The sequence below is a fragment of the Monodon monoceros genome, unplaced genomic scaffold, assembly GCF_005190385.1.
Source record: "Monodon monoceros isolate NGI ecotype Baffin Bay Population unplaced genomic scaffold, NGI_Narwhal_1 Super_Scaffold_20, whole genome shotgun sequence".
Taxonomy (NCBI): domain Eukaryota; kingdom Metazoa; phylum Chordata; class Mammalia; order Artiodactyla; family Monodontidae; genus Monodon; species Monodon monoceros.
Window position 1 is genome coordinate 71203590 of NW_021703777.1, and position 144179 is coordinate 71347768.

General features: G+C 37.8%; 2 protein-coding genes across 3 annotated transcripts; both read right to left on the reverse strand.

Annotated features, from left to right (window-relative positions):
• Positions 1–16723: 16723 nt before the first annotated feature.
• On the reverse strand, positions 16724–88303 carry SLC30A9 (solute carrier family 30 member 9). 2 transcript variants are annotated; one of them, XM_029234957.1, is made up of 18 exons: positions 88077–88303; positions 77898–78050; positions 66564–66626; positions 64471–64570; positions 62264–62356; positions 61812–61894; positions 54542–54600; positions 50853–50920; positions 48451–48553; positions 40395–40450; positions 37762–37897; positions 36086–36125; positions 34853–34924; positions 34155–34262; positions 31698–31863; positions 26840–26969; positions 24877–24990; positions 16724–18183 (listed from the first exon to the last, which is right to left on the reverse strand). In XM_029234957.1, exons 1-18 carry the CDS (start codon positions 88186–88188, stop codon positions 18139–18141), a joined length of 1701 nt encoding a protein of 566 aa, XP_029090790.1. In that variant the 5' UTR covers positions 88189–88303; the 3' UTR covers positions 16724–18138. The 2 variants fall into 2 exon arrangements, with proteins under 2 accessions (XP_029090790.1, XP_029090791.1); XM_029234958.1 differs by lacking the exons at positions 37762–37897; positions 40395–40450.
• A 27401-nt stretch (positions 88304–115704) lies between these two features.
• TMEM33 (transmembrane protein 33) lies at positions 115705–135098 on the reverse strand. The gene is made up of 7 exons (XM_029235745.1): positions 134766–135098; positions 131547–131641; positions 130834–131021; positions 127500–127567; positions 126416–126549; positions 121566–121649; positions 115705–117414 (listed from the first exon to the last, which is right to left on the reverse strand). Exons 1-7 carry the CDS (start codon positions 134808–134810, stop codon positions 117285–117287), a joined length of 744 nt encoding a protein of 247 aa, XP_029091578.1. The 5' UTR covers positions 134811–135098; the 3' UTR covers positions 115705–117284.
• Between the last annotated feature and the right edge of the window lie 9081 nt (positions 135099–144179).

The following is a 144179-nucleotide window of genomic DNA, read 5'->3' on the forward strand; positions in this document are numbered from 1 at the left end:
CCCAAGTTCCAGTAGGCAACTTGTTCCCCCAATAAAGCTGTATTTACAAAGCTGAATTCAGGCATAGAATGAGAGAAAATAAAGATCACTGAGTCTGTCTCTATCGTACCAAAATAGTTCAATTTGACCATATCAGCCAAAGTACATGCCAATTCAGGGAAAGAATTATTCATACATAATTTGGTGTGCTCCCAAATCCTGGTTGAATCATTCTATTTTCTCTTTTCCTTTTTCCCCCCTCCCCTTAAAGCTGTTGCTCAGGCCTCACATAGACACCATCCTAGTGATACATACCTGATGTTTCAACCGGTGTGTCAGGAAACAGATGGCACGGTTGATTTGAGAAGAGCTGGATAAAAACACTTAGTCCAAAGGTGTGAGCAGGGTAGCCTGAAACTACAATGGGGAGTGTAGTGTCCAGACCTTGCACTGGCAGGGCACTGTCATCGGCCTGAAGAGGTGAGGTGAGCCTGTGGGTGTACTGGAATGAGGGCTCCCTGCTAGGAAATGTGATCTCCACGTGAGGAAACATGGTTAGACTCGGCAGAGCCTGCAGGGAGGGAGCCAGGAGAATCAGTACCCTTACTTCTCAACTCACTTCTGTCTCCTCACGATGCTCCCCTCTAGCTGCGAGCAACTGGAAACCGGAGGGCAGGAGAGCACCTTGATGTCCACACAAGTCAGCCCCCTGGGACGTAGAGCAAGGCGGAGGCACAGTAAAGGGAAGAAGTTAATCACAATTGATCGTGGGGATGAGTTAAGATAGTTCAAAGATCTCTTTGGTTCCCCTTCACTGAAATCTTGAGAGTCGACATCTTTACATAAATGACCTTTTAATTTTTAATAATTTGAATAGTTAACATTTTTTAAGTCAGTAGTTGAATGCTTTACTATCGTTATCGCAGTGAACCTTCTTACAGCCTACGAGGTAAACGCTAATATTATCCCCACTCTACAGATGAGTAAACTGATGCTTAGAGACATGTGCCCAAGGTCACAGAGCTAGTGGTGGTGAAGCGCTAAAGGCCAGGTGCTGATCCAGGCGGCCCATTACAGGTGAGAAGCCCGTGTTTCACTGACTCCAATAAAACTGATCTTTGAAGATGTGCAAGGCTGAGGGAAAAAGTTGCAACAATGAGGCTGATAAAACAGTAACTACTTCTTAAGTCTACCCAGCTTTGGCTGATCCAACTATAATTCATTTCTCAACGTGGCCCGAGAAGACTGATGCTCAAAATCCTGGAAAAATTCCCAGATGAATATTGGTGCAGTTTCTGTGTCCCAGGTGAGTCTTGGTTCTGATTCAGTCCTAAAGATCCGTAGAGACACAGTCTCAATGCCTCTGTCAGTAGTCCTCTGTATTCATTGATCCTGATGTTTAAGAAATATGCTTGCCTCTATGAATGAACGGAGAGATAGATAGATAGATAGATGATAGATAGATAAGGTGGGATGAGTTACATCAATATAGCATATCTTGTGGACCTTGTACTTATGCATTGTCAAATTTTAATAAATGAGGTTAAAACATGGTTTTGAAATACAGCTTTAAGATGTGTATCTTTATTCTCATCTAAGAAAAATATTACAGACTACAGTGGTTAGAATTCCAGGCTTTCACTCTCGGGGGCCCGGGTTCAATCCCTGGTCGGGGAACTAAGATCCCACATGCTGCAACTAAGAGTTCGCATGCCGCAACTAAGACCCAGCGCAGCCAAATAAATAATACTTTTTTTTTTATAAAATTTTTTAAAAAATCATTCTTTTCGCAAATTGGAAAGAAAAGGATGAATAACTTTCAAAATAATTGCCGGTGACAGCCCTTCATACTCAAGAGACTCTGTTAGAAATATATCACGTGGCTCCAAGCATGCTAAAGTTAAAAGAATTGTTTTATTACTAACTTACCTTACTTATAGTCAACTTCTAGCTTGGTGGCTTTGTAATAGTTTCAAAGTCTTCAATATGTTTGTATAAGAAGAAAATGACCGTAAAGCAATTATACTCCAATAAAGATGTTAAAAAAAAAAAGAAAATGACTTTTTCCATTGAGGACCTGCAAATAGGTCATCCCGTTAAACTATCATGGTATCCTGCTGCTCTCATAGCACTTATGAAAGTATTATATATATTTGTATGATTCTTTGTATAAAGTTTGTATGCCTCATGAGACTTTTAACTCTATGATATCAGGGGACATAATTAATTCTTTCACCTTTTTATATCTTTTGCCTACCACAGAACCTGGCATATTGTATGGAGTGTCAAAATATTTTAACGTGTTAGTGTACTGTACTCATGTATGTGTATATACATAGATAATGAACACAGCAAGAAGCTTTTAAAAGATTTGAAGAGGTTTGTGGGAAATGACTTAGGTTGTCCTCACTGTGGCAGCGCCGGCACCATTTCATCCCACTCCCTCAACTGCAGAGAATCTACGCACATCCTGACCTGTGATGGAGAGTGAAGACAGATGGGAAAACCCTCAAGAAATAATTCAATATAGCTTCACTGTAATTCGAAAAGCAAGAATTTATTTTAGTTATACAGGCATGCGGAAATGTAAATGTCAATCATATTCACAGCTCTTAGAAGACATAGGGGTTTAGTTCTCCAAATTATTCTACACACAGGTAGCTAGAATGCATACACACACACACTACTACAGTACCTTGGCATTAGATAGAGCACAGAGACCTTGGAAGACGGGGGACCTGAATTGAAATCCCAGCCCCAATACATAAATTACTTAAATCTCTCCAGGTCTCAGTTTCCTTATCTGTAAAATATCTACCTCTTTGAGTTAACGTAAGAATTGAAGCTAACATCTTGCTATTTGTTTTCTATTTGACTCATCTTTTCTTTGTTCCTTGACTTGTTTTGGATTTATTATTTATTATGTTTCCATTTTATCTCCACTGTTGGCTTATTAGCTATACCTCTTTGCGTGTGTGTGTGTGTGTGTGTGTGTGTGCGCACATGCGCCCGCGTGTGTTTTAGCGGTTGCTCCATGACTTAACAATATACATCTTTAACATCGCGGGCTGCCTTGAAATAAAGACATACCACTTCATTAACAGTGTAAGAATCTTACAACAATGCACTTCCCTTGCGCTATTGCTGTCATATATTTTAATTCTACATTTTATGGGTTTTTAAACTCAATTCCATTTTGGTCAAAGAACATACTTTGTATGATTTAAATCCTTTTAACTTTATTGACACATGTTTTATGGCGAAGCACATGGCCTTTATTGGTAAATATTCCAAGTGACCTTCAAAAGAATGTTCATTTCTGTTTTGGGATGGAATGTACTATAAATATCAAATAGGTCAAGTTAGTTGATAGTGTCGTTCACATCTTCTGTATGCTTACTGATTTTTCAGTCTACTTTGATTATTGTGAGAGGGGCGTTGTGTGGATTTATCTATTTCTCTTTCAGTTCTATCAGTTTTGCCTCACATATTTTGAAACTCTGATAATGAGACTGATTTCTTTAACCAAGAAACCAGAATTTATACGCTCAGATAAGTATTATTCTTCAAATTAGTAATTGCCTTGAAAGGACATGAACTCATTAAAACAATATTCATGTTGTTTCTAGGGCTCCTCCTACAGAATGAAATGATAAACTGCAAACACAAAATAGATTTCATTACAGTGTTCCTTATTTTTAACCCAAAATAATAACCAGCATATACCCATCCACCATGTTCATCAGTCTTGGATCCAGCTAGCTTTGACTGCTTCCCAAAACATTCCATTTATCCTCAAAAGATGAAGATATCCATCACTTCATCAGGCCTATTTTTGCAAATGAGTTACAAATATTATAGTTAACTCTCAAGCAGGTGTTCCAAACATATCCTAAAGATGGCAGCATTGTTAGACTAAGGCAATAGCTTACACAAGGGATCAGTTTTAAAGGAACACATAGTTGAGCTTTAATGTTTATTAAAAATACTGTTGACATTATTTTATGATCATACTTTGGATACAATTCAGGATTTACTCCCAATAATTAATTATGTAAGAATGCATTCTTTATGAGAATTCATAGTGATCTCTCTTTAAAAAGTGTTTCAATTTTACAACCACAGTAACTATCAAATGTCTTTAGAGATACGTTTATTGTAAAAGATGAGATATTACTGTGCCAGCAGCCTTAATATACAACATCTGAAAATAATCTTAGCCTTTGATAGTCAAAGTGTGGTCCATGGGCCAGCAGCTTTACCATTAATTACTTTAGAATTAATTGATACCTACTGAATCAAAAAATCTGCGTTTTAACAAGATTCCCAGCTGATTTGTATACAGGTTAAAATTTGAGAAACACAGCTCTAGCTGATCCTATGAAGAGACAACAAAGTTTACAATGCCAATGAAAATAACTAATGAAGATAAGGAAGCTCTTTTCTGATAGAATAGTCAGTGATGACTCTCTTTATTAAGGAGAAAATTAATTCTACAGTTAAGTTTTAGGAAAGTAAATCTTCAAGAGGAGTTGAGCTGAATGTAGTGGACCACAGACGAATTTCAAAAAATTAAGTAAGTAAACCATAAATCTCCTAGAAGAAAACGTAGGCGGTAAGCTCCTTGACTTCAGTCTTGGCAATGATTGTTTTGGATTTGACACCAAAAGCAAAGACAACAAAAGCAAAAATAAACAAGTGAGACTACATCGAACTAAAAGGCTTCTGCATAACAAAGGAAACCATGAACAAAATGGAAAGGCAACCTACCAAATGGGAGAAATATTTGCAAATCACGTGTCTGATAAGGGGTGAATATCCAGAATATATATAAAGAACACATACAATTCAGTAGCAAAAGAAAAAAATCTTGATAAAAAATGAGCAGAGGATCTAAATAGACATTTTTCCAAAGAAGACATACAAATGGTCAACAGGGAACATGAAAAAGTGCTCAACATCACTAATCATCAGGGAAATGCAACTCAAAACCATGAGATGCCACCTCACACCTGTTAGAATGGGTATTGTCAAAAAGGTAAGAAATAATAGGCATTGGTGCGAGTGTGGAGAAGAAGGAACCCTTGTGCACTGCTGGTGGGAATGTAAATTGGTGCAGCCACTGTGGAAAACAGTATGGAGGTTCCTCAAAAATTAGAAGTAGACCTATCATATGATCCTGCAATTCCACTTCTGGGTATTTATTTGAAGAAAACAAAAACACTAATGATGCTCATTGCATCATTATTTACGATAGCCCAGATATAGAAACAACCTAAGCATTCATCAGTGGATAAAGGGATAAAGAAAATGTGGTATACAAACCGAACAAAAACAAACACGTAGATGCAGAGAACCGAGTAGTGGCTACCAGAGAAGAAGGGTGTGGAGGATGAAATCGGTAAAGGGGATCAACTGTATGGTGACAGATGGAAAATAAATTTTTGGTGGTGACCGTGTTGTAGAAATGTAATGTACACATGAAACTTACATAATAATGTTACCTCAATAAGAAAAAAAAGAAAAAAATGTGTATATATAATATATATGTATGCATATACACACACAATGGAATGTTATTCTGTCATAAAGAAGGAAATCTTGCCATTTGCAGCAACATGGATGGACCTGGAGGGTGTTATGTGCAGTGAAATAAGAGAAAGACAAATATGATATATGATATCATTTATATGTGCAATCTAAAAAACAAAACAAACAAAACCCAAACTTACAGGGCTTCCCTGGTGGCTCAGTGGTTAAGAATCCGCCTGCCAATGCAGGAGACACGGGTTCGAACCCTGGTCCGGGAAGATCCCACATGCCACTGAGTAATGAAGCCCGTGCGCCACAACTACTGAGCCCGCGCGCCTAGAGCCCGTGCTCTTTAACAAGAGAAGCCACCGCAATGAGAAGTCCGCGCACCACAACGAAGAATAGCCTCCGCTCGCCGCAACTAGAGAAAGCCTGCGCGCAGCAACAAAGACCCAACAGAGCCAAAAATTAAAAAAAATTTTAAAAGACAAGTTCATCATAGGAAATCTCTAAATGACACACACACAAAAAGAATCATGTATGAGCATTGTTACTATTTAGTGTGTGTATTTCCTTTTAGGCCTTTTTCTATGTACATAAAATTGAAATTATCCTTAATATACTAGGGTCCTATTTATTTTTCCACTAAAAAATTAGTCAAGCATTTCTAAAGTTGGCAAAACTAATTCTTGATCATAAAATATTTTTGTATGAATAATGAAATAATGAAAAGTAAAGGACGTCTCCCACCCCAGTCCCAACCTTTAACAGTAACAACTTAAAGTGATAGGTGCGTATTCTTAGGTTTTTCTCTATCATAAGCATTTTGTCATCTTATTAAGTATTCTGCCAAAAATGATTCCAAAGACTGCATTATAGTCTGTCTATCTTACAAATACGCCATACTTTGTTTAACTATTTACCTAATTATTTTCAAATTTTTTTATACTAGAGCAATGCCATTTCCTTAGATTGCATTCCTACAAGTGAAATGACTGGGTCAAAAGGTATGAACATTTTCCACTCTTGATACCTACTAGAAAAGCACCCTCCAGAGAGGAGGCCCCATTTCACACTCCCATGAGCAACATATCAGCATGACCTATCTCACAAACCTAGTTTTGATGAAGATCAATATTACTCCAGTTAACTGTTTTTGGATAAGCACATTATTACACTGTATTGTAATTGTTTGTATGGGCTTCTTCTTTGTCAATTAACTAGACTATGAGTGTCTATGTCTTTTTTTTATTGGCCCTGCCATGTGGTGTGCAGGATCTTAGTTCCCCAGCCAGGGATCGAACTCACGCCCTTGGCAGTGAAAGCACGGAGTCCTCACCACCGGACTGCCAGGGAAATCCCAAGTCTAGGTCTTTTTTATCTTTATACTTCTAGAGACAGCATCATACATAAATATTCACTTATCAACATATATTTATTGAATGCCTACTATGTGTCAGATGCCATTCTAGTTTCTGAAGATCCAGCTCTGATGGATGTTACATTCTAGTGGAGATAGACAATAAACAAGAATAAAATTATAGTATGCAGGTAATAAATGTTATAGTCACAAACAAAGCAATGAGATATTAGGGGGTAAGGAGAGAAATGGAGAGGGTTTGCTATTTTATAAAGGGTGGTGAGGAAAGAGCTCACTGTTATGGTGTCATTTAAACAGACATTTGAAGAAGTAAAGCAGCATGCTGTGCAGGTATGTGGCGGGAAGAGAATTTCAGACAGTACAAAGGCTCTGGGTTGATAGCATGCTTAGGATGTATGAAAAGCAGAAAGGAGGCCAGTCTGGCTGGAACAGGGAGGGAGAGAATAGTAGAAAATGGGGTCCAAGAGATAGTGGAGAAACTCATCATGGAGAACTTGTAAGCTTCCTCAGAACAGATGATGTTATTCTGTGTGAGATGAGAAACCACAGGGAGGGCTTTGAGAAGAGAAGGGACATGATCTGACATGTTTTCAAAAAATCACAAGTGTTGAAATAGAATGTGTGAGCTCTTAGGGGGAAATCACTTAAGAGGCTGTTTTGAAAATTCAAGCATGATATGATGATGGCTAACATTAAGATAATAGCTGAGGTGAGGAGAAATGGATTCCAAATATATTCTGGAGGTAGAGCCAGTAGTTCTTGCTAAGGGGTTGTATATTGTATTCCTATATTGTATAGGAAATGGAGAGAAATGGATAGGGTTTGCTATTTTATAAAGGGTGGTGAGGGACACTTTTTTAGCGTTTTCTTCCCTAATGTTCAGAATGTTGACTGTGCATTTGAATGAGAGATGAAGTTCAAACTGTTTTGAAGATGAGAAATTTACTTGTTCAAAGTAATGCTAACTAGTTGGTAGCCTTAAGTTATAGCCCAATAACTAATTATATATCAATATATCTTTAGTACTGTCTGAAAGAACCTTCTGTGGTAATGGAAATGGTTTATATCTGCATTGTACAACATGGTAGCCACTAACCACACATAGCTATTGAACACATGAAAATGTGGCTACTGCAACTGAGGAACTGAATTTTTTATTTTATTTAATTAATTTAAACGTAAATAGTCACAAATGGCCACCATATGGTAAAGCACAGCACTATATTGTGTTACATCCTCTTGATACAATAAGTTTCAGTGAACACAAAACTTTGAAAATTGGCAGCATACTTTTTTTTAAACTTACGCGAAGGCTCAGCAGCCCTGGCTTACAGACCCAGCCGCTCCGCGGCATATGGGATCTTCCCGTACCGGAGCACGAACCCGTGTCCCCTGCATCAGCAGGCGGACTCTCAACCACTGCGCCACTAGGAAAGCCCCTGGCTGCATACTTTTTTTTCTTTATCACATGATTTTAACTTTTTAAAACATGTTTATTTATTTGGCTGCACTGGGTCTTAGTTGTGGCACTTGGGATCTTCATTGCCGCATGCAGGCTCTTAGTTTCGGCACTCAGGATCTAGCTCCCCGACCAGGGATGGAACCCAGGCCCCCTGCATTGGGAGTGCAGAGTGTTAACCACTGGACCACTAGGGAAGTCCCATTGGCTGCGTACTTTTTAAATTATAAGATTCATTAACGTGTAAGTATTTTACCATCTGTGTAGAAGAGGAAATATATACTATAAACTTGTATATATGTGTGTGTGTGTGCATATATACATCAAGTATCAATAGGGATACATCACAAGACTGTAACATTAGCTGCCTCTGAGAAAAGAATGCGTAGCTAGGGGTCAGAGTTGGGAAAGAGAATATTCCCTATATATCTGGGTTTTGTTTTTTGTTTTTTGTGTTTTTTTCTGTGGTACGCGGGCCTCTCACTGTTGTGGCATCTCCCGTTGCGGAGCACAGGCTCCGGACGCGCAGGCTTAGCGGCCATGGCTCACGGGCCCAGCCGCTCCGCGACATGTGGGATCTTCCCGGACCGGGGCACGAACCCGCGTCCACTGCATCGGCAGGCGGACTCTCAACCACTGCGCCACCAGGGAAGCCCAGTTTTTTTTAAATTTAATTTTATTTTTTTATACAGCAGTTTCTTATTAGTCATCCATTTTACACACATCAGTGTATACATGTCAATCCCAATCTCCCAATTCATCACACCACCACCACTCCCTGCTTCTTTCCCACCTTGGTGTCCATACGTTTGTTCTGTACATCTGTCTCCATTTCTGTCCTGCAAACCGGTTCATCTGTACCATTTTTCTAGGTTCCACATATATGCGTTAATATACGATATTTGTTTTTCTCTTTCTGACTTACTTCACTCTGTATGACAGTCTCTAGATCCATCCACGTCTCAACAAATGACCCAATTTCGTTCCTTTTTATGGCTGAGTAATATTCCATTGTATATATGTACCACATCTTCTTTATCCATTCATCTGTCGATGGGCATTTAGGTTGCTTCCATGACCTGGCTATTGTAAATAGTGCTGCAATGAACATTGGGGTGCATGTGTCTTTTTGAATTATGGTTTTCTCTGGGTATATGCCCAGTAGTGGGATTGCTGAATCATATGGTAATTCTATTTTTAGTTTTTTAAGGAACCTCCATACTGTTCTCCATAGTGGCTGAACCAATTCACATTCCCACCAATAGTACAAGAGGGTTCCCTTTTCTCCACACCCTCTCCAGCATTTGTTGCTTGTAGATTTTCTGATGATGCCCATTCTAACTGGTGTGAGGTGATACCTCATTGTGGTTTTGATTTGCATTTCTCTAATAATTAGTGATGTTGAGCAGCTTTTCATGTGCTTCTTGGCCATCTGTATGTCTTCTTTGGAGAAATGTCTATTTAGGTCTTCTGCCCATTTTTGGATTGGGTTGTTTGTTTTTTTAATATTGAGCTGCATGAGCTGTTTATGTATTTTGGAGATTAATCCTTTGTCCGTTGATTCGTTTGCAAATATTTTCTCCCATTTCGAGGGTTGTCTTTTCGTCTTGTTTATGGTTTCCTTTGCCGTGCAAGAGCTTTTAAGTTTCATTCGGTCCCATTTGTTTATTTTTGGTTTAATTTCCATTACTCTAGGAGGTGGATCAAAAAAGATCTTGCTATGATTTATGTCAAAGAGTGCTCTTCCTATGTTTTCCTCTAAGAGTTTTATGGTGTCTGGTCTTACATTTAGGTCTCTAATCCACTTTGAGTTTATTTTTGTGTATGGTGTTAGGGAGTGTTCTAATTTCATTCTTTTACATGTAGCTGTCCAGTATTCCCAGCACCATTTACTGAAGAGACTGTCTTTTCTCCATTGTATATCCTTGCCTCCTTTGTCATAGATTAGTTGACCACAGATGCGTGGGTTTATCTCTGGGCTTTCTATCTTGTTCCATTGACCTATGTTTCTGTTTTTCTGCCACCCTATATATCTGTTTGAACATTCTTAATTTTGGGTCATATGTTTTGTCTATTCAAATGTAAGTTTAAAATTTTTAAAAAATTTTTGGTTAATGCTAATTTCTGTAACTTTCCCTAAATTTCTTTCCTTCATGGTTCAAATCAATGACTGGCAAGTGAACTAAATACCGTTTTCTGGATATGTCTCTAAGGTGGCCTTTAAGTAATGCTTGAAGATAAATCTCGAGGTGACACACAATTCCTCAGCTTCCACCACAATGTCATTGTCCCACCCCCCACCCAACCCCACCAACTCCCTTGTTCCAGGCAGTTCAAGTTAGATCCAGCTATTCTGTCTACTGAATATCAATTCATTTTCTCGTTTTATACCAAAATGAAAATTTTGTCTCCACTTTCTATACAGTGTTAGCTTTCTTGGGCTCTTCTGCTTAGCAGTGACTTGTAGAGAACCAGACTATGTGAGTTCAAATCCTGACTCTGCCCCTTATCAGCTGAGTGTCCTCAGACACATGTAACTACTGTATCTCAGTTTCCTCATCTGCAAAAAAAATGAGTAATAATTCCCTCTTCACTGGCTCTTTGTAAGGATTAAATGGGTTAGAATAGGCATACCTTGTTTTATTGTGCTTTGCTTTATTGCCTTCTCAGATATTGCGTTTCTTACAGATTGAGGGTTTGTGGCAACCCTGCACCAAGCAAGTCTATCAGCACCATTGTTCCAAGAGCATTCACTCACTTTGTGTCTCTGTGTCATTTTGGTAGTTCTTGCGTATCTCAGACATTTTCATTATTATTATATTTGTTATGGTGATCTGTGATCAGTGATCTTTGAGGTTACTGTTTTAACTGTTTTGAGGCACGAGGCACGGTGTGCCCATGTAAGATGGCAAACAGTGGATAAATGCTGTGTGTGTTCTGACTGCTCTAACCAGCCATTCCCCCATCTGCCACCCCTCAGGCCTCCCTGTCTCCCGACACAACAGTATAGAAATTAGGCCAGTGAATAAGCCTACAATGGCCTCAAGCATTCAAGTGAAAGGAAGAGGTGCACATTCTCTCACTTTAAATCAAAAGCTAGAAATGATTAAGCTTAGTGAGGAAGGTGTCTCAAAACCGGACAAAAGCTAGGCCTCTTGCACCAAACAGCCAGGTTGTAGATGCAAAGGAAAAGCTCTTGAAGGAAATTAGAAGTGGTACTCCAGTGAAAACATGAATGATAAGAAAGCAAAACGGTCTTATGGCTGATATGGACAAAGTTGTAGTGGTTTGGATAGAAGACAAACAAGCCACAACATTCCCTTAAGCCAAAGCTTAATCCAGAGCCAGGCCCTCTCTTCAGTTCTGTGAAGGCTGAGAGGCAAGGCAGCTGCAGAAGAGTCTGAAGCTAGCAGAGGCTGGTTCATGAGGTTTAAGGAAAGAGATCATATCCATAACGTAAAAGTGCAAGGTGAAACAGCAAGTGCTGATGTAGAAGCTGCAGCAAGTTATCCAGAAGATCTAGCTCAGATAATAAATGAAGGTGACTACATTAAGCAAGATGCCATGTAGGACTTTCATAGCTAGAGAGAAGTCAGTGCCTGGCTTTAAAGCTTCGAAGGAGGGACTTCCATGGTGGTCCAGCGGGTAAGACTCCACGCTCCCAACGCAGGGGGCCCAGGTTCATGCCGCAACAAAGATCCCGCATGCCGCAACTGAGACCCAGCGCAGCCAAAATAAATACTTTTTTTTTTTTTTTAAAAAGACTTCAAAGGACGGACTGACTCTTTTGTTAGGGGCTAATGTAGCTGATGACTTTAAGTGGAAGCCAATGCCCATTTACCATTCCCAAAGTCCTAGGGTCCTTAAAAGTTAGGCTCAATCTACTCTGCTTATGCTCTATAAATGGAAGAACAAAGCCCTAGATGACAGCATATCTGTTTACAAGATGTACTGAATATTTTAAACCAACTGTTGAGACCCATGGCTCAAAAAAGAGGTTCCTTGCAAAATATTACTGCTTACTGACAATGCACCTAGTCACCCAAGAGCTCTGATGGAGATGTATCACAAGATTAATGTTTTCATGCCGCTAATACAATATCCATTCTGCAGTCCGTGAATCGAGGAGTAATTTCAATTTTCAAATCTTCTTATTAAAGAAATACATTTCATAAAGCCACAGTGATTCCTCTGATAGATCTGGGTACAGTCAATTGAAAACCTTCTGGAAAGGATTCGCCATTCTAGATACCATTAAGAACATGAGTGGTTTGGACTTCCCTGGTGGCGCAGTGGTTAAGAATCCGCCTGCCAGTGCAGGGGACACGGGTTTGAGCCCCGGCCCGGGAAGATCCCACATGCCGCGGAGCAACTAAGCCCATGTGCCACAATTACTGAGCCTGTGCGCTGCAACTACTGAAGCCTGCACGCACCTAGAGCCCATGCTCTGCAACGAGAAGCCACCACAATGAGAAGCCCGTGCACTGCAACGAAGAGTAGCCCCCGCTCGCCACTACCAGAGAAACCCGTGTGCGGCAACAAAGACCCAACGCAGCCAAAAAGAAAAAGAAAAAAAAAGAATTTAGTGGCTCACAGGAAGAAGACAAATTATCAATATTAACAGTACTTTGGAAGCAGTTGATTCCAACCCTCGTAGATGACTTTGAGGGATTCAAGACTTCAGTGGAGGAAACAGCAAGAAAACTCGAATTCAAAGTGGAGCCTAAAGATGTGACTGAATTGCTGCAGTCTCATGGTAAAACTTTAACAGATGAGAAGTTGCTTATGAATGAGCAGAGAAAGTGGTTTCTCGAGATGGAATTGACTCCTGGTGAAGATGCTGTGAAGATTATTGAAATGACAACAGAGGACTGAAAATACTATGTAAACTTAGTTGATAAAGCAGGGCCGGGTTTGAGAGGATTGACCCCAATTTTGAAAGTTCTGCTGTGGGTAAAATGCTATCAAATGGCATTGCACACTACAGAGAAACCATTCGCAACAGGAAGTCACATGATGCGGTAAACTTCATTATCCTAAGAAATTGCCACAGCAACCCCAGCCTTCAACAGCCACCAACATGGAGACAAGACGCTCCACCAGCAAAGAGCCCCTCAAAAGGCCCAGATGATGGTTAGCATTTTTTAGCAATAAAGTACTTTTAAATTAAGGTATGTACATTGTGCTTTTAGGCATAACGCTATTACACACTTAATAGACTACATACAGTACTGTGTAAACATAACTTTTATTTTTTTTTTTTTGCGGTACGCGGGCCTCTCACTGTTGCGGCCTCTCCCGTTGCGGAGCACAGCCTCCGGACGCGCAGGCTCAGCGGCCATGGCTCACGGGCCCAGCCGCTCCGCGGCATGTGGGATCCTCCCGGACCGGGGCACGAACCCGTGTCCCCTGCATTGGCAGGCGGACTCTCAACCACTGCCCCACCAGGGAAGCCCTAAACATAACTTTTATATGTGCTGGAAAACCAAAAGATTTGTGTGACTGGCTTTGTTTTGATATTTGCTTTATTGCAGTAGTCTGGGACCGAGCCTGCACTATTTCTGAGGAATGCTTGTACATATAAAATGGTACCTGGCATAAACAGTTCAAATTATCCTGTTGATAGCTATTATATACAATTTTTTTTTTTTTTTTTACTTTTAAGTCTATTTTAAAACCTCTACAAGCCCTTAAAGACACAGACACAATTCTGTATTTTGCTACACAAATTCTAAACTACAGTGCTTCTATTTTCAATATTTTGATTTTGGGGTGGGAAATATGCCCTCTCAAAATACCAAATTACTTTGGTTTAGTTTCTTGTGAAAAAGAAAACACAGTTGCAATTCCTACAGGATTAGTATAGAATTCAACCTGGATCCCACCGCAGGCTGGCTCTAGGTTCTACCTTTTGGTGTTTTTAATCTTGTATTTTTTCCCCTAAATATACTATATAGACACAGTCCCAAAAGAAATAATCCAACTAACATGTTTAAATAATCTTATTTTGTCAAAGTGTAATCATATACTGTGTCACTAAGGGATATAACTTTTTGAATTTGCACTTTACCAACCTACATGACATCCTAATGGTATATTAATAATAGTTCTCTCTATACTTAAAGTGGATCATAAAACAATTAAGAGTTTTTATATCTTGGTTTTGTAAAATGAGGACACCCACAAACTAACAAGCATACTCAAGGAATAATAAATTCTGTTCAAAAACAAAGGCATGATTTTTAAAGGTTAGCACATGAGGTAAAGAAGTGTTTAACAAACATTTATCAGCGGGGAAAATCCCAAACTAAGAAGTGAACTGCTCTTATTTACATACAGCATTTATTAAGGAAAAATGCACCCTGATGGACCAGGAAAATCTTAACCTGCCACAGAAATCAGACAGATGAAATACAATGCAATAGAAACAAAAATTTTCTCTTTTCCATAAAACCAAGATTAGGGATGCTAGTAAACTTAAATGCAAATATAAAGGCTGCCAGACCAATCTTCTATTATAAATGCCTTCCCAACTTCCATTTCAGAGACCAGGATGAGGGATTTAGGGGGGACAATCTTTGAATCAACATTTTATCTTCAATTCTTTGCTTCACTGACTTCTGACAGTTTGGCAAATTGGGGGTCATCACATTTAAAAGAAATGCCAAAGCTTGACAAATGCGTCTAAGAAAAATAGTATAAATTCCAAATGCCTGTGCAATTTTCTGTAGTTCCTAGCATTCTACCCCAAAGTTATCACATTTAAAACTTAAGCCGCTTCCTTTATATGATATAATTTTAGCAAAAACCATTATCTAAACTACAGGATAATTAAGGTAACACTAAAATCATATACCCAAAATTCAAGTCTAATGCCCTTTTGTTGTTCTGGGTTATTTGGTGTGTAGGAGGATGTATGCAGATACTAACGTTGTTTTTGAAAAAACGTGAAAATTTTCCAATCTGATTCTATCTTACAGTTTCCTCAGTATATGTTCAGGAATCTCCCTCTTTGGAACTGAATACTACTTACTGGCCACCAACATGGTCCACTTAAAAATAGATCTCCACCCCTCATCCCCCATGTGCCATGGTCTAAAAAATGTGCCAGCTTCGTTTGGGGCCTGTTACTTACAGCCAGAGCTGAAAACAAATATACTTCACCTTTGCTGGTTTCCAGATTTCAGCTTAATACAAACAGGAGTCATGGCCTTGACTGACCTCTTCTCTGTCCAACATTACTTTTGCAATTATTCTACTACAGAAGCTATTTTCCTTAAAAATAATAAGATTTATATGCTTAAATATTCGAACACTATGTATAAGGGTAAGACAAAGTAAGAAGTATTAATTTGGAAAAAAAACAAAAATAAGAAACCTGAACAACTAGATATTATCTTATTTTTAAAGAAAGGGGACCAAATTCCCTGGTTTCAAAATTCAAACTTGACTCTAGTTTAAAAGGAAGGGGAAAAAAAAAAAAAGGGACCAGTGATGTCATACATTAAATTCCTAGATAGGCTATACTTCTTTATGTCAAATTTCACTTAAACAAACTTTAAGGTATCAGTGCAGATCAGAACTGCAGTGAAAGGACAGAAACATAAGCCTTCAATTTTTATTTAAGAATAGGTATGACTTCAATCAAAATAAGGTTAGAAAACCCAAAGAAATATCAGGAATTGGCCTCTTTCAGGGAGTCCTTTAAAAAAATCTACCATTTGGAATAACTACTGCGCATCAGCTTTTGAGTTTTTTTTAATGAGTTAATATTCTTGTCTAACTGCGAAAATTTTTAGAGTAATTTTACTAGGAGGAAATTGGATATAATTTGGTACCTTCCCACATGGCACACTGACATGGAATAAACAAAATGGCAGGTGGGAAAGGGGAAGGAGGAAGACACAGAAAGTAGAGTTAATTATAATGGGTAAAAAAGTTTTTTAAAAAGTAGGAGTGAATAATTTGAAACCATAAGGACAAATTGGGCTTCCCTGGTGGCGCAGTGGTTGAGAGTCCGCCTGCCATGCAGGGGACACGGGTTCGTGCCCCGGTCCGGGAGGATCCCACATGCCGCGGAGCGGCTGGGCCCGTGAGGCATGGCCGCGGAGCCTGCGCGTCCAGAGCCTGTGCTCCGCTACGGGAGAGGCCACAACAGTGAGAGGCCCGCGTATTGCAAAAAAAAAAAAGAACAAATTGTGTGCGTGTATGTACATATATATGTATAAAACAATTTCATATCTTAAAAAATAAAACTGGAATGTTATTTCACTTAAAATGTACAGCACACAAAATGTTTTGTAGTGGTAAAAAGTGTACACCAATGTAAATTTTCACAATTTCCCAGTAAATAACAATTCTGAATCAAAAAATTACTATTACAAACCCTTTAATCAAATGTTTATTTTTTGTTTCCAGCATTATAACTTGCTATAACTCATAAACTTCAATCTAAGTAAGTTTTTAGACACTGACCTAGGTCCTTAAGCACTCACTTATCCAGCAGATTATTCACCCAGCTACCACTCTTGCATGGACAATGCTCACTGGTACCTGAACAATTTAAAGTGCATATGAATTCTTTTGATGAATGGAGACACAGCTGTAGTTTTGCACTAAAGTTTCCATTACTGAATTGCATGTTTTTTCATCTTGATACTTTATGATCATTAGAAAGCTACTTATCACATAATATTATAATCATACATTATGCTAAATGCCCATTTGTAACTGCAAGAAACTCATGTTACAGACACACTACTGTCTTATGATATTATACAAACAAAAGTCATGGCCACAAGTTTCCGCATAAGAGGTTTACTTCTCTATCTCTCAAAGCAAGAACTATCCCACAGTTCAGATTTACACAAGTAGTGCCTCTTTTAAAATAAATTAAAAATAAAATGCTGTCTTGTCTGTGAAATTATAAATATTTCTAGTCCACTTTACATGTTAAAATGCTTATAAATGCATTATCTCCTAGTAAAAACATTATGGGACTGAAGCCAGTTAAAAAACAAAAACAAAAAACCAGTCATCACACTGGCCCATGGAAATATCTTGGGCTATTTTATATTGCCTATCACTAGGAAACTTAAACTAAATAAGGAAAAAAAAGCAAAGAAGAGAAAAGAAATTTTACAAAATGGCAAGTAGCATGACCTAAAAAGAGTGTACTGAAATCTCTTCCTTCCATTCAGTAACAAAGCCCTTTCTGGAATGAACGTTTATGGATAACTAGGTTAGGAAAGTGTTCCTCTTCGTGCTCAGGGCAAAAAAACAAGGTACGTTAAAATAATGTCTACATTCTATAAGGAAAGACAGACTTTTAAATGGAGTGACTGTTTTAAAAACCGCAAACCAAGATTTAGCCAGAATGTTCAAGATTGACAGGTTCTGATGGAGTGAAATCTTCACTGGCAATAAAATTAAAAATCATAATCTTACAGATGCTGCTTATTTTTTACCAATGTGAAGAAAGGAAACATGATTATAAGGTACAATACACACTGACAGGCTAAAATGAGAAATTATGAACAATTTAAGTAACCAAAATGTTTCCTGCTGAAACATAAAAACACGATTTCCAAATTGATTCAACTTGTAATATGTCTCTTAGAAGAAGTTGTTTTAGTTCTGTGGACTGTTGAATTGCTCTTTACATAAATATTTCCTCCATCTTAAAAAAAAAACGGCTTCTGAATGGCATTGACTCCTTCAGTGTGGGAAAGCAGTCTTGGCAAACTTGTTTCCAAGACTCCCTCCAAGGTGATTCATTCCATCAAGTCTATAATATCTCCAGATCTACATGTCGAACTTCAGGATTTCGTTTCTGGAAGGAAAAAAATCACCGCTACGTTATTAATAGCAAAAGACAATTTTCTGTTTCCTTTTATTCCTTGTGGTCACTAAAGCCAATGAAAACATTTGGTCAAACTATTTCATTGTAGCATACTAGCAAGAGAAATATTTACAGAGGGAAAAACATAAGATCAATAGATGAATAGACCAGTTATACACTATAAAATATACAGTAAGTAGTCCAGCCTCCCTGAGTTTTGTCCATATGTTCATTAATACAATAATGGATTAAGAATCTAGTATGTGCCAAGCACTGCAAAGCACTGGAAATATGCTCATTTGTGGTGAAAATCACTGCAAAGCAATAATAATAATTGAAAGACTAAACTGATATTAACTTATTTTATATGTTCTAGTAACAGTCCATATAGTCTTGATCTAGCACTGTGCTACAAAGTAGAGCTTACCCTTACCCTGAGGGACTCAGTTTAGCCAGAGAGAAAAGTGTATGAATAACCTCTACGAGCAAAAGCATTATAGCTAATAGGGACCTTCCCCGATGATCCAGTAGTTAAGACTCCACGCTCCCACTGCAGGGGGCCTGGGTTTGATCCCTGGTCAGGGAACTAGATCCCACATGCATGCCACAACTAAGGAACCCATGAGCCGCAACTAAGGAGGCTGCCTGCCGCAACTAAGACCTGGCACAGCCACAAAAAAAAAGCATTATAGCTAATAATAATAACCAGTTAACATATATTGAGCGGTTACTCTTGTGTCAAGTACTATGCTAATAATAAGTAAGGGGGTTCACGGGAAGTGTGTGTTTTAAAATCCTCATAATAACCCAATTATTTCCATTTTACATATGGGAAAAATGAAGGTTAAAGAAATTAACTAACCTGTCCAAAGTCACACAGCTAGTAAGTGATGGAGCCAGGATAGATTCCAGGCCTGACTCCAGACCCCAAGGCTCCTAACTATTTTAATGTACTAAATAATAACTCTGGAAACAAAAACATGAGATTACTTTTGCTCATGAGATCCAGAAAGAATTCACAGAGGATATAGTATCCAAACAAGGTTTGATTACGGTGAATTTTCCAGATAGATGATGAAAAGGGACTAGACGAAAGAAATAGCATGAGCAAAGTCAAGAGAGCCTGGAAAGTATGCACTAGCAGTATGGTATAGTTAGAACAGCAGCTGCAAAAAGCAATGAGGTTGGGAAGACAGGCAGAAGCCAGATTGTGAAAAACCTTAAGGAATTTCATTAACGATGAAAAACATCTTTTTAAAAAAGTATTTATTTATTTGGCTGCTCCAGGTCTTAGTTGCAGCATGTGGGATCTTTGTTGCCACGTGTGGGATCTTTAGTTGCAACATGTGGGATCTAGTTCCCTGACCAGGGATCGAACCTGGGCCCCCTGCATTGGGAGCGCAGAGTCTTAGCCAATGGACCACCAGGGAAGTCCCTAAAAATATCTTTATTATATGCCTACACTGTACCAAGCACTGAAGTATACAACAATGAACGGGAAATAAATAGCACTTGCCTTGAATGAACTTCTCTCTAGTGAGGAAATACAGGTAAGTAAGCAGGCGATTGTAAGAGTCTGCTACTACAGAGCAAAGTAAAGATTTGAGGGGATTTTTCCTCTATGGATACATAAAGGAAGGACATCTAACACAATGTGTGGGGGGAATTAAAAGTTTAATAAAGTGAATATAATGATATTGTGAGACTGTGGGACAGAAGAGACTTATAAAATAACTAAACCTATACCTACCTAAGAGGAAATGTTTAAGTTAGGAGGAGCAATGTCAGATTCTTATCTAGAAATACGGCAGTAAATATAAAAGAAATACTAAAAGTATTAAAAATGGTTCTCTCTAAAATGTAGAACTAACGACAGAGGAAGGCGAGGCAGGTGACACTTTTGTATAAGCTTTTCAGTTCTGTCTGATTTTGTAAACTGTGTGTATTATTTGATAAAAACCATATAAATAAATCAACAAGGGGAAAAAAGCTCTTCTAAGGGATTCTAATAATCAGTCAGGATTAATAACTCCTAGCTTAAAAAATAATATCCCAGGAACATTTGCATATTATTCATATTAAACAAATTTAATTATAAAGACAAAAACCTGGTATAATACTGGAGTGTAGCTCCAGCTCCAGCACTCTTTCTGTTTAGTGTGCACTGGGATTTTTCTTACAACTAGTGCTGGTCAACTGTACCTAGGGGTGCTTTCCTCTTGGGTCCTAAGGTAAGAGTGACCAGGGACCCCACAAGGGGGTGGCAGAGGATACTTTTGTTCTCAGTGTTTTCTTTATCTTAAACTATTCCCTCTGTCTAGAATTTCTTAAATTCAATATGGAATAAAAAAGACTTCCTCAAACAGAAATGAAATTGAATTTTGTTTTCCCATTCCAATCAACCCTTACTCATCCCAATATGACTTGAAAAATTTTAGCTGTTCATGGAAAGTTTAAAATTATTCAATCTAAAAAGCACTATATAACAAATGTGTACTAATAAAAATCTGATCTTAAGAAAAAGAAACTAAAAAGTTAATTTACTCTGCTTTTTAAAATCAAGTTTTCAGAGAGAAAATTAACCAAATTCCTAAAATGTACGTGTCCATTACAAAGCAGACACACACAATGTGTTTGCTGAATGAATGAGAAAAGAATATCCTTAAAATTTAATGTTTAGTGTGTAACAAGATATCATGTGCATAGCAGAAATTAATATATTCATATATTCATGAATATATAGTTGTTAAATAGAACTGAAAATCAATAATTGGTGTCCAACTTATAATTTTCATTCATTTTTTCATCAAATACTTATTGGTCTATTATGTCCGAGGCACCGTTCAATGTGAATTGGAATATTTTACACATCACAGATTTTCTTCCAACACTCATATTACACAGAGATAAAAACCAAATTACATAATTTATTTTACAATGCTGTAGACTCAAGTAAAGAAAATACTACAGGAGGATGTAATTAGAGATGCAAAAGACACAGTAAAGGGCAGAGCATTTAACTGGAATTTATTAGAAATTTGCTATGGCATCTTCCCACTGAATTAATTTCCGATAGAATTATTTCCCCCCAAACAAAAAAACTTCATGGAGATATAGGACAAGGGTCTATCTACTGATTGAATATAGAGGTAGAACAACAACAAAAATCTACGTTAACAATTCAAACAATTTCAAAATAAGAACAAGATGTATTTCACATTATAATATGGGACTTTATAAATTAGCCTCTATTATTTGTAACATAGCACTATAAGTTACAGACTTCAAGCCAAAAATATCGCCTGTTCTAATACTTAGATCAATGGCATTTACTCAAAGAGATGGCTATAATCCTGCAGAATTTTATCACTGAGTGTGACCTTCCAAAGTAATTCAATAATTATTAAAATTTAAACTTAGAAGGCAACTATGCTTAGATACTAAAAAGGAGCGAAAATACCAATGTACAAAGTTTTTGTTTTCAAAAGAAAATCAGCTTATTTTCATGCATTCTCTTGGTCTGGTACCTTAACTATGAAGAACTTTCTTTTCACTTGATATTAATTTACCTTATTACCACCTTAGGGATGTTTCCACCTAAAAGTGTAGGCAAAATATGGCTTCTTGGTTTGAAAGACTTATATAATTCAAAAACATGAGATAATTCAGTCTATTAATGATTTAATAGCTTCTAGTTAAAGCACAAACTTAGCTTAAAGAATAATAATAAGCATATCTGATTGTGATAAGAGTAAATACAATTAAGAATGGCCAACTTGTTAATTATTCTTAAATTGGCTTCTGACACTGTTTCTATTAAAGAGTAAAGCCAAAATAGTTAGTTTTAAAAGTCCATTATTTTCCTTGCCAGGGAAATAAAAACAGATAGAATGGAAATGCAACATTTATTCAATCTCCAATCACCTTGCAAAAAAATGATCATCTCACATTTTATTCAGAACAATGGTATTCAAAGCGTGGTTCAAGGATTACTGGGTTACTGAGACATTTTCAGGGGGGACTCCGAGGTCAAAACTATTTTCATAATTACAGTAATATATTTTTTGCCTTTTTTACTATGCTGACATTTCCTCTGATAGCATGGATAAAACTGCTGGCACCTTCACACAACTCAAGGCAACCTGCACCAAATCATACTGGTAGTCATTGTGCTCCTTTATTGCCACCCAGTTGTTTTTTTTAAAAAAAGCCAGTTTCACTTTAAAATGTCCTTCATGAAGTAGTAAAAACTATTGATTTATTAAACTTCAACCCCTGAATACACTTTAAAAAAATATTCGGTGACAAAATGGGAAGTTGTGCTTCATGCTGAAGTCTGATGTTGTCACAAGGAAAAGCATCCTGTGATTGCTTGAATGAGCTCAATCAGACGGTTTTTATCTCAACACCCTTTTTACTTGAAAGAATAACTAACAAACTATGGTTATTCAAATTTGGGTATTTGGCAGGCATCTTCTTAAGAAATAAACAAAATGAGCCTACTACTTCAAGGAAAACAACAGTATTTGTTGCTAATAATAAAATGCAAGCTTTCAAGTCAAAATTAGAATGTTGAAAAACTCATATCCACCACCATGAGCCTGACAGCTTCCCACTACTTAGAAATGTATCAACATTTGCATGATGTGCATAAATTCAGTGAGCCAGTATTTTCCAAATGACTAATTCATAATGTTAAAGAATCAAGCATGGGTTAAAAAGGTTCAATCAGACAATAAAGATGTTAAAAAAAAAAAGATTCAATCAGAGTATAAAGACAGACCAACAGATTTTAATATAATAGTGTATAGGAGACTGCTAATCATACTCAAAGCGAGGTCTGGCCTTTGCTCTTGGCTATTGGGAGGTAATCCCTAGGTCCTTGGAATATTCTGCCTGATAATTATGTCTTTGTTTATCTTTGTCCACCTCCAGAAGCGGGTGGAAACTAAAGGTGTCGGCTCTTCCTGAGAGGGGCTGGAGATGAAAGGTCATCCACTCAAGCAGTCAACTACAGAGCCCCAAGAACATTTCTGGACACCAAGGCTCGGCTGAGCTTCTGTGGTTGGCAATACTCCATGCAAACTGTCACACACCACTGTCAGGAAAATAACACCGTCCATGACTCCATGGGGAGAGGACAAGTGAAACTCCAGGTTTGGAACTCTGCCCTATGCATCTCTTCCTTTGGCTAGTTTTAATCTGTATCCTTTCATTAGAATAAACCATTCAGTGAGTTCTGTGAGTCCTCCTAGTGAATTATCAAACCTGAGGGTGGTCTTAGGAACCACCTGAACTTTGCAACTGGTGTTAGAAATGAAGGTGGTCTTCTGGACTGTGCCCCCTAACTTCACAAACAATATATGAAAAGTTCATTGATATGGTTTCAGATTTCACAGCACAACTATGCTTTAAGAGGTTACCGGTTGTCAGGTTTTGGTGTAATATTAAAAGAGAATACCAAGTATCTGGAAAAACTATAAGAATACTTAAAAAGGCTCCTCCTTTTTCTTCATATTCTTCAACCAAAATAACGTATGGTAATAGACTGAATGCAGAAGCACAAATGGGAATCTAGCTGTCTTAGATTTTTGTAAAAATGTAAAATACCACTCTTCTATTTATTTCATTTTGGAAACTATAGTTACTTTCCTTCAAACTGTTATTTATACTAACATGAAATACGCTTATTATGTTTTCTAAATGAATATTTTTAAATTTCTCAATTTTAATTAATAATTTGGTAAATATAAATAAATATAACTAAAAAAACCTTTGAGTCCTCAATAATTTTTAAGAATCCTAGTATCAAAATATTTGAGAATTGTTCATCTAGAAATTCTGAAAATCATGCCTGATAAGCTCATGAACTATAATATTAACATTAACAAAATCATCCCTTTTGAAGTGCTTCTATTAATCTGATCACATATCTAGATTCTAAAAGATAGTAAAATAGTGATAGAAATGTTTCCCTTCAATTTTTGTCTTTGTTTCTCTTCAATTTTTAACAAAACTAAACAAAAATCAACATCAGCTAAAGAAAATACATTGCCTTCAACAAGTTATAAACCGTTAAAGATCATTTACAAGTTTCCTTCATTGCAAACAATTAGAATTCAAATGTCAATAAATGACAATTTGAGAGCACTGACACTTTTTTAAAGGCAGTCTGGTTAGGTAATATTTCAGTAAAAAGCCAACAGGTTGTAATGACCTCCAACTGAACAGAAACAAACAGAAAATATAAAATAATGTCAGACGGGCTAAAGCAGTATGTATGTATATGTTTAAGGTCACACTCTTTTTTAACTTTAGAACAGAGTCTAAAGTTTCCCTTTTACCTTTCTCTAGAAATGTTAGAAACGCTTCTTATTTAAAGACAGACAAAAAAGATAAAAAACGATTATTTTAGAAACTAAGCAAGCAGTATAGAATAGTGGTTAAAAGTATGGAATTTGAAATTGAACAGCAAAGGTTCAAATCGCAAGTCCTATACGACCCTGAATATATTATCCAACTCCTCTAACCCAATCATTTTCTCGCCCATAACTACTGATACATCATGGGGTTACTGAGAAAATAAAAGCATATAACTGATGCAATTAGCATAGTGCCTGACATAGATAAGTACTCAAAAAGTAGCTGACACTGTATTATATTATTATTATGAATATATCTTACTTTCAGTTCCTTCTCAAGCCTATCTACTTCAGCTCCTAAAGTATCAATAATATTTTCTCCATGTTTAAGCATAAAGGTCTCTAGTTCTTCAGGAGTCTTCACTTCTTGAATTTCCTATAAAGAAAACGATAGCAGAAAAATGAAACAGATTCTTAAGAAAGTCATAGTGGTACACTGATAATTTCTTTTAAAAATTATAACCAACACCGTTAAGTTTAATGAAAAATGAAAAACTTTCAAGCCATAGGCAATGGACCATATATTTCAAAAAAGAAAACTCAATTTGAGAAAAAATTGAGTACAACGGTCTACAGACCGTAGCACTGCAAAATCAGTGGGAAAAGGATAGACAATCAATAAATAGTGCTGGGGAAGTTATTTTTTTAGAGGAAAAAAATACTAAATCCCTACCTCAGACCATTAAACAAGTAATTCTAAGTGGATTGAAAACCTAAGGGTAAAAAACAAACCTTAAAATTTTTAGAAGAAAACCAGAATATTTTTATGATAATGGGATACAGAAGTAAGGGTTCCTCAAGAAAGATAATAAAAAGCATAGAGAAAAAGATTACAAATTTGACATAAAATTAAAAACTACATTAAGTCTTCTGTACAACAACAAAGTGGAACGATAAATTATAAACTAGAAAGTTATCTGCATATACACAACTGAGGAAGGATTAGTATCTAGCATATTAAAAATAAAACATTTATAAATCTGTCAGAATAACAGAAATTAAACGAACAAAGCAAGTACAGGAAATCCCAATGGTCAATAAATTTCTATGTTTATTAACCTCACTACTACCAGGGAAATATAAATTAAATCAACAGGATACTATTTCATATCCATCATAATGATAAAAATTTCAAAACTCTGTCAATACAATCTAGCAAAAATGTGAAGCAACAGAAACTTTGATACATTGATGGTGGGAGTTAAACTGACACACTTTGGAGAACAATTTGCCAATATCTAAGGAAGCTGAAGATATGTTCATCCAATGGCCCACCTATACTTTAAATCTAGCTATGTAATGCCCTAAAGAAATTCTTGCACATGCAAACAAGGAAACATCTATAAGAATGCCACTGTGGCACTGTTTCCAATAGTTTAATACTTGAAACAATATAATTGTCCGTGAAGTAGGGACTGGATAAGCAAACTGCAGCATTTTAGTAAGATGGACTATTAAATAGCAAGTAAATTAATTAGAGGTATATATATTAACACGGAGGAGGAACCTCAAAAACATGCTGTTTAGCAACTTATAGAGGAAACCATATGATATGATACAATTTATACCAACTTTTAAACATCTAAAGTGTTACATATTACGCTAAGAAAAATGTTGAATAGTATAAAAAACTGAAAGGAAATGACAGGTACTAAATTCAAGATAATTGTGAGTTCTGGGGATGGAGAAAAGAGAATGGGATCTATAAGGAGAAACAAGGGCTGTAATACTTTTGTAATGATTTCTTTCTTTTTTTAAGATCTCAAGCAAGTACAGTACAGTAAAATGTTAATATTCGACAAAGGCAAGCGGTAGCCTCTGCTCTGTTCATTATATTATCCTGTATAAATTTTCTTTTAAAGTACTCTTAATAAAAAAAGCATGGATTCTGGAGTCAGAGATCTGAATTCACATCTGATTCCATATGATGGCTCTGCAATTTTAGGCAAGTTACTTAATCTTTCTCTGCCTGAATTGGCCTATATATAAAAATGAAAATATTATTTCTTTACCTCACAGGCTGTTGACAGTAAATAAAGTAACATATATAAAACGCCTGGCACACAACAAGCACTTTAATAATAAGTTACCTCTTCTACTGTCTGAACCAGTTGAAACCTGAAGTGACTTTTAAGACTTATAAAAGAAAAAGTTTTATTTACTTAGGAAGTAATTTTTATAACCCTTGGCTATATAAGAAGAAATCAATAAATACTTTAACTTACTTGTAGCATTTGGTCAAAATCTTGTTTTTCCAAATATGATCTCGTAACAACTCGTCCATCGAAATCTACTTCTGCCTTAAATCTTACTTTCCCTAATCCTAGATCTGTGGCTTTAACGTCATGAATTGCCCTGCAACCAATAAAAATACATACAAATTTATTTACACAGACATACATTTTAATGGCAAAAAGTCTAGAATTCTTGTTTTTTACTACCAGTGATGAAAAATGGACTAAGATGGCTTTCAGAGTGTTCGCCATTAAGCACCACCTATCATTTTCCAAACAAATGTTCATTTAGCTCTTTTTGCATAATGCCATACGAAGGTGTAAACAATAAATACTATTTTATGGTAATTTGTATATATATGAACTACACAGTTTGTGGATTAAAAAATCAACTCTAAATTGCTTTTCTAAAAAACAAAAAAAATTGCTTTTCTACAATGTTGTCATTTTATCTTATAATCCTTTTTTCCTTTTTTCAATAGCTTCTTTAAAAGTCTTCATACAACTCTGTGAAGTACTCCATTAGCATGAGGTTAATAATAACTACCTAATGGGACTGATGTGGGGAATGATGAACCAACATATATAAAATGTTTAATATGCTACCAATTACACAGCAGGCATTTAATCAATGACATTCATGAAGTAGATTAAGATGGCATCTTTACTTTACAGATAAAACAATCCCAGAGGGGCATAAGTGACCTGCCTAAGGTAACTCATCTAGGCAACAGGAGAGCCAGGACTCACCCCCAGATCTTTAGATACCCAAGCCTAGTGGTCTTTCCATTATACCATTTTGCCTTCCAGAAAAGGAAGCAGACGTTCAAGCATAATTGCTTTTCCATACCTCCTGCCCTAATCCTCAGGAATCAATTTTCTCCAGAAAACTACTGAGAAATTCCTTTCTTTCTAGAGTAATCATTATAATATCTTTTCTTTAGAGGATACATAAGAAAATTATAAACACTCTGAATTCTGAGGACATAGAGATATCCTACTGGGAAAACAAGGCTAAGTGAGAATCCAAGTACTCTTAAAACATCTGACTCTAATTTCTGAGAGATCTTAAGCAAGTTACTAAATACTGAGTCTAAAATTCTTTATCTATGTGAATAAAGAAGTATAGATGAAAATAAGAATTAATGATTTTATATTTATAAAGTTATGTATGCCCAGACTGAAATAGAACTTGTCCAGATTGGTAAGAGGTTATATAATTTATTCATTTAAAAATAGCATATCTAACTCAGTCTTAACAAAAGATTTAAAATACTCATGATTTGACTAATACTTATTTAGCAGTTAATAAAAATGTTCTGATATACTTCTTCCCTATGTTCTTACACATAACTAACTGCAGACAGAAAACTGTGATAGGCAGCTTCTATCATGGTTCCCAATGACCCCCACCCCCACCCCCTCCTGTGTTCAGGCCCTTGTGCAACCCTCTCTCCTTCAACTGTGGGCTAGACTTAGCGATTTGCTCCTAACCAACAGAACACGGCAAAATGATGATATGTCATTTCCAAGATTAGATGATGAACCTGTGACTTTTATCGTGTTCACACTCAATATCTATTGTCTTCTCAATCTGCATACTTTGATTAAGCAAGCTACCATGCTGGACAGTCCCACATGGCAAGGAACTAAATCCTGTTGATAACTACATGAGAAAGCTTAGAAGCTGATCCTTCCCCAGGAGATGACTACAGTCCCAGCCAACACCTTGACTGCAGTCTATGTGAAACCCTAAGGTAGAGACCTAGGTAAACCGTGCCCAGGTTCCTGACCCACAGAGGCTGTGAGGTAATAAATGTTGTTTTAAATCACAAAGTTTTGGGGTAATTTGTCACAGAGCAATATAGATAACTAATACATTGCTTAAAAAACTGTATGAACTTCCTAGAATACTAACATTTATTTTTTCCAACAATTTAATCTACAGATCATCACTATTCCAGAAAATTTCAAATTTGTCAGTGAGTCTTTCCATTTACAGTTCTTTTTTTAGACTTTAATTATAAACAATATATGCAAAATTATAAACACACATATACCTAGCAAATGGGTACCAAAATACATGAAGCAAAAACTGATAGAATGAAAGGAGAAATAGGCAATTCAACAATAACAGCAGGAGACTTTAACATCCTACTTTCAATAATGGATAGAACAACTAGGCAAGAAAATCAACAGGGAACTAGAAAACGTGAGCACTATAAAATCTAACAGACACAATGCTCCATACAACAGAAGAATATACGTTATTCTCAAGTACACATGGAACATTATCCAAGATAGAGCATATGCTAGGCCATAAAACAAACCTCAGTAAATTTAAAATGACAGAAATAATAAAAAGAATGTTCGGCAACCACAATGGAATGAAGTAAGAAGTAACAAAGACATTTGAGAAACTCACAAATATGTGGAATTAAACAACACATCCCTGATTAACCAATGGCCAAAGAAGAAATCTAAAGTGAAATTAGAAAATATTTTGAAGTGAATGAAAATGAAGACACAACATACTAAAATTTATAGGATGCAGTGAAAGCAGGGCTTAGAAGGATGTTTATAAATGTAAAAGCCTATATTAAAAAAGAAGATGGATATCAAATAAAAAACTTAACCTACCATCTTAAGACACTGGAAAAAGAGCAAACTAAACCTAAAGCAAGCAGAAGGAAGGAAATAATACAGATTAGAGCAGGAACTCACGAAACAGAGAAGAGAAAAACAAAGAAAATCAATTAAACCAAAAGCTAGTTCTCTGAAAAGACCAAGAAAACTGACAAATCTTTAGCTGGACTGACCAAGAGAAAAAAGAAAGAACACTCAAATTACCAGAATCAGAAATGAAAGAGGAGACATTAGTACCAAACCTAAAGGAATAAAAAGGATTACAAAGGAATACTAGGAACAGCTGTACACCAACAAATTAGATAACTTAGAAGTAATGGACAAATTTCTAGAAAGACACAAACTACTGAAACTGACACAAGAAGAAATAGATAATCTGAATAAACTAATAACAAGAGATAGAATGAGTAATCAAAAAACTAACCATGCAGAAAAGCCCATGTCCAGATGGCATCACTGCTGAATTCTACCAAACATTTAAAGAAGAAATAATAACAATTGTTTATAAACTCTTCTAAAAAAACAGAAGAGGAGGAAACATTTCCCAATTCATTCTATAAGGTCAGTATTACCTTGATAACAAAATCAGACAAAGACATCACAAGGGAAGGATATTAATATGGAGTATCTCACATTAAGTTACTAAGCCTAATACTGATTCTAAGAATGCTCAATTTCAAATCTTGATCCAGTAGGTAATTACTTCTTAAGAGTAAACATATAGAGCTTAGAATATAAATCTACTACTCACATACTCATTTGTTCTACTGATGAAGATATAGAGGTCATTCGTTTTTGTTTTTTTTTAATTTATTTATTTATTTATTTTTGGCTGTGTTGTGTCTTCCTTGCTGCACACGGACTTTCTCTAGTTGTGGTGAGCAGGGGCTACTCTTCGTTGCAGTGCGTGTGCTTCCCATTGCAGTGGCTTCTCTTGTTGCAGAGCACGGGCTCTAGGCGCATGGGCTTCAGTAGTTGTGGCACATGGGCTCAGTAGTTGTGGCTCACGGGCTTAGCTGCTCTGCGGCATGTGGGATCTTCCTGGACCAGGGCTCGAACCCCTGTCCCCTGCATTGGCAGGTGGATTCTTAACCACTGTGCCACCAGGGAAGTCCTAGAGGTCATTCTTAAAAGATTTAACTTAAAAGATTTTAATTAAGAAAAATACATTCTTATTTTAAAGTTTATATATGCATATGTACGTAAGTAGTAGAAAAATCAGGATTTTTTTGGATGTGGACCATTTTTAAAGTCTTCATTGAATTTGTTACAATACTGCTCTGTTTTATGTTTTGGTTTTTTGGCTACGAGGCATGTGGGATCTTAGCTCCCCAACCAGGGTGAAGTCTTAACCACTGGACTGCCAGGGAAGTACCCAAAAGCAGGATTTTAAAGGACTGTTCCTTCCCCTTCATTCTGAAACTACACTGCTGCGGAAGTTCACTAAAAAGTCCTATTAGAACTTTGCATCTCTTCTGATTACCTCCTAACTCTTCAATTCTTTATTTGTATATCATTTAAAGATAAAGATTATATGGAAAAAACATTTAATATAATCTAAAACAAGAAGTCTATTTTCAAAAAAAGTATAAATTATATTCAACTTGGTAATCATATCCCCATGAATAAAAATCTTAAGTTTAATATATTCAATTTGTAATTATAATACAAATATAAGGCAAATACAAATATGAAGGTTTCATACAAGTGGTTCCACATTAAAGAGGCAAACTTCTGTTCCCATTACATCATCTAACTGTTCCTTATTCTAAAAATTAAAGATATACAGAATTTAAAAGGAAACTTAGGGAGTGTCCGACATGCTTTCACTTGCTTTCTTGTAAGGTTGCAATGCTGCAAAGTAATAAGATTAAAAAGTTCTAGGGCTTCCCTGGTGGCACAGTGGTTGAGAGGCCGCCTGCCGATGCAGGGAACACGGGTTCGTGTCCCGGTCTGGGAAGATCCCACATGCCGTGGAGCGGCTAGGCCCGTGAGCCATGGCCGCTAAGCCTGAGCGTCTGGAGCCTGTGCTCTGCAACGGGAGAGGCCACAGCAGTGAGAGGCCCGCGTACCGCAAAAAAAAAAAAAAAAAGTTCTAAAGGCTAGGAATTCAAAACCTCTTCTGGAAGTATTTACAAAACAAGCATTTCTATTTCTTAATACGTTTTTGTAAACCTTAACAGCATCACTGGAATAAGCTGACCTTACTGATGGGTCGTTCTCCAGGAGTTCAGTAAGCCGTTGTACTTGTTCTGGCTGGATGGATCGCCCTAAGAGTGCTTCTGTGTTAGTGTAGATGAGGAATGCTGAGACCACACCTAATAAGGTGCCCACACCCAAAGAACCTAGGCTGTCATACAGTGGATTGCCTAAATAAAAGCACAAAAGAAGTCAGTAGAAGTCAGTAAATTAACATTTTCTATTATTTCAATGAGCTTTAGTGAGCAAAGAACCAGAATTAGTAAATCAAGGGACCGGAAATTCATTTCTAATTCCTTTAGTGACTTTCTCCTAATAGTTTTACTATTCTATGCAGTTGAATTACTTATGATCTGTTTCTTGCACCTGGTCACATGCGTGAGGGTTCAGAGCATTTTCAAATTAGAGACATACCAATAATACAATGAAGAGTCCATTTCTTTTTGATATATCAGTAGCACTTTTCCTATCCCAAGTTGACAAAATAATTGTAAAATCAAAAGCTAAAAGAAATAACCATTTTTGTGTCTTATTCTTACCAAGATTCTGTGAAAGAACTAAGCCATACAAAAAATTATATGAGGCACTCTTATCTCATTCAACCAAGAATGATACATAGCTAGCACCATTCTAGATTTAAAAAAAAAAAAGGAAGTTAATTCCTTGCCTCTAATGGCTACCTCAGAGCAGTGGTTCTCAAAGTGCAGTCCTTTGACCAGCAGCGTCAGCATCACTCAAGAACACGGTAGTAATGCAAATTCTCAGGCCTCGCACAAGACCTTCTACATCAGAAATCTGGGGCTCAGGGTGGGGTGGGTGTGGGTCTAGCATTATGTGCCTTCCCAATCCTGCCAGATGATTCTGATTCTAAAGTTTGCCTTAGGTTATTAGGGCTTTATTCTCTTCCAGAACCAATGAGAAGAGTTGATTTATTATCTATGAATGCATAGGTTAATATTTATATAACAGACATAAATAAATATTATACTTTAAATCTTTATAATAAATTTTACACACAAGGCTTTTATAATGAAAAGTCTTTTTATTCCAAAGATCAAATGTCAATATTAAATTTAACTCTCTTAATGCTTGATAAAAGCATTTTTTGTTTTACTAAAAAAATCTCAATTTACATTAGTTTTATTAACATTTAGTCAAAATATAACACTAAAAACTGAATGACTTATTTTGTATTACTAAAGTGTAAAAATACATCCATTTGTAAAACATAATCCACTAGCAAGTTTGTAATTATAGAGTTCAAAATCAAATACTGCTCTTTAGAAATCCAAATTTAATTAATTATTTTCATTTTAAAATATACATCTATTAATAATCCTACAGAAATCACAGAATTATTAGCTGGAAAATATTTTATTTCTTGGCATGTTATTTAATTTAAATGACAATTTAAATAATTAAATAAAAATTAATGTGAAACTTTCCTGAAACAAAACATTTTATAAGTTTGATTTGACTGGTTTATAATACTATGTAAAAAAAAAATCTATTAAAAGTCAACTTACCTATCAAGTCACACTTTCCTTAAGCCTAAAATTTTGCTAAGTAATAATTTAGGTCTAAAAAAATGTCTAAAATGGTAAGGTCAACCAGAAAAACGATCAAAACAATTAGAAATATTTTGGATCACAGTGAACATCAGAGAATGCTTGTTTACTCTTAAAATATACATTCAAAATGAGAAAGACCTATTCATATTTCAGGCTATTTTAAGAAACACTGCAGAACTGTGGAAGCTCATCACCTAAAATTATTTAAAATACGCTAGGACAAACAGGTAAGAATGGTAGTACCATTTCAAGAGAATTCCAACCTCAGAAATTGAGTCTTTTCATACTAAATGGTTCCTTTGTTTTAGAAAATAAAAATAAAATGGTTGTTGTCTTCTTATCCGCCTGTGCTGTACTGGCCTTCAAAACATTTATCTAGCTACCAAAATGAGGATGGAAGCAAGTAAAGAATCAAGGAAACAGGAAAGCGACAGCAGTTATTATTGGTACTAATAGTAGAAAAAGACAAACGGACAAGAGCTACAATGTATATTTATTTTGAACTTCAGAGTTTATTAAAGTTCTCTCTCATATATTATCTTAAACCTGTAAGGTCACTAGGACAAATACTATTGATATCTTTATAGATAAAGAACTTAAAGCTCTGTGTAGTTGTGTAACTTATTAAGTCACAGCTAGAAAGGCTTCGAGCATTACAGAAATGCTCTATTAGCAGCCTTTTTTATTTCTAACTAAGAGAAATTTCTAATTCAAAAATCTGAACACTTTTACCATCTTATTTGTCTTATACAAACAAATGGTTAGTATGAAATTCACATTTAACAATCTATTGGTTTAAAATTATTCAATGATATGAAGGAAAATTCCCACATATTAGAGAATTATTTTAGTAGCACAAATAAAGCACCTGTAATTTGAGAAATATTTACCTGTTATAGAAGTAAGGCCCATACAAGTGGCTGCTATTGTCACTCCCAACACTGCTGCAGTATCCTCCAATAATATAACATTTGTACTAGGATCATGACTTTCCATTACTTAATCATTGGGGTGGAGACAAGAAAAGAAACTTTTGAAATCTTAATTTGATACTATCAGATAACATTTTAATAAGTATCCATTAATTTAATTAAATTAAGATTAAGAAGGAGTTCCCTAGTGCCCTAGTGGTTAGGATTACAGGCTTTCACTGCTGTGACTAGGGTTCAATCCCTGGTCAGGGAACTGAGATGCCTCAAGCCGTGCAGTGCAGCCAAGAAAAAAAAAAATTAAGATTAAAAAATGTATGAGATCCTGATTTTTAAAACCCTGTTCAATATAAATATAATTTCTTGGTTTAAATGTTAACAATAACAGATATTTAAAGTCAAATTACTTTCTCAAGTTATATAAGCATACACAGAAATATTGTAGTTCACATAAGTTAAATCCAAATATAAAGTACTGCTGTTCAAATTACACTACATTTCTCTTTTTAAAAGAGCTGATATATAAGTAAGAGCCACACAGGGAAGACACTGAGATATATTTTGTACACATCTATATGGAACAAAGCAATAATAGCACTAGGCAATTTTAAGGAAACAAAGAAGATGAAATAATACACCTAGGTTTCTAAAATACATACCATACTTGTAAAGTGACATTCCTTTGGCCCGAGCACTCCTACGAAGCTCATTTACAGCAACAAGAAGTGTTGCTGAAAGAAAAGCATTCATATCAGCAAGGAAGAAACTTCATGCCTCCAAACTTTAAAGATGGCATCTCAAAAGATAAATAAATAGGCACAACACTTTAATGCTAAGGGCTGTCAATAAGGAAAAGTTCTATATTAAACCAGTCATTATCAAGACCCCAATTAATCATTATGATATAATGAATCCCATATTTCTAAACCACAATAATTTAAATATCATTACCACCACAACAGCCTTAATTTACCAGACAGCTACTAGCTGGCAGGCACCACACTAAGCAAAATCACTTTGATCCTCCCAACCTTTTGAGGCAGGTGGTGCTATCACCATTTTATAAGACTGCCAAAGATGAAAGGATGATGCACAAAAAATGACAATGTTTTAGAAGTAAGCATACTGTGAGTACAGCAGTGAATTAGGCAGTTTCATACATGATATTAGCACTTCTCTGTCATAATACTGCTGTGGCTGAAACTTTCAGAAACATTAACATATTTGTACTGCAAAAAGACAGTCCTCCCTGATAAATGTTACTAAAACCGGATTTTTAAAAACTCAGTATACAGTTAGTTATGTTTTTATGCTCCATGGACCTAGAGACTGTCATACAGAGTGAAGTTAAGTCAGAAAGAGAGAAATATCGTTTATTAACGCATACATTGGAATCTAGAAAAATGGTACAGATGAACAGGTTTGCAAGGCAGAAATAGAGAGACAGATGTAGCGAACAAATGTATGGACACCAAACTGGGGAAGCAGGGGGTGGGGTGGTGGTGTGATGAATTGGGAGATTGGGATTGACATATATAGACTAATATGTATAAAACAGATAACTAATAAGAACCTGCTGTATAAAAATATAAAAATGTTTTTTACTTTCCAAAAAAAGAAAAAACCTCAGTATATAGTTAGTTATGTTTTTATACTTCATTTCAAATGATATGATACTCAAGAACAAAATAAAAAGCTTCTCCAAACTTGCCCTATCTTACAGGAACAACCATAGTACATTATACGAAGAATTTCTTCCCTCAAAGAAGATAAAACGTATATTCCTATTTCCACAGCTTTCTTTAATCAAGAGAACTTAGCAATCTATAAAAATAGACTGCTGAATATATATTACTAAGTTAAGAATAAAAAGATTCTGTGACAGTACATACCTCCTTCAGATACTAATGATCCTGCTAAAATACAATATGCCTAGGAAATATAAAAATAAAGCATAAGTTGATATCTCACTAAAGAATTACAACAGTTCATGCATAAACAATGTTTAAGATGGAAACATAAATTCAAATCCTAGCCAGATAAGGATTTTGATGGGAAACAGTTCAAATGAGGACGAGATAGATGGTATCTTCATAAGAAGAAACAATTAAAAATTAAAAATTTGATGGCCATCTCATTTTTTAATACTTGAAAAATACACACACGCACCCCCCAGCGTAGAATGTTATACCATGACTAAAGTTAAATTCATGATATAAAAGAATTACTTAATTAGTAAAAAAAAAAAAAAATTTGAACTTCAAAATGAACACAAGCATTTGAAATCTAGGGTTGTGGATACCAGATGCAGTAAGATACACAACCATACCCAGTAACTTTCAATTTTGTTTGTTTGCCCAGCACCAAGAGAATCCTTCCTCAGTCCTCATTCAGAAAGATAAGCAGTTATATAAAGTAAACAATTTGGGGGAGGAAGATAACACCACTTTCCTTACAATCCCAGACGCTCTTGAATTAGATAAAGATACCAAGAATAGCTTTAATCCAAGATATATAGAAATAATTAACACAATTTTTTTTTAATTTTAAGTGAAATTCAAATCAAATATCTATAGAATTTTCAATATTACCTTTTCGGAACCCTAGGCTTCCCTGAAACAGAGGTTTAAAAATTTTGAACCCAGTCCAACACTCTTCTAATTCTGTTAAGGAAACTGAGATTTCCAAGGCTGTGTGGTTTGCTTGAGTAAATAGAAATGGTATTGGAATAAGAACTAGAATACAGGTTTTCCTAACTCAATTCTAGGCTCTTTCCACTGAATCTTACTGGCAACATCAGCAAAAATAGTCTGGAGCTACACTGTGAGATACAGAAGCTGACAGGGGTGCCACATGCCCAATTTGCACTTGTCAAGGGAGCTACAATCAGAGCTGCCAAGCAGAGTAATCTCCAAGAAGTTCCCATGAGAGGAAAAGAAGACAGCTTTAAGTATCTACAAAGGCCAGTGGAAACCAGTGCAAGATGACATTGGTACCAGTAAAGTAGTACCTTTCTGTCCCCTATCTCTACCTTCAGTGCTGCCAGAGGCAATCTATGAAGTAGGAGAGAAGAGAAGCCCTTAAGTGAAAAAATACAGAAGGGAACCACACTCCCATTCTCTCAAGGTAGGCTTCCTACCAGAATGAGGAAAAGGAGAAGGTTTAACTTTAAATAAAATTCTAACATATGACTGTTACAAAGGAATGGTTATTTTAACTACTGATAGGACATTTATTCTTGGAACTAAAAGTGAACAGAGGTCTTCTTGCTTTTCAAAAGTAACAGCAGAAATTAACAGAATTGCCCAAAATTTTAACCAAGGACGAAGTGTTTAACAACTGTACCTACAGAGATATTCTTGCTCAACATCACTGAATCATATGGATTTAGAGGTCATGTCCAGTCACATTCTAAAAAACACAACTACAGATACATAACCCTATATTACAGTCAAGAAGGTATATTTAGTCCCATTCTTTAACATCAATATGACAAAGGCATTCTACTGTACTTAATCACTATTTCATATTACTTCAAAACTGAGGGGGGAGGAAGGGAGAAGATTACCCATAGAAGAGATTCTATTGGTTGAGGATTAAGCAATCCCATGACTCCATGGTACCAAGATAATCCTGCACCCATCATGAAAATACCAACACCACTAATTAGTGAAGCAATATAGCGCATATTTGAAAATCCATACCTGAAAAATAAAAAAGATAATATAGTTTACAAGAAATACAAATGATTTCCTCTCAAAATGTTTAATAGGTCAATGAAAAAAAAAAAACTTCTTATAACATCATGATGTTATGATTTTATATTTAAGTAAAATGTAAGTGCCAAACTCAAATCTAATCAGAAAATCAATACATGAAGTGGAAAAAACTGCAAGATCTTTGAAATTATATAAAAAGAGTGAATATGATTTAATTCAGGTATTTTCTAACCCCTCTTTCATATATTTGCTTTGATTTACTAGAGCAACTTTACTTTTATGTAACACAAATGCAGGCAAAATTTATTTTTTAAATGCATTCAGATGTTTAATGAAGATGGTAACATTTATATTTACTTGTAATGCAGCTTCTAATTGAATATTTGTCTTCTTCTATAATTTATATTTCCTACAATTTATATTACTTATAATTTGATGCTAGATACTTTTTGCTGTTTCTGTATAGTGTAACACACAGTAACTATTATCTTTTTTTTTTTGGCTGCACCGAGCAGCATGTGGGACCTTAAATCCCAGACCAGGGATCGAACCCACGCCCCCTGCAGTGCAAGTGCGGAGTCTTAACCACTGGACCGCCAGGGAAGTGCCACTAATTACCATCATTAAAAGACTAAGAGCTTCAGTTTTCTGGGTTTTTTTATGGTAATTTTTTTTTGTTAAATCTCAGGGTTTTTTTTAAAGTCTTTTGGTCAATGTGTGCATTATTCTGTATTACTGTATGTACCAATAAAATACTAAGTAATAAGAAATTTTAAAATATGGGATACTACAAGAGGAAAAGAATCATTCATTAATAAAAGTATTTTCTGGGAAATTTACTCCCAAACCCAAACTCTATGGCACCCTTCTAGCAGATGCAAATTTAAACAAGAGTTCTGAATTAAAATTGCTTTTTGAATTCTTTTTGCAAATATGTAATTTTGCCATAGGAAATTATCAGTTTATAGATGTGATGGTGTTCTATCAGCTTGATTTAGAACAATTTATATTCTTCTAAAGCTTCCCCCCCCCAAAGTAAGAAAGGAGATATATTTATTTATTTAAGTTAAGGTAAATTAAGATCTAAATTAAATGGCATTACTTTCATTTTATGTGTTTTCAAGGAATTTGGAGATTCTCATTAAAAAAAATTTTTTTTTTGGTTGCATTGGGTCGTAGTTGTGGCATGCAAGCTCTTAGCTGTGGCATGCATGTGGGATCTAGTACTGGGCCAGGGATCAAACCCGGGCCCCTTGCACTGGGAGCCCGCAGAGTCTTAACCACTGCGCCACCAGGGAAGTCCCTAAAATTTTTAACTATGTAGATCTGCACTGTCCAATGTAAGTCGCTAGCTACGTAAGACTATTTAAATTTAAATTACTTAAAACTAGATAAAATTTTAATACAGTTCTTCAGTCGCACTAGCCACATTTCAAGTGCCCAACAGCCACACGCAGCTAGTGACTATCACAATGAACAGGTATAAATAAATATTTCTATTATTGTAGAAAATTCTATTGGGCAGTACTAAAGTAGGTTGTTGAAAATATCTTAAGAAGAAATCTTTGCAACCTAAAGCTTTTAAATTTTACCCTGTTTTTAAATTTTTGGCATATAAAACTGGTCAGGAAAAATTTTTTTTGACATAGTAAAATGCTATAATCATGTGTAATTAGCAGACTAGAAAGGTAGCTGTTCTCTGTACGAGCTTACTGATAGTTATAGGATATTCAATAATATGCTATTATTTATATGAAAACAGGAGTGCCTGGCTTTCAAGTAAAGAAAGGCATTTATATAAAGCACAGAGGCAGATTCCTTTATGGAAATAAAAGTGTATTTTTTTTTTGCCTTAAGGCAAATTTGACTGCTCAAATTCTACTACAGAAGCTTGTTAAAAACAAAATAATACATGTGGAATTCAAAATTTCCACCTGGTTATGTTAGTAGAAGCAACAGAAAAAAAGTCTTTGTATCAAATAACTAATATAATTCAAAATAATATACCCTAAAGAGCATACTCATTTTACAAATAAGTAATTTTGAAATATTAATAGAATCCTATTTCCAAATCACAACAGGGGGATTAAAATACATTAAGCATAAATTTAATAGAAATTATCACTAAAATTTTAGATTGAGTGGCCTATTAGTCCAAATGTGAAATATATATATCTCCTTTGACCAAATAAAACAGAACTCTAAGATCAAAACACGTGCTTTGTTATTAACTATCAAATACAAAGAGGACAGGATCTCTTTGCTATGTTACAAAGCATAAAAATAATTTGAACCTCATTTTCAAATTATATCTTGAATTTACTTTGACACAGAGGTTGAGTCCTGCATTTTAGATACAACAGCAGAAGAAATGACCAAATCTTTAACACAAAACTGCAGGTCTATAAACTGCAAGAGATTTCTATAATTCAACTACTTGCTGCCAAAACACATGAAAACAAAATAAAGACAACGTCCTTACGGATGAGTAGGATCTGGTGTTTGAACAGACTTACTGATGCCCAATGCTAGTAAGGCCTATGGAGAAAAGAAGGTAAATAATCATTAGCAAGGGAATATAATAAGCCAGTCTGGAGGGCACAACCTGACAATGACAAAGAAGTACTTAACATGTGTATGTCCAATAGCCCAGCAATTCTTGTTTCCAGTACTTACCATAGAGAAATAAAGGTGAACCGAAAGGGGTTCAAAACAACACTGAATAATGATGTAAAATGTGAAAGCAACCTAAAACTCCTTCAATGGGGAGTGGCAAAATAAATCATGGTATAACCAAACCATAAATTACTTCTACAACAGTGTAAAAGGGGATAGAGCTCTCTGTACTGACATGGTGAAAGCTCCTAGACGTACCATTCAGTGGACGGGAAAAAAGCAAGTTTAGGAACCGCACGTACAATACAAAAGAACTTATGTTTTGTAGTTTTTGTAAATGACGTATAATGTAAAGCACAGGAAAAGGTCTGAAAGAACTCACATTTAACTCTGTTTATACCTCTGAGGAGAGAAGTAGGTTTAGCGTGGTCTGTAATATCTGATTTTTTACGGGAAGAATAACTTGTATAGCTGCACAAATAAAAGACAGTAAAAGTTTTTTGTTTTGTTTTGTTTTTGATGTGGACCATTTTTTTTTTAAGTCTTTATTGAATTTGTTACAATATTGCTTCTGTTTTATGTTTTGGCTTTTTGGCTGCAAGGCATGTGGGATCTTAGTTTCCCGACCAGGGACCGAACCCGCACCACCTGCATTGCAAGGCGAAGTCTCAACCATTGGACCGCCAGGCAAGTCCCAAAGACAGTAAGAGTGAGTACAAACTGTATATGGTCATGATACATTTACATTTCTAGTAAAACTGCAAAACCATGCGCATGAAGTATACACATCAATGTATACAGAGCAGTGACTATCTGGGGTGTGGAAGGAAGAAATAAAGATGGAAGACTAGTTATAACTAAAATTTTATTTCTCTAGGGAAAAAATGTTTAAAGTAAATATAACAAAAATGTAAGTCTTTAATCCTAGTTACCACCTTTCTCTGCTCCCTTCCTCCCTTGCCTTCATCTTTTCTTCCTTTTATTTCTGTTTCTTTTTTTGATTGTATCTTTTGTTAAAAAGAGTTATCCACTGGTACCGCTCAATATTATGCTTGCACTTAGTATCCTTTCTCTTAATTTGATGTAAATTTAGAAATCTGAAAAAGATTACACTAGAATTATTTATTTAATAAAAACACAAAGCCTGAGTGAATACCCTATGTGATTTTTTTTGACTAAGCTGGGGTTTTTGCATTTTTTCAGTATTGTATCAAATAATCAAATAGGTAAGTCTTCAAGATTACCAAATTCTTCATGGATGAAGTTTCTCTGTAGGTTACTGGGCATTTATAGAAACATTCCCTCTTGTAAAATACATGGGGATTATACCACCTTGCAAATGGCTAGTCCATTCAGGGACTACCCTGGCGGTCCAGTGGTTAAGATTCCACACTTCCAATGCAGGGGGTGCGGGTTCGATCCCTGGTCAGAGAACTACAATACATGCCTTGCGGCACGGCCAAAAAACAAACAAACAAAAAAGGCTAAAACAAATATATACTGACTTTTAAGTTTTGATATCAGAAATCCAATCCAAAATATACAGAATATTACAAGTTTTTTTCTACTGGATTCCAAAGGAAAAGAGAGTCAAAACTACCTAAAACATAGATGATGGCTTTTCAGTGAATTAAACTAAGAGAATAAGAGTAAATTAAGAACATATAATTTTAAAATCTGTATATTAAAACTGAAATATTCATTATCAATTCACACTATATATGTATCTGTGTTTATAATGTTTACATAATAGTCAATGAGTGTTCAATTATTTTTAAAATACTTAGTATTCAGGTTGGCTGTGCAATGAAGTGTGAGATAACAAATGTTTCAGAAGTTGAATATGGGCCATTACTTATTAGTTCTTCTTATAAAAATAAGATATCATAGACTATCGCTAATCCTGTTCTCCCCCAAAGATTAAAGCCAAAGTTCTATTCTAGAACTTAATATAAATGGCATCACACAGTAACTACTTTTTTGTATTTGCCTTCTTTTATTCAACATACTGTTAGAGATGCTTATATGCTACTTACGGATAAGTATTTCTTTTTATTTCTAGATAATATTATATTGTATGACTATACAACAACTTGTTTATCCCACTATTGATGGACATTTGGGTTGATTCCAGTTTTTTGCCCATTATAGCACCTTTATGGTGCTAGAAACATTCTTATACAAGTCTTTGTGGACATTTGTTCACATTACTCTTAGATAAATACTTAGGAGTGGAATTGCTAAGTCAAACAGTAGGCATATGTTTACAAGAAATTGACAAATTTAAGAGTGGCTGTAACATTTTATATTCCACCAGCAACGTCTAAAAAGTCTGGGTGCTTTACATCTTCACCAATATTTGATTGTCAGGCTCTTAAATTTTAGCCATAATAGCGGATGTGTAGAGATGTCTTGTTGGGGTTACAATATACATTTCCTGATGATTAACAGTGTTGAGCACCTTTTTGTGTGTCCATCAACCACATTCAGGTATCATTGTGAAGTACCTTTCCAAGTCTTCAGCTTGTTAAAAAGACTGGACTGTCTTTTTAATATTGAGTTATACAAGTTCTTTATTTATCCTGGTTACCAGTCCTTTGTCAGATTATATGCTTTGTGAATATTTTCTCCCTATGAGCAGCTTGCTTATTTATTGCCTTAAAAGTATTCTTCAGGGACTTCCCTGGTGTCGCAGTGGTTAAGAATCCATCTGCCAATGCAGGGGACACGGGTTCAAGCCCTGGTCTGAGAAGATCCCACATGCCGCAGAGCAACTAAGTCCATGCGCCACAACTACTAGAGCCTGCGCTCTAGAGCCTGCAAGCCATAACTACTGCGCCTGCGTGCCACAACTACTGAAGCCCACGTGCTTAGAGCCCGTGCTCTGCAACAAGAGAAGTCACCGCAATGAGAAGCCCCGGCACCATGACAAAGAGTAGCCCCCGCCTGCCACAACTAAAGAAGCCTGCATGCAGCAACAAAGACCCAACACAGCCATAAATAAACTAATTAAATAAATAAATAAGAGTCCACCTGCCAATGCAGGGGACACAGGTTCAATCCCTGGTCCAGGAAGATCCCACATGCCACGGAGCAACTAAGCCCATTCGCCACAACCACTGGGTCTGCGCTCTAGAGCCCATGAGCCACAACTACTGAGCCCATGTGCCACAACTACTGGGCCCATGCATTGCAACTACTGAAGCCCACGCGCTCTAGGGCCTGCGTGCCGCAACAACTGAGCCCACATGCCGCAACTACTGAAGCCTGCGCACCTAGAGCCTGTGCTCCACAATGAGAAGCCACTGAAATGAGAAGCCTGTGCACCGCAATGAAGAGTAGTCCCTGCTCGCTGCAACTAGAGAAAGCCCATGTGCAGCAACAAAGCCCCAATGCAGCCAAAAAAAAAGTGTCCTTTAATAAGAGTAATTTTGATGAAGTTTAATTTGTAAATTTTTTTATTTTATGGTTTTGTTTCTGTGTTCTGTTTAAGAAACCTCTGCCTACCCAAAGGCTTAGAAGATATTCTCCTAGGTTTCCTTCTAGTATTTTCGTAGTTTTAGCTTGTACACCTGGGTCTATGACCCACCTTAAATTTGTACATGGCATGAGTGGGAATCAAGGTCCTTCGTTTTTTTATCCATGTGGATATCCAACCTTTCCCATACCGTTTGTTGAAGAGTTTCTTTTCTTCACTGAACTGCTTTGGTGCCTTTGTCAAAAATCAGCTGACTATGTAACTGAGGGTCTGTTGCTGGACCCTCTATTCTGTTCCACTGGTCTGTCAGTCCTTGTGCCAATACCGCACTGTCTTAATTACTGTGCTCTGAAATAAGTTTTAAAGCCCTCCAAATTTCTTTCATTTATTTTTAGATTGCTTTGAATATTCCAGGTTCTTTACATTTCCATATAAATTTTATTTATTATTATTATTTTTTTGGCCACGCCATGCGGCATGCGGGATTATAGTTCCCCAACCAGGGATCAAACCCATACCCTCTGCAGTGGAAGAGTGGAGTCTTAACCACTGGACTGCCAGGGAAGTCCCTCCATATAAATTTTAGAATTTAATCAGTTTGTCAATTTCTACAAAAGAATCTGCTGGATTATATGAAATCTATAGATTAATTTAGGGAAATATGACATATTAACGCGGTTATCAAATCCATGATCATGGTATCTCTCTCCACCTCCTTAGGTCTTTTTTTTTTTTTTTTTTGCGGTACGCGGGCCTCTCACTGTTGTGGCCTTTCCTGTTGCAGAGCACAGGCTCTGGACGTAAAGACTCAGCGGCCATGGCTCACGGGCCCAGCCGCTCCGCAGCATGTGGGATCTTCCTGGACCGGGGCACGAACTCGTGTCCCCTGCATCGGCAGGCGGACTCTGAACCACTGAGCCAGCAGGGAAGCCCCTTAGGTCATCTTTAATTTCCCCTAGTTACATTTTAAGATTCCAGTGTTAAAGTCTTACACATTTTTTGTTAAATTTACTCCTAAGTATTTAACATCATAAATGGAATTTATTAAAAATTTCACTCTCCATTTGTTTCCTGACAGTAAAAATGCAATTGATTTTTTAAAAAATAAATTTATTTATTTACTTATTTTTGGCTGTGTTGGGTCTTCATTGCTGTGTGTGGCTTTCTCTAGTTGCCGCGAGCGGGGGCTACTCTTCATTGCAGTGCGCCGGCTTCTCATCGTGGTGGCTTCTCTTGTTGCGGAGCACAGGCTCTAGGCGCGCGGGCCTCAGTAGCTGTGGCTCGCAGGCTCTAGAGCGCAGGCTCAGTAGTTGTGGCGCACGGGCTTAGTTGCTCCACAGCGTGTGGGATCTTCCCGGACCAGGGCTCGAACTTGTGTCTCCTGCATTGGCAGGCGGATTCTTAACCACTGCGCCACCAGGGAAGCACCTGCAACTGACTTTTGTACATTAGCCTTCTATTGATTTTGAATGTTAAACTAACCATGCTTCTTGGAATAATACTCACTTGATTATGATGTATTACCATTTTTGTGTACTGCTAGATTGAATGTGATTATATCTTAAGGATTTTTGCATCTATGTTCATGAGAGATACTGGTTTGTATTTTTTTTTCTTGGAATAACTTTAAGGTTTTGGTATCAGGGTTATGATAGCCTTACTAGAGGAGTTGAAAAGTGTTTCCTTCTACTCTATATTTGAAAGTCTGTGTACTACTGGCATTATTTCTTTGTTAAATGTTTGATAGAATTCTCTTGATAATGTCCCACAGGTCTAAGGCTCCCTTCATCTTTTTTAGTCTCTTTTCACTCTAGTTTTAGTATGAATGTTTTCTACTGCCATATATTTGAGTTCACTCATCATTTTTTCCATGACGTCTAATCTGTTAATTCTATATAGTGGATTTTTCACATCAGATATATTTTTCAGCTCTAAAAGTTCCATTTGGTTCTTCTTTGTATCTTCCATTTCTCTTTTCATGATGTTCATATTTTCTTTTCAATACATGAACGTACTTATAATAGCCACTTATCCTTTTCTGCTAATTCTACCATATGTCAATTGAGTCTTTCTACTGACTAATTTTTCTCCTGGTTGTGAGTCAGACTTTCTGCTTCATGGTCGTCTAATAATTTTTTTATTAGATGCTGACATTGTGAACGTTATACTGTGTGTCTGGATTTTGTCTTCCTTATAATAGCATGTGGGGCTTTATTCTCACAGGTAATTAAGTTACTTGTAAATCAATGTGATCCCTTAGAGCTTTGTTAGAAAGGTTCTAGAACAGCAGCTGCCAACCTTTTTGTCACCAGGGACCGGTTTCGTGGAAGACAATTTTTCTACGGACCAGTGGCAGACAGTGGGGGGTGGGGTGGAGATGGTTCAGGCGGTGATGCAAGCGATGGGGAGCGGCAGGTGCAGCTTTGCTCGCTCGCTACTCACCTCCTGCTGTGTGGACCAGTTCCTAACAGGCCGAGGATAGGTACTGGTCCGCGGCCTGGGGGTTGGGGACCCCTGTTCTATAGTCTTTACAACTAAGATAATTTAGCCCTACTACTAAGGTCTGAGCCTTCTACTGGCCTGAGTAATCAATCAGGACTCTCTATCTCAGAACGTCAGAACTTAATTAATCCAAGCCCGATGTGAACTCTAGGAATTACTCAGCTTAACGCTCCCTGCTGGTTCTTTGCCTGGTCTCATGGAGCTTTACCCTACACATGTGTAATCTAACACTCAGCAAAGATTCAACTCAAGGAAAACCCTATGTAGACTTCTGTAGCCTTGTAATTTCTAGCCACTTCAGACTCACTAACCCTAATTTCTACCTTCTCAACTCTATGATGGGTCTCCCACCCTGTTCCACTATCGCAAATGCGCCTCCAAGCAAAACACCAGAGAAATCACAGAGTTCAATTCACCTGTTCCCCTTCCTCAGGGATCATGGTCTTGCGTTGCTATTGTCCAATGTTTGAAAATATTGTTTAATATATTTTGTCTAGCTTTTTAGCTGTTTATAGCAAAAGACTAAAGTCCAATCCTCATTAGTCCATCATGGCTAGAAACATAAGTTCTGTACATAATGTTTTACAACTTGATTTTTTTATTCATATCATGGTTATTATTCCAGATCCGTACATAGCTATCTACCACATGCTTTTAAATCCCTAAATAGTATTTCAGAGTACAGACACTTAAAAATTGTATTCAGGGCTTCCCTGGTGGCACAGTGGTTGAGAATCCGCCTGCCAATGCAGGGGACACGGGTACAAGCCCTGGTCCAGGAAGATCCCACATGCCGCGGAGCAACTAAGCCCGTCTGCCACAACTACTGAAGCCTACGCACCTTGTGCCAAAAGAGAAGCCACTGCAGATGAAAAGCCCATGCACCGCAGCGAAGAGCAGCTCCCGCTCTCCACAACTAGAGAAAGCCCATGGGCAGCAACAAAGACCCAATGCAGCCAAAAATAAAATAAATAAATTTTTTAAAAATTGTCTTCAATGTTTTAAATAACAACTAATACTAAAATTAATAATATGTACATATCTCCTTGGCCAAATGTACAAATATTTTCACATTTTAATTTTCTTACGTTCACATAAGCTTTCAACAAAATAGGTACTGTGTGTCATATCTCTCCCACCCTCCTCTCCCCGACTCAACAGGCAAAATATTATATAATAGTAGTTATTAAATATTTACTGAGTATAAAAATTTAATTCAAGAGAATGACTGTTAGTACTAATAGCAAATGCCTGTATTGTTTCCTTACTTTTACAAAACGTTTTAATCCATTTGACAGTGAGTTACATGAGTTCTCAGGTTTAATTTTATTAAGATTGCTCTCCCTGCTTCTTACCATTTTATTATTATTTTTAACTTTGTCTTAAATATTCTTATTATCTGTCCTTACATAACAGGAGTATAAATAAATAAATACTAAAAAGGTTTTCTCCTTAACAGGCCACATTCTTTAAAATGTGAAATGATATACAAGTAGAAATGTTGTGTTCTTAAAAAAGGCTTAGATTTGTAGTATTCAAAATCAAAATACTAGTCTAAGGTGAAAATCATTATAATTCATCAATCACATGTGACTATTTTATATCTTTATTCAAAACACTTAAATCCACCGGCTCTTACAGTTATAAGAACTCATATTCACAGACCAAATTTCTACCTAATATAAGAATCTCTTCTACAATAGCCTCTGTGACTGATAATCTTACACTTCATATTTGATTATTAAAAGTTTTTAAAGCGTAACAAACTGCTTTCAAATACTATGTCATATTTCTATGTACGTCATCATTCAAAAGTAAAACAACTTTCATTTTCTTCTACAACCCAACTATAGGAATCATTATGTTTTTAAATATGTCAACTTTTAGACTAAAGCCTCAAAAAATATATTACTTTAATAAGAAAGAAGCTTTTACCCCTCACCTGATTACAAGTATCAGATAAAGAGTGTATAGCTTCTGAGAACATACTTGCTGAACCCGTATAAATCCAGGCAAGAAATTTGAAGAAACAGTTTAATCCATTGCTAGGAGAGAAAGAGAAAATAACTTAGCATAGGTTTAAATAAAAATTCCCATTAAAAGCTTACTTAATTGATACACACACACACACACACACACTAGATTCTGTTCAAGGTAAATGAGAAAGAATCCCTAGTCTTTAAGATTTACTATGTTTTAGGCAACAGGAGTACAAATTTGAAGAACACAGATTATGGTTTCATTAAATATTTAAATGAAAGAGGCATGATACGTGCCAGCAAATTACTTAAGTACGTTTTGAGAAGATGAGAAAAGAGGGTGTTCTACATATGAACAAAATGGAATCAGAAAGGAAATTATGTGTCTTATGTGCACTTGGTATTGTTCAGTAGGCCAGTGTCAAAGGGAAGACGTTGGTGAAGGTCGGTTTATTTAATTAGGCAGATGCCAGAGGTGAAGAAAAAACTAGACCAAATAGTCTGTGTCATATGAGAAGGCCATACATGCTAAAATAAACATGGTTAGCTCTGAGGAAGCCAGCTGTACTCAGATTCCAACAGTAATAACTAGTATAATTTATCTCAGGCACTATACTATAGTCACTTACCATGTTTTATTGTAATTCTATTATGCAAATGCTAACATTGTAGTAGTTACTTCATCCTCATTTTATAAATGAGGAAACTGTACATCCCCTTCCAGCTACCCTTTTCTCCTCTCCTCCATTTCAAATAATTTCTTAAAAGAATTATATCCACTCTTGCTGTCTCAGTTTTCCTCACTTTGCACTCAGTCTTCAATCCACTAAACAGTGGCTTCTGCTGCTAACACCTCATAAGATTGTTTTTATCAATATATCAACTGTTTCTTGCTATTAAATTCCTGAAAACATTTTAATATTTTCCTTAATCTCACAGAAGCATTTGCCATTATTTTCTGAAAACACTGTCTTCCTTGATTTCCACAATACTACTGGTTTTCTTCCTACCTTTCTCTTTACTCCTCCTCAGTCTCTTCTGCAGGCTCTCTTTCTTCTACCCGTTTCTTAAATGTTAGCGTTCTTCAAGGTTTTTTCTCAAGAGCTTCTCCTTCCTCATACACTACATACACATTCTCCAGGTGATCTTAACTACTCCTATGGCTTTAATTATCATCTATATACTAATAACTCTTGATTCTATATCTCTAATCCCTCCTGAGCTTCGGAGCCATATATACTAACAATAATAATTATTAAGTACATATTATGTAACAGGTACTATGCTAAGCAGTTTATATACATTACATACATTCCTCCAACGTAAAAAGCTTTCACTGTTAATCCTGTTTTATTAATGAAAAGAATTAATTCTGCTGACCAACTCCCCTTGGGTGCCCTATAAATAACTCAAACTCAAAAAGGAACTCATTATTTCCTTTACTCCCACCCTGCCCCCTCCTTCCAGCATTCCTTCTCTCAGTGATGGTGCAATATCTATCCAATTGTCCAAATAAGAAACCTGGGCACCATCGCTAACCAGACCACCTAAATACTTTTTGAAACTAACCGTGACTCTCCATCCCTACTACCATTATCTTTTCTGTATTATTACAAATGACTTCTTCTAGTCTAGTGTCCCTCCAATCCTTGAAGATAAGAATTATGTATTTTACCTTTACATTTCCAGACCATATCAAAATTTCTGACACATGTAACATATGTATTTTAGAAATAAAAGAACAAACTAATGAATTATGGAATTAATGCTCAAACATACAAAATTAGATTATTCAGTAAAATAGATAAAAGGTAGGCAAAATAACAGGAATCAAGAAGAAAGAGGAGTACTTCACTGCTATATTTAAAATGAATAACCTACTGTATAGCACAGGGAACTCTGCTCAGTGTTATCTGGCAGCCTGGATGGGAGGGGAGTTTGCAGGGAGAATGGATACATGTATATGTATGGCTGAGTTGCTTTGCTGTGCACCTGAAACTATCACAACGTTGTTAACTGCCTATACTCCAATATAAAATAAAAAGTTAAAAAAAAAAAAAGAAGAAAGAGGAAAAAAGAAAGAGGCAAAAGCATTAATTATGTTCTACCAAGGTTAAGTGGGAGAAAAATAAAAGCGCAGGTACTCTTCAGTAGTTATAACCCAGGTTGCTTTAGTTACTCTAAAAATAACCTTGGCCAATTCAACTTTTTAAAAAAGAGTTCTATAAATGCCAGTGAAAATGAGAGAAAAATTTTCAGATAGCACCTTTATCTTTATCTAGATACCAAGTAATAAATTTATACATTCAAGGATATATACATTAAAAATATTTCTATTTTAAAAGGCTTATATTTCAGTACTTACATGCAAATGGCAACCATCACCACCTTTCCTGGCCCCTTAAAAAAAACTGATGTCGTTCTAGAGCGTGGCTATAAGACAAAAACAAAAACAAAACATCTCTTAACATTTCCCAGAGAAGCATTGTGACGCTAATAAGTGACTCTTGACACACCAGAAAATACCTCCTTTATCAATGTCTCTAAACAACTAGATTTACTTATTTAATTTTTTTTCTCTAGAATTTCCTGTTTAAGATGTGAGAAGACGGAAATTGAAAGTACATGTGGGTCCTTTTGCAGAACCTTAATTGTTTATTTCCTTGTAATTCATTTCCTGCCTACTTCAGGAAAAAATCTGAGTTGGTTACATAAAAACCAGAAGTAAAGTGATAAAAATGTACCGCACTAGGGCTTCCCTGGTGGCGCAGTGGTTGAGAATCTGCCTGCTAATGTAGGGGACACGGGTTCGATCCCTGGTCTGGGAAGATCCCACATGCCGCGGAGCAACTAGGCCCATGAGCCACAACTACTGAGCCTGCACGTCTGGAGCCTGTGCTCCACAACAAGAGGGGCCGCGATAGTGAGAGGCCCGCGCACCGCGATGAAGAGTGGCCCCCGCTTGCCACAACTAGAGAAAGCCCTCACACAGAAACGAAGACCCAACACAGAAAAAATTAATTAATTAATTAATTAAAGTACCCTTAATTAAAAAAATGTACTGCACTGAAATACTCTAAAATTTTCCCATTTCTTGAGCAACTTCTTAACTTATAGTACAAGGAACAGCCAAAGCCAACAAGTTTGTTGCTCTAATTTAACTCATGACTGTTCTCTAAAGACCAAAGACATCAAGTGTTAACAATGTGTTTAATTTCAAAACACACCAAAACAAAAGGAAATCAAACAAGAACTTATTCAGGGAAAATATTTTTCTTCAGTCAAATGTTCTTCTGCTATTCCTTGAATTTATACTTTCTGTGTTTCTCCTCCTGCTCTTTCCTCTCCTTGGAATGCTATCATCTTCCACTGCAACCTGGGCAAGCTTTACTCATCTTCTTGTATATCTGGCCAAGTGTCAGCTTTCTACGTAAAACCGTCCTTGGTCCCCCACAGAGAATACTCACTCTGCTACACATTTATTATTGTACTTTACTTTTCTGTTGAAGTACGTCATATATTCTGCCTTATGTAATTTATTCAAGAAATATTTACTGTACAAGTACTATATGCCTGGCACAGTTCTAGATGCTGGGGTACAACAGTAAACAAAACAGAGTCCCTGCCTTCATAGATTTCACTGCCTAGTATAGGAAGATAGAGAATAAGTCTGTCATATCTGATAGTGATAAATATAATAAAGAAACTAAAACAGAGACTGAGAGAATAGTGTTGGGGGGGTATGATGGACAGGGTTATTATAGTTAGAATAGTGAGGGAAAGAAGTTCAATGATGAGAAGGAGGCAACCATGAAAAATCTGGAAGAAAAATGGTTGAGGCAGAGTATACAACACACTCAAAGATTCTGAAACAGAAGTAAGTTTCGTGTGAAGAATGGACAAAAACAAGGCTGGTGACTTCCCTGTTCGCACAGTGGTTAAGAATCCACCTGCCAATTCAGGGGACAAGGGTTTGAGTCCTGATCCGGGAAGATCCCACATGCTGCAGAGCAACTAAGCCCATGCGTCACAACTACTGAGCCTGCGCTCTAGAGCCCACAAGCCACAACTACTGAGCTCACGAACCACAACTACTGAGCACACATGCCGCAACTACTGAAGCCCACACATCGCCCGTGCTCCACAACAAGAGAAGCCACTGCAATGAGAAGCTCGTGCACCAAAACGATGAGTAGCCCCCGAAACTAAAGAAAGCCCGTGCACAGCAACAACGACCCAACGCAGCCATAAATAAATAAATAAATAAAAATTTTTTAAAAATTAAAAATAGAACTACCATATACCCAGCAATCCCACTCCTGGGCATAAATCCAGAGAGAACCATAATTCAAAAAGATACATGCACCCCCCAATGTTCATTGCAGCACTATTTACAATAGCCAGGACATGGACGCAACCTAAACGTCTATCAACAGAGGAGTGGATAAAAAAGATGTGGTATATATATAGAATGGAATATTACTCAACCATAAAAAGGAATGAAATCGTGCCATTTGCAGAGACGTGGATGGGCCCAGAGACTGTCATACAGGATGAAGTAAGTCAGAAAGAGAAAAACAAATATTGTATAGTATCGTTTATATGTGGAATCTATGAAAATGATACAGATGAACTTATTTGAAAGCAAAAATAGAGACACAGATGTAGAGAACAAACGTATGGACGCCACGCAGGGAAGGGGGGGTGGGATGAATTGGAAGATTGTGATTGACATATATACACTACTATATATAAAATATCAATAGATAACTAGTGAGAACCTACTGTATAGCACAGAGAACTCTACTCAGTGCTCTGTGGTGACCTAAATGGGAAGGAAATCCAAAAAAGAGGGGATATATGTCTACGTATAGCTGATTCACTTTGCTGTACAGCAGAAATTAACACAACACTGTAAAGCAACTATACTCCAATAAAAATTAGTTGAAAAAAAAAAAAAGAAAGTAAGATTTGGGGCTGGTCACCAGAGGAGCCAACCATGTAATTAAAGGGTTATAACTTTCCAACCTCCAGTGCTGAGAAAGAGGCTGGAGATTGAGTTCAGCCTCCAACGGCCAGTGGTTTAATCAGTCATGCTTATGTAATGAAGCCTCTGTAAAACCCTGAGAGGAGGGGGTTTGGTGAATGTGCGGAGATTCAGGGAGAGTGGCTGCCCAGAGAGCATGGAAGTTCTGACCCCTTCCCACATGCCTTGCCTCCTGCACCTCCTCCATCTGGCTGTTCCTGAACTATATATCCTTTAATAATAAACAGGCAATCTAGTTTAAAAAAAATAAAATAAGGAAGTGGGACGGTAAAGGTAAACTTTCTGTACTGGTCCCAATATTAATTTCCTTCTGATAGGAAGGAAAAGAGTTATTCTGGCACACTTGTCAATAAGGTAGTAAGTCTGCTAATGGAAAGATAAGGTACTTCTATCAGATTAGATTTTTTCAATGAAATATAAAACAAGGTCATCAGCTGAAGAGGGAAAGCGAGTCTGCAGGAAGTCTGGGAAGAGAGGAAAAGGTATGCAGCAAGTATCTCACAGAATGGGAGAGTGAACGTACTATGGAAGTTTAATAAGACTGACAAATACTGAGTGTCCATAGATTTTGTACACTTACATAATAAAGAAAAAAAATCATCAAAATGGCTGTGCAATTTTCTCCTCTAAGGGCTGAGCTTCCTGGGTACAAGCAGAGGATTAGCACTTTGAATGTTAAACAAGGTTAAGAGTAGAGGGAAAAAGAATAAAGGAAATTAAAGGTGTATACAAGAGCTAAATCTTGCTAAAAATCTAACAAAATAAATCATCTATACCTATATGCTTATGTGTATAACAGTTATGAATTTAAAGAGAACTTATGTCCCAATTTTTTTAATTTTAAGAAAAACAGACAGAAGCAAAGAGACTGTAATTCAGTAAATTACAATCTACTTAGGAAAATCTTGGTATAGGATCACAGGCATGCTAGATTTTCACCATGGACTGATACTAGGATTTTCTGTGCAACACATACACACATAACATTAACAGAAAGATATCCTTACCTTGGTATTTCCCAGAAACTCTCTATATTCTCTCAATACTTTTTGGTTTCTAAATAGCCCTATAAGAAAAGAATTACACAATACATTTAGGTCATACATATTCTTATCAGTCACATTTTAGATTAACACAATTATTCTAAGACTATGTTAAATCATCTTCTACTAGCTACCAACATAAATGTTATTAGAAGAAATCTGAATTTGCAACTTGATTAAAAAACAGGCAAAGGATTTGAATACTTTTCTCCGAAGATGATATACAGATGGCCAACAGGTGCATGAAAAGATGCTCGTATCACTAACCATCAGAGAAATGCAAATCAAAACCACAATGAGGTATCACTTCACACCCATCAGAATGGCTACTATCAAACAAAAACAAAAACAAAAAAAAACCCAACAGAAAATAACAAGTATAGGGACTTCCCTGGTGGTCCAGTGGTTAAGACTCCACACTCCCAATGTAGGGAGCACAGGTTTGATCACTGGTCAGGGAACTAAGATCCCGCACGCCACAGAGCGCAGTCAAAAAAATAATAATAATAGTAACAAGTATAGGCAAGGATGTAGAGAAATTGGAAATCTTGAGTATGTTGGTAGGATTATAAAATATTGCAACTGCCATGGAAAACATGGAGGTTCCTCAAAACAATTAAAAACTACCATATGGGGTTTCCCTGGTGGCGCAGTGGTTGAGAATCTGCCTGCTAATGCAGGCGACACGGGTTCGATCCCTGGTCTGGGATGCAGGGGACACGGGTTCGATCCCTGGTCTGGGAGGATCCCACATGCCGTGGAGCAACTAGGCCCGTGAGCCACAACTACTGAGCCTGCGCTTCTGGAGCCTGTGCTCTGAAACAAGAGAGGCCGCGATAGTGAGAGGCCCGTGCACCGCGATGAAGAGTGGCCCCCGCTTGCCACAACAAGAGATAGCCCTCGCACAGAAACGAAGACCGGACACAGCAAAAATAAATTAATTAATTAATAAAACTCTTACCCCCAACATCTTCTTGGAAAAAAAAAAAATACCGTATGATCTAGCAATCCTACTTCTGGGTATATACACAAAAAAAATGAAATCACAGTCTCAAAGAGGTATTTTCACACCCAAATTCACAGCAGCACACAGCAGCACCATTCACAATGGGCAAGAAGTGAAAGCAACCAAAACATCCATGGACGAATAAATGGATAAACAAAATGTGGTATATGCATATAATGGAATATTATTTAGACTTTATGAGGAAGTAAATCCTGTCTCATGGATGAACCTTGAGGACATTATGCTAAGTGAAATAACTTAGTCAAAAACACAAATACTGTATGATTCCATTTATGTGAGGTATCTACAGTAGTCAAATTCATAGAAGCAGAAAAAAGAATAGTAGTTACTAGGGGCTCGAGGGAGAGGGAGAAGGGAATTGTTTAACATGTATAGTTTCAGTTTTGCAAGATGAAAAAGGTTCCAGAAGAACATTTTCTGGAAATGTTTCATAACAATGTGAATATACTTAGCACTTCTGAACTGTACACATAAAAACAGTTAAAATGATAAATTTTATGTTGTATTTTGCAATGAGATAAAGGCAGTTTGCTAAGAGTCTCGTCTCAGTATTAACTAAAAAATACAAGAACCAATTCTTCATTGTTAGCTCAAAGTTTAAAAATACAGGAAAAAGTATTTTTCTATTACCGTGCTTTCTCAAATTCTGTACTTTAAATATCTCCTTTAATATATGTACAAGGCTATTCATGGTATCATTATTTTACTAGCAAAAAACTGGAAATGACAGAAGGAGGAAATAACTGAATAAACTATGCTGTACCCCCCAAAATGGAGTATTATAAAAGAAATGAAGAAATGTCTCTATTTCCTGCTATGGAATATTCTCCAGGACATATTATCAAGTAAAAAAAAAAAAAAAGCAAGCACAGAAAGTATGCATAGTATGCCTTATTTATGAAAAGGGGAGTCTAAATTACCAGTATGTATGCTATTTTATTTCAATTTTTAAAGGGAAAAAATAACCCCCAAACTAAAATTTTTTAACTAATTTATTTTATTTTATTTTATTTTTGGTTGTGTTGGGTCTTTGTTGATGTGCATGGGCTTTCTAGTTGCAGCGAGCGGGGGCTACTCTTTGTTGTGGTGTGCGGGCTTCTCACTGCGGTGGCTTCTCTTGTTGTGGAGCACACGCTATAGACGCGCGGGTTTCAGTAGCTGTGGCTTGCGGGCTCTAGAGCGCAGGATCAGTAGCTGTGGTGCACGGGCTTAGCTGCTCTGCGGCATGTGGGATCTTCCCAGACCGGGACTTGAACCCATGTCCCCTGCATTGGCAGGTGGATGCTTAACCACTGCACCACCAGGAAAGACCCCAAACTAATTTTTTAAACAGTTACCCATGTTAGAGAGAGGGAGTAGGGTAGAGAAGACAGGGATGGGAGCTAAACTTCTCTGAAGTGTTTTGTCTGGTAAAGGTCGCTTTGGAATTGTGTAAACATTTTACAAAATTATAAAATAAAAATAATTTCTCAAAATCTAAAGCAAAATGAAGCTAATTTTACATCTGTTAGATGGTTTATCCATACAATGAGAAATTAAAAGTGACTTTAAAGCATAGACATTTGACTATATATCCCTCGTGGGATATATAATGATGACAAAAAGAAAAACAGAAATCTTAAAACACCTTGATAGCAATATCGATCCTGTTAGTTTGAAACTACACTGTATTCTCTCTATATGTGTGTACACTCACATAAGAACCAAAAATGTAATTAATATGTTAATGAATTAAGAAATAAGATTTTCAGTGTAGAGATACAAAAAGAAAAGAAACAATGTTTATCAGAATAACCTATGTGTTTTTTCTTAAGAAACAAAAAGTATTTCCTAGCTCTGTCCACTGAAAAGACCTTAAAAATACATCGACCTGTTAAGAATGAGTATCCCTAATGCCCACAGGTCTCTCAATTTTATTTCCTATTAAAAGGGAAGGGTCTCCTGTTAGAAACGGCTGATTCCCAATCTGGGGCAGGAAATATACTAAATAAACCTGAAACATCTATTGTACCTAAAAGCAAGGATGCTACAAAAGTACCTGGATTAAGACAAAAGGACTTCGGAGCCAATGTGAGATGTTTCCACTGGCCAAAGTGAAGTTGAGCACTACGACTTTGCCTACTTTGTTCTTTCCTTCCCTACAAGTCTTCTTCATGCTCTTCCGATCTCCTGATCTCCTTCCTACCCACTGCTGTCCCTCTTGACACTGAACACCCACACACTCAAAACACTCTCCCAACCCCTTTTCTTCCTGTGCTACTGACCACAACTGTCTCATAATTTCCACCTAGAAATTTCACCAACTCATGAGGAGAAGGAAATATTGTCACCTTTAAGCCTTGGTCCTATGCAGAACTTAGAAATATAGTTAAAGAAGTCAGAATTCTCCTAAATAAAGCCTGACCAAAAAAAAAGTCTAATTTTTGCAAATACTAGCACGTCTATCTCTACTTTAATCCTGCCACATTACCGTTCAGTTCCACAGAGTAACAGAACTGTAACTGTAGTACAAGTATCTAATTCCCCAATGGATTATGCCCTACTCGAAGATTTCATCATATCCTATATTAGCACCTGTATTGCCTATAAAGAAACCCAATGGAAGCCATTAACTGAATAGTGATACCACAATTCTGGGGCTCCCTGACCCCCACATGTATTTCTTTCATCAAAAGTAAACATTTCGGGCTTCCCTGGTGGCGCAGTGGTTAAGAGTTCGCCTGCCGATGCAGGAGATGCGGGTTCGTGCCCCAGTCTGGGAAGATCCCACATGCCGCGGAGCGGCTGGGCCCGTGAGCCATGGCCGCTGAGCCTGCGCGTCCGGAGCCTGTGCTCCGCAACGGGAGAGGCTACAACAGTGAGAGGCCCACGTACCGCAAAGAAAAAAAAAAAAAAAAGTAAATATTTCATGGAATTCCCTAGTGGTCCAGTGGTTAGGGCTCTGCACTTCCACTACAGAGGGCACGGGTTCAATCCCTGGTCAGGGAACTAAGATTCCACAAGCCGTGCAGTGCAGCCAAAAAAAAAAAAAAAGTAAACATTTCAGCTACAGGAGAGGGTGCAGGGAAAAGGGAACCCTCTTGCACTGTTGGTGGAATGTAAATTGATACAACCGCTATGGAGAACAGTATGGAGGTTCCTCAAAAAAACTAAAAATAGGGCTTCCCTGGTGGCACAGTGGTTGAGAGTCCGCCTGCCGATGCACACTGGTTAAGAATCCGCCTGCCAATGCAGGGGACATGGGTTCGAACCCTGGTCCAGGAAGATCCCACATGCCATGGAGCAACTAAGCCCATGTGCCACAACTACTGAGCCTGTGCTCTAGAGCCCACGAGCCACAACTACTGAGCCCGTGTGCCTACAGCCCGTGCTCGGCAACAAAAGAAGCCACTGCAATGAGAAGCCCATGCACCACAACCAAGACCCAAAGGAGCCAAAAACAAATAAAATAAATAAATTTATTTAAAAAAAAAAAAGACACATGCACCCCAATGTTCATTGTGGCACTATTTACAATAGCCAGGTCATGGAAACAACCTAAATGCCCACTGACAGACGAATGGATAAAGAAGATATGGTACATATATACAATGGAATATCACTCAGCCATAAAAAGGAACGAAACTGGGTCATTTGTAGAGATGTGAATGGACCTAGAGACTGTCATACAGAGTGAAGTAAGTCAGAAAGAGAAAAACAAATATTGTATATGAATGCATATATGTAGAATCTAGAAAAATGGTACAGATGAACCTGTTTGCAAGGCAGAAATAGAGACACACATAGAGAACAAATGTATGGACACCAAGGGGGAAAAGGAGGGATGAGATGAATTGGGAGATTGGGATTGACATATATACACTAATATGTATAAAATAACTAATGAGAACCTGCTGTATAGCACAGGGAACTCTACTTCACTTTGCTGTACAGTAGAAACTAACACAACATTGTAAAACAACTATACCTCAATTAAAAAAAAAAAATACATTTCAGCTACAGACTCAACACATCCCTATCAAAACCCCAAGGACATTTTTCACAGAAATAGAACCAAAAAATTCTATAAGTTTTATGAAACCACAAAAGACCCCAAATAGCTAAAGCAATACTGAGAGAAAAGAATAAAGCTGGAGGTATCACATGCCCTGATTTCAAACTAAATTACAAAGCCATAGTGATCAAAACAGCATGGTACTGGCAGAAAAAGAGACATACATCAGTGGAACAGAATTTAGAGCCCAGAAAGAAACCCACACATATATGGACAATTAATTTATGACAAAGGAGCAAACATCATACAATGGAAGAAGGACAGTCTCTTCAACTCATTAGTTGGGAAAATTGGGACAATGGGACAGTTACATGCAAAAAGATGAAACTAGGCCATTATCTCACACCTTAAACAAAAATCAACACAAAACGGATTAAAGACCTCAATGTAAGGCCTGAAACCATAAAACTCCTAGAAGGAAACATAAGCAGCAGTACACTCTGACATCGGTCTTCACTCTATCTTTGTAGCTATATCTCCTCAGGTAAGGGAAACAAAAGCAAAAATAAACCAACAGGACTAAATCAAACTAAAAAGCTCCTACACAGCAAAAAAAACCATCAACAAAATGAAAAGACAACCAACCTAATGAATGGGAAAAGAAATGAAATATCTGATAAGGGGTTAATATCCAAAAAATACAGACAACCCAATTAAACAACAACAAAAAAACCCAATTAAAAAATGCAGGGGAGGGCTTCCCTGGTGGCGCAGTGGTTGAGAGTCTGCCTGCCGATGCAGGGGACACGGGTTCGTGCCCCGGTCCGGGAAGATCCCACATGCCGTGGAGCGGCTGGGCCTGTGAGCCATGGCCGCTGAGCCTGCGCGTCCAGAGCCTGTGCTCCGCAACAGGAGAGGCCACAGCAGTGAGAGGCCTACATACCACACACACACACACAAAAAAAGCAGGGGAGCTGAATAGGCATTTTTTCCAAAGACATTTTTTCATACAGATGGCCAACAGAATATGAAAAGATGTTCAACATCACTAATTATTAGGGAAATGTAAATCAAAACACAATGAGACATCACCTCACGCCTGTTCGAATGGCTAGTATCAAAAAGGTAAGAAAAAACAACTGTTGGTGAGGATGCGGAGAAAAGGAAAACCATATGCACTGTTGATGGGAATGCAAATTAGTGCAGCCTACTAAGGAAAACAGTATGGAGATTCCTCAAAAAATTAAGAATAAAATTGCCATATGATCCAGCTATCCCATTTTTGGGTATTTAATCCAAAGAATATGAAAACACTAATTAGAAAAGATATATGCACCTCTATGTTCATTGTAGCATTTATTTTCAATAGCCAAGATATGGAAACAACCTAAGCCCCCAACAACAGATGAATGGATAAAGATGTGGTATTTTTACTCAATGGAATACTACTCAGTCATAAAAAAGGTGAACTCTTACCATCTGCTAAGTGAGACAAGTCAGATGGAGAGATGTAAATACCATATGATTTCACTCATATGTGGAATATAAAAAACAAACAAACGAAATAAATGAACAATCCAAAGCAAACCAAAAATGTAGGTACAGAAAACAGTAGTGGTTACTTGAGGGTGAAATGGGTAAAATGGATCAACTGTACAGTAACAGATGGAAACTAAATTTTTGGTGGTGATCACACTGTAGGGTAAACAGAAGTAGAAATATAATGTTGTACACATGAAATATATGTTATAAACCAATGTTACCTCACTGAAAAACAAATTTTAAAAAAAGAAACTAAACATTTCATTCCTGTGGATTTAAGTGCAGCTCTCCTTAGCATATCTGTGAATATAAAGATGCTCAACAGCTGTTTGCTTCTTCTGAGAGGCCAAAATCCCTTAGAAACTAGGATTTACCTTTAAACAGGTACAATCTTCAAATCAGACCCTAAGTTTTAATATTCATATATCTTATAGAAACCACAAACTACCTTTGCATGCTCTCATGATCTTTAAAAAGCTATAGAGGAGAAAACAAATGATACTGTTTTTATAAAATAATTGAATCCCAAAATGAAAACTGGTATTTGCTAGAAGCAACAAAGCCAAAGCCAAGAGGTGGGCAACCACTAGGGAGGGCATAGTTATTATAGGCACAAGTCTTACTTACAAGTTGCTTTTCAGTTAACTCAGCTGTAAATTTAATATACTTACTTTCTCTATATTCTATTTCTGCTTCCTTACGAAGTTTTTTCTCTCTGGCAAGAGCTTCAGGGCTTCCCCAAACTTCCAAAGATCTGTGTACACACGACCACCAACAATGACAATTTTAATGACTTTATTATAATCATATTTAAATCTAGATAACTAAAACTATATGAGAATTTAACAACAAAGCATAAGGTCCTTTAGGAAAAATATAAAGCACTTAAATTTTTCTAAATTAAATCTAAACAGTAAGAGTGAATTCAACAGCAAATTTTCTCATAAATTATGACTTTTTTTGCTAACTACTACATACTAGTAACTCTCAGATAAATTTAGAAATGTAAAAATATTCTGCTTTTAAAACATGTCATTTTAAAAATTCTGAGTCTGTCTAAAATACATTTTTATTAATCCCAAATTCAGCTTGTATTTTTATTCTAAAAGAACTATATTCTTACTTTGCCTCCACATCTGATCTCAAGTATACAGTAAAGGACTCGGTATCTTCATGAGGACTTCGTCGTCTGATTTTTCGAAGTTGTTCTAGATCACTGAAGAAAGAAATATGTTGAATTTATTCAGACAAGGTTCATATGGTTCATGTACTTAAAAGGATTAAGGGCAGATAAAAGCCACTACACTGATCCTCATTTTAATAGCTAAATCTGTATAGCCTATAAAAAGCAGTTTAAAGATGACATTTTGTACACAAAAGTGACTTAGAGACAGTTGAAACACTAAGAATTATTCTTGATGCTCAATATAGATACCATAACATAATATGTAGAGAGTCAATTCCTTTATTAGTGCTTGCATTTTATCTGCTAGGGACACACCATTGCAATGTCTGATGTATGAAGAAAGAAAGTGAAAAGTGGAAAGAACATGGATTAGAGTATTATACCCCTATTTAAGAATTTAAATTTAAAATTTACAGTCATTTGTTTATATCCAGATTAATACTAAGTGGTAATATCATTCATAGATACCAAGTTATAAAGAATATGTGTCAATTTCATGCTATTTAATTATTTTCCTTTCTCTTAAATTCTGAAATGTTAATACATTCATCAAGTCACTGCTAAATAGTCATACTAAATTTGATCATTGGTCTTCCTAAGGAAAGTTTGTAATAGCAACAAAAAGACCTATAAATAAAAATCTGGGGCGTATCCTGGTGGCCTAATAGTTAGGATTCCAGATTCTCACTGCCGTGGCCTGGATTCAATCCCTGGTCAAGGATAAGATCCTGCAAGCTGCATGGCGCAGTCAAAAAATAAATAAAAAGTAAAAATAAAATAAAGTAAGTTTAACAATCAACTATCACACATCAAAAAAAAGTCTGGGGCTTCCCTGGTGGCACAGTGGTTGAGAGTCCGCCTGCCGATGCAGGGGACACGGGTTCGTGCCCCGGTCCGGGAAGATCCCACATGCTGCGGAGCGGCTGGGCCCGTGAGCCATGGCCGCTGAGCCTGCGCGTCCGGAGCCTGTGCTCTGCAACGGGAGAGGCCACAAGAGGCCCACGTACCGCAAAAAAAAAAAAAAAAGTCTGGACCAAGTAACAAAAGATATATATTCTGGTTCCCTCTCTGTCACTGACTCACTAAATAAGCTACATCATCACTCTTTATTATGTTCCCTGGCCTATAATGTGGAGATAGCAATACTTAACCTACTTAACTCACAAAATTGTTGTATGTGAAACAGAATATAGTTTTATATCATTATTATAATTGGTTGTTGTTTCAATGGTTATGGAAGTTATAAAACTGATTACAGGAATCCTTATTTCTTGATATTATACCATAGATCATATGACCATGGGCTGGGGGTGGGGTAGGGTGGGGGAGGCTAGATCATCTGATGTCGAAATTACCAAGATATCTTGCACATAAATATGGTTTTTCTAGGTAAACACAAAAAAGAGTGGGAAAAGTTTAAATTTGTGGAAAATACCTCACTAAATCTCTTTAATTACAAGAAAATTAATAACAAGATACCAGACAGAAGGAAAATAATTTATACTCAATGTGAATCACAGCTGGAGTGTGAACATAAACATAATAAAACTGCTTTACCAAAAAAACCAAAATTTTAAAGTTATACAAATATGCAAATAATCTTATTGATAACTTTACTACATATTAACATAACAATAAACTCCTAAGGTTCTTGGGTGACACAAAGATATTGAAGAACCTACCTTTTTGAGTTAAAGGAGCCAAGAAACACTGGAACTGCTCGTGCTGGAGCAGCCTTCAGTTTAGTAAGCTAAAAATTGTAACTTTTTTTTTTTTTTTTTTTTTCACGGTACGCGGTCCTCTCACTGTTGTGGCCTCTCCCATTGCGGAGCACAGGCTCCAGACGCACAGGCCCTTTGGCCATGGCTCACGGGCCCAGCCGCTCCGCAGCATGTGGGATCTTCCCGGACCGGGGCATGAACCCACGTCCCCTGCATCGGCAGGCGGACTCTCAACCACTGCGCCACCAGGGAAGCCCCAAAATTGTAACATTTTTTTAACTGAATAAAAATACTTCTTCAATTTAGGAAGGAGCCATGGTAAAGTTTCCACATGGATGTTAGCGGGTTAACAAATTCTAGGAAATAACTGGTTATTTAGATTTAGATAGAGCAAACTACCCCATTTTAAAAAAATTACTGTACCTGGATTTGAGGCAGAACTCATTCATTGCTCTGACTCCAGTGATGAAATTATTCTGAGTGTACTTTGGTCCATATTCCCTCTTTTTAAGGACTGCTTTGACTAAAACCAAAAATATAGGAAAACATACTAAATATGTACATTGGAAGTCACATTTGAAGATTAACATATGCTGAGTTTTAAGTGGATTCACTAATGAATTCCATAGAAAACTGTTTTTCCTGATGCACTGAATGGCGTCAGAAAAAAAGTTTACTCCAAGTACAGAATAGGACAGAATTACACTTGTAACCACCCAGCTTTATCTCCACAGTTCATCACTAACTGATGACAAAATGTCAACCCTTTGTCTAAAGGATACCTTATATAGGTATTACTGGTCTGTTTAAATCGTACTAGTACAATTTAAATTGCTTAGGGTCTAAATGAAAATGAACTGAAGTTTCAATAAAAAATTAGACGCTGGTTCGGTGTTTTACAAACACTGGTGAAACCAGCATTTTATAAAAAATGAAAATAGAAAGTAATCAAAGAGTACTGCACATAATGAAGAACAAGCACTTTTTGTGAAAACTTCTGTTTCAGTTACATATAGTAATCTATATATATACTAGATCATTAGTATTTCTTAAGTGGTTTGCAGTCAAAAGAGTCTGAAAGTCATTGGGCAATTTCACATAATGTAACGAAGATGAAGTAACTATAAGGAACATTTTTATCAGTTAAAAATTATAGGAAGTTAATTATAGACTATAGGTGAAATACTGCCTTCTAAATTTTTCCTATTATCAAGTATCAACCTGTTCATAAAAAAGCCAGAGACACCAATAATAAAATAAAATACCAATTTGGCATCAATTATAGTCTATGAATTAAAAATTACAGTCAACATTGGTCTGTTCATTTTTATAGTGAGACTTTTGGTCACAAAACACAAATAACATAAGCAAATCTCTGAAAATTGTTACCTAGCCACTTCATATTCTATTCTAATGTCTAGTAACTATTGAGTTTTCTATTGTACTTACAAGTTGAAAGAATAAATTAAGACTAAAATTATCCATCACTACAGTAGGTAAAAAGAATCTTAAAATAACACACGAACTATTAAAATCAAATGCACAAATAATAGTTAACAAGAACATTTCAAAAATAAAGTTCAATATAAAAACCAAAACCTTATTTGAAAAAAAGTATATAAAGAAGTTCAGGTTTCTTTTTGCATGAGTTTCTCTAAACCACCTTACTCTAAAAATCCTAAAATTCTAACTCCAAATAAACTTCTCTGGATCAGAGAGGAGAATTACATTGCTCTTCAAAAAGATTAGGTTTTTTTTTACATTACTTTTTAATAATTCCTTCAAAGTAGCTAGAAATCCCTGTTGGCCTGTCCTAGCCCAGATTACTGATGATAAGACAACATTAAGTAGTCTTAATTGTGACTGTACACTATCATCTCCAAAGTTATCCTAGAAAAGAAGTCCCATTTTTAGCACAATCTTATAGGGAGGAAACTAAGGCTCAGAGAAATAAAGTAAACTGCCCAAAGCCATACAGCTAGTATGTCCTAAAGTTACAAATTGAATCCACTTTTCTCTGACGCCAAAGCCATGGTGCTCCTAATCACAGAATTAGTATCTCCATGAAACATGCTACTTTGGAGATGGAAGCCATAGCGCGTTATAAAGAAGAGAGCTGCAAACAAGAATTCCTTCATCACTCAGTCACTCCCAGAAAAGGAAATCAGACAAGAATGTCCAAACTCTACCTGGATTTGAACAAGCTGTAGGTGTTGGCCTCTTGTTCTTTATTAATCACATTACTTTTCTAAAAATGATAAAGCAATTGATGATTTTTATTTGCCATTACTCTTTTCTTTGGGCTTTTGAAAAAAGAACTTGCATAAAATTTATGACTAAAATGCAAAGTAAACTTCAGTAGAAAATTAGTTTATAAATAGAATAAATCCTTATGGTCAATATATTTAAAGAAAAATGAACATACCCTTATAACTATAAAGAGCTCTATATAAACTAACTTTATATATTTAATTCAAAACACCATTATAATAAAAAATAGAATAAAATATATTTACCTCTTACTTGGAGAGGTTCTTGCTTAATAAGTGGAGCTTTCAGTTCTGCACCAATATTCTCCGCTGTAAAGTTCATTTTTAAAAAGATATTAAGCAGTTGTTTTCATACAAACCTATAAACTTAATTAATATTAGCTGACAATCTGGCAATGTATAAAAAAGATAATATTATCACATGGGCTTCCCTGGTGGCGCAGTGGTTGAGAGTCCGCCTGCCGATGCAGGGGACACGGGTTCGTGCCCTGGTCCGGGAAGATCCCACATGCCGCGGAGCGGCTAGGCCCATGAGTCATGGCCGCTGAGCCGGCGTGTCCGGAGCCTGTGCTCCGCAAGGGGAGGGGCCACAACAGTGAGAGGCCCGTGTACGGCAAAAAAAAAAAAAAAAAAAGATAATATTATCACAGACCAAGTTGGATTTATCCTAGGAATGAAACAGTAGTTAAACATTAGAAAAGCTATTAATTCCCCTCATTAACAGATTGAAGGAGAAAAACTATAGAATCATTTCAGGAGCTAAACAAAGAGCATTTAATAAAATTCAGCACCCATGCAAGTTTCAAACCTTTTTAAGAAAATTACGACAAAAAGGAATTTCCTTAAAGGGTAAAGCAAACCTATAACAAACATTGCATTCAATGGTGAAAATTCAGATGCATCACTTTAAAACAAGGGCACATGCTGTCGATTCTTCCACCCAAAACTGTTCTATAGATACTATTCAATGAAGAAAGGATGACGATTAAGTGGTTATTGGAACAACTGTACAACTCCCTCCCCTCCAAAAAATTTAATGAAAGAAAACTGGAATCTACCTCACACCATAAACAACCAATTCCAGGTAAATTAATGACTTAAATAGGAGAAGATATATCCAGCAAATATAATCAACAAAGGATAACTATCAAGAATATTTAAGAATTCCTCCAGATCTATTAACAAAAAGACAACCCATTAGAAAAAATAAGGGCAGAAGACAAGAACAAACTTGCACAGGAAAGGAAATACAAATAACCAATAAACATATGAAGAGACGATAGCCTCGGGCTTCCCTGGTGGCGCAGTGGTTGAGAGTCCGCCTGCCGATGCAGGGAACACGGGTTCGTGCCCCGGTCCGGGAAGATCCCACATGCCGCGGAGCGGCTGGGCCCGTGAGCCATGGCCGCTGAGCCTGTGCGTCCGGAGCCTGTGCTCCGCAACGGGAGAGGCCACAACAGTGAGAGGCCCGCGTACCGAAAAAAAAAAAAAAAGAAAAAAAAGAATCCACCTGCCAATGCAGGGGACACGGGTTCGAGCCCTGGTCCGGGAAGATCCCACATGCTGCGGAGCAACTAAACCCGTGCACCACAACTACTGAGCCTGCGCTCTAGACCCCACAAGCCACAATTACTGAGCCCGTGTGCCACAACTACTGAAGCCGGCGTGCCTAGAGCCCGTGGTCTGCAACAAGAGAAGTCACCACAATGAGAAGCCCGCATACCGCAATGAAGAGTAGCCCCCGCTCCCCACAACTAGAGGAAGCCCGCATGCAGCTTGCAAATAAACAATAAATAAATAAATAAAATTAAAAGGTTTTAAAAAAAAGAATGCAAGGTTCTCAGGTTAGGTGGTAAATTCCCAGGCGTTGATTTTATTATGCTTTCTAACTTACATATACATAGCATGTATTCTTTTATATGTATCAAATATTTTGTAATAAAAATCTCACCCTTAAAACCTTTTCTCTAATCATATCTTCATTCAATAATATAACATTTTGGAGCTTATTAACAATAGCTAACATTTACTAAGTATTTACCATGTGCCACATACAGTACACTATGTGTTTTACATGCATTATTTCATTTAATCCTCACAAAACTGCTCTGAGGTAAGTACTATTATTATCTTCATCTTATTCAGGAAATTTTGGAACTTCCCTCAAAGTCACACAGCTAGTATTTTAAACATGGAAGCACAGTCAGGATTGAAACCCAAGTCATTTCGATTAGTCTCCTCTCTTAACCACTTTCCTACATTACCTCTATGTTTAAAATAATAATTGATTTATAAGTAGATATTTGTGTATTTTTGGGAAAAGAGGATAGAAGTGAAAACTGGATCAGCAACATGAAGATCACTGGCAACCTTCTGACAACAGCAGTTTCAGCAGGAAGAGTAGAGATGGAGCAACAGGTTGAGGTGAGAATGGGAGATGAGGAAGTGAAAGCAATATCTGGACTTTCAGTAAGAGCTGGAAAAGAGAATGGAATCAAGGAAATATTGATTTTATTTTATATAGAGGTGGAAATGATGAAATAAATGGAAATGAACCATTTCTACATATTTAGAATATGAGTATATATAAATGATAGGCAACACCATGAAAGCTGACTGACTACTTGGTTATCTGATTTAGACTTCAGCCACCTTATTGTCTGACTTCGGTTTACCATCCTTTTTTCCTTTGCTTTTATTTTTCTTCTGCCTTTCTTGCCATCTGTTAGATTTATAAAGTTTTCTATATCCTCCTCTCACCCCATGCCCATGCTGGTTTCAAATTTATAAGGTTATAGTTCTACTGTTTTCATGATTCCATTTAGAAATTTAACATACATACTTTCCTATAAATCTTTCTAACCATCTGTTATTCCCCATCTCTACCTTCCTCTGAACAAGAAAAAAAACTTTTAACCACTGAAAACTTCTTCTATCTTATTACTCTTGACTAAAATTGTAGCATTTAATATAAAATGTTTATGATTTTTACTATCAAATTAACTTTCCAACACATTTTATCCACTTCTTGCTTTTCACTGTCCCTTTATTATCCCAACGCTTCTTTCCCTGAGTTTACTCTGCATCTTATGGAAATACATACTTGAATAGTTTTTTTTTAATGCAGGTAGGTTAGGATAGTCATCTTTATATATGTGAAATGTTTTTATTTTGCCTTCCCTCTAGAATGATTATTTAGACAAGTATAAAATTCTAGGGTAACATTTATTTTTCCTCTTACCCTTTCATGGCTACTACTCCAAATCACTCCTCCCTTATTTTCTGCATATTGTTGCAGATAAAAAGTCTACTTCAAGAGAGCAACAATTGTACTGATAGCAGGCTGACTTTCTCTTTGGCAACTTTTAAGTTGGGTTGTTTCTTGTTTCAGTTTTGAAATCTATGGGTTTCTTTTCATTTACCCTGTTTAGTACTAAAAGTGTATTTTTGATCTGAAGATCCTTGTTTTTCCCAAATTCTGAAAAATTCTCATCCATTATCTCTTTATATATAATTTCTACACCGTTTCTCTATTCTCTCTCTCTCTCTCTGAAATGCCTATTAAATATAGGCTAGAGCTTCATGTCTTTTTAAAGCTTTTTCATTTTCTTGGAAAATCTTTTTGCTTTCCTATGCTCATTCAGGGTGAATTTCAATTTACTAATTCTCTACTTGACTATGGCTATTTAATCTATTAAATACTTACTTTAGTGATTACACTTTTATTTGTAAGCTCTATAGTTGGCTCTTTCCCAGATTTCCTTGTTCTGCTTTTATTTCTGCCAGTTTGTGTTTCAAAATATGAGTACTCCTCAAGTCCATTCTCTACGTCTGTGTCTCTATTCTGTCCTGCCCCTATCTGTGTCTCTATTCCTGTCCTGCCCCTACGTTCATCAGAACCATTTTTTTTTTCAGATTCCATATGTGTGCTAAAGTACGGTATTTGTTTTTCTCTTTCTGACTTACTTCACTCTGTATGACAGACTCTAGGTCCATCCACCTCACTACAAATAACTCAATTTCATTTCTTTTCATGGCTGAGTAATATTCCATTGTATATATGTGCCACATCTTCTTTATCCATTCATCTTGTCGATGGACACTTAGGTTGCTTCCTACATGGTATGTTTTGATAACCAAAATGTGCAGAAAATCCCAAAAGGCTTTATTTTAACTATTCATCAGATCCTAAGTAGGTTATGATGGCATATTAGTAAAAAAAAAAAAAAAAAAAAAGGCTTAAAAACACTTCTATTTAATTAATTAATAACTATAGCTTATAACATTTGACATTGATCAGTTAAATAACTGATATTTTATTTTTGTCTACCTATACAGCAAACTAATTCTAAAGCATCTTTATAGAATCTATATATTACTTAAAAATTTTGTTTTGGGGAATAGAGCCTTGGGCAGACAAAAGTGAAGGGACAGAGTGGTAGAAAAATAAGCTTTCAACACTCACCTAGTGTCTGAACAACTGAAATCTACTGTCTAAAGTTTCACAGACAACCCTCCTTTCTACAATGATCAAAGTCATTCAAACAAATCACATAAAATAAGTTGCTCTAAAATTGATACTTTTTTTTTTTTTTTTTTTTTTTTGCGGTACACGGGCCTCCCACTGTTGTGGCCTCTCCCGCTGCAGAGCACAGACTCCGGACGCGCAGGCTCAGTGGCCATGGCTCACGGGCCCAGCCACTCCATGGCATGTGGGATCTTCCCGGACCGGGGCACGAACCCACGTCCCCTGCATCGGCAGGCGGACTCTCAACCACTGCGCCACCAGGGAAGCCCTAAAACTGATACTTCTGGATATTCTTCTCACCACAAACTGTCTAGACATTACTAATTATATAGTGTTACGAATCACAGGGAGGTTCCTGGTAGCCTAGTGGTTAGGATTCTGGGCTTTCACTGACATGGCCCAGGTTCAATCCCCGGTTGGGTAACTGAGATCCCACAAGCCACCCAGTGCAGCAAAAAAGAATCACAAACAAGAAATGCTAGTAAATGGCTCAAACACATGTATGAATACTTTTTTTGCACACCGCCATCTTAATAAACTTACACTGGATCACTGGAGTAGAATCTTTATGATTTCAATAAGTAACCAGACATTCTATCCATGAATATCTCTAGAAATTTGTTTTAAGCTCAAGCCCTGGCTGTTTGCCACACATCTGCTGTCATTAGCAAAATTAAAACTGATTTTACTAAAATTTAAAACATTTGAATGCTCCTTAAAAACTTAAGGATTCCTTAGCAAGTCTCTGCCTCTTAATGAGCTGTTTCTGACTTTATCATGTGATCTGAATTATTCAGAAGTCGATCTCAAACTCTTAAATATACAAATTATCTTTCAATCAAGCAATTACTTGCTGTCTATCTGATGGTTAACAAGGTCTAATTTGGCCTAAGCAAATTCTGAAAACTTGAGCCCAAAATAAAACAATCAATAAACAATGTACTCTGAACATAATAAAATAAACTAACATCTTAATTTCAGTCAGCAGAGAAAAAAGAAACCTAGTCACAGATTTCAATTTCAAGCCTTCTGTATAGTTGAACCAATATTAAATGTTTTTGCCTGAGTTGATGTTCATCTCAGAAAAGCATTATAACATGTTTTACCTTTAATTATATTATTTCATCATCTGTTTCTTCTCCCATTTCAATGTTCTAATAAATATGCTTATTTCTGGAACTTAGGGACTCATGACACCCTCCATTCCTTCATCCTCTAATATCAAACTCTCAATCAATATTTACCCGAGCAGTTCTCCATCACCACAAGGAAAAGAGAAGAAACTGGCTAAAACTGCATAGTAAGCCCAAGAGAAGATGAGGCTTAGGGAAAAGGATGAAAAACAGGCATCATAAACATAAACACAGGTTTCTCAAGGAATCTGTAAAATCTTCCCTGTGAAAGACATCCGACTATAGAAAAGACAGTCTTGAAATGTTTATTATGTTTATTATTCTTCTCTCTTCTCCTAACACCACACTCTCCTTGGCTTTTCTTTTACCTCTCCAGACTGCACCTCCTCAAGTATTCTTTGCAAGCTCCTCCTCTTCCACTTGTCCCTTACTCACTGGGGATTCTGTACTAGCTCTTATCTCCCCAATCTAAACTCTCTCCCTATACTGTCTCAAACACACTCATGACTTCAGTTACCACCTGGGTGTAGCTAATAACTCCTAAATCTCTATCACCAGGTTAGAACTCTATGCATTCACTTATGTACAAAATATTAAACCCCTACTATGGGCAAGCCACTGCTATAGGCACTGAAGTTCCTGCTATCACGAGGCTTGGAAACGGGGGGAAAAATAAAGCAGATACTGAAAATATCAGTCAGTGATAAGTGCTAACTACACAGAGAATTAAAATGAGTGTAATATTAAAGACTGACTGGGTGTGCAGAGCTGACATGTCATTTAAGATGTAAATGACCAGGACTTCCCTGGTGGCGTGGTGGTTATGAATCCGCCTGCCAATGCAGGGGACATGGGTTCAAGCCCTGGTCCAGGAAGATCCCACATGCCACAGGGCAACTAAGCCTGTGCGCCACAACTACTGAGCCTGTGCTCTAGAGCCCACAAGCCACAACTACTGAGCCTGCGTGCTGCAACTACTGAAGCTGCAAGCCTAGAGCCCGTGCTCCACAATGAGAAGCCACCGCAATGAGAAGCCCGTGCACCGCAACGAAGAGTGGCCCCCACTCACCACAACCAGAGAAAGCCCACGCGCAACAACAAAGACCCAACGCAGCCAAAAATAAAATAAATTTAAAAATAGGGCTTCCCTGGTGGCGCAGTGGTTGAGAGTCTGCCTGCCGACGCGGGGGACGCGGGTTTGTGCCCCGGTCCGGGAGGATCCCACATGCCGCGGAGTGGCAGGGCCCATGAGCCATGGCCGCTGAGCCTGCGCGTCCAGAGCCTGTGCTCCGCAGCGGGAGAGGCCGCAGCGGTGAGAGGCCCGCATACCGTAAATTAATTAATTAATTAAGCAAATAAATTTATTTATTTATTTATATTTTTAAAAAGATGTAAATGACCAAAACGGTCAGCCACATGAAGAAGGGCATCTTGAAAAGAAAAAGCAACTAGAGCACACACCCTAAAACAAGAATAAGTTTGGTATTTTCTAAGAACCAAAAGGAAGACTGGTTTGGCTGAAATATAATGAGAAAGTAAGAGTGGAATTAAGGAGCCCCGGGAGAGGCTACTGCACTAATCCAGCCAAAAGATCGTGTCTCACAGTAGAAAAGTAGTATAACCAACTGCCTACTAGTCATCTGCTAAGATGCCCCAGAGGCACCTATGATTCAGATGTCCAAGAATGAATCCTCACCTTCTCATTAATATATACTCCAGCTTTGGTATTCCTAATTTTATTTTTTTATAGATTATTTTATTTATTTACTTTTGGCTGTGCTGGGTCTTCGTTGCTGCGCGCAGGCTTTCTCTAGTTGCGGCGAGTGGGGGCTACTCTTCGTTGCAGTGCGCAGGCTTCTCATTGCAGTGGCTTCTCATGTTGCGGAGCATGGGCTCTAGGTGCACAGGCTTCAGTAGTTGCAGTACACAGGCTCAGTAGCTGTGGCTCACAGGCTCTAGAACACAGGCTCAGTAGTTGTGGCGCACAGGCTTAGTTGCCCTGTGGCATGTGGGATCTTCCCAGACCAAGGATCAACCCACGTCCCCTGCATTGGCAGGCAGATTCTTAACCACTGCACCACCAGAGAAGTCCCTTAATTTTAGAAATCAATGAAATCACCGACACAATCACCCAATCCAATCCAGTAACCATGCACTGTCCTTTACTTGACCCTCTCTCTTTCAGTCCCCCAAATTCAATCACCAGGTCTTACTCAGCTCCTAAATCTCTTGCGTTCACCTACTCCCTTAAAAAAATCATTGACATTAACCTAGACTACAGCCTCATTTGTATTACTGTTTTCAGTCTCCCTCCTTTGCAATCTCTTTTCCAGTCTGCATCTAGTTATCTTTCTAAAATCTTAAATCTGATTAAGTACTTCCTCTACTTAAAATACTCCAATAGATTCCCACTGCCTACAAAACAGCCCAAACTCCTAAACAAAACCCTAATCTGACTACTGTTTACCTCTTGAGTTTCACCCCTTGTACTTGCAAAACTACCAACCCCACCACGAGATCCTCTACTCACTAGTCTAGACACACTAAGTTACTTGCAGTGTTACCTTTTTTCTCCACCACTCATCACATCAATGCCTACTTTCAGGTCACTAAATTAGATATCATTTCCTATGGAAACCTTCCTCAACCATGCAAGACTCAGTTAGGTGTCCCTCCAGCACACAGTATTCCTTCTATCACAGTACTTACTATACTTTTTTTGCTTAATTTTCTATTTTAGTAATAAAGAGAATATAAACTCAGAGAGTCATTCTCATTTGCTGCCATATAAAAAGTGCTCAATAAATACTCCTTGAATAAATTAATGAATAAATGAATAAATAAAGGACTTCTTTTTTTTTTTTTGCAGTACGCAGGCCTCTCACCGTTGTGGCCTCTCCCGTTGCGGAGCACAGGCTCCGGACGCGCAGGCTCAGCGGCCATGGCTCACGGGCCCAGCCGCTCTGAGGCATGTAGGATCCTCCTGGACCGGGGCACGAACCCGCATCCCCTGCATCGGCAGGCAGACTCTCAACCACTGCGCCACCAGGGAAGCCCCAAGGACTTCTTTTTAATGCTGCACAGCAGACTAGGGAATTAAAAAACTTTTCAAATGCACTGCTAAGCTAGCAAAATGATGTGAAGAGGGCAAAAATGAAGGGAAAGCAGGACCTCTGCAGAATAAGAGAGCAGACCAAAGCCAGTTTTTTCCCTGATGATTTCTGTTGAAGCTTACATTCTTTGAGATTCTACTTCCACAGCTGCAAGGGGCATGGGAGAACAAAGAATAAAACTAGGTTCTGCTAAAGACGGAGAGTCTAACGGGAGATACCCAGAAAAAAACCTAGACACCTGGCATTACTGTGACCTAGAAAAAACACACAGAGAAGGGGATAGCAAGGAAGCAAGCCTGCACCTACTCTGGTGTCACATAGTGGAGAACAGAAAAACTCCCCTGAAAATCCTAAGGATAAGGCAGCTCACACAAGTTTATAGTCTGAATTCATGCTACTAACGTGGTCCAAAAATCTTAAGCTGACTTTAATTTAATGTGGTCCCAAGTTGTGTCCCCAGCAGCTAACAGAGGCAAATGCAAACTCTCTATGCAGGAACACATCCTCAATCAGAGACATCAAATAGTTCCAAGATATAAAACTACATGGAAAATGAACACTTCTCAGTTTAAAAACAGATAGGGCATCATGAATGAGAGCAAGAAATGGAGGAAAAAGATAATACGGTAAGAACCAAAGATTTCAAAGAGCAGAATTTTCAGTCCCAGATTATAAAATAGCTATGTTTAATACACCTAATAATAAAGAAGTCTGAAAACATAAGCAAGGAGCAAGAGACCAACCAACCAAGATGAAAAATAGAAATAATTTCTAGAAATGAAAAATATAATCATTAAAATTAAAAACCCAACAGATGTACCAACCCGCAGATTAGAGGCAACTAAAGAGGGAATTAGTGAACTAGGTAGGCCTAAGGAAATAACCCAGGATCTAGGCCAGAAACATAAAGAAATACAAAGTATGTCAGAGAGGTTTAGAGACATGGAAATTAAAGCAAGAAGATCCAAAATATTTCTAACTAGAGTTCCAAAAGGAGATAAAAGAGAAATGAGAGGGGGTAATACATATTTCAAGGGACAGTGACAGAGAATTGTAGAATTCCAGAATTGAATTGATAGAAAAATGCCAATTCTCAGATCCAGGAAGCCCAACAAATCTCAGGCAGGGTAAATACAAAGAAATACACACCTAGTCACTTCATAGTAAAACTGCAGTTTACACCAAAGAAAAAGACTTTCAAAATACAGTTAATCAAATTTAAAAAGCAGACAAACAGAAAAGACATGGAAACAAAGGCAAAATATCTGACTTCTCAACAGCAACAGTGAAAGCCAAAAGACAGTGGAATAAGATATTAAAATGTGCCTTTACCATGAAAGATCCTCACCTAAAGGAATTTCTATAGGATGTATTCTACATCAGACAGAAAGAGCAGAGAAATAAGAAAAGATGGTTAACAAAGATTTTAGATAAATTTGAACAAATAGCAATGTTTATTTTATAGAAGGAAAAGAGAGCAGAATAGACACAAAATACTAGCAAACAAATCACATGTGAGTTTGGAGGGGGTGACCAGAGTTAAAACATTCTAAGTTCTTTGTATTTTTCAGAAGGAAAGTAAACTTTTCAATTACCTTTAGACTTTAGTACAGACATAAAGTATATAACTCCCAAGCAAGTGTGTGTTGTTTCTGTGTATGAGGGAGAGGGGATAATGGAATGAGAAAAAAAAGGTTTTTTTAGAAGGCAAAAATGGAATTAAAAAAAAAAAAAAACGCACAGGGAAGCACATGATACAATGGCAGAAATATGTCCAAACATATCGATTATTACAGTAAATGTAAACAGACTAAATTTTCAGTTAAAAGACAAAGATTATCAAATTAGGACAAAAACAGGTTAAAGCCAAAGGACAGGAAAAATTACACCATTTGCCATTTCATTGGCAAATACCAATGAAATCTGAAGATGTCGCTAAAAAAAAAAAAAAGAGTTGTTACATAACAAGAAAAGGTCTAATTCATCAGTGTTATGTAACAATTCTACATGTGTATGAATCTAACAACATAGCTTCAAAACACATAATGCAAAATTTTAGGTAAAACTAAAAGAAAGTACAACTTTCAAGTACAACTTTACTTGATTCAGTGTGCAACAGGGAACAGTATTTGAAAAGCTTCCAAATGTCACTAAATTCTGCCATTCTAAAAGAAGAAAAGTTTTTTAATTTCAAACAAACTAATAATAAGGATTTTTATACCCAATAAAACTATGGCTTAAATTCCTACTTTAAGAAGAAAGGTTCAAAATTAATGAGTAAAATAGCTAACTGATATGATAGTTAAAAAATGAATAACAGAGTAAATACAAAGGAAGCAGAAAGGAGAATATATTTAAGGTAAGAGTGGAAATTAATGAAATAAGAGACAAACATATGATATAGATTCAAAGTAAAAAAAATTACTTGGAAAAATAATAAAATAGACAAAGTTTTGGCAAAATTAATCAAGAAAATAAGACAAACACCACTAGGAATGGAAAAAAGGGTGTAACTACATATGCTGCTAAAAGTATACAGAGAGTACCATAAACTTCATGCCAATAAATTAAAAGTTTAGTTGAAGTGGATAAATTGCTAGAAAAAAACAGAACTTACCAAAATTGAGTCAAAAAGAAATAGAAAAATCAAAAGAAATTAAGTTAGCAGTTTAATGACTCCTCACCAAGAAAACACTAGTCCAGATGATTTTACATGTAAGTTCTGTCAAACATTCAAGGAACAAATAATCTTATGCAAACGATCCCAGTATACAGAAGAAAACTATTTTAAAAGATTTATACATACCTGCTTCATCAAATGATGGTACTTTTTCCATTTTGTGAGTTTGTGATCCCCGTCCTTCTTTCTGAACATTTGTGGAATACGACTTTACTTGATTCAGTGGGCAACAGGGAACAATATTTGAAAAGCTCCCAAATGTCACTAAATTCTGCCATTCTGAAAGAAAAAAATTTTAATTTCAAACAAATTTCAAATAAGGATTTTTATACCCAATAAAACATACCTATGATAAGAGAATAATTTTACAGAATAACAGTAAAACTTTCATCCTGTTAAATATCCAAATGCACAATGCTAAGCCACCCTTTCCATGGAGGTGTTTCATTGAGCCCTAGGTATACAGGGTCTATATTTTGTAAAGGAAAAGAAAATATTTTTTCCCCTAATTTGCAAATTTATTTATATGGTAACTTTTAAAATTATATAAAATCAAAATATTTGCATTATTCAGCTGTTCTGAAAGGTCTCTGGCATTTAAAAGATATTCTTTATTTTGTATGCTGGTTGCATGATAAAAAAAATGGCATAATGTACTTTTCAGAATAAGAACTCTGAGAAGGGGAAGGTCAGGAGGGTGTCCTACTCAAAACTACCCTGCATCTTCCTTCTGCTAGATGGAGACTGAGTCATCTTTCATTTCACAATCAATATGTGAATTATATTAATCAGTCATTCATACTGTCACTGATGTTTTTAAATCAGATAATTAGATCAACATTTGGTGAGATTTCTCGGTATATGGGAATTCTAATTGAGGGAAGAATAGAAGACTAATTACAAAGCACTTTAGCTGTTGCATCTGGGTTGACTGTGAGCTTTAGAGGGCTGAAATACAGAAGGAAAATATATTCCACATTTGCATCAAAGTGGTAGAAAAGTAAATCTATCTGTTTCTACTCTCATGTGACCCTCTTGCTTTTATTTTTTTACGCTGAGTACTTAAAACTCGAAAATCTTGTTTAGGTATAATTTATATATTTTCTAAAGTTTTAGGTGAAATAATGAAATTATATCATTAGAAACAGTCAATTTTCTCCAAGAGTGGAGGGTTAAGCACTTAAGAGTTGAAACTTTTCTGGGGCTTCCCTGGTGGCGCAGTGGTTGGGAATCCGCCTGCCGATGCAGGGGACACGGGTTCGTGCCCCGGTCTGGGAAGATCCCACATGCCGCGGAGTCGCTGGGCCCGTGAGCCATGGCCGCTGAGCCTGCGCGTCCGGAGCCTGTGCTCCGCAACGGGAGAGGCCACAACAGTGAGAGGCCTGTGTACCACAAAAAATAAATAAAAATATGTAACCTACCAGCAAAATTAGTGAAGAAAGGGTGAAAGCAAATTCTCCTAAGAAACCCACCCTCCAGGAAAGCATCTTCTTCACCACAGCCACTGGTGTTCCGACTTGTCAGCCCTATTCAAAATATCTTTTGTGATTACTACCTAACAAAAACACTATGACACCAACATTTTTTTTACCCACTGATGAAACACTTCTATAGAGACTGTGCTAAGGTGTTTAAAGAGGGATTACTACAGTCTAAAAATCCTTCCTCAGAAGAGGACAATGTTTTCGTGACTTGATCCTAGATCTTTTTCAAGGTTCTCCTTAATTTTTAAAACGTTATTACAGAAAATTTCAATTATATGCAAAGGTAGAAAAAAACAGTACAATAAACGTACACATACTCATTACTTCAACAACTATCAACTCATGGCCAACCTTGTTTCACCTCTGCCTGCACCTGCATCTCCCCACCTACATATTAATTTGATGTAAATCTCAGACATAAAATAATTTCATTCTTAAATATTTCAGTATGCATTCTAAGAGATAAGAACTTTTTAAAACATAGCCATACCACCATTGCAAGTAAAAAAAAAATCCTTAATATCATCAAATATCCTCAATTTCCAATTTCCACTGTTACAAGTCATAATTTTTGTGTATGTGAACAGATCTTAATTTGGTCCACATACTACAATTGACTGAGATGTCTTTTAAGTCTCTCTTCTACAGGATATGTGTTTTAGAGCAATTTTTATATTGAAGAAACCAGCTGTTTGTACTAAATTTTTGTCCTGTTTTCCAGTCTGAATTTTACTGATTTAATTCCCATGGTGTTGTTTAACCTGTACTTCTATGTGTTCTATAAATCGATGGATATAAAGGCTTTATCCAAATTCAGGTTCCTTTTTATTAGGACAACACTACTTGATAAGTGGTGATGTGTTCTTTAACCAGGAGCCACATAATATTTGGTTATCTCTATTTGTGATAGTGTCTGCTGTTGTTCAATGCCTAGAATCATTTATTCCTCAGGTGGTTACAAAATGGTGATATTATAGTTTTATCACTTCATTTTTTAGTCAGAATACTTCTACAAAGAGAAAATTCCCTTCATGTATTTGGTTATCCAGCAGTATAGTTCATATAAGAAAGTCACGCTGTATGCTTAATTTTTTCCCTTTATTTACCAGTTCTCAAAATAATGAGTTCACTACCTACCATCCTGCAATAGTGACACAATAATTTGCATGTGTATGTATCACTATGATTCCATAGATTTAAACATTATTTGATGTATATCAATCCATTTTAGTCATTATCCTGATTTATGTCCAAACTGTCCATCCCATTTTGGGCCAGTAGGGGTCTCTTCAAATTGACTCCTGTGTCCTTTTTGTTTTTGGCCTCTCCCCACGGCTTGTGGGATCTTAGTTCCCTGACCAGGGATCAAACCCTTAACTTCAACTGAAAGCGCAGAGTCCTAACCACTGGACCACCAGGGAATTCCCAACTCCTGTGTCCTTTGACACTATCTTAGTAATCTTGATAGCTTCCTTGCTCACCGTTTCAAAAAGTAATTACTTTTTAAATTTAGTAGAATTTTAGGTATCAGCTTTAATTTTTTTTTTTTTTTTTTTTGCGGCACGTGGGCCTCTCACTGCTGTGGCCTCTCCCGCCGCGGAGCACAGGCTCCAGGCGCAGGCTCAGCGGCCAAGACCCACGGGCCCAGCCACTCCGCGGCACGCGAGATCCTCCCAGACAGGGGCACGAACCCGTGTCCCCCACATCAGCAGGCGGACTCCCAACCACTGTGCCACCAGGGAAGCCTCTAGGTATCAGCTTTAAAAGTACACATTTGCCATGAATACAAGATTGAAAATTACACAGAAATTGCATAATGTTTCTACCTTTAACATTTTATATTCTAAAAAATACACAAGACCACATTTGATTCAATAAAACAGAATACCTAACACATAGCAGTAGAAACTCAACCATTTGTTGAATAAATTACTGAATTTGTTAATTAATTCTAGAAGGCAGAAAGACAGTAAAAAAAAGTAACCACCATTCATACCCTTTCTTCAAGGTGACTTCTAAAATAAGCTATGTTATGGTTAGATTAGTCTTTAGTTTGGTGCTCACTACTCTATGGGCCTGGACAAGGAACTTCTCATTGCTGCATATACAAGGCTGTTCATGGAGACTGCAGAGCTACTGGTATCTTATCAGTCTAGTCGAAACAATCACTTTTCTCTGCTTTTATTTTACTGTTACTGCCTCTGCAACTCCTAATAACATTGCTACTGATCACCCTTTGTCCTCTCTCCAATCTTGTTTGTCACCTACCACTTACTCTGGCTTTTGGAGGAAATTTAGCCTTTTCATACTACAACAATACAAAATACAAACACTACAAAAACAATACAAATACAACAATACAAAAAACTCTTTTTCTCCCACGCAAACTGACAATTCTGTCTACTGTGTATGTTGCTTCTGCAATAATAATAACTAAAAACAAACAAAAAGATTTCTTAACGGTTTGAAATGTTTTGCTTCAGGCTAATTTCAGGACCAGAGACAAACCTGCACCTAAGTCTTCTTTTTTTTTTTTTTTTTTGCGGTACGCGGGCCTCTCCCGTTGCGGAGCACAGGCTCCGGATGCGCAGGCTCAGCGGCCATGGCTCACGGGCCTAGCCACTCCGCGGCATGTGGGATCTTCCCGGACCGGGGCACGAACCCGTGTCCCCTGCATCGGCAGGCGGACTCTCAACCACTGCGCCATCAGGGGAGCCCCAGTCTCTTTTCTTAAGAGACCATTGCAGGGACTTCCCTGGTGGTCCAGTGGTTAAGACTCCGTGCTCCGGATGCAGGGGGGCCAGATTCGACCCCTGGTCAGGGAGCTAGATCCCGCATGCCACAACTAAAGATCCCGCAGGCAGCAATGAAGATCCTGCAGCACGCAACTAATACCCAGCACAGCCAAATAAATAAATATTTTTTTTAAAAAGAGAGACCATTGCAGATTGATGGACCTAGAGATTATCATACCAAGTGAAATCAGACAGAGAAAGACAAATATCATATGATATCACTTATATGTGGAATCTAAAAAATGATACAAATAAACTTATTTACAAAACAGAAACAGACTCACAAATACAGAAAACATACTTATGGTTACCAAAGGGGAAAAGAGGGGAGGGATAAATTAGGACCTTGAGATTAACATATATACACTACTAAACATAAAACAGATAAACAACAAGGACCTACTGTATAGCACAGGGAACTACATTCAATACCTTGTAATAACCTACCATGGAAAAGAATCTAAAAAAGAATACATATATATGTATATTCTGAAAAATATACATTCTGAAAAAGAATATAAGTGTGTGTGTATAACTGAATCATGATGTTGCATTAAAAAAAGCAGGAGACAAAATAATACAGCTTGGTTTCAACTATTCAAAAATGCTACTGGTGAAATATCTGGATTATGCATAATTTTTACTCTATACCTTATACTTTTCTGTATGTTCCCCAAATGCCTAAAATTTTAAATTAAAAATACATCCATTGTTAAATTACTTCAAATATTATACTGCTAATAGTAACACACTGACTATCTTTAGTTTACTTTTATGCTTTCAGCTAACAAAAAATGCAGGAAAATCCCTCTTATGTCTAATCATCTGGCAAGCAAAAGTGTGACCTAGACCAGGTGGCTCAACCTTCAGGACTATTGCTGATGTGATTTTTCACCAGAACAGAGTAAGCAATAGGGAATCCTTTTTTTTTTTTTTTTTTTTGGAGTATGTAAAGAATATACAAGTTCCTGCACTGCATCTTGGCACACCAACTCTGCTGCCTTAATTCTTGTAAATATTTGCTTAGGAAAAGGGGGAAAGAATATCAAATACATTAAGGATTTGCCAAGCGCCACTGTACTAAATGCTTTACCTGTATTATCACACTATAATTGATATCCCAAAACATACCTCAAAGCCATCTACATCTCTCCATCTCCATTGCTAAGTACCATGGCCCAACCACAATCCTGTTTGCGTAGGTAACTCTAATAGCCCCCAGTGATCTCCTTATTTACACTCTTCCCTTTCCAATCCATTCTCTACACAGTAGTCAGAATGATATTTTTTAAACACTTGCTTTTTTTTTAAACCTACAACCCAAAAGGCTATGATGCCTCCCCAGTCTCATTTCACACACCCCTCCCCTTCCAACCACACTCCACCGACAGCACGTTTCCTCCTGCGCCTGAATACAAGTCTAGTCTCTAGGGTTTCTATTTGCTCTGCCTGGATTGCTCTTTGCCCCAGATGTTCACTTGGCTTGCTCATTTTCATTTTTCATGCCTTGGCTCAGTTTCCACCTCCTCAGGAAAGCTGGAGTCCCAGGCCAGCACAGCTAATGAAATGGCCCCTGCTGGCTACCTTCTAGCCCATCACTCTGCTTATTTCCTTTATAGCATTTAGATATGTTTTCTCATTCCTCATTTCCAAAAAAGGTGGAAACTGTGTCTGTCTTGTTCAGTACTGCACCACCAGCAACTACAATGCCTGGTACCTCTTTCCTGAATGATCCTCACTCACAAAAACCCTATGAAGCACATACCATGGTTAACCTCATTTTACAGGTAACCCTATTATTAACCTGAACTACACAGAATCATGCTGTCAGCCTGCCAAAATGGTCTTTTTTTGTAACTGTCAATGTTCCTATTAGTTATTTAAGGGGTTAAATTCCCACTCTACTTTTCGTATGGTAATACTAGCAGATTGCAGACAGAAATTTAAAAATACAAAGGTCAATTTCTGTATTTTTATTTAAAAACTATACTTTTATTAATCTCGGACTTAAGCAAAAGCACATATCTGATTTGGCATGTAGTCCTTAAAGAAGCATCTTCCCATCTCAAATCATTGTCAAATGAGGCAAGACATAAATACATGAACAAATAAAATAAGTGCTTATGCAAAGCCAAAAGAACTTTTTTAAAAAAGGGCATATTTACTAGAGAAACTAAGTAATATTTTTATTATTTAAAAGTATATGTTTGTGTAGATCATTTGAAAAACACTAAAGTTAATTAAAAAAATTTTCTAGAGAAAGTTACTGGTAATATCATAGTATATATTCTTACTACATTTTTTCCAGTTTCAAGAGCATTTTCCCACATCACTAAATATTCTTCTAAATTATGATTTTTTAAAAAAAATGTTTGCATCTATCACCAGCCCTTAATAACTGTACCAGGGCTTCCCTGGTGGCGCAGTGGTTAAGCATCCACCTGCCAATGCAGGGGACACGGGTTCGAGCCCTGATCTGGGAAGATCCCACATGCCGTGGAGCAACTAAGCCCGTGCGCCACAACTACTGAGCCTGCGCTCTACAGCCTGTGAGCCGCAACTACTGAGCCCGTGTGTCTAGAGCCCGTGCTCCACAAGAGAAGCCACTGCAATGAGAAGCCAGCACACCACAAGGAAGAGTAGCCCCCACTCACCGCAACAAGAGAAAGCCTGCACACAGCAACGAAGACCCAACCAGCCAAAAATAAATTTATAAAAATAAAATAAAAAATAATTGTACCATAACGTTTCCTATTCTTCATAACTGTAAACGTTACCTATTTACCACTATTAATAATAAACTTGTGCACAGATTTTAATATGTATCTGATTATTTCTTGAAAGCAAATCCCTTTAAATAGAATTGTTGGGTGAGAAGGCATATACCTTTAAATTTCTTTCTTTTTTTTTTTTTTTTTTGTGGTACGCGGGCCTCTCACTGTTGTGGTCTCTCCCGTTGTGGAGCACAGGCTCCGGACGCGCAGGCTCAGCGGCCATGGCTCACGGGCCCAGCCGCTCCGCGGCATGTGGGATCTTCCCAGATCAGGGCACGAAACCGTGTCCCCTGCATCGGCAGGCGGACTCTCAACCACTGCGCCACCAGGGAAGCCCCCATAAAGTTCTTTTTCTTTTTTTAAGTAAGGTTTTATTTATTTATTACTTATTTATCTTTTGGCTGCACTGGGTCTTCATTGCTGCACGCGGGCTTTCTCTAGTTGCGGCGAGTGGGAGCTACTCTTCGTTGCGGTGTGTGGCTTATTGCGGAGGCTTCTCTTGCTGCAGAGCATGGGCTCTAGGCACGCGGAATTCAGTAGTTGTGGCTCGCTGGCTCTAGAGCGCAGGCTCAGTAGTTGTGGCACACAGGCTTAGTTGCTCCGTGGCATGTGGGATCTTCCCGGACCAGGGCTCTAACCCGTGTCCGCTGCATTGGCAGGCGGATTCTTAACCACTGAACTACCAGGGAAGTCCTAAAGTTATTTTTAATATAAAGAATAACTGACCTCCAAAACACTGTTCAACTAACTATATGTCCCAATCAGTAGTAAGAGAGTTCCTGCTTTCCTGCATCCTCAATATGAAGAATCACTATGAAAAACTTAGCTAATATGAGACAATGAGTAGTAAATCCTTTAGACTTATATTTCTATGCTTATTAGTAAGAATGGAACATTTTTGCATTTTTATTGGCTACTCGAATGGCTTTATGAAACCATTCATTTCCTTTGCCCATTTTTCTACTGGAATGTATGTTGATTTGTAAAAATTCTTTATAAATTAGGGATACTAACTTTATAAGTGCACTGTGCAATACAGTACTCACTGTTTACTGAGCACTTGAAATGTGGAGTCTGAACTAAGATGTGCTGGAAGTGTAAACTGGACTCCAGAGCCGGTAAGAAAAGATAATGTAAAATATCTCAATAATTTTTATATTGATTACGTGTTGAAATATTTTGAATATACTGGATAAAATATATTAATAAAATTAATTTCATCTGTTTTTACTTTTTATGGCTATCAGACAAATCAAAACATACATGGTTCACATTATATTTCTTTCGGACAGAGCTGCTCTAGAATATTGTCTTGCTTTTTGCCTTTAAATGTTTTCAGTGTTAGTTTGACCCACAGACATTTCTCATTTTTAAGTATACAAATGAAGCAGTTGTTTCCTTCAAGATTTCCTCCTCAACTATATTCTTTATAAGTTTTTCCCAGCCACACAGCAGTTTCAGAAGCATAAACTAAACTTTATTTGACAAAGAAAAATATTTATTTTTAGAATTTTTTCTCAAAAGTTCTGCAAATATTTTCTTCTTACATGCATCCAACTTAGTACTCTTTTTAGTTAGTACTCTTAGTACTCTAAAGAGTACTTAGTACTCTTTTTCTAAATTAGTACTCTTTTTCTAAATAAATTTTTTAAGCTTTATCATAATTATGGTTGCCCTTTTCAAAACTGTTTCAGTATTTTTGAAACTAAATTTGCACAAACAAGGTTATTTTTTACATCTACTGTTTTTAAGCATGAAAACACATTTTAATTTTTTGGTAATAAACACTGCAAACAACTTTGCAGTCATTCCGACTGGTGAGATAGGTGATTATTATCTGTAGTTCACAGAGGGATGAGACAAAGAGCACATAATTTTCGACTTGACAACGACAGACAATAATGGATTACAAATTACACTATTTCAACTTCTTTTTACCCACCCTTAAAGGGCAGTTTAGACTAAATTCAACAGCCACTCCACGTAATTTAAGTGTAAAATGCCGAAACTGCTTGGTCAATAAAAGTAACTAGGCCAGAAAGTTTAACTGGGGATTTTGGAGTACAGTACAACCAGATGAATCATTTTGTTCACAAGAGAATCAGGTACATTTCCATAACAGGAAAAATCCACAGTTACACGTTTTTATCACTACCAAAAAGCACCCAGAACAGTGCTGTTAAAATTAACCCTTCCGAAATTTTAAAAGCCAGTTTTTATATTTATTGCAAATAAAAGGACCATATTCTAAAATAATTGCACGGAATAGGCATTATTTTAGCCTATGTTACTTATAAACTTGAATGACTACGACTTCCAATTTCTACTGCAAGGTCACAAACATGCTACAAGTTTTTTCAAACATAAATTTTGGGTAAATGTTTCTGTAAATACGCTTTTCATCCCCAAGACTCTGGGGGATTAGATTAGGGGTGGATTTGGTTCTGTCTCTTCCCTCATTGTTCCTAACAGCTCCCAAGTGTCAAGCAACCTATGGCATGCCAATGACGGCAAAAACGGAGGTAAGCCTAATTAAAACTTACAAGTTCAAGGTTATTTTGTAAACTGTCAATTTAAATTTGAGTCAGAAACGACATCTGAAGAAGAGGGATAAAACCTCCCGACAACCACTTTTTTCTGGGTTACAGCTCCAGTAGACACTTTTTCACCAAAAAGATTGTTCAACCGAACTGGGCTCATTCAACAATTGTAGGATGGTCATACCCCCATCTTAAAGGATGTCTCGTAAATGTTGCGTAGCAACCCCCAAATTCCTTCTTAGAAAATTTAATAACACAGGTTGGGAGTACGAGAAAAGGAACAGCGTAAGAAAATCTATTCGGTCAAAGTGCTCAAAAAGGGTAAGGCTGTGAGCTCAAAAGACCCTGGAACTTTGTGGAGTCAGCAATTTCGCACTGGCTGCGGGGGGAGGCGGGCGGTCACCGCCGGGCACTGCCACGCTCACGGAATGTTTTATCTGAAACGAAGTGGTCCGTTTCACGGATGCGACCCGGCCCGAGAACTGCCCCCAAATGCCCGCGGGGACCGTGGGCGAGACCAGGATCAGGGAGGCCTGTAGGGGCCGCCGCCGGCTGGGCAGGCTGAACTGCAAAGGCGGAGGTCCGACAAGAAGGTTCTGGGGTTGGGAAAGGGCAAGGCGGCATACTCCCGAGGCGAGGCGCCCGGCGCTGAGCCCGGCCTTGTCTTCCAGACCGGCTTCCGCGGAGTCAGAGGCCGGCGCAGGACACTCACCCTGGAGGTCGCTGGAGCCGCAGGCTGCCGCCCCGCAGCGCAGACGGAGCCGGCACAGGGAAGACCAGCTACATCTGTGGGCCGCGGCGGCGGCGGCCAAGCCCGGTAACATCCTGGCGGGGCAAAGGCCCCCACTCGAACACCGCTTGCTACCTCCGCTCCGCCGCCGAAACCAACTGACTCCATAGACCGGACACTACCGAACACCAACGCCTGCGCCGCCGCAGGCGGCCTTAGCGAACTCGGAAATGGTAACATTATTTAATGACCTGGCCGGGGAGGCAGCGGAAATGACGTACACGCAGAGCGCGAATCGCGAGATCTTGCCCCGGAAGAGCTTGGTAGGGCGTGGCTGCGCAGAAAGTTTGGCGTGTTCGCTTTGTCCTAACGCGCTACTGCGTTTGCACCTTGCTTGGATATCTACAAGTTAATTGTTTGCTTCTTAACCGCCAGGAAAGCCTTGGCAGAAGTGACAGCCGTTGAGGGCTCTGCCTGTTTCTTTTTTCTGGGCTCAGATCCTGGGCCATGGTGTTGGAAATGGGAGGTAAGGTGGAAAGGAAGGACAGTGGCCTTCTGAGCCTCTCCCTCTCCAGAGCCTTTCTGGATAATCCCAAACCTAGGCTAATTTGTCCTCAGTGCCCTCGGGACCTGGAACACAGTACATCACAACAGCGTTGTGTAGCCATTACCGTGAAGGCAAGTACCCACAGAATCAGTTAACTTGACCTAGTAACGTCTGAACCTCAGATTCCTGTCTGTAATATACAGTACTAAGACTTACACGTTCAGGATTTGTCTGGGTAAAAGCAGATGTGCAGACATGCAAATAGGAGTCAGTTTGGCCCCAGGGAGAAGGAGACGAGAACAATATTCACCAAGCATTAACTGTGTTGTTTATCTGACATGCTCATTCAGGTCTTAGCTCAAACTGGAATGAGGCCTGCCTTGACCACCCTAGCTATTGTAAGGGAGCAAAATTTGCCACCCCAAAACGGGTTTCTTTGGCAAGAGAATTAATTTAGGATGATTTTTTTTTTAAGGCCCAAAAGACTCATCACCTTTGACCTTTCCCCTACCTGCCTAAAAGAATATAGATAGAGAACTTGTTCCAAGAAGGGAGCTATCACCATAGATAACTGTAGTACACACTAGGTATATAGACAGGGAGGAACCTAGCAAAGTCGCTTGTTAAAATTCCTCTCTGTCCTCTTGTCTCTGTGGGCCCAGCAAACATTTGTTTACCAAACATTTGCTTTTTTGCCTCCTTACCAGTTGCCTTCCTCCCCTTGGAAGACCCGAACTACTACCCCCAACATCCTCTTTTTTCTTTAGCTGAAGATGGTATTCACGGTGAGGGTTTGGGCCATTTTGGAGAGTTAGTCAGTTTTCCTGGGTCTCTCCCATGTATACATGTTATTAAACTTTCGTTTGATTTTCTCTTGTTAATCTGTCTCATGTTAATTTAATTCTTAGACCAGCTAGTGTAACAGGGAAGAGCCAATTTTGACTCCATGTTGGATCTGCTTCTTTGACTTTAGCCTTTGCTTTTCGTTGCTTTTGTTATTAAAATCATACATGATGGCCTGCCTCAGGGAACCCTACCCACCTGTGAATGTCCCCGAGCCTGGCCATTCCAGGAGACGTTTTGCAAGACTGATGGCCCTCTTTACTTTACTTCCTTCCCACCTCTCCCTCTCTATTCTGCCTTTTTACTTTACTTCCCTCTCTGACTCTATAAAAGAAACTTACATCCAGATGCCATAAGGTGGTTATTTTGAGACACTAGTCTGCCATCTTCTCCGTCTGCCAGCTTTCCGAATAAAGTCGTGTTCCTTGCCTCAACGCCTTGTCTCTGATATATTGGCCTGTCGTGCGGTGAGCAGAGAGCAAGCTTGGACTCAGTAACACTAGAACTTAGAAGAGTAGAGGAAAATATCTTCCTCCCGACGCTATAATAGGCCTGTTTATTATCTACCCTGTTGCCCTGTATACTTTTCTTCAAAATGTCTATAGATATTTGAAATTATATATGTATTTATTTTTTTATTTTCTGTCTCTCAATAAAAAATAAACATCGTGATGCTGGAATCTTGTGTTTTGCACACTGCTGTTTCCAGGGGCTAAAACAGTGCCTGACACAAATAAATTAATCGAATGGAATGCATGATGGTTTGTTTTAAAATTAATGAGTCATTTAACTGTAGTATTACTGTTGTCGAACCCAAGTTCGTGTGTCCTATGCACAAAGAGGCCAAACAAACCAAGACGTAGGAGTCTGGAGCAGAGAAGGGTTTATTGCAGGGCCAAGCAAAGCCGTAACTCCCTGAATGTTTTCAGGGAAGAGTTTCTACGGGCAAAATTCGGATGAAGGTCTGCAGGGTGTGTGACCTTCCTCTGATTGGTTGGTTGTGAGGTAGCAGGTTGAGATTGAGATTCCAAGAATCTCAATCATCAGCCTTCTGGTTCCAGCCAGTCTAGGGTCCACGTGGCTTGTGCTCAGCTGGAAGTTACCATCCTCCACCTGGGTGGGGAGCCTTAGTTCCTGTAGAACTCAGAGATATATTGTTATGTATATCTACTGAGTAGGAACCAGGACCCTGCTTTATTGTTGCACTATTGTTTCTTGACTGCTCCTCCTTTGTTTCTGCATTCCTTCACTTCCCTAATTAGTAACTTTGAATAACTCGTAACTTGGAGAGGGTCTGGGAGGCTGTAGCCTTTTTCCTATAAGTAAGAAACAGCGGACATGGAAAGGCCCCACAGGGTCCTGCTCAGTTTCACTACAAAATAACTAATTCAAGGGGAAATAAATTACTATGTTCCCAATTTTAAGAGAATCAACAGTCTTTTATGCTGATTGAAAAACTACAACCAGTGAGGTGACAGTGATTAAATTATCACAAGAATGGTAAGCAATTTAACTTACTATGACAAACATAGATTAAAACATTAAGTGGTTAAACATTTAAAAATGCTGTTCCTGGGACTTCCCAGGTGGCGCAGTGGTTAAGAATGCACCTGCCAATGTAGGGGACACGGGTGCGAGCCCTGGTCCGGGAAGATCCCACATGCTGCAGAGGAACTAACCCCGTGCGCCACAACTACTGAGCCTGCGCTCTAGAGCCCGCGAGCCACAACTACTGAGCCCATGTGCCACGTGCTCCACGACAAGAGAAGCCACCGCAATGAGAAGCCCGCGCACCACAACGAAGAGTAGCCCCCGCTCGCCGCAACTAGAAAAAGCCCGTGCGCAGCAACAAAGACTCAACGCAGCCAAAAATAAAGAAATTAATAAATTTCTTTTAAAAAAATGCTGTTCCTTAAATATATATAACCTCAAGATTACTGAAAAATCTGAATATTACTGGAAAGTTCTTATCCTTTCCTTATAAGTAGATTTTAGCAGAAATCCAGCATTATGATATAAAATACATAAAGGCTTAACTTTAATTTTATGGTAACTATATGTTGCATTAGCCTTTACTATATTGCTAACTTAAATGCTTTGGATTCTTAAAGTTGGCCCCTAGTTTCAACTATCATTTTAATCAAGACTGGTCAAAACTTCATAGGATTTACTTTTATGTACAATAGGATTTTAATTTTTCTTTATATGTATTTTCTAATAATTCTTAGAGGAATATTCATTCCTTTTGTGATAAGAAACATTTTTTAAATACATTCTTTTGCAGGGTTGTTAAAATAATTTTAATAACAGCTGTGTGATGTGAAGAACGTGTTGCTGGTGTATAGCACAATTTCACCATGTGCTAGTTTTTTCCTACCCTCCTTTCCCCTGATATAGCTGGGCAATATGCCATAGTAATATAGCATTGTATAACTCGACTTATAGACACTGTATTAATTTTAATAAACCTCTAGAAGACTTGACTTGCCAAAAGTTTCAAGAATAAAGTGAATCATGCTGTGTTATCTTTTTTAACCCTCACAATGCTGTATCACATAATAAGTTCTCCATGGACTTGTATTAAAATACTTCTGCACTTGTCTTGGTATTTAGACCTATATTGTCATCATATATTCGTCTTGCTGGATAGGCTCAAAAATTTCCCCGAGTGCTGAAAATTGAGGCAATGTTGTAAGCAGTTAGGGTCGGGAAGCCCCTGGAAAAAGAGAACTAGGAATGGCTTTCTTGACATAAGAGATGACATTTTTGGCCTAAGCCACCGTGTGCTCTAAGCCTGGTCACAATGCTTGCCCTTGAACAGGTCTTAGTAATTAATGATCTCGAGGGAATGCAGAAACAAAAGAAAAACAGTCAAAAAACAATAGTCCAGTGATAAAACAGAGTCCTAGTTTCTCCTCAAGGGATATATATAACAATCTGATACTTATCTTTGAGTTCTGTAGGCACTAAGGCCCCCACCTAGGTGGAGGATGGAATGATGATGAACTTTCCTGACCCTCGTGACTTCAATCAACTCAAGTTTGGACTCTGTCAACCTTTGCCCCAATTCTATACTGAATTCTCCTCTGCTCAAGCCCCTTCATGAACATGCATGTATCCTTAGCTAAAAAATCCCCCAATTTTGCTGTTCAGGGAGACACTGCTTTGGAAAGGATCCTCAGTGTTCTCCTTACTTGCTGCAAGTAATAAATCCTTCCTTCTCCCCTTCTTTAGCTTGGTTGTGTCTCTTGGATGGACACCCACCAAGAAGCAAACCCAGTTTTCAGGTAATGAAATAGGAGGGAAGGGGGCAGGGCACAACTTTTAAAAGAATGACATAGCCCAAGGACATGACATAAACTGATTAGAACCAAATAGGTCCAAGATGGCAGACAAGTTGATTTCCACTAGACCTTGAGCCTCAGTATACAGACGCTCATTGTAACACACCCACAGGCGCCATGACAGTTCCAAGGGCAACCATAAAGGTCAAAAAGTAGGCGGTGGCCCAATTCCTGGAAATCCCCGCCCCTTCCCCAAAATAGCTGGAATACTCCTCCCACTCATTAGCCTATGAAATTACCCACCCTTATAAAAACTGACAATCCCATACCCTGGTGCTGCTTTCACCTTCTGAGATGGATAACTCTGTCTGTGGAGTGTGTTTCTCTCTAAATAAATCCACTTCTTACCTATCACTTTGTCTCTCACTAAATTCTTCCTGTGATGAGACATCAAGAACCTGAGCATCATTAAGTCCTGAGACCAGGTATGCGATCTCAGTTAAAAGATCATGGGTTCAAGTCCCAATCTGGGTTTGGGCTGGGTTTGAGTCCCTGCCCGTGGGTTCAAGTCCCAGTCTGAGTTGCATGGTTTCAGTAACAGCATCAGTTTTAGAGTTACTTAGGGGAATTTCCACTGACCCTAAATTCTTTGAGGACTCTCATCCTTCCTTTACTTTAATGCTCAAACTGAGACACATTCAGCAGGTGCCTATATGTACTAAACAGGTAACATCACAGAGCTTATTTTCTATTGGAGGAGACAGAAAATTTAAAAATATACACATATAATTTCAAATAGTGATAGTAGTAGTAGCAATATTGATCATTTACTGATTGCCACACCCTCTATTTGCATTATCTCATTCGTAACACCTTAGCAAGTTATAGATGAGGAAACCAAGGCACGTCTCTCTCTTAACCACCAAACTTTACTTTCTGAGCCAGTGGGTTTTGTCCTTTGGAAGAAAATATAAGGTCTTTTGCTGTTTTCTGAACAGTAGGTCAAGAGAGAGCATTTCCCCAGATTTTATATCCCATTTTTTTGTGTGAGCAACATGATATTAATTTGTCTGTTTCATGAGAATTTTTGTTAGAAATAGATGCCTAAATATAGGGAATACTAAGTCAGATAGATGGAAATAGAAGTAGGAAAATGGGAAGTGTCATTTGATTATCATCATTAACCACAACTCCTGCAAAATTTTCCATTAACTCTGAAGAAGTTCCACATCTTACAGAAATTCCACATCTTACAGCTTCTATAGTTGAGCTGACTATTCCTTGGTTTCATCCTGTCTATAGAGTTGGGAAAATAATGATTCTGATCATGAGACCAACTTAACTGTTTATCTGGAAAACTTAGATAATCCATTACAAGACAAAGTCAGTGGCTTTATCCTGAGGCTTACCAAGAACACAAATTTAATTTTGAACACGGATATATTTGTTGGTGTTATGATGTTTTCCCCTGTGAAGTTGAGAAAGGAGGGAGTTTGCCTATCTGAACACTTCAAAAAGAAAATGACCACACCAAGGGTGTCATTGCCTGTTATACAACCAAGGTCAGAAGCAATGGGGGTCTGCACAGACACGCATTGCGTGTATACGCAAACCTCTCCTGCCGAAGCACAGGAAGTGAAATGTGGAGTTGACATGGTTTCTGACCAGTTTGCTAACTTTCATCTCCATTTTTCAGAAAAGGTGATTGATTTTCCCAAGATCACTCAGCAAGGATGTGCTAGAACCTGGAGTCAGACTCAGGCCCTCCGACTCCAGATCTGTGTTATACACTTCAGTGAAGGTGGTGGAGAGACAGAGGTTTATGGGTTTTCCCCCAGCATTATTCTATGAAGTTACTTGTGGGGGCTTTTTTTCTCAATTATTTGTGAAATGACCATAGAGTACTCCACTACCATTAAACTTAGGTTCACTCTTTGCCACTTCCATGCAAGAATAAGATGTCTTCTTGGGTGTCTTCAAGAAGAGGAGACAAGGCTTCCCTGGTGGCGCAGTGGTTGAGAGTCCGCCTGCCGATGCAGGGGACGCGGGTTCATGCCCTGGTCCAGGAAGATCCCACATGCCACGGAACGGCTGGGCCCGTGAGCCATGGCCACTGAGCCTGTGCATCCGGAGCCTGTGCTCCGCAACAGGAGAGGCCACAACAGTGAGAGGCCCGCGTACCGCAAAAGAAAAAAAAAAAAAAAAAGAAGAGGAGACATATCTCCATCGCCATTTGGATGTTTGCTTAGCCACCAAGCTTACTGACCTGTACCAATGCTATGAATTTGGAGGAAATTTTTGAGCATTGAAGAGAGATGGTACAGCAACTAGACAGAATTTCTGTGATATGTAGACTATGGATCCCGTCTGATCCTACAGAACTCAGAGTTGGAATCACCGAGAGTAAAGGAGATTGAGGCCTGCAGACTTGCCATGGAACACAACATGGGGCAAGAGGTATGTATGTTTCAGATGAATGTAGCTCACCGCTGCCAGCTGGGAGTGAGCTGACAGATACAGCAAGACTTGCAAGGAGCTACCAAAGAATAGGGGGCTCTTGGGACCGATTTTCTCCTCAGTGGGGCCTGTTGGGATCCCCATTCATCCTCACTGACAGTGAGCAAGATAAGCCGCACTGACCTACAGAAAGGGGACAGCAACCTTACCACAGTTAGGCAATACGTAAGGTATTGCCCTTTAGCCTTCTTGACCTCCTGACCCCACCATCAGAAGAGCTAGCAGCCTTTCCCCTTAAATGTTACATGACTTTTGGTTACATTCCTAAAAGGCTCTCTCAGCCTCTAGGATATTTTCCCTCTCTTTTAGGAAACTACTTGCTCCATCCCCAGCATTCCACTCAATTTCCTCATCCACCACCTCCTCCCATCTTTCACAATTCTGCCCCTCCAGCCTTACCAGCCTGCCCGCCCCAGCTCAGTCCCATGTTCTCCCGCCTAACCACATCATGCTGGCTTTGCAGCAGTCATTCTCAACCAGTGGCAACGTCTAGAGACATTTTGGTTGTCACAACTGGTAACTACTGGCATCTAGTGGGTAGAGGTCAAAGGTGCTGCTAAACATCCTACAATAAGCAGGGTAGCCTGTCACAACAACGAATTAGACTCCTCGAAATGTCAAAGAGGTGCTGTTGAAAAACTCTGCTTCTGAGTCACAATTCGAAATTACATATTAAAGGCAATGCCCATCAGCTTCTACCAAATGTGCGTGTGTGTGTTTGTATTTTTTTTCTATAAAGATGTCCTTTTTCTTTTTTTAATTTATTTATTTTAATTTATTTAGTTTTGGTTGTGTTGGGTCTTTATTGCTGTGCGCGGGCTTTCTCTAGTTGTGGCGAGCGGGGGCTCCTCTTTATTGCGGTGCGTGGGTTTCTCATTGCGGTGGCTTCTCTTGTTGCGGAGCACGGGCTCTAGGCGTGCAGGCTTCAGTAGTTGTGGCACGCGGGCTCAGTAGTTGTGGCTCATGGGCTTAGTTGCTCCATGGCACATGGGATCTTCCCAGACCAGGGCTCAAACCCCGGTCCCCCACGTCGGCAGGCGGATTCTTAACCACTGCACCACAAGGGAAGGCCCTGTGTGTGTATTTTTTTAACTCCTAAATCCTCACATATGCATCTTGATACTGACAGGTTTTCCCATCTACCAGGTCTGTCCATGTCTGAAGCCACTTCCCCATTTCAGCATCACTGGTGGGAATTAGGGAGAGAGGAACAGGGAGTACTCCTCATCTTCTTGCCTCCATTATCTATGCAAGTGGGGATGGGAAGGTAAAAAGATACACAGGACTAGATTTTAGCTTTGTTTTATTCTCAGCCTCTTGTGAACCCATCCTCTAAATATTTCAGCAGCGTGGACATGCTTCATTACAGCTGCTTTGTTCCCATCAACTTCACTCCACTATCTCCTAACACCTCCAACATTTGTTCTTTTGTCTTTCAGTAGCTTGCTGGAAATACTTTTGCGTGACATCAATCTATATATATCAGATTTCTGTGAAATTTGACACTGATTATCTGATCTTTCTAAAAATATCCAGGCCTTTATTTTTAGCCTTTTTTTTTAAAGAGGTTGGATTGAGTCAATTCTGGTATTAATTTTGGCTATGCCATATTTACTTCTGGACACAGCAGTTATAGAGAAACTGAAATGGGAAGAAAATAATCCTGTCCCTGCCCTGTTTCCTGGTTAAGAAAGAGCCGACTTTGAAGAAGGGAAGCCAAAGCATGGCTTGTAACAAGCTGAAAATATGCCCTTGAGAGCTGAAGGCTAAACTGTGCCCCAGAAATGGTAAATAAGCTTGACCCTGGCTTTGGCTTATTTACAATAAGAAAAAAATCAATTGAAGAATTTCACATTCCTCTTTATACTTAAACAAAAGTAGACCATAAAGAGCAACTACAGTTTCTAAAGAATTAGGACAAATGGAAGAATTTAATAGATAGAAAATAATTAAACAAACAAAAGCAAAATTTAAAGACTGCAGCAAAACATTAAAAAACAATGTGTTTTGTTTTTTTTTTTAAAGCTAAAAACATTTTAGAGGACTTCCTTGGCTGTCCCGTGGTAAAGACTCCGTGCTTCCACGGCAGGGGACGCCGGTCCATCCCCGGTCTGGGAACTAAGATCCTGCATTCGGCTCGGCTCCGCCAAAAAAAAAATTGAGAAAGTGTCAAAAGAATAATTACTAAACCCACAGGGTTGTGACAGATGTTACAGTCAGAGGCCATAGTACAAAAAATAATTATTCATTAACTTGCACTGTAGCATCTGCTACATGTTATTTCAGCAACTGAATTGTGCAGAAATGACAGTGAATTCTAAACTTAAATATCTAATAATTTAGCAGAGTCATTCCTGCTTTCAAAAAAAAAAAAGAAAAGGAAAGAAATATTAAAGGTTATCGAAAAAGTGGTTATGTCATAGAATCTAATATACCAGTCGTAGAATCTAATATACCAGTCATAGAATCTAATATACCAGTCATAGAATCTAATATACCATTTGAACTGGGCAACAGGCTTCTCACCGACCTTGCTGCTGAATACTGCGGATTTTATGGTAATAGGCATGACGCTCTGAGATGGCCCAATATCTTACACCCCTGCTGTACTTTTGATAATGGGCTCACACTCTTATTCCTTTTCCATAAGTGAAGCATCACGTTGTTTGCTAACTCCACCCCCCAGCCAAGGAATACAAGTCCATGATGAAAGCGAGGCAATGGGTTTTGGCTGTTACTTACCAACCTGTCAAATGAGAAAATATGCAACTGATAAAGCTTAGAAGCAAGGTCAGGAATAAAGAAAAGTAAATTCGAAAGCAGACAGATTGTTTAACAGTTGTTATTGGAAACAAATTCTGGATTAAACAAAGTTTTTTAAACTAAATTTAGGCCTCTTGACCTGGAAGTTTTTTTCGAATGATAGAACTCAGTGCCAGTGAAGGACATTTATATTTTGTGGCTGCCCAGCATAGTTTGAACACACTTCCAATATCTGGAGAATCTCCCACCTTGTGGGTTTACCTCCCCAAGGTGGAAGGCTGGCATTTGCTTTCCCAGGCTCCTTTCCAGCTAGGGCCCACAGATGTGACAGAGGCTCCAACCAACCATCAGAAATCTGTGAGAGGCCTCAACTTGCAAGAAAATAATGGGAAAAGCATGGCATCTCATGGAACACGTTTTGACGAGGGAAGAGATGTGAGGCACAAATACAAAAATTCAGAGGCAGTAGAGACAGAAGCCCAGGGGCGTGTCCCAGCAATAGTGACCACCGTGTCAATGGAAACTGAAATAGGAAGCTGTGTCATTTCCTGGTTATAGAGCTTCCAAGCCTGAGTCTCCCCTCCTTTTAAAAAATGCTGTTAGCTGCCCAACCTTTCAAAAAAATCCTTTTCTGTTTAACTAACTGGGGTGGATTTTGTTCAAATTTTTATGTTAAAGTCCTACCCCCAATGTGACTGTATTTGGAGACAGGACCTTTAGGAGGGAATTAAGGTTAAATGAGGTCGTAAGGGTAGGGCCCTAAGCCAATAGGTGGCTTTATAAGAGGAGGAAGAGAGAAATATCCTTCTCTCTCTCCCTCCAAGTACACACATCAAAGAAAGGCCACCTGACCATACAGTGAGATGGTGGCTACCAAGAGGCCTCAGAATGAAATCTACTTTGCTGGCACCTTGACCTTGGAATTCCCAATGTGCAGAACTGTGAGAAAATAAATTTCTGTTGTTTAAGTCACCTAGTTTGTGATATTTTGTTATGGCATCCTGAGCAGGCTAATACACCATGTAATGGAAGAGCAAGGTGGTTTACTCTATACTACAGCAGTCTTAATGTTGGTCAATTTAATAGACACACAAAATCCTAAAGGATGTTCAATCGCAGCTTCATTTTCAGGCCATGCAATCCAAACAACACAAAGTCCATAAGTACACAAGCCAGGGGAGTGTTTTAATCTGTTCAACTTGTCCCTAAGCTCCATTCACAGCCATGGAGTCTTAGTCCCAGACTCTGGGGGAACAGCATGTGGTAACACCAAGGTCACCAGAGAATCTTTGACAATCTCCTTCATACCTTCCATATCTGTGTTGTTGAATACACTAACCAGTAGTCATACGTGGAGAGTGAGCCTTTGATATATGGCTAGTCTGAATTGAGATGTGCTGTAAGAATAAAATATATATTGAAGGCTTAATATGAAAAAAAGAATGTAAAATTATTAATAATTAATAACTGTTGATAATGTTTTAGATATAGTGGGTTAAATAAAACATATTATAAAAATTAATTTCACCTGTTTCTTTTTACTGTTTTAATAGGCTATTAGAACATTTTATTTTTATCATTTTTAAAATATTTATTTATTTAGGCTGAGCCCCGTCTTAGTTGTGGCATGTGGGATCTTCATTGCGGCATGCAGGATCTTTAGTTGTGGCATGTATGTGGGATCTAGTTCCCTGACCAGGGATCAAACCCAGGCCCCCTGCATTGGGAGCAGGAATTCTCAGCCACTGGACCGCCACGGAATTCCCAACTACTAGAACATTTTAAATTATATATGTGGCTTGCATGTGTGCCTTGCATTATATTCCTATTGGACAGTGCCGCTCACATACACACACGCAGTCTCTTGGCTGTGTTGGGTTTTTGTTGCTGCACGCGGGCTTTCTCTAGTTGCAGCGAGCAGGGGCTACTCTTCGTTGCGGTGTGCGGGCTTCTCAAGGTGGTGTCTTCTCTTGTTGCGGAGCACGGGCTTTAGGCACGTGGCCTTCAGTAGTTGTGGCACGCAGGCTCAGTAGTTGTGGCTCACGGGCTCTAGAGCACAGACTCAGTAGTTGTGGTGCATGGGCTCAGTTGCTCCGTGACATGTGGGATCTTCCCAGACCAGGACTCGAACCCGAGTCCCCTGCATTGGCAGGCGGATTCTTAACCACTGCGCCACCAGGGAAGTCCCTCTTAGTCCTTCTGATACATTCACTCTTTCCTTAAAGTCTCAGCTCCAGTTTTTCCTGGGTCTTGCCTTCAAAGGATGCTGTCAATCTTTCTCTGCTCCAAGTGGTTCTGCTTTTGATAGTGATCAGGTTTCAAAACTTGAGTATGCTTGAGGTGGGGGGGTAGTCCTCACGGGGGTCTGATTCCCAGATAAAATATCTATTGCAATTAGATCTTTCCCCATTGCACTGATACTTGTTCTCCTTCACTGCCTTAGGTAACATTTTAAAAACACTCTTCTACAGAAGAAAAAAAAAAAGATGAACTTTATTTGGGAAAATAAACTAACAACAAAAACACAAAAAACAAAAAACCTTAACCCTTCTATTAATGTAGGCTTTAGAATTCAACATTCTAGAAAAATGGAAGGAAGTGATAGGGAAGAAAACCCAGTCCTGTCATACATACATTAGTGATCTGGATCCTATATTACCCTCTATTCTTCAAAAGAGGAACATATGTGGAAAGTGTTTAAGTGGATTACCCAAGGTCATAGATCTGTATGAAGTACTTAGTACTGAAACCCAGGTTCTGAGCTTTATTCTGTTCTCTTACCATTATATCACAATATCATGTAATCTCCAAAATTTAGTGACAATTCAAAATTTTACAGTACCTGGGTAGGGGAGAAAATGGGAGGTGGTCATTGTTACAAACATCAATTATTACTAAACAGTACCTGGAAAATAATTATAGCTATTTTCTGACTATTTGGGATATAAATAAGTGGGAAATTACGTTAACAACTATTCAATTTATTCAGTATAGCACTCCACAGAATTGGATGACGGCGATGACAGCCAAAATGTTTTGAGCCCTTTATGTGAAGCACTATGCTAAACACTCTATATGCTTGAGCTCATTTTATCATTTCACAATGGATAGGATATTATTATCCCCATTTTACAGGAGAAACAGAAATCACACAGCTAAGAAGTGACTGAAACCAGGTCTGTCTGATCTCACTGCTTTCCAGTGATCGCACAGGCTCCGGATGTGCAGGCTCAGCGGCCATGGCTCGCTGGCCCAGCCGCTCTGCGACACGTGGGATCCTCCCAGACTGGGGCACGAACCTGCATCCCCTGCATCGGCAGGTGGACTCCCAACCACTGCGCCACCAGGGAAGCCCTTTCCAGTGATCTTATCTCTGCTACTTCCTATGTGTCTCAGGTCATACCCATATCTAAAGAAAATAAAATTGTAATTCTGGGCATCATTCTCTGCACATTAACAGATAATTTTAGTTTCGAGCATTTCTTAGACTATTTTTCCATCCTTCTTAAGAATTCATTTGGGATCGTTTAGAAAGATCATGTTTTGGAGAGGACTTTCAATCATTTACTGATTTTGAAGAAGTACTTCTGGAGAGAACTCTTGCAATTACAGAGGCTGATCTGACTTTGCCAAGTAATAGCAGTTTTGCTTTCTGTCCCTTGCATAAACTTTTATGTCCCTGGAATTATGAGAGGTTAAAAAAAAAATCCACCTATCAACATAAGGCTTTGTACTTTAATAAGGGAAAAAGAACAACATTCTCTTAAAGGGTCCAGGGTTTCTTTTTTGCCCTGAAAGGTGCTGACTTAAAACATGGCAACATAAATTTTAATCAACACTGACTCATCAAGTAGGATTTTGAAGGAAGTTCTTTAAATTCCAGGAGTCCCAGAATCTCCTAAGGTAAAATGAGAAGCATAATATAAAATGTAGCTATTTGTACAAAACTTCACAGTGTACAAGTTCACCTCAAACAATCCTCAAAATAATTCTGTACTGGCCATATTATACAAACGAGGAAATTGAGACCCAAGGAAATTAAAAGAATGTCTGTAAAGATTGGAACCACCGTGTGGGGACTTTTTGACATTACTCCTGATGTTGCATGTATTTTAACTCCTTCATTATGTTTTAACATGTGAGCTAGTATGTCACCTGAATCCATCACCAAAAAGAAAACCAGAGACATCCTGAATAAAAAAGAGGTCAGAGTATGTGGCAAAGCCTTTATTTACGTTTCCCATGGAGTTTTTTATCCTATCATAGCACAGATTCTACCTCTCCACCATCACTTTCCCTCTCTATTCATCCCTTCTCCCAAATCTTTCCCTATCTCCTGCCTCCCATTATCTTGGACTGGCAATAAAGGAGCCTTTAGTTTCCATCTATCTGGGAAGGAGGCTTTGGGTCCTTCAGATTTTTCAGAATGAAACACCACCAAAGGAACCTTTTTTTCATTTTTCTCTTGTTAATGCTGACTAGTTCCCAAATCAACCTAAAAAAAATCATGTTAAACAGGAAAAAAAATTCCCCCCCTCACACACACCTTAAAAGCAACCCCAAAATGGCAAAATGTAAAGAATTTTCAGAATGAGTGAATACACACAGGTAATCTATTCCAGCTCCTGGTAAACTTAGGGTAAGGGGTGGGAGCCAGAACAGGACACTAAAGGCAGGAGGTAAAGGAGAGGTCCCACCCAAGGAGGGGAATCTAACAGAAGTTTGCATAACAAACAACTGCATTTGAAGTCTAGAGACAGCTAGGAAAGTTGGCTTTTTCTACCTTGGTGTCAGGTGGAGGGAAGAAAAATCTTCTCTAAGAATTCTTAACCACAAGCCAGTATTCATAACATTTGTACCCTAAATTTACACTTCCTGTGTGGGGGGAAAAAAAGAGCTAAGAGCTAAGAATTGAGTTTAAGTGGTCCCAGTGTGTAATGCCCCAAGGCACCTGGCAGAAGCAAATTTAAATCCTTTTAACCCAAAACTCTGTTGCATGCTCGAATTTCTAAAGTTTAATGGGGAGATAAAGAAAAAAAAAAAAAAGGCAACTGTGTATAAATTCCAAAATAGTAGAGTGGGAAAAATGGGTTGAAAAAAAAATCTAAGGGAAAAAACCACACAAACAAACAACGAAAGACACAAACAAGAAAAGAGGAAAAGGGCTTCCCTGGTGGTGCAGTAGTTGAGAATCTGCCTGCCAATGCAGGGGACACGGGTTCGAGCCCTGGTCTGGGAAGATCCCACATGCCGCGGAGCAACCGGGCCTGTGAGCCATGGCCGCTGAGCCTGCGCGTCTGGAGCCTGTGCTCCGCAACAAGAGGCCGCGATAGTGAGAGGCCCGCGCACTGCGATGAAGAGTGGCCCCTGCTCGCCGCAACTAGAGAAAGCCCTCGCACAGAAACAAAGACCCAACACAGCCAAAAATAAATAAATAAACAAATAATTTTTTTAAAAAAAAAAAGGAGGAAAAAAGAAACAGAAAAGGCAGAACAAATAGCACAAAATAAGACTCTAGAAATAAACCCACATATATCAGTAATAACAGTAATTATAAGTGGACTAAACTATGCAGTTAAAAAACAAAGTTATGAAACCATTTTTAAAAGTTTAGCTATATATTATTGCTAGTCACGTTTCCAGTCAGGGAAGCAGAACTTTGTGTTACGAGACAAGGAATTTATACTGCAAGTAGATTTTATACAATTGGGGGAGGAGGTGGAGACCTCAATATCCAGAAAGGGGAGATAGATAATCAAAGATACTGACTAGCCTCCTAAGCACTGCCATGAGTGTTGAAGACTATAAGGAAAAAATGAGAAACAAAGCATATCCCATCTATCGCGAAGTGGGTATGGAATAGGAATTTGTGGAGCGTTCTATGGGAAGTTATTGCCCCTGTGAGTCTACCACCTCTGGGTCCGCAGCCAAGCAGTGGAGGCCGACCTGGAGCAGCCTTCAGGAGGAAGAGCTGTAAGAAGCACAAAGAGAAAAACACACTGGACCCTGCTGGGCGTCTGTTGCAGTTACTCATCACCCTGTCTACAAACCTTCAAAGTAAAGGCCACTCCTTCACATCTACCTGTCAATTCTCATACAAATTCCTTTTGGGAGCCAAGTCTAACCCAAAAAAGGAAATTCTGGGAAAATGTAGTTCCCAGCTTGATTGAGCTGACGATAGAACAATCCAGAATAACTGTTTATAAGAGACACATCTAAAGCATAAAGAACAGGAGTGGGAACAGACACGTCAGGCAAAAACTAAGCAAAAGAAACCTGGTGTACTTGATTAAAATCAAACAAAACAGATTTTAAAGCAAAAGTTGTTTTCTAGAGTTAGAGGGCCATGATATAAAATGTTCAACTGGAAGATAAAATTCTAAAGTTGCCTACACCTAATAATATAGGCTTAAAATACACAAGGCAAAAATTGAGAGGATTGGATCTTCCCTGGTGGCGCAGTGGTTGAGAGTCCGCCTGCCGATGCAGGGGACACGGGTTCGTGACCCAGTCCAGGAAGATCCCATATGCCGCGGAGTGGCTGGGCCCGTGAGCCATGGCCGCGGAGCCTGCGCGTCCGGAGCCTGTGCTCCGCAACGGGAGAGGGCACAACAGTGAGAGGCCTGCGTACCACAAAAAAAGAAAAAAAAAAAAAAATTGAGAGGCTTACCAGGAGAAATTGACAAATCTGTTATCATAGTGAGAGATTCTGATGTACCTTTTCGAATAATAGTAAAAGCAGATGAGAAATAAGAAAGAATATACGAGATTGGACAACACTACTAAAAAGTGTAAAGGAAAAATAGTGTGCTGTGAAAGAGAAGCTGGGGAGGTATTAGGTATTATCTTAGATTAGAGGTTGAGGTTTTGCCAGGTGGATACAGCAGGACCACGGGGCAAGTGTTGAGGACACTGCCAAAAGAAAGGTTCAAACGATGTCAAGGTGCTTGGAGAAAAAGGAAATAAAGACAAGGATAAGGTGAGGAAGAGGGAAAAAGTAGGACTGCCTGTGGAATGATGTTTCGCCCATTGGCCTTCCAAGTGTGCTGGTGGGCTTTTCACCTAAGCTGAGCTCTAGGCTTAGAGAGAAGTTCTTTCTTCCTGATTTGTCTTTCTGTACCTCAGAGTATAAAGGGGAAAGGTGTCATGGAGTCACTCAACTAAGCCTTAGGCCACAGGGGCCTGAGGATCTCTCCTTACTTAAGAGGTGCCTACTCTCCTTTCCCTTCCCCTCCTCTCTCTGGTCAAAATTGAGAATTATTGGCAAGAGAGTATGAAGAAGCTTGAAGGATTATAGGGTTCAAACCTAGGTATTTTCTCTCACAAAAGGCATCTGAGTCGGGACAAGGCCTGTGACAAGGATGGAGCACAAAGGAAAGAGATAGAGAAGATCTTTAAGCCTGTTTTCGTCAGCAAAAGGTATGAGTTCTTGGGGTTAACGTAATCCAGCCCAACTCACCAGGACCGGAAGTCAAAAGGGTCTAGTACAGAACCCATTACTATTAACAGTGTGAACTGGCCCAGGAAGAGACCACAAGCTGGTGGCCCATAGCTAAATTGGGTCCACAGTGTGAGACTGGCAGTGTTTAGAACGTTTTCTTAACTTGAATTTGAATGTCATTAGGGGTACTTTCTGTCTCAGTTCAGTCTTCCCACTGCTCCTGACATTCCTGTCACTGGCCAATTCACCTATTCTTGTTAGGAAACCTAAATACATTGGTGTTTGTGGCATTATCCCTTCAGTTTATTTTCCTTGGGTAACAGTAAATACTGAGTTGAAAACCTGGGATCCTGGCCATCTGTTTCTTTTTAAAAGCCTTGATCAACATTAGTAGCAACAATAAAAACCAAAACCAAACAAAAAATCCTCAAAAGATTCTATGTGACTTTGCACTGTGATTTACAACCAGATTTACTAAGTGGTTAATTACAACCCAAATTAATTTTGCATTTTTCAAAGGGCTTTTTTATATTCCATTTAATGGTAAGAATAAACAATGAAAATATAGGAGATGGGCTACACAGTCTTAACTAAAAGATCATATGGAAATGACACTAAAATAACTAACCAGTGTTAAGTTCTACTGATGTCTGTGAGTGATAGTGTATTATTTCAAGGTTAAAAAAAATGGGTATTTGGTGTAATTAATATGCAATACTTTTTTCCTGGCATGGTAGTTAGGAGATCCATTTATAAGAGAATCCTATGACAACCAAAAACAGTTCACTTATAGAAGAAGAGCATCTACCTCCTCTTATCCTTGCTCAAAACTTTGAAGACACATAAGAGTGTCCAAGATGGCCTCCTTAAGGTTGGACAAACAGCCCATGTATGGAGGCATCTCCTAAGTATCGAATCATTTATTCTATAAATTTTTGTTTTATTTAAAAATATATATTTATTTGCTTTGGCTGCGCTGGGTTTAGTTGCGGCGTGCAGGATCTTTAGTTGCGGCATGCTGACTTCTTAATTGTGTCATGTGGACTCTTTTTAGTTGCGGCATGCATGCGGGATCTAGTTCCCTGACCAGGGATTGAACCTGGGCCCCCTGCATTGGGAGCGCAGAATCTTACCCACTGGACCACCAGGGAAGCCCCTATTCTACAAAATTTTTAAAAAGAAAGAACTAATCTTATGATACCCAAATTATGATGGTATCCCAAAGAACATCCATAAGCTGTCATAAGACTGTTACTTAGACTATAAAAATGCGCACTCACTCAGTGAACGTGGGCTGAATGAGGGCTCTAATGATTTCCTTCACAAATTATCAGTCAGGAATTCCCACTGACCTGTCTGTGGAAATTCTGTTTCTCAGCCATAAAAGAGATAAAAAGTCTACTTGTTTCATAAATATAATGGAAAAATTCATTAGCTCACTTAGGCACCTTGGAAACTAATAGTGATTATTAACCAATGAAAATGGTCTAAAAACTTTTTTTAACATTAAAAGGTAGAAATCATTAGTAAGAAGGCCTTTATATCCTTGATTGGGTGTTTAATGTAAAAACCACTGGAAATAAAATCAAGAGTCAGGCAATGTTTCTCTCCCTCTACCCCTTGCCCATGGCTTTTTATTACAGGCAAAATGAGAGCCAATAGAATTATTTCTCCAAAAACTTGCCACCAAGGGGCACTTTGCTTGTAGTGTAATTAAAATAAGATTCTAACGTTTTAAAATTTGAGAATCTGATAACTACCAGTATATAGAAAATAGAGTAGGAATTATTTTATAAACTAACTTCAAAGTTGCTTGTGCATTTTATTATAGAAAGGTTAGGAGATATGGATGTTATCAAAAGCATTTCAGGGACTTCCCTGTTGGTCCAGTGGTTAAGCTTCCATGCTCCCAACGCAGGGGGCCAGGGTTCGATCCCTGGTCAGGGAACTAGATCCCGCATACCACAGCTAACAGCCTTTATGTGGCAGCAAAGATCTTGCATGCCCAACAAAGATCTCGCATGCTGCAACTAAGACCCAGTGCAGCCAAATAAATAAATAAATATTTTTAAAAGCATAACAGTACTATATAAATATGTATAGTTAATTATAGCTGCACAAAACCACTTTAGAGCAAGTATAATGAACATAAAAGCTCAAATGGAGTTGTAATAAACCTTACAGATTCTTTGATTTTTACCACAGTAAGTTAATATCCTTTCTGTTAAGAAAAAAAAAGAAAGAAAAAAAGCCCTCTGGTAGGTTCTAATTATAAGGGTAAATGTTTAATTACTCACTTTGAAAGAATATTTTATTCCCAGCAATATATCCATATAACTAAAAATATCAGAGCCCAAATTAAAATATTTTTCAAAAAATTGTTCCAATATTTTTGTAAGAAATGTTCTGCTTTTATTTTGAAATTGAGGATCATGCTCAGGAAAGGAAAATATAAAGTTCATATTAAAAACTTCAGTTCAAAATAAGTCTAATAATACAGTAAGCCCTGTATTAGGGAAGGGAAGTTTAGCCTTTCAGACAAAGGTAATTTGTAAATACCTCAAAAGATGAACTATATACTTTGTATATTATTAAATGGAACTGTAAAACATGAACCTGATAATTCACAGTATCAAGGACCATTATTTCAGATCAGAGAAACCTGCATATACAACTGTATTTTTTATGAGTTAATGACAAAAAGCGATACCCATTTTATTCTGGATCACTGCAAGTTTCATTTCTTTGTCTTGAGGGTTTATAGTTTGTTACTTAAATGAAATGGCCTATTACTCTTGGAAGTCTAGGAATAAATAATTGTAGAGCTCCACATTTAAATAATTTAAATGAAAAAATACTATAAACTACTGTTTTCTTTTTAAAGGCTATCATTTTGGGAATGATAAAATTGGGAATAAATTGACCTGAATTCCACTATTTAATTATTTGGAAATATCTGTAGTTTTAAAGGTAATTTAATAAGAACAATGGTTCTAATGTTATTTATCTCCATCTTTGGTTAACAGCACTCCCTTCCTTTGAAGCAATGACCTAACCCCTCTCTGTTTCCGGTAAGACTGCCAAAGTCCCACACTCTCCATGTTTTCAAGGAAAAAAATCCTTGGACACACTATCTCCTTTTGGAGGGAGAAAGTGAAGTGGGAAGGCAAAATCTTCCCTACCTCTTTCCCTAAAGGGTGGTGGTTTCTGTGTCTTTCTCTGAGGGCAGCAACACAGGGGAAAAAGTCTTCCTTTTACTGAAAAACACTAGAATTCTCCCTTTCCCTAATGCTATGCTTATTGTTATAAAATTGTGTTAAGCCTTTTTCATGTCAGAGCGTTACTGTTAGTCAATCACTTCTAGACACCCAATCTAAAAGACCTATGTTACTGTTAATTTTTTAATACTGATCTTCAAAAGGATCCTTATCTTTTATTTTTTTTAAATAAATTTATTTATTTTTGGCTGTGTTGGGTCTTCGTTGCCGCGCACAGGCTTTCTCTAGTTGCAGCGAGCGGGGGCTACTCTTCGTTGCAGTGCGCGGGCTTCTCATTGTGGTGGCTTCTCTTGTTGCGGAGCACAGGCTCTAGGCTCGTGGGCTTCAGTAGTTGTGGTACATGGGCTCAGGAGTTGTGGCTCACGGGCTCCAGAGCATAGGCTCAGTAGTTGTGGCACACAGGCTCAGTTGCTCCGTGGCATGTGAGATCTTTTCCGGACCAGGGCTCGAACCCGTGTCCCCTGCATTGGCAGGCGGATTCCCAACCACTGTGCCACGAGGGAAGTCCCAGGATCCTTATCTTTTAGAAACACAATGTAATTTTTACTTAGTGGTATAGAATAATGTGAATTATTTAAACTAGAAAAAAAAGTAAATAGAGGTGAAAGTAGACTGGGGTAGCCATGGTGGAGGATTTAATGAGGGCTGGGTGATAATAATATGGAGGTTCATCATACTATTCTATTTTTATGTATGTTCAAAACTCACCATAAGAAGTTAAAAAAAAACCAAACCTTTGTTGACAAATCGCCTGTTTAGACTGATAACTCTCGGGGATCTTGGCTGACAACTTTTTTTTTTAATGTTCATATTATTTTTATTAAATTTTATTTGCCTATAATGTATACATCAGTAGTATAATGCATGATGGAAAATTCATGATTTATAAAATAGTAATGAAATTACCCTCATCTTAGTCCCCAGGGTAGGCAACAAATCTATACACAGACATGCAACTATACATCTGCTTCTCTCTTAATCTTAAAGATTTTTCCACATCAGTACATCACAGAGCCTCCTCATTCTTTCGTATTGTACTCTGGATATGTTATTTACCTATACCATTACTTGTGTCCACTGAAAGGAAAACAAACACTACTTCTTCCTTTACTCACACTCATAATACTTAAGATGCCAGATGTGTGGGTTTTCCTACACCAAGCAATGCTGCGATATTCTGCAGACACCAACTGGGTGTCCTACAGTTCAGTTCAGTCTGACACTAGCCATCTGATCCCACAAGTTACGGGCTCAGGCTCATGGTGCTGCCCCCACTTCAGACGCCAATTGCAAGTCCCAGGTTGTCACCTACCTACTCTTCTGACTGGCTGGCTATAAATCAGCATTCCTATAATCACCACCTCAGGTTTGATACTTTGCTAGAACAGCTCACAGCACTCAGGGAAATGTGTTTACGTTTATCATATAATAAAGGATATGGATGAACGGCTAGATGAAGAGCCATCATGAAAGTCCAGAAGGGTTCCAAGTGTAGGAGGTTCTGTCCCCATGGATTTGGATTGCACCACCCTCCCAGCACATGAGTCTGTTCACCAGTCTGGAAGCTCTCCAAAGCCCACAGTTCAGGGATTTTCATGGAGGCTTCATTATATAGGCATGATCAACTATTAACTCAATCTCCAGCTTCTTCTCCCAGGAGGAAGGTGGTGTTGTTACCGAACTCAGGTTCTGCTGCTCGCCGCTGGAATGCCAATACTCAAGAGATGAGAGTGTTGGTTGGAAAGGAAAAGTTGCTTTATTCAGGAAGCAATCTGGGGAGAAGACGGACTGGTATCCAAAAATCAACTTTGAAGATTCTGCTTGACTATGAAAGTTTTTAAAGGGAGAATCATTTGGGGAAGAGGAATCTGACTTCCCGTGTGCACTTTCTTCTGATTGGTCTATGGTGAGGTAACAGAGCTGTGTTCAAGGAATCTTGTGCTCAGCCTTAAGTTACCATTCTCCACCCAAGTGGGGGCCACAGTTCCCACAGAACTCAAAGATATTGTTATATTCCTTAAGGAGGAACCAGGACCCTGCCCCACAGCTGCACTATTGTTTCTTGACTGCTCCTCCTTTGTTTCTGCTTTCGAAACTCTCCTTCCCCGATAAGCAATGGCTGACCACTTCCTTGAGGAGTCACTCCATTCAACCAGGCTTAGGGAATGACATGACCTTTCCCTCCCCAAAGCTCATAATTATGTCCTAAACAGCTTCAAATATCCCCATATGCTCAGGGAAAGAGCATTATGAATTAACAATATATATGTTCCTAAGAGCCTATACCACTGAATCTTTAGGAAATCAATTCTCCTAACACTCAATTTATTGAGCTATCAAACATTTTCCCCCTTACACAGACAACTCATTTACGAATTCAATATTTATTCACCTCTCAAAATTGCCTTTACACAACTGATTTCCATAATGCCTCTTAGACTACAATCTCTAAGTGGACAAGGATTTAACTCGCTTCTTCAGTGTTTTGCTTAGTACCAGTTATTAAAATTGCCACACAAAATATCTGCCAACTCTAAACATCTGGAAGGGAAATATATTCCTCTATGTTATCCTGTGTTGATTTATGCCTCTGAATATACTGTGTATTGTGAATCATTTTAGGGTTACAAATAACTCATCCACTAGGCTGTAAATTTCACTAGACAAAGAAGTACAGGAGAGCAAGCAAGTGAACAGCTGAGAGATGCACTACAATTTTTCTTTTCTTTCCAGTTTCACCTTAGCCCACATTTTTTTTCCCAGTTTCATACTAGATCACAAAATTACACCAGTTCTATTGTTTGCGATGAGCTGAAGACAAAAAAAGAAGTTCAAATTCACCTTATTCTAACAATAAGGCAAGGAAGAGCAATGGAAAGCTAAATTCTAATTGTAAATGTTTTTTTGCAACATAACATTTTCAAATCAGCTTAAATCCAGAGAAAATTTTTTTTATTATGCAATTTGATTTTTACATCAATAAAATCTTAGATATAACAATACAGATGAGGGAACAACAACTTAATTTGTATTGAAATAAATATTAGATATACAAAGCAAATACAGTGAAAAAGGGTCACAATAAATTACAAGTGGAGACATTATTTTGCTCAATCACCAAAGAAAGCCCTTGACACTTCCAATTTCACACCATCAAATTTATCATTCTTGCTGATTTAAGCAGAACACAAAACAAATATGGATCCCAGGGCTTACTTTCACAGGTACCAGCACAGATAATTTAGTATGGTGATTCAATTTGAGAATCAGTAGGGACCAGTAAATCACTGCATAAAAGAAAGAGTGAATGAGGTCCTTTTTCCTTAGTGTCAGCAGGCTAGGATTATTATGTTTATTAGATTTTCTTGAAAGGAGTTCACATTTTCTCAAATATTCAGGAGCAATATTATGTCCCCTGAGCCCTACATTAGCATTTATGTGCTTTGATCTTGAATACAGGGGAATGATGAATTTTTCAATTTATTTTATAAATTTATACAGTCTGGATAGTATTGGCCTGAAGAGTATGTAACTCCCCAACCTGTATAATATTAGATATTAAAAATGGATTCAAAAGAAGTTACTAAGAAATGCTGACATACTGTGTATACAGATTTTTTAGTTCAATATATCCCATTATATAGAGCACCAGAAGTAATGCATTTATATATCAAGCAGTTTTTTATGACTCTCTTTCTAATCCTTGTGACCCTTTTGCATTTGTTTCAATATATACATATCACAAATGTTATCTGCCCAAGACTTTGCCCATTTGGTCTCAACTTACAGATACATACGCAAGCAAAAATTCATATCAAAAGCATTTGTCTTATTTTAAAGTTACAAAAGAAAATAGTCTAGGTTGGAACTAAACTGTCATGAACCAAGAAAAAAAAAATGGTTAGTTTAAAAGTACTGAGCATATCAAAAAAGTAGCTCGGGAAAACTATGATGGAAAAAATGAAATGATTCTTGGGCCTTTCCTTCCTCTGGAATGTGAGCTAATTTTTAGATTCCAGCAAAGATACCCAATAATAACTTTTCTCTATCATTTTCTAAGAAAAAGAATCTGTTTTAGACTAAAAAAATACTGTACTTTATCTCTTGTCACATCAACTCAAATTCAGTGCAGGTCAGTTTTCCTATTTGCGCTGCACAACAGGAGAGAGACTACTCTATAGTTAATCCCTCACACAGGGATATGTTCCTTTCTAAGAACCCTCCCAAATACCACCTCTGAAGATAAACATGTCATAGAGTAATTACTACCAGGAAACCTCCCAAACTTTTAGCAGCTCCTTACTTATCCTTAGTATCAGATCCAGTCACAACTTTCCACCCAGAATATTATAACAGGCCTGCTCATTACAACAATCTCTGGAAATAACTCCTGGATTTATAAAACGTATATGCCTTTGGTATATTATCTGTTGAGCTACACTATCATATAACCTATGTAGAATTCTCTTAACTCTAGAGAAATTCCAACGAGATGATAAGTGAAACTATTAATAGTTGTCTCTGCAACTCAAACTGAATTTACAAATCTAGGTACCATTCCTGATATCCAAAAATTTCAATATGCTTTTGTATTATTGTGAAAAGTCTAAATTTTAAGAGATGGAACTAGTTACACCTTGTACACCTACAAAATGACCATGAACAAATTTTAAGTACCATTTTTCTACATACCTGAAATGAAGGAGAAAGAGCAATTTTATAATTGATGTGTTTAGGTAATTCAGGCACTTATGAAAACAAAAACAAAAACGCAGAGAGACCATGATCTGAATAACACCAATAATTGTGGCCTATTCTACTATTTACCTAGGAAGCAGATATTAACAGGGTACTTCTTCCAGCTTTTGAACATTTCAATATTTTTAAAATGTACTCATAGTAAATGCTTACTAAATATTTACTGAATATTGAATAATTACATATTAAATTATGGACCTGGAATTCAGGTCCTTAGTTTTATGCTGACTCAGGATTTAGTGGCATTTAACCTTCCAACATGGCCCGTAAAACAGCTGAGGACTACTTGAGGAAAGAGTGCCACCTACTGCTCATAAACATAACTGTGGTTACTTTCTCCCTTGAGGTTTTCATTACAGAATAAAAATCAGTCTCAATATGGGTAACAGCATTGAGGGTAGCAGATCAAAAGGGGATTTGGGTAGATGGGTGGATGGGAGCTTCAGAACTATATTAATTAAAACAGATTCCTTAGCATTAGATAAGGATCTTTACCACAATCCCTCAAAATTAATTTTATTCTTATCTCAAACTTAAAAAGAACAAAAACTCTCAGTTCTGCTCGCAGCATTATATACACACTTATTTTCCTTTTTCAGATGAATAATATTCATGTCCTAAACTCACAAACCTAAACTGATTTTTGATCCTGATTTTTAGGAGGAAAAGAAGTATTCTGATAGCTTTACAATTCTTAGTTATACAACAGACCATAAATCCTTCACAACTTCTGGTTTAATGTTAAGCATGCCTTGATTTTCCCCGTAAGGGAGGTTCCTAAATAACTAAATTCTTTTTTTTTTTTTTTAAAAAAAAGGTTAGCTTTTGGGCTTCCCTGGTGACGCAGTGGTTGAGAGGCCGCCTGCCGATGCAGGGGATGTGGGTTCGTGCCCCGGTCCAGGAGGATCCCACATGCCGCGGAGCGGCTGGGCCCAGTGAGCCGTGGCCGCTGGGCCTGCGCGTCCAGAGCCTGTGCTCCGCAACGGGAGAGGCCGCAGCAGTGAGGGGCTGGCGTACCGGGGAAAAAAAAAAGGTTAGCTTTTTTTCTTGCTTACTTCTTCTAGGAGCATCTACCTTCGTGAATTTTACGCCAAGATAATTTAAATACTAATTGTTATTTATGAAATTTCTCTTTAGACTGATGTTAAATAGTTAAAATTCATGAGGAATCAAGTATACAAATGGAATATAGAATCTTTGTTAGAAATAAAGTAGATTTTGTTCCACCTGTCCAAGAAGGTTTAATATCTAAAAGTATTAGAAGAAGAGCAGCATTATACCACTTCCTAAAGAATTAGATATTCTGGATGTTAAATCAACTTTTTTTTAAACCTGTAAGTAAAAATAAATTCAGCTATGCAGCTATAACTTCTCCTAGTACATTCATTCTATATACTCTATTTCCTTAATTTTAATTTGATAGATATGCAAGTTACCCTATAATTTCAGATGTCAAAATAGCTAGTTGTATGTATTCATACTGCAAAATTCCTAACTACATGTTCATGCTAACTAAACATCTAGTAATGCTCAAATTGTAAGATTTATTTTTTCATGAGTTTAGGAGTATTTTGTTTATAAATCAAGCCTTCCTTTAAAGAACATGAGCATATCCGAAATATAACTCCATTATGTGATAAAAGCATTGACTTTTGAAGCACAGAGGGTTTTAAATTGTAATAGTATTAATGTTATATTCTTTTTGTTAAACATGAATTATTTCCTTTAGGAAAATCCTTTTGACCAATAGTAATTTTCAACATAAAGAGGAAAAACTAAAAACAGAGGCATACTTATAGATCATTCAAAGAAACATCATGGTAGAAACAGAGCACACAAAAAGAAAATTAATAAATGGAAAAACTGGTGAAATGTGAATAAGTTCTGTACCTTAATAGTTAATAGCATTGCTCCAGGGTTAATTTCTTAGTTTTAATAAATGTTGTATAGTTATGGAAGCTGTTAACACAAGGAGAAGCTGAGTAAAGGGTATATAGGAACTCTCTTTACTATTTTTTACAACTCTTCTACAAATCTAAAATTATCTCAAGATTAAAAAAAATTGTAAAAGCAAACAAAAACACCTAGTAACTTAAAAGTATGCCTTCAGCTGCCAAAATTTCTTGAAACAATTCAAATTTTTAAAAACGTCATTAGAAATCAATAATATATTGTTTACTTAACCTTATAATTACTTTATTGCTCTAGAAAGTTTAGTTTTTAAAACCATCAGATAGTGATATAGTGATAGTGAGACTGCCCCACCCCTACAATCAACTGTATATTACGAGGCTTCTCTAACTTAGTAGATAAATATTACAAAATTACAAAAATAGCTGGTGACAGTTGAGCTATCAAGTAGGTATCACATTTCTACAGATCAAAAAGTTGAAAAAGAAAACTGATGTTACTGATAAGTCACTGAGTATACTGGAGAAATCCAAGTTACATGCACATAGAAGAAAACTGGTCACAAAAAACCGTTACATTACTCTGTATTTACATTTTGCAAGGTTTTAAACATTTCCAATCATGCAACAATAAAGATCAGAATGAATTTTAAAAAGGAGTTAATGGAAGCTCAACGAACACATTTAACGTATTATACAACTCAAATCACAGTTGCATAACACATCCAACCCCCCCAAATACAGCTGTGCGTTACACCACCGAAACGTGTACTATTTCCCCCACAGCTCCTCCCCTGGCTCCATTCCCAGGCAATAACCTTTCCTATAAACCTTTCAAGTCAGATTTGATGGGTAAGTATGTATAATCTTCGTTATTATTTCAGAACAGATACAAAGTTTAGTCATGCGCTAATCTTCAGTTACATTCCTTTCAAAAGGCATATGAATTGCTGCAACTGTCTATGAAAATCAAGCCTAAGAAACCGAGAAAACTCGCAGTCAAGAATCTGATCTAAGTAACTGTATAAACTACAGTAATACTAAAACCTATGTATCCACATTTCTAAAAGAAGGATTTCCTATTTGAGAAATGTTACTCAATGGGTCTGTGAAAGGAAAACTGTCCGACTACTGTATTGCTCTCTGATGTAAAACACTTAGGTGACCACAAATATTTACCCAATTGGTTAACAAGCTTTCAGTTGGGCCTTTTTTAAAAAAAAAATTCAAAGCCACAGAAGTAATTATGAAAATAAAATTTTGGAAGGTCATAGTATAAGATACATATAGAATTCCTATTATAATGGTACATCTAAAATAAATCTGTCCTAACAAAGCAGCACAAAATCAATTTAAAAGCAATTTGAAATTAAATACAGTGGGAAGTGTTTTTGTTAAAATCATCAACCAAAATTACTGAATGGCAAAAGAATACTGTCTCAAAATATACTGAATTTACATGTTAATGTTACTATAATGAACTCATGCCAGATATAAATTCAGGTTACCAATTAGATGAAAACAAATTTTAGAGCTATTTTTACCAGAGAAATAAATGTACTTCATGATAAAGGCACAGCAGCATCTAAAGAATTTTTGATACATTTATCACAAGATTCAAACTTCCCTAACTATTAACAATACATTACAATAAAGTTTCTCAGAAAGTGTTTAAAAGGCTTGATTTAACATGCCAGGAAAATGATCATTTTTCTTTCGAGATGCATTTATGTAAATTATGTAAATTGCATTGAGGTCAGTTTTACACCTGGAATTAACCATCCATAGCAGAAGTACCAGCAGCTAACAATGCTTATTTATATTATATATAACTTAGCTGGATGTTAAACTATGCAACTGTTGGTGCCAGTCTGCTTATAAAGGCAATGCTCTGGAGACAAAGTCTTCTCACAAACAGTGGGCAAGCAGGTTTCATTATTAGATGTTCAACAACAATCCTCAGTTCATTAAACAAGGTCCTGCAACATAAAACAGTTTTCTTTCAGGAACCCAATGAAAAAGCAACGTAATACAAGAGCAAATGCTAATGAAGGACTTTCCCACAGCCATTAAAGAATGTGAAGTAAAAGTAACCAGGATGCACTGTAGGGAACATACAAAATAAAATCCCCCAAATCAACACCTGTTTCCTTTTTTGGGGAAAAAAATCATTCAACAAAAGCATTTAATAAATGGCTCTCTCTGAGGGCTGAGATTAGGGATGATCTGTATCTTCTTTACAGTTGAGTCACATAATTTTCATATTTGACTTAGGCAAATTCAACTAGTTCTAAAAAAGAGACCAAGAAAGTGAAAATTATATAATATGAGCAATCCCACCTACTATTTCCTTAAAAGAACATACTGCCTCTTAGAGCTTTCCTCATCTGAAAAATGGGGCTATGTACTTATTGGAGTCACAGTGAAGTTTAAATGAGACAACACGGAAGATGCTCAATAAATGTTACCTCCCAAATGGATCATTCCATTGATCAAATAAGCTCTTCTTTGCCTTCAGACTAAATCCCACCTCCTCAACATCCCGTGCCTTCTGCAATCTTGTCTCAGTTGAATTTTCCTGCTTCATCTCCTACCACTCTCTGCCATGATGCCCATGTTACGCTGCCTGTTTTGAGCCTAGGCTGGCTGTGGATCACGACTTTGCCTTAACTGTGCCACTTGCCTACGAAGTACTCTTTATTACATACTGTAATCACACACACATCACACATATTGTACAGGTTAGTAGACACAATATCATGTATACTGTACTGTAATTTATAAGTGCTTTAAAGAATCATCAAGGATAATTTTGGCTGTTCATATTTTTATGTGCTGACTCATCCTACATAAAGACACAACTTCTACCTTTTTGTATGCTCTGTGTTATTTTTATGGTTAGGAGAAGGCAATAATCTGTTTTTTAAAAGGATGTAATACACTCTCACACAAAAACAGGAAGGAAACTTGGAAAGATGCACATTTACCTAAAAACCTGACCTTCTTCTTGTATCTCCTACCTTTGTGACAGCCACATTACTCATGACTCTCCAAGGTTCCCAGGCCAGAAACCTGGAGGTCTTCTTTATATTATTCTTCTTCCCTAAGCCCCAAGTTCCAACCCTCCTAAATAGCTTTCAAATTTATCCCTTTTTTACCGCTGAATTAGTTCAGGCTCTAGATTTCTCTAACAGTTTCCAAATTGGTCTTTTTGTCCTTTTGGTGAGCCTGAAATCCATCTTCTGGAATAGTATTTCTAAATCAGACCTTATCGTGTTCTCAACCCCTCCACATTACAAACTTCAAATGCTCTTCCTACCTTAGAATAAAGTCCAAACCCTTCCACATGATCTAGTTCCTGTCTCTCTTTCTGGGCACAGATCTTCACTACTTCCCTATATACCTCCTCAACTCCAGTGACAACTACTGGCATGCCAAGCGCATTCAGGCACCCACATGCCAGAACTCAGACTTCAAAAGGCTTGGCCTTCTATTACCACGTCCTCCGTGAATTCTCATCTGTCTCCCTCTGCACTGTGTGCCTTCACAGCACCTTCATCATCATACTGACTCAAGTAGTTATCTAATTCACTCAGCTCTAAGTCCCTAGAAAGCAGGTATTTCAATCCCACATTAAACTTGTTATCATCAACACACAATCACTGTCTTCAGAATAAATGAGGCTAATGAATCAAGTTAGAGGGCATCCTGAAAACACTCTAGTTAAACCCCTTCAGGTTACCGATAAGGCATGCCTTGTTCTCGTATTCATGGTTCTATCCCTGGCATAAACAACAGCACTTTCAGTGGTGATGAAAATGTCTGTTTGTCCAATGCAGCGGCCATCAGCCATGCATGGCTTCTGAGCACTGAACAATATGGTTAGTGTTGACTCAGGAACTGAGTTTTAAATTTTATGAATTTTAATTAATTTAAATTTAAATGGTCAAATGTGGCTAGTGGCTGCTCTATTAGCACAGCTCTGCACAATCTACACTAGACATGAACAAAGGACTCATACGACTAACTTGAGAATAAATATCGTGATAAGTGAACATGGTACAAACTGGCTATATAGACTGTCTCATAACCCTTAAGAAAAAAAAAGTATAGTGTAGAAAATGTAGTTTTATAGCCTGCTTATCAATATTTATAAGCCCAAATATTTTTCATTACCTTTCCACTGTTTTGATTAAAATGTGTACTAATGCGAGACGTTTATTAGCACATATTTGTGTTATCTTACAGCACTGCTATCCTTTCTTTTCTATTCCACTGAATACTTCTACATTTTTATAGGTAATGATATGATTTAAGGATATGTGGAGAAAACAGGAGTAGAGAAGAAGAGGATATAAAGAAGCAGAGAAGAACAAATCTACTGATGAAAACTGGATGCCAGAATATGATGTCTAAAATGAATACAAGAACCAGAAAGAAAAAGGGAAAAACTCATGGAATCAAGTAAAATTAAAGGTTTATTTTTGACTAGGAACTCATTAAGAACCTATGTCTAAAGAAAATAAGCTCTATTTTAGGAAGTACTGTGAAAAAGACATTGTCTGTGAAAGCATAAAAACCCCTTCAAAGGAGAATCAGAAGCATAAAAAAAGGAAAATAAACTATTAAGAACCTAACAGAATCTAAGCGCTTTTAAAAACACTACTTCATTTCACCTCCAGAAGGAGGTTTTTCTGTCAGTGAAGAAATTAAAATTTAAGTAACTCGCCTGAAGTCATAATGATGGACCTGGCAAATGATGGACCAGCATTCAAATTCAGTTTTTACTTTGCTTGTGAAAATATAATAGAGATCATGCTAACACACTCACTGGATTTCTGGCTGAATTCTACTACATGATGAATTTATTCTAAACGTGAAAACAAAAACTATGTTAACATTAATATCTGAGTAACATATTTAAGAAGCTATTAAAAACAGCTATTCAGGGACTTCCCTGGTGGCACAGTGGTTTAAAAATCCGCCTGCCAATGCAGGGGACATGGATTTGAGCCCTGGTCCGGGAAGATCCCACACGCCGCAGAGCAACTAAGCCCGTGTACCACAACTACTGAGCATGAGCTCTAGAGCCTGTGAGCCACAACTATTGAGCCCGCGCGCCTAGAGCCTGTGCTCCGCAAGAGAAGCCACCATGATGAAAAGCCCGCCAAAATAAATAAATACATTTTTTAAAAAAGAAAAAAGAACAGCTATTCATTTTTGTTTTCTTCTAATTTTTGAGATCAGAAGGCATAATTTATTGTACATTAATTTAAGCCTCCGTTCCTCAATATTATGATAATTTACTAAAATATTTCTCTGCTTCATTTTACCACTCCAAACAATTCCGCACAGGCTATCAGAAAACTATTATGATCATGTCAAAACCATCATTCCTATACATCCAAAAAGTAAGTTCCAAACTTCTTACCCTGAAACTCAGGAAGTTTTATGATATGGCTCCAATATACCTTGTAAATCTTTGCTCCAAGCACTCACCATTCAGAATTTCCCTTATAGTCAAATAGGTCTACTCAATGCCCCTTAAACTCTGCTTTTATCTTCTTGCCTCTGAACTTGTTCTGTTTTCCTACCTAAAATGCTTTTCCTTATTCTGTCTATTCAAAGGCTTTAATCCTTCTAGAACAAATTAAAATCTCTATTTTGTGAAACTTTCCTGGGCTCTTCTCTCTTCTGGCTCAATGATCTCTCCCCTGTTTTGGATTATAGTACTGATGTAGTAGAATAAACATGACAATTCATCACAGATTGACACGTGAATACCATATCCTAAACTACTGCTTCCTTTCTTATTATTTGACATGTGTTTTTTGTTTCTTCAACTAGGAAAGTGCCTTGAGAGTGGGACTTATGTCCTACACATTTAAAAACTCCTTAAGCTTTAGCACTGTTTTAGAAGTGGTCAATAAAAGTCTAGTCTTAGTGTCTGAAAAGAAGTACAACCACCTCCTCATCAATCCTAGGTAGTTCTAAGGCCAAAACTTAAATTCACAAAAACATTGCTTGCTTCTAAATTCTAACACAAAAAAACAACTCTTAAAAGTTACAAATACTGTATTTCACAATACTCTTAATAAATAAAACAGGTTTAAACTAGTCACCAGCTTACCGACAATATGGATTTCTTCGAGAGGAGTATCGAAGAGTAAGGAATCTATAGTATATAAAAGGCTGGAGCAAACTTCCTTGACCACTGAAATAAACAAATACAAGGGCAATAAATACACATCATCAATTCATATGTATACTCTCAAAATTTAAAGGCAATTTAATTGGAGAATGTGTGTGTCTTCATTCATCAAATGGTCACAGTATTATCTATCATATCTAAATCCAAGTTATTCATGTATTTATGTAGGTATTATTTTCTAAATTTTTAAAAGCTTTTAAATAAACCAGCAAATATTAAATAAATGCTTCAACAATTACCACTAATAACTGATAATAAAGTTTTAAAACTTTGTAAGATATTTAAAATAAAAAGTAATTTATTTTATATAAGCAAATAAGAAAACTAATAAAACCACACAGGGTCACTAGTAAATTTACATAGCCTACATTATTTTTCTTCGTTTAAAAAACAATGACAATACCTCAACAGTCATATATACGTTTATGAAATTCTAAGTCTGGAATACTTTCCTAAGAAAAACTATCTTAAGATATTCACTAAAATAACTGCAGATAAAATGCAGCAACAAACTAACATGGATAGTTAGGTAGCAGGGCTAAGTAAATCTTATGTTTGATGGACTTGGTATGCAACTACTTAAAATCTTGACTATGAAAGCTACACAGTAACTCTGAAGAAAGCTGAATATAAAGCTATACCTATTACTACAACTATATTTTAAAACTTTTTTGGGGAATAAATGCATTAAGATGCTAAATACGGTTTGTTTGTTAGGTTAATTTTTTTTAGTCCCACCCCTCACCCCCCACCCCTTTTTATTTTTGGCCGCACCATGAGGCTTGCGGGATCTTAGTTCCCCAACCAGGGATCAAACCTGGGCCCCTGCAGTGGAAGCGTGGAGTCCCAACCACTGGACCGCCACGGAATTCCCTTTTTTAGCCTTTTTTCCCCTAAACTGTGTGATATTACTGTCATAATAAAAATTTACATGATTACAAACTTATAACTAAATGTAATATCCACCTTCCCCAATAAATCATATAAAACTTTAACTCTTTAAATTGAGAAACTCACATATTACAGAAAACATAAGTAGAAAAGAATATTCAATGAAAAACAAATTTTCCATCAGCCAAGTGAGTTCGTTCCTCAAAGTCATAGCAGTCTCTAATACATCTCCAGAAATTTACATAAACAAGTGTATATAATGACTAACACACAGTGCTCATTTTGTAATGCACTGGATCCATTTAACTCTAGGAGGGAAGTGGTATTATCATTCTGATTTTAAAGATGAAGAAACTGAGGCAGAAAGAAATATACATGTCTTTAAACACACACACTCCAAAATATAAATGGGGAATACCCACACAGTTCTCAACCACTTTTAAACTTATTATATCTTGGAGATCATCCCCTATCACAACACATAAATTACCTCATTCTTTTCACAGCTTCAAATATTCCATCTTATGCATGTACTGTTATGTAACGAGCTCTCTACTAATGAATAAAACTACAACGATCATCCTTTTACTTGTCTTTGCACATGTGTGCGTGTATATGTAAGATAAACTCATACACTACATGTGTAAGAAAACTCATAGAATGTTCACTTTTAAATACAGAGCTTTATGCATTACTGCTACAAGTTTAACTTAATAAAGCCTTCTAATGTCAGACTGTGTTTCTACCATGAAAGGTAGCATTTAAGGAACAATGACTTAAAATTGTTTTTAATTTTACAGTTTGCGTTGTGGTCAAGTGACACACTTGAAACATGAATAGCTTTTCTTATTAGGGATTGAATAAAACTTTATTACTTAATTTTAATTTTTTAGAATAACAAAGTGATTCCCCTATTTAAATATTTTTGGTAAATTCTCATTTCCTTTACAATCTTAAAAATTAAAATCAACTTGTACATAAGTGTTTAAATAAAAGATTAAGTAGCACAATTGACTTAATATACCAGTATAGTCAAAACTTGGTGCTCCAACAAAAAATTCACTACAGTTCCAAAACTGAGGCTTTTTTTTGGGGGGGGGGGGCTGTGTTGGGTCTTCACTGCTGCGCACGGGCTTTCTCTAGTTGCGGCGAGCGGGGCTACTCTTCGTTGTGGTGCGTGGGCTTTTAAGTTGTGGCTCACGGGCTCTAGAGTGCAGGCTCAGTAGCTGTGGCGCACGGGCTTAGCTGCTCCGCGGCCCGTGGGATCTTCCCACACCAGGGATCGAACCTGTGTCCCCTACATTGGCAGGCAGTCTTAACCACTGCACCACCAGGGAAGTCCCAAAAATGAGGTTTTTGTTCAAGTGTGCCTGGCATCTCAGCATTTCATTATAATTCTCTTAAGCTTACCTAAAAGGAGAACAAATTATTTTGTTTATTAACCAGAATGTGGAGGTTTCAGATATAGTCACCAATTACCTCCACATAAAGAGTTAGTTTTGGTAGCTACATTTTAACTTTCACCCAGGTACATGAAACAAATCACAGAACCTCATGTGACTCAAGACCAGATGACCCAAGAAAAAGAAAAATGAGCAAGAAAGTAAGAGGGCAAAAGGTTCCTTTTACCAATTAAAATGTTTAAGTGTATGATCAGGATCACAAAAAAGAGATGAACTAACTTCTAGGGTGAAAATTTCAGAGTGGAATAATCGACAAATACAGTTGCATCAAATTCTATACCCAACATTCATGGTACGTTACAACTAGAAGGAGTTTTGGCAATTACTTATTTAACTACTACTAATTTTTTAAGTGTAGAAAATCAAGGCCCAGAAGGCTAGTTAGTGGTCAAATCAACCAGAATCCAGCTCCGAAACACCCAATAAGAAGTCTTCCCATTGTATCATTCCAGGACCCTATTTAGATTATATTATCTAGTTTTGAACCCCACAACTTAAGCAACATATGGTGATCCTGGAGTTTTCAGAGGAAGATATTATTTATAAGAATGGTACAGATGCATTTATGAGGAAATCTAGAAAACTCTATCACCAGCTTAAAGAAAGACTGCTAAAGAAAGGAGTAACTGTCAGGTATGTAAAAACCTTACTAGTTAACCAAGGCAATGAACATTAAAATGAAATATTTCATAGACAAAAACAAGTTTGTTACAAATTAATGAGATTATGGAAAACAGATAATACAGATCTATTAGAGGACAATTTGGTATGGTCTATTAAATATAAAATGCACCTAGCTTAGACTCAGCAGAAGTACAGACTCTCACAAAAGTATAAGCAGACAGGTAAAAAAAATGTTTACTGCATCAACATTTGGAAAAGTAAAAAAAAAAAAAAAATTTGGAAAAGTAAAAATCTGGAAACAAATGGCCATCAACAGGGGAATGGGTAATAAAATATAGCATAATAATATGATGGAACACTATACAGCCATTAAGTGAAACAAACCAGAAATACGAATGTCATATAAATAGGTTATGAAAACATACTGTATGAACGAAAAAAGCAAGATGCAGACAACTGATGCCTTTGATGTAAAATAAAAACTAAACAAAGGGATTTCCCAGGTGGCACAGTGCTTAAGAATCCACCTGCCAATGCAGGGGACATGGGTTTGAGCCCTGGTCTGGGAAGATCCCACATGCCGCAGAGCAACTAAGCCCGTGTACCACAACTACTGAGCATGAGCTCTAGAGCCTGTGTGCCACAACTACTGAGCCCACGTGCTGCAACTACTGAAGCCTGCACACCTAGAGCCCGTGCTCCGCAACAAAAGAAGCCACTGCAATGAGAAGCCAGCACACCGCAACAAAGAGTAGCCCCTGCTTGCCTCAACTAGAGGAAGCCTGCGCGCAGCAACGAAGACCCAATGCAGCCAAAAATAAAATAAATTTATTTAAAAAAACCCAAAAAACTAAACAAAGCCCCGCACCCATAAAATAATAATATATATTTTCTATCCATCTGTGTAAGTACTTTAAAAGAACTACATACATGTACCCATATCAAACTCCTTAGCTCTGGGAAGGAGAGGACAGAATCCAACTAGGATTCACATTCAAATGGTATTTTAGCTTTTATTTGTAATGTCCTATTATTTGAGACACTGAAAAAGCAATAATCTGGGCAGAAATGTGGTTTTAAAACTTAAATGCAAGAATATAGAGAGGTCAATACTATCCTAATGTTCTATTTTTAAAAGGAAGGTTTTCTTGGGCTTCCCTGGTGGCGCAGTGGTTGAGAGTCCGCCTGCTGATGCAGGGGACACAGGTTTGCACCCCGGTCCGGGAAGATCCCACATGCTGCGGAGCGGCTGGGCCCATGAGCCGTGGCCCCTGAGCCTGCTCGTCCAGAGTCTGTGCTCCGCAACCGGAGAGGCCACAACAGTTAGAGGCCCGCGTACCGCGAAAAAAAAAGGAAGGCTTTCTTTATTCATGCATTCCTTCTATAATTAACATACAAACAAAATATGGAGGTGGCAGTAAGCAACTAATAATACCAGACCTTAATTTTTCAGATTTTTCTCTAGTATGGGAAAAATCATCTCAATAATGTTAGAATGGACTAAACTAGCCTTCCTAAGATTCTTTCAAAAGTAGTTATTCTGAAATTAATTTTCAGAATGTTAAATGATAAATCACAAGGAATAGTAAAGAAGACAAATGCCTAGGTTTATCATAGTAAACTACAGGAGTTCACTATACTCTCAGGTTCTCTACTATCATGTGAAAAGATTATTGCTATGAATCTCAGTATGTACTTCAACAGATATAAGCAGGATAAAATTTGAGTTGATACACTTATTATGTTCACTTAGACACCAGCCTCCTAAAATAAATATATTTTTATTCTTACCTAAAAAGCATAAAAACTGTAGCAGGCATCAAGAATATTTCATTACAAGCAATGAATTTCAGAATATTCTGTTGATTAGTGCTTAATTTATCCAAGAGAGATCTCAGCAGAGGTAAACTATTTGAACCCTTTGCCTAAAACATAAGAAAACAAACATTAGAAATAACAAAAGCATTTTTGATCACTCAATTATTTTCTTTCTTTAGATAAATTGCATATCCAATACACAATACAACCAAAAGACAATTATTTGAAAATGATGATATAAAAATGTACAAATTATTTAGGGACAACAGTTAACATATTTTCCTGCTTTATTGTATTTTCTATATCTGTAGAGTTAAATAGAGAAACAACTTCAATAAAAGTCCTTTTCATTCATAGGCACTTTATCTTCCTTATTTCAAGAAAAGTGGTGGTTATTTCTCTCCAACCATAACAAAACCTGGCCACCCAGAAATACAGTTAAAGTATCTGTGACTCCTTAGTTGATTAATGGTAGAAATTACAGAGTCCAATTACTGCTGTGATCCAAGAACTATAGGTATAAATAAGGCAGCCAACACAAGGCACAATTCTGGATATTTTAATTCAAATTCCAGTGCACATGCAGTCAATCTGCCTAGCACACTGCAGTTATTAGGCTTAATGATCCAACCCAGTAAGAAGAAAAAATTTTAGGAAAGTAGCAGTTCTGAACATCAGTGTAAAAGAAATTTGGTACACTCTACACACACGGTATGTTAAAATTACTGACAGAACAAGAGATCTCTGACAACTTACCAAATCAAAAATATATGATTTTTTTTTAAATAAAAAGATCTATTTTAAACTTCAGAAATTACTCCAGGAACTGGGGGGTAAACTTGAATACAACCCCTTATCTACAAAATGTACTACTGTATCGAAACTTAAACAGTAAAAAATACCAAAACTTTCAAATCACGAATTTAGAGCAAGTTTGTACGGAATACAGGACCTTTTTGTGACAAATGCCCAAATGTCTTAAAACTCAAATTTGTGTTAACTATCTGTAAATCCAGGAGTCAAAAACAAAAAACAAAGCCAGCACAATTTTACTTACATCAAGGACCTTTTTCGTGTATGTGGCAGCATGAAGTAAAGAAAATAGCAAGACTGGGAAAATACTCACTGAAGAAAATAATTAAGGAAAACATTAAAAATTCATCAAGCACTTTGCAAAACAGGCTATGTATTATGTTCAAATATACAGATCTAAAATGGCATCTGCTAAAATGAGTTCAGTGATGGCTTTTGGTCTACTGATACACTTTATAAAATGAAGGTTTTTTTAATCTGTAAAGAAGAAAGTCAACTTGCATTTTTTAAACCTCATAGTTCTTTTTATGAAGAAAATAGTGAAAAAAGCTTTTTCACCTATTCCTATTGGATAAAATATTGCGAACATTGGCTAAATTAAGTTGAAATCTAGGCCATCTCAAAGCGTTAAGTAGTACAGCTTTTAACCCTACAATGGTCATCCTGGACAGAAAAACTTAGCCTTCAAATACCAAAATAGTCTTTTGTACTGCTTTCATCAATTCAGTTGCTTAGGAAAGAGTATAGAGTAGTGGTTTAAAGAGTAGTTCTCAAATGTTCCTCAACTAAAGATGTTTAATTCTTTCTTTCCTACAAGGACCCCATTATTTTGAGATACTGTTCCAATCAAGCTTTTACAGTTAATGTGTTCTCAATTTGTACAAATAAAAAAGACAGTGTATATTTGGTTTTGTATATAGTCAATTGAGAGTCTCATCAGTTTAATTACAGATGTGAGCAAAGAATCCTTATATTTGAGTTTCACTGTTTGGCTTTATGTCATAGATAAAATATACAATTTCCATTCAGCTTTCTGAAAAATGGAAATTGCTCAAAAGACTTTACACCAATTTCTGCTAGGTTGATAACAAAAAAAACCCACTTGTCCAAGTTATTTCCATGAAATGATATAGACAGGTAATTATGAAGGGCAAAAATACTTGTCCTAAAAATAGTAGCAATTTCTAAGAAATAAACCATTATATTTTTCTACACCAACTGAAAGCTTGGTGTGAGGGAAATGACCACTACAGCATAATCTGAGTATCAAATTCATTCTAACCATAACTCATCATTGAAGACCCAAAGGTTCCTAAGTTCCAGGTGGCTAGTAAACAATGACCTATAGCCAAGTATTCTAAGAATCCTAACTCTCTAATATAAATGTTCTCCGATTAATATCCTCACTAATTCTTCTGTGCCATTCATAAAATTTAAGTAAAATGCCAATCTCCTGAGTAGAGATCATACACACACACACACACACACACACACAGAGTTTTACACTTTTTAACAGAATCCTTAATTCAGAGTCAAGATATCTGGGGTTCACTCTTGGCTCTGACACTAACTTCATTTCCCTAGGCCAAGTTCCATCTTCTGTCATATGAATTTGCAGCGATCAAACCTAGGGATTTCTAATGAGTCTTACATCTCTAACATTCTATAGTTCACAAATGCTTGATAAGAGATTCATAACCTTAGCATTCATTGTTACATTTAAACTATTTAGAAAACACAAGGGGTGAAGAGTGTACAATAGAAAAAGGACAATACAACACCTTTCTAAGAGCAAAGATCAGAACATGACTTTGGGATCACCTTTATTAACATAATACCCAACTACTTTAGCAATCAGATTAGTATTTCTTGCCAATTAATAGTTTATGTTATTCCCACTGCATACTCCCCGCTCCTCTCCCTGTAAGAATTTAAAGAACATTAAATCCTTAATCTCCAACATTCCCTAGAGATGGCCTAGCAAATAACTAATTGGATAGAAAAGGCAGAGAGGTTGTCTTCACTGTCATGAGTCATTTGGCACCGTCTCAGGATTCACTCAATAAAACTGTCCCAGAGGTCAGTATTGATGTATTCAATTTGCTCTACATTAATTATCTAGAAAACACAGCTTCTATCATTTGTTTTTCTTTACAAAGAAATTTTAAGCTAGTAAGGGCAGAAATATGAACCTCTATATAACTTCCCATTATATCTAAGAAAAGCAAGAATTTTAATATTGGTGATTATAAAGGACCTCAATGAATGCGGCTGACAAAAGCAGGTCAACCCGATGATATGCCAAACAAATGTGCTTATCATTTACAGTTGTAGTACAACAATTACCTAGTGAGTTTTACCTACATTACTACTCACTTGCCAATGTGATGCCAGGCAAGTTACTTTAAACTCTTTGAGCCTCAGTAGCCTTATCAATAATATAATGCTCACCATAATTTTTTTCAGAGTGTTGCAAGGATTAAGTATGTCAAGTCTGTATATACTGGCAAAATAGGTGCTCAAAAAAATGTCATTTTCCTCCTATTCTCTTTTCCTTAAAACTTATAAACAATCTATTTAAAATTTGATACTTCATGAACATAGAAAATATTATCTAAATAGGCGGTATTTAGTGTTAGAGATATATTTTATTGTGCTTTCCATTATGTACAGTTGTATCATAATTATTCAAGAACACTTAAGAACAGTACTTTTGAAAGTACAGAATACTCCCCTGAGGGATGATTCATAGGGGGGCAGGGGTGGGGGGGAGACAACCTATTAAAATGATTAAGTTTAGGGAACACTGATAACTCTTAGGTCTCACAATGCACACTACCATATCAAAGGTCCTACAGTAAAGAAATCTATTTAACAATGTTTAACCTATTGCTTCCCAAACATACCAAACTGCAGAATCCCTTCCCCTCCTTTTTAAGAATACCTACTTTTATCCCACAACATATTTTTGAAATGTATAAACATACAAATTCCAAATGAGTTATTTAATTCTCATTGGCTCCAGAGAGTATCCATGTGTCCTTATATTCTACTCTATCCATAGCAAATACTAATTTCTATTTATTTTATTAATTATCCCATTCTCAGCTTAAGTAAGTTATTTCTTGATTAATTTCCATTTGTTTCTAGCTCGCTGGGAGTTGAAAGAAAGAGCTGATGACTTCTGTTTTCTTAAGGCAAGGCATCTGGGCATTTTCCCAAAGAATGTGTGAATTAAATTAAAGAAACATATATTAAAATAAGTCCTCCATAGGTTTGTGCTTTGAATCTGAATTTTAAGATACCCATTGCTAATAAAGAAGCTTACAAGAGGCAAGATCAAAGATACAAAGTTTAAAATTCCCAATCAGCTCTTCAAAATTTGGACTTCACATTTCAGAGTCAGAAATTCTTACACTTAATGTATCTTCATTCAAATGAAGTGCCAACAAACCAACCAACCCAGGCTTCATGGAACACCCTCATTGCTGAATCCTTCCTGTAGCAAAAAATAATAAGAAGAGATCTCCTATACACTCAGTAGGCAATTTCACTGTCAAAAAGGTACAAAAGGATACTTGTAACAGGGTAGGAATTGACAAAGATGAGTGAATACAACAGGTAGTGGCAGCTGTCCTCTAACAAAGCCTGGGCCAGGAATGCTCTGCTTAACTGGAAGTGTGGTAATCTTTGGTGCAGCCTCAGAGCACTAGTCAGAGCATTTGCCAGCAAAGCACGTTGGTAAAAGCCTGCTGCTTCATGCAACCTGCAAATTACCAGGGGAGAGGTTATCATGAGATGTAAACAACTACTGTGTCTCTTCCTCCTTTGTGAATTGCATCATAATTGCACAATACCTAAATCTATTACTTGTCAATAGAAAAAAAAATTGCTTGACCCTACTATACCTTTTTAGAAGCATCACTTTATATATATACCCAACTGAATTTTTATTTATTTCTATTGAAGCATAGTTGATGTACAATACCCAACTGAATTTTATAAAGCAGTCATTCTTCCTTTTAACAATCAAAAATGCAAAAAAACCATAAACTTATCTCATCCCCACATCCATTTTCTCTCAATTTTCAATGTGATGTTACTTTTCACAAAGCACATGATATAAAATATACCTCCAGTTGGTATTACTAGAATATTAGTGCCTTAAGGATGAGACCTGTGTTTTATTTGTCCCTGAACCCCTTGCAGTTTAACAAGTATGACACCTAAAAGGTATTCCAGAAAAAGTGAACAAGTGAATACCAAAGGCAGAAACATGTATAATACATACCCAAGAAGAGGCAGAACAAACAAAGCAGAGCAGTAAACTGTGAACAAGCGAGAAAGCCACATTGCCGTGTCCAGTTTATTGGCCATCAAGAATTGCTGAATGTAAAAAGAAAAATACTGTAGTAAATTAAGCTTGCAAATTATGTTTTTAAGGATGAATATTATGTAGTTTTATTCCTATTCAAAATGTCTCAATGCCCCTGTAGCAATTGTTTTTTTAAGATCATTAAGTGTGAACTCTTAGGGCAACTGTTTCATGTATATGCTCAGTAACAAAGCCAAACTCCCTATAGTTTTTTTTTTTTTTTAATAAGTTTGTTTGTTTGTGGTGGCTTCGTTGCTGTGAAGCATGGGCTCTAGGTGTACAGGCTTCAGTAGTTGTGGCACGTGGGCTCAGTAGTTGTGGCTCGTGGGCTCTAGAGCACAGGCTCAGTAGTTGTGGTGCACAGGCTTAGTTGCTCCGCGGCATGTGGGATCTTCCAGCGCCAGAGCTCGAACCTGTGTCCCCTGCGCTGGCAGGCAGATTCTGAACCACTGCGCCACCAGGGAAGTCCCCTCCTTATAGTTTTGATATGGAAAGCATAGGAAGTACTTAAATAGAAAAATACCAGTTGACATTAAAAAAAAAAAAAAGACTAATTAGGCAAGAAAAATTTAACTACAATTGTCTGTATTCCTTCAACACTTGTAATACTGGCTTCACCTACTTTAAAAGAACATTAAATAAGAATTAATTGCTCTCAAGAGAACCATAATGCCTATTCTTAGAAAAAAATCTCAAATTCAAACAGGCAAGTCTCAGGTCTGAGTAAAAAGGCATCACACAAAGCCAATTTGGACTATATCAACCTTACAAAGGAGAAATGTAAAACCACGGTAATAGTCACTTAGCCTCTGGATGATTTGCCAACGTACACACAAAAGCCTGGCATACTGTAGGGGCTCAAAATATGGCTGTCAGGTGTTAATGGCACGTGACATTGTGCCATTATTCTCACCTCCGATTTTATGACTTTCTTCATCCTCTTGAAGCTCCCTGACAAGTCTTAGCCTGGTTTCTGCGGCCCTGGATTAAACTTCCATATATCACTTTCTTCCCCATTTTTTCCTCATTCTATCTTTTCTTTTGCTTCATTTTGCCAACAGATGTGTCCATCATCACGAATGCAATAACTTAAAATCAGTTTTCTCATTCAAACGGTATTGTGTATTCAAATTCTAAAGTGGCTTTTACATTTTTTGATAGAACCTACACAATTTTTACATCAAGACCCAATACAGACATATGTTAGTATATAAACAAAAATCTCACAAAAACAATATTTATCTTTACTATGTGTGATAAATTTTGGTATTTTGTATTCTATTTAATGTTTTATAAACAGTGTTTCCATGAAAAGGATTTCAAATCTCACTAATTGGTCTTAACCTGGAGTCTTAAACACTGCTCAAAGCAATCTAACTTATTTATCATTTGAAAGAAGATATAAAAAAAGTTTTGGGGAAAAATGCTAGTATCTTTTAAAATTCAAGGATGCTTTTTATTTAATTTTATTGCACGCTTTCTAACAGTATGCAGGTAATTTCAGATATATGCCTCCACTTTATTCTACCCAATCCTACTACTGTTACTCTTCTAAATCTAAATGATCACCAGTAGTCAAGTGGAAGGATGAATCCAGCTTACAGTGCTCAGTTTCTCTACAAATATTCAGATTCTACATGATAGTTTGAAATTTAATTTTAGAACATTTTCTTTAAAACCTATTTGTTTACGGTGTTCATTTGGTGATAAATCGCTAAACTGTGCATTTCATCTTGTACACTTTTATGCATGTGCATTTTACTACACAATTTAAAAAAGGTTTAAAAAAGCGTATTGGTTTACATTTTAAGAGTGAACTGACTGACCATGTTACAAATAATTCAGGCAAAAAATATAATGCATCTGTGGGTGAAAAAACTATTGAGGTGAAAAATTATTCACACAATCTTAAAGTATCATGACATAGAACACTTTTTATTTATAAAGGGAAACAAGTTATCTTTACAACAGAAACTCTGGTGGACACCACCTTAACCAAACGATCAAACTTATCTCCAATGATGAGATAAATCAACATAAAGTGTTTCCTGATATATATAATGCCCTGAGAAGAACGGAATATCACTTATTTAATATTCCTACCAAAATGTTTAACCTGAATCTAGTCATCTGTAGGGGGAGGGGGGGTGGGAATCAGACAACTCCAATTTGAGAAGCGTTTTGCAAAACAACAGGTCTCAACTCTCGAAAGACAAAAATGAGAGGAGGACAAGGAAACTGTTCCAGACTAAAAGGGACCAAAGGCCAGGAAACGCAATGCACACTTCCTGATTGAGTCTGGATAAGGAGGAAGAAGCTTTAAAGGACAACTGAGGAAATCTGAATATAAATTGTGTATTAGGTTGATAACACGTATCAACGTTAAATTTCCCAAATTTAACTGCAAAAATTGCTGTGATAACTGCACTGTGGTCACGTAGAAGAATACTGAAGTACTTATGGGTTAATGATCATGATGTAAGCAACTCTCAAATGGTTCAGCAAAATTAAGGGAAGAAAAAAAGAAAAAGTGTGCATATAAAGAGACGTTGCAAATGTCTGAAAAGAAAAAAGTCACTCGGCTCAGTTCACATACTTAGTGTTTAAAATTAGAGGACAATTATGCTTCTGGTACATGCAGCAGACCTGCATCTTAAAAATAAAAAAGTTACAAAAGCATAGTAACATTTCTCTTCGTAAAACGACGAAAGGAAAAGAGAACGACCGCTCCCCTCTTTCTGCTTAAAAACGGGCACAACGGTTCTGGGCCAACACGCGTGTGCGGAACAAGGCGTGTGTCACGCCTCGACCTCAGGTGGCATCTTCAACCTTAGGACACAGGACAGGGACCGAAGGGTGGGAAGAAGCAAGAAGGCCCAATCTCCGCGGCATACAGGTGGGCATGCAGGTGAGCGCCACCTGCTCCAGGCCGGCCTGGTGTCGCTTCAGAAACAGAAACCTGTAGCTCCCTCTAACGTCTTCGCTCACGATCGGCCCTCTCCCCACCCCCACCCACACCAGTAATCCCAGTCCTGAAAGCAAGGAGCCTCTGCAACGCCTCGGACCCGACTTCCAACACTTCCTGCTCCTTCCTAACTTGCAAATCAAGCCACACGGCCCTGCCCGGTCACTTACCACTGCGCCCGCCCCTCGGGGGCCGTTCGGGGCCGTATCCGCCATGGGGGTCTCACACACGCGTCTGGGACGCTGCAATCGGAAAGGGAAAAGAGCGAAGGAAGGTCAGCGCCGGGTCCGCGACTCCGGGAACTGGCTTTCCTGCTCCCGGCGTGAGCTTCCGAGCCTCCTCAGAGCAAAGGACTCGCCGCTTCAGTGCAGCGGTCTGTCCCACGGGTACTCGCAGCGGCCAGGAAATACCTGTCCGGCACCGCCAAGAGCAAAGCTGGGTTTCTAGAAAGAGCGGAGAGAAGGCGGAGCTTCGGAACAAGGCCCTACAGGGCCGAGGTAAGGCCGCCGGCTCCAGGTTATTGCCGAACCCGGAAGTGCTCCTTTCACTTCCGTGGGGAAGAGGCGGTGACGCAGAGGGGAAACCCGCAGCGGTGCCCTGAGGCATGACGGGAAGTGTCGTTTTTCTGGCTTCGGCTTCCCGTGTCGCGTACGCCAGTTGCTCTGTAAGCTAAGAAGCGGGGCTGGCCAAGCAGCTTTTGTCTCATCGTTACAGCTCAAAGATGGTCCTCCCTGCCCATGGCAAACCACGAAGGCTCTCTACTCCCTGATATAGAAGCCTCAGAAATGTCTTTGCTGTTTTGTTCCAGGGGCTTGCAAGGCCCTGTGGTGCTACTTCTTACATTAGTTCTTTCAGCAAGCACTTCCTGAGGCCTGCTGTGTGACAGGCTCCATACTTGGCAAGGAGGATAAAAAGATGGTTGTGACACAGACTGCGGGAGAGATAGGCAAGATGAAATCACGGCACACTGCTTGTGTCCTATGCAGAGAGGCCGAGTTAATCACAGGAGGCCCGAATCAGAGGAGTCTGGGAAGGGTTCCTGGAAAATCTAATTCTGGCCCTAGGTTCTGAGGTAGTTCAAGGAGAAGGTAGCTACATGGGGGAGGGTATTGCAGACGCAACAGAAAGCGCGTGAAGCAACAGGACAGAGAACTTGTTCAGTATAACCACAATGAACATGCCAGTGGTGGCGGGGATGGGCGCGGGAGGCGTGTGTGTGTGTGTGTGTGTGTGTTCCGGGGAGGATGTGCACTGTGCAAGATTTGGGTTAGAGAGGCCAGCAGGTGTGCTAAAGAGAGGATCTGAACTTGACCCGAAATCCAGAGAACCATGGTACAATTTTAAGAAGTGTGACATTGTGAGACATAAAAAAGATCACTCTGGAAACAGGATAAGAGGATGATCAGAGAGGCAAATCAAAAGCCTGGTGCTTAATAGGGAGGCCATTGCATATATAGCAGAGAAGTGATGGGATTCTGAACCAGGCAGTGTTATGGGGGAAGAGAAGAGGAAAGATGACTTGGAGAGGCCATCCAAGATTTGGTGACTGACTAGATATGGGTGTGCTGGAGAAGGAAGGTCATCTTTTTTTTTTTTTTTTGTGGTACGCGGGCCTTTCACTGTTGTGGCCTCTCCCGTTGTGGAGCACAGGCTCCGGATGCGCAGGCTCAGCGGCCATGGCTCACGGGCCCAGCCGCTCCGTGGCATGTGGGATCTTCCCGGACCGGGGCACGAACCTGTGTCCCCTGCATCAGCAGGCGGACTCTCAACGACTGTGCCACCAGGGAAGCCCGGAAGGTCATCTTTTGAGACCTAGAGAAGAGCTGTAGAGAAGGAAAACTTAGAAGAGCAGGACATTGAGAATAAAATCTGAGGGGTTTGGGGGCAGGAAGCTGACTAGAGATATACAGGCAGCTGGTACCCCACTTGAAAACCATGACTCTGTAATACTCTGACTTCTCTTAGATGTGTAGATTTCCACCAGTAGCCATGAGTAGTTTAGGAGCTAGTCTGCTGTAGCTGACAAGTCAAATGGTGCCATCTTGAAATCAAAGTAGGGGCTTCCCAGGTGGCGCAGTGGTTAAGAATCCGCCTGCCAATGCATGGCACATGGGTTCGAGCCCGGGTCCGGGAAGATCCCACATGCCACGGAGCTACTAAGCCCGTGTGCCACAATTACTGAGCCTGTGCTTTAGAGCCCGCGAGCCACAACTACTGAGCCTGCATGCCACAACTACTGAAGCCTGTGCGCCTAGAGCCCGTGCTCAGCAACAAGAGAAGCCACCGCAATGAGAAACCCACAGACCGCAACGAAGAGTAGCCCCTGCTCACCGCAACTAGAGAAAGCCCACGCACAGCAGCAAAGACCCAACGCAGCCAAAGATAAATAAATATATATATATATATTTAAAAAAGAAACTACAGTAAACTTCTGTTTTTCTAAGGCCACTGCCCAAGTTCAAGTCCTCAGGATCTTCAGCCTGGATTACCCATCTAAGGTAAAATGCCACATCTTCTGCACTCCTCACATATCATTTACTCCATATTTTTATAGCACTTATTGAAACCGTTCACCTCTGATTGGGACTTGAACCCATGTGCCGGGACTCGAACCCAGCCTAAACCCAGAATGGGACTTGAACCCACAGACTTTTAATTAGAATCAGTCAACTCATGTCTGGACTTACTGAGGCTCAGGTTCTTTGTGTCTCAGCGCAGAAGGAATTCATCGAGAGGCAAAGTAATAGGCAAGACGTAGCTTTATTAATATAGGACGTTTGTGAGAGATGCAAGCAGGTAGGCGAGGGAGCTTTGCCCCAAGGATTAAGTGGGCTACATTTTTATAATCAAAGGAAAGTGGAGGAGGGAGAAACGACCCCCTTCTTCCTCATTCTTCGAGTAGCCATCAGGTTTACATCAGCAGTTCCTCCTTCTTATGGAGCAGGAGAGTGTCTGACCCTATGAGGTCAAACTAGGACTGTCATAAGCGTTTATTCAAGTCAGCAGAAGGGTGGTAACATTTTTATTTTACTTAATGACCTGGGGCATATCTCCTGCTTTATAGTTAAGCAAGCCTGCTTCATTCCATGACGTTTCTTTCTCTTCTTTTTTTAAAAATTTATTTTATTTATTTATTTTTGTCAGCATTGGGTCTTCGTTGCTGCGCACGGGCTTTCTCTAGCTGTGGCGAGCGGGGGCCACTCTTCATTGCGGTGCGCAGGCTTCTCATTGCAGTGGCCTCTCCTGTTGTGGAGCACGAGCTCTAGGCCCACGGGCTTCAGTAGTTGTGGCACACGGGCTCAGTAGTTGTGGCTCGCGGGCTCTAGAGCACAGGCTCAGTAGTTGTGGTGCACAGGCTTAGTTGCTCCGTGGCATGTGGGATCTTCCCGGACCAGAGCTCGAACCCGTGTCCCCTGCATTGGCAGGTGGATTCTTTTTTTTTTTTTTTAACATCTTTATTCGAGTAATATTGCTTTACAATGGTGTGTTAGTTTCTGCTTTATAACAAAGTGAATCAGTTATACATATACATATGTTCCCATATCTCTTCCCTCTTGCGTCTCCCTCCCTCCCACCCTCCCTATCCCACCCCTCTAGGTGGTCACAAACCACCTAGCTGATCTCCCTGTGCTATGCGGCTACTTCCCACTAGCTATCTATTTTACGTTTGGTAGTGTATATATGTCCATGCCACTCTCTCACTTTGTCACAGCTTACCCTTCCCCCTCTCCATATCCTCAAGTCCATTCTCTACTAGGTCTGTGTCTTTATTCCCGTCTTACCCCTAGGTTCTTCATGACTTTTTTTTTCTTAGATTCCATATATATGTGTTAGCATACGGTATTTGTTTTTCTCTTTCTGACTTACTTCACTCTGTATGACAGACTCTAGGTCCATCCACCTCACTACAAATAACTCAATTTCGTTTCTTTTTATGGCTGAGTAATATTCCATTGTATATATGTGCCACATCTTCTTTATCCATTCATCTGTTGATGGGCACTTAGGTTGCTTCCATGTCCTGGCTATTGTGAAGAGAGCTGCAATGAACATTTTGGTACATAACTCTTTTTTTTTTTTGTGGGATGCGGGTCTCTCACTGCTGTGGCCTCTCCCGTTGCAGAGCACAGGCTCCGGACGCACAGGCTCAGCGGCCATGGCTCATGGGCCCAGCCGCTCCGCGGCATGTGGGATTTTCCCAGACCGGGGCACGAACCCGTGTCCCCTGCATTGGCAGGCGGACTCTCAACCACTGCGCCACCAGGGAAGCCCGGTACATGACTCTTTTTGAATTATGGTTTTCTCAGGGTATATGCCCAGTAGTGGGATTGCTGGGTTGTATGGTAGTTCTATTTGTAGATTTTTAAGGAACCTCCATAATGTTCTCCATAGTGGCTGTATCAATTTACATTCCCACCAACGGTACAAGAGGGTTCCCTTTTCTCCACACCCTCTCCAGCATTTATTGTTTCTAGATTTTTTGATGATGGCCATTCTGACTGCTGTGAGGTGATACCTCATTGTAGTTTTGGTTTGCATTTCTCTAATGATTAGTGATGTTGAGTACCCTTTCATGTGTTTGTTGGCAATCTGTGTATCTTCTTTGGAGAAATGTCTATTTAGGTCTTCTGCCCAATTTTGGATTGGGTTGTTTGTTTTTTTGTTATTTATTATTTTTTTAATTTAATTTTTTAAATTTATTTTTGGTTGCGTTGGGTATTCGTTGCTGCACGTGGGCTTTCCCTAGTTGTGGTGAGTGGGGGCTACTCTTTGTTGTGGTGCACGGGCTTCTCATTGCAGTGGCTTCTCTTGTTGTGGAGGACAGGTTTAGGCACACAGGCTTCAGTAGTTGTGGCACATGGGCTCAGTAGTTGTGGCTCGTGGGCTCTAGAGCGCAGGTTCAGTAGTTATGGCACACAGGCTTAGTTGCCCCGCGGCATGTGGGATCTTCCCGGACCAGGGCTCGAACCCTGTCCCCTGCATTGGCAGGTGGATTCTTAACCACTGCGCCACCAGGGAAGCCCCTGGTTTTTTTGTTATTGAGCTGCATGAGCTTCTTGTAAATTTTGGAGATTAATCCTTTGTCAGTTGCTTCATTTGCAAATATTTTCTCCCATTCTGAGGGTTGTCTTTTGGTCTTGTTTATGATTTCCTTTGCTGTGCAAAAGCTTTGAAGTTTCATTAGGTCCCACTTGTTTATTTTTGTTTTTATTTCCATTTCTCTAGGAAGTGGGTCAAAAAGGATCTTGCCTTGATTTATGTTATGGCAGGCGGATTCTTAACCACTGTGCCACCAGGGAAGTCCCCACAATGTTTCTTGAACGATTATTAACTTACAGTGGTCTCCCAAAGTTCCCTGGGTTTCCCTATCTGTAATCCCCTAGTGGGACTTCTACAACTACCTGTATAACTATCCTATTCCATCCCTATTGTTATCACTCTCTAACATTTCTTATAATTATTTGTGTACCTACCAGGAGTGCATGTGTATGTGTGTGTGTGTGTATATATGTGTGTGTCTCTAAGCTTGATCTGCCCTAACAAAACATCAGGCTGGGTGGCTTAAACAACAGAAATTTGTTTCTCACAGTTCTGGAAGCTGATAAGTCCGAGATCAAGGTGCTGGCAGGTAGGATTCATTCTGAGGCCTCTTCTCTTAACTGGTAAGTGGCTGCCCTTTCACTATGTGCTCACATGACCTTCCAGGTGGGTGCATGTGTAAGGAGAGGGAGGGAGGGAGGGAGGGAGAGAGAGACAGAGAGAGAGGGAGATCTCTTCCTTTTTTAATAAGGCCACCCTGTCCCATCAAACTAGGGGTCCACCCTTCTTACCTCACTTACCCTTAATTACCTCCTAAAAATCCTATCTCCAAATATAGTCACATTATGGGTTAGGGCTTCAACATATGAATTTTGGAGGGACACAGTTCAGTCCATATATATGTTTTACTGATTTAAAGGATCCTCTTATTATAAAAATACTAAAATATAAGTGTCTTCTATTGTAAATTCCATATAGCCAATTGATTCTCACAGAATACTGTAGATTTTTGCTGAACTCTTGTAGACAGCAACATATGGTTGCAATTGATGAACCAGTGTAGTTCCATGGACGTTGCTTGATATTTTTTTAAGCAGTAAGATGAAAGTGGCATATATTGAAACTTTACTCTTTCAAAAATAATGTGATCAGCTTCTTTGCTGACTTGAATAATAGTTTCTGAATATTGGAAGACTGCATACTCAGTTTTTTAATGCTATTCACAATGTAACAGCTACAGACATAACACATTTTTAAGTTTAATCTATATTATTAACATTATCTTTATCACTTTTAAGTCTAGACTATCAACAAAACAATAAATCAACCCCTGATTTATGGTGTTTGCTGATATTTCCATGGTGTAAATGCTCCCACCATGATCAATTTCAAACTGTCAACATAATGTCACTGAACATGTAGTTGGGAAGAGACGAACATTACACCCCATTATATAATATTTCCATTGTGTAGATACTGTAGAAATAAATAAAATATCTAACATTGATAATGGTATACAATATAGTGCTGTAGTAAAAATAATTAGGAACTGAGTTTTGAATAGTATCTATTTTTAATATAACTTATTGTAAATGTATACAGTTAAAAATTTTAATAGCAGCTGTGCATAGAAGCCAGCTCACCAGTTCTTAAGAACTTGACAGTCAGCTTTTGCAAGCCACTATGAGCTGGGTCCTACATACCACTATGTATCTTTGTTTATGACATTCCCTCAGCCCTTTCCTCCCTTTAGGTATTAGAATTTTCCTTAGTTAAAAAAAAAAGATTGAATCTTTTCCATGGAGCAACATGGCAGTTAAACCTTAATCAAGAGATTAAATTTAGCACCATGAATGTAGTGGGTTATCTTGACATTGTCTCCGGATGTGACATAATATTCACAACATTTTCTAAAGAAATTCTTGACAGATTATCTACTCCAAATCAAATACAGCCCATCTAGACCTAACTTTTAGTTTACAGAAAATGTAAAGAGAGTAACAAGTTAAACAACACCATGAGACAAAAATCAAAAGGAAGTACCTTCTACAGAATAACTGGCCTGAACCCTTCAAAAAGTTAAGTATCAGGAAGCAACCTAAATGTCCATCAACAGAGGAATGGATAAAGAAGACGTGGTACATATATACAATGGAATATTACTCAGCCATGAAAAAGAACAAAATAATGCCATTTGCAGCAACATGGATAGACCTAGAGATTGTCATACTGAGTGAAGTAAGTCAGACAGAGAAAGACAAATATCATATGATATCACTTATATGTGGAATCTAAAAAAATGGTACAAATGAACTTATTTACAAAACAGAAATAGAGTCACAGATGTAGAAAACAAAGTTATGGTTACCAGAGGGGAAAGTGTGGGAGGGATAAATTGGGATTGACATATACAGACTACTATAAATAAAATAGATAACTGTAAGGACCTACTGTATAGCACAGGGAGGTCTACTCAATACTCTGTAATGGCCTATATGGGAAAAGAATCTAAAAAAGAGTACATATATGTATAGTGTGTAACTGATTCACTTTGCTGTACAGCAGAAACTAACACAACATTTATACTCCAATAAAACTTTTTTAAAAAGTAAGTATCATTATAAAAGGTGGGAGAGTTATTCCAAATTAAAAGCATGTACAAAGTCATAATAGCCAAGTGTGTGGTTTGATTGTCTAGATTCTAGATTGGGAACTAGCAATAAAAGAAATTTGGGGACAATTATATACACTTGATTATGGAATGGATATTAGATGACATTATGTGATTATTGTTAATTATTTTTGAGGGGTGTGTGATTTACAGGTAAAGTTTCTGGATGTCTGCAACTTGTATTCAAAAGTTGCAGAAAAAAAAAACTAGGTAGATGGATGGACAGATAGAACAAAAGCAAATGTAGCAAAATGTTAACAATTGTTCAGTCAAGGTGGAAGATATGAGTATTCATTCTTATTCTCTGATTTCATCTCTGTGTTCAGATTTTCCATATTAAAAAGTTTAGAAGGGACTTTCCTGGTTGCACAGTGGTTAAGAGTCCACCTGCCAATGCAGGGGACATGGGTTTGAGTCCTGGTCCCTGAAGATCCCACATGCCGCAGAGCAACTGAGCCGGTGCACCATGACTGCTGAGCCTACACGCCACAACTACTGAGGCCCGTGCGACTAGAGCCCATGCTCTGCAACGGAAGGGGCCACCACAATGGGAGGCCCGTGCACTGCAGCGAAGAGGGGCCCCCGCTTGCAGCAACTGGAGAAGGTGTGCGCAACGACGAGGACCAAAAAAAAAAAGAAGTTTAGAAGAGAACAGAAGGTATTTTGTTATAGCAATATAATGACTTCTGAGTTTTAATATGCCAAAAATCATACAGTAATTTATTATCAGGTATTGTATATAACGATCAATCAACTGACAACTCAATTTGGTCCTCCACTGGTATTGAAAACAAGTAATTGAAAGTGAACAGCAGCAGAATATGCCACTTCGCTATAAGGGTTATTTTAAGCTGAAGGAAATTGAGAAGCAGCAGGTACAAGCTCTCTGCCCTCTCCTCCATTTGCCTAAAAACAGAACATAAATTTGTAAAGATCTTCCCCCTCCTCTCTCTACCAGGAAGGACAAAAGTTACCCTTACCAGCCCAGACATGGCACCAAAGCAATCTATTGTACATAACAAACTTTACTAACTAACCCTTATTTTCCATTAGTTCCTGTATATATTTGCCTTCCCACAATTTGCCACCCTAGAAACTCAAAAGTCCTTTTCCTTTATTTTGTCACTTCTCTTGTTGACATGCTATATAAGCCCAAGTTCTAACCACCCCTTTGAGTTACTCCCATGTGTATGAATCATGTTAAGAAACTTCAGTTTGCTTTTCTTGTTACTCTTTTTTGTCAGTCTAATTTATAGGACCCCAGCCAATGAAACTAGGAAGGGTAGAGGGAAAAGATTTTTTTCCTCCCATGCAAAAGTCACCCAGATTGCAAAAGGATTTGTTTACATGGTTACTGAGTCAAATTTTTTCTCAGTATCTAACCTGATATTTTAAATTGTCCCTTTGTGCTCTAGAAAATTTGACAGCTACTGAGACTCAGAAGATTGAGTAAGATGCCTTTCAAAATGTGAAAAGGAGGTCAGAAAGAACCAGTGTGACAAGTTCTTAGAAAGATAACTTTTAGGAAAACAAGTACATGGAAATTATGGTTTGGTCCATTCCATTAAAACTATCAGTGTCAGTGTACCTTTTAGAAAACCTTTTTGTACTCTCAGGGGTACATGTGTCACAGAAGTTAATCATTTGCCATATTTACTTTATATTGTTTCTTTTTTTATAAAACGATACATATACAGTTGAAACCCATCCCCATTCCATTATCCTAACTATCCAGAGCTACCTCTTCACTGAACTTTCTGTTCATGTTTTTATAGTTGTCTTGCATATGTATTTATTACCTAGGTACATGGAGAATAAAATACAGTACAGTTTTGTATCCTTCTACACTTTTAATAGATGGTACCATACTTCA

What these genes read in the sequence shown, in the direction of transcription:
- TMEM33 (XM_029235745.1), bottom strand. Translation starts at nt 134,810, where the DNA reads ATGGCGGATACGGCCCCGAACGGCCCCCGAGGGGCGGGCGCAGTG. An exon ending in ACACGAAAAAGGTCCTTGAT is followed by an intron (nt 126,550 to 127,499) that starts GTAAGTAAAATT and finishes CTTATGTTTTAG; the next exon opens with GCAAAGGGTTCAAATAGTTT. An exon ending in CGAAGAAATCCATATTGTCG is followed by an intron (nt 117,415 to 121,565) that starts GTAAGCTGGTGA and finishes TTTATGTTGCAG; the next exon opens with GACCTTGTTTAATGAACTGA.
- SLC30A9 (XM_029234957.1), bottom strand. Translation starts at nt 88,188, where the DNA reads ATGTTACCGGGCTTGGCCGCCGCCGCCGCGGCCCACAGATGTAGCTGG. An exon ending in CGGCTCCAGCGACCTCCAGG is followed by an intron (nt 78,051 to 88,076) that starts GTGAGTGTCCTG and finishes TTTTTCTTTCAG; the next exon opens with AATGGCAGAATTTAGTGACA. An exon ending in GGGCCTTACTTCTATAACAG is followed by an intron (nt 31,864 to 34,154) that starts GTAAATATTTCT and finishes GCTTTTATTTAG; the next exon opens with GCAATCCACTGTATGACAGC.